The sequence below is a fragment of the Bufo gargarizans genome, chromosome 6 (genome assembly GCF_014858855.1).
Source record: "Bufo gargarizans isolate SCDJY-AF-19 chromosome 6, ASM1485885v1, whole genome shotgun sequence".
NCBI classification, from domain to species: Eukaryota; Metazoa; Chordata; class Amphibia; order Anura; family Bufonidae; genus Bufo; species Bufo gargarizans.
The window spans coordinates 195,439,195-195,568,555 of record NC_058085.1 but is presented as its reverse complement, the minus strand read 5'-3'; the positions used below and the strand labels follow the sequence as shown (position 1 = coordinate 195,568,555).

The 129,361-nt window shown below is 45.6% G+C and overlaps 1 protein-coding gene across 4 annotated transcripts; it reads left to right on the top strand.

Moving 5' to 3' along the window:
* Positions 1–10,974: 10,974 nt before the first annotated feature.
* Positions 10,975–81,683, top strand: CSGALNACT2 (chondroitin sulfate N-acetylgalactosaminyltransferase 2). Of its 4 annotated transcripts, none has more exons than XM_044297231.1 (9): positions 10,975–11,107; positions 42,056–42,199; positions 53,552–54,481; positions 56,110–56,326; positions 70,734–70,835; positions 71,600–71,778; positions 73,974–74,068; positions 75,228–75,309; positions 77,559–81,683. In XM_044297231.1, the coding sequence occupies exons 3-9, from the start codon at positions 53,830–53,832 to the stop codon at positions 77,849–77,851; spliced, it is 1,620 nt and encodes a 539-aa protein (XP_044153166.1). In that variant the 5' UTR covers positions 10,975–11,107; positions 42,056–42,199; positions 53,552–53,829; the 3' UTR covers positions 77,852–81,683. The 4 variants fall into 4 exon arrangements, with proteins under 4 accessions (XP_044153166.1, XP_044153168.1, XP_044153169.1 ...); XM_044297233.1 differs by lacking the exon at positions 77,559–81,683 and adding an exon at positions 76,746–77,253; XM_044297232.1 differs by lacking the exon at positions 42,056–42,199 and having other exon boundaries at positions 10,995–11,107.
* The last annotated feature ends 47,678 nt before the right edge of the window (positions 81,684–129,361 follow it).

Genomic DNA, 129,361 nt, shown 5'->3' with positions numbered 1-129,361 from the left:
GATGAGATTAATAGGGCAATCGTACTCCCTGTGCGGGGGCAAATCCTGAACTCCACTCTCAGAGAAGACATCCGAAAATTCTGAGAGAAAAGATGGTACAGTCTTAGTAGCAACCTCAGAAACAGATGTCGTGAGGCAATTCTCTCTGCAAAAGTCACTCTAACCATTTATTTGCCTCGCTTGCCAATCAATGGTGGGGTTATGTTTAGTGAGCCAGGGTAGCCCCAACACTAAAGGAGTAGGCAAACCGCTAAGGACGAAACATGACACATCCTCAACATGAGCATCACTCACAATCAAACGGATATTGTGAACTATGCCCTTTAATGATTTCTGAGAAAGTGGAGCGGAATCAATAGCAAAAACAGGAATATTCTTTCCCAAAGTGCGCACCTGGAAACCATGAGTTATTGCAAATGGATTATCAATAAGATTGACAGCTGCTCCACTATCCACAAAAATCTCACAAAAAATGCTCTTGCTCTCTAGCAGGACAAAACGGGAACTACAAGCAAACGGAAAACCTTCAATTTCCGCCTCAACCCTGCTAATAGTAACAGACGGAACATTTTTAAAAGATTTTTTCCTGTTTGTTTCTTTATTACTCCCAGAAAACTGCCTGAATCTCCTAGAGGGACAAACATTTGCCAAATGATTTATACCTCCACAACAAAAACAAACCCTCCCATGCGAGCTGAATCTTCTATTGTCAGAAGCAATCAACCCCAGCTGCATGGGCTCCTGCTCAGAAGGGGCTGACAGCGACCGAGACCCCTGCGCACAGAATGAGACCGCTGCACTGTCCTGGGACTGAGTATGACAGGAAGGAGATATCTCTCCTCTCTCTCTAAGACGCCTGTCAATACGAATGGCCTGAGACATAGCAGAGTCCAAGGAAATAGGCCTCTCATGAAAGGCAAATGCATCTTTCAATCCCTCTGAAAGACCATGGCAAAATTGACTTCGGAGTGCAGCATCATTCCAACCAGTATCAGCTGCCCATCTCCAAAATTCTGAGCAGTATATCTCTGCGGATTGTTTACCCTGGCATAACAGACGTAGTCTAGACTCAGCCAGAGCAATACGATCCGGATCATCATATATCTGACCCAGGGCTAAAAAGAATTCATCCACTGAACGGAGAGGCCGTGCCCCCTCCGGCAGCGAAAAGGCCCAAGACTGAGCTTTACCCCTGAGCAGCCATATAATGATCCCCACCCTCCGTTCCTCATCACCAGAGGAATGGGGAAGAAGGCGAAAATGGAGTTTGCAAGCCTCTCTAAAACGCACAAAATTCTCACTACCCCCGGAGAACGTATCCGGGAGCGAGATCTTAGGCTCAGAACAAACTCCATGAACGCAAGCTGAACCGGTTACTTGAAGCTGAGAAAAAGTCTTACGGAGATCAGCTACCTCCAATGAAAGACCCTGGAAGAATTCAGCCAAAAGTGAAACCGGATCCATGCTTGAGACGGTTAAGGCGGCTTATAATGTCACGGACGGTGTACAGGAAACAAGACAATGCAACATGCGTATAATGTCACGGACGGTGTACAGGAAACAAGACAATGCAACATGCATATATGACTCACTTGGATCCAAAGCTAAGGAACCAAAAGGGAGACCCCTGCACAAGACCTGGCACTTTCCCTGGCTGCTCAGCCTATGCAAAAATCCCAAAGGTGGATGGTTGCATATCCACGTACCTCGACTATATAACACCTGAACACCCTACAATAGTGAGGGGACACGACCACCGGCTCCCTACACCAGACACGGAGGGAGTCAGGGTCACCTGGGATCCAGCAAACAGAAAATAACAGATAAATGTACAGCACTTAACTTAGTAGCAGACTGGGAAATAGGATCAGCATGCACACACACACTCCAGGAAGAAGTATAAGCCGCCCAGTAATGCATTATGGGGAGGAATTTAAAGGGAAGCAATCAGTCCAACTACATGACAGCTGAGAGAGGCTAACGAGATGAGGAACTGAACACCACAACAAAGAAAACTCAAGGAGGAGGTTCTGAAAGGCTTCTGTCAGAGCTTCTCAGCTGTCTGGTTGTGACAATAATAGAGGGTGCCTGGGCTGTCTCTAGCTGAACAGTAAAATGTATGGGCTGTCTCGGTATAACAGAGGGTCTGGGCTGTCTCTGACTCTATAATAGAGGGTCTGGGCTGTCTCTAGCCGTACAGTAGAATGTATGGGCTCTCTCTGTATAATAGAGTGTGTAACATCCCAGAGTTATGTTACAAAACACTTTTACCCCACTACAACCTGTTAAGTGTATGTTTATAGTAAGTCTGTATAATTTATTGTTATTATATATATTTTCTAGGCCTGTTTCATGTATTATGCTGTAATTTCCATGTACACCAGCAGGTGGCAGCAATGTGTGATCAGGAACCTAGTGTCTGTTTAGTATTGCTAGACTGGAATAGTTCATTTCAGTTTAGTCCCCCCTCTGTGAACAGAAGTGGGCTGGTCCCATGTCCTGTCTCATGGGGAGGAGAGGAAGTTCTAGGTAGTGTGTCAGCTACCCCTGCTTGGGGAAGGCTGTGCTGGTAGGAGCTCCCAGTTTTAGGGATCCCAACCCAGGATCGAGTCTCGGCTGAGACCAAAGATCTTAATTCCCAGTCTGAGCCCTTAAGCCTCAACTGGTTACAAGCAAGCAGCACCTCCTGATCTCCAGGACGAACCATTCCCTGTGAGCATAACTGTGAGTACTATCCAGAGACCAGGAGAAGCCAAATTCCTCCTCAGCTAGTCAGTCCCATACACAGCAGAAGATAGAGCAGAAGAAAGATTCCTGACATATTCTCCAGGCACATGATAGAAGCAGAAGAGATAGTAATCCCTGCCATATATTGCCAATAACTACTGGGACCCAAGACCATTGCTGTATCTCATGTGGATTGATGTTGCCTCCAGTAAAGACAAGTTGAATTATATTTCAAGTCTGGATCTCATTCATTGCTACCAAGTTCCTCCATTACTCCTACTAGCAACACTCATTTTATTGCAAGTGAGCCAGGATCCAGGAGTCCAGCCGTACCAAGGTAGGAGACACCGTTGACACTATACCTACTACTACACAGAGACATTACACCACTCTGGCATTCCTCACCTGGTACGTGAGTTGCAACATCTTAAAGGGCCCTGAGACTGTACCCTGCGCAAGCTGCAATTGGCGTCACAAACAATAAACTATAGACTTATATACCCATATCGGGACCCACTGCATATTTTTGCGTCCGCCTAACCGAAATCCGGGTCTCCCACCTTGTGAAGAGAGCTGGCCCCAGCGCTTTTGGAGTGTCCCCGGAGGCTGTGAGTTCCTCAACCGGTGGCGAGACGGCCGCCGCTGCTCAAACAAAGATGGCCGCCGTTCCTGAACCCGCTCCCGCGGATGAAGACGTCCTATCTCCAGTCCGGACCCCGGAGGCTGTGGATTCCTCTGCGATGGTCGAACACACAGACAAGATGTCCCTCAAGATGGCCGCCAGCATCAAGCCTGCTCCTGCGGATACCACCGCCGGCCAAGCTGCCCAGCCCCCGAACATACCTGCATCGCCGACGGCATCTACAGCTTCGGAGACAGTCGCGATGACGTCAACTACCATGGAGTTTCCCGCGCACCACCAGGAGGCACCGGAACCGGCCGCGACATCAGGTAGGAGCCCACGCGCTCCCTGAGGCCCAGGCCCGGTCCGTACCTGCCCCTGCGCTGCTCCCTGAGTGTCCCGATACCTCCAACAGGCCTAGGCCTGCTCCGCCAAGGACACTTACTGGTGCGGCGGAGGCAGCCGGAGCTCCCACTCCGCCGCCCAGAGGAGACAGCCCCAGGCCAAGCCACCTTAACCCAGAGGTCCTGCTAGAGATCACCAGCCTCACTACCAAGGCAGTACCAGGAACTGCCACAATAGGTCAGTGGAGCCCTATCACAGCAGCTGCAGCCACCTACATCATACATATAACTACTGCCATAATAGAGTCAGAGAAGGACTGCCCTGTGGACATTGTCATTGCCCCTAGAGACTTTCAACTGCTGAAACAACAGCAAAGAAGACTCCCAGTCCCTTCTGTAGGCAGCAAAAGGCCATCTGCCAGGCGGATTTTTACCACAGGTGCCCCTGACTACTAAAATAGCAGAGACAGAAAAGAGCCAGTCTGTGACTATTATCACTGCCACTACAGAAATCTCTGGGCCTACTACTACTACTGTTACTGTACAGTCTGAACCCATCAAACAGGAGCACTGCCCTGATGTGTGTGAGCATAAGGAGGAATCCACTGATACTGCCCCATGTACTCCGGAACCACCACAGAATCCAGAGCTTCTTGCTATGAAAGACCAAGGGTCTATCCTTTATTGCTGTCCTGAGAACCTGTCACCTGCCAGGAAAAAGCCAAGGCTTACAGAGGATTCTCCAGAGAAAGGTGATCCTGCAATTCCAAGTTCTACCACAGAAAGCCACCAGCAGATTGCAGATGAAGCTTCTGCAGGAGTTACAGCTGCCGAGAGCACCCAGGTTAAAGAAGAACTTTTGCCTCCTCAAACATGGGATCCAGGAGGATGTTTTCCAGACTTTAATGTGAGGAAAACTACCCACTATAGCAATTACCCACTACCTTGTGTGGATTACAATTAACTGTATTGTTCCATTGGATTACAATTAACTCTTATGTGGATTACAAGTGACTTATAGACTCATTGTTCCTGTCCACAGTCAAGCATTTCAAGAAAAAGGACTCAAGTCATATTTGAGCGTATTATTGCATTGATATTTGCATAATGTTTTTGCACTAATTTCTTTACCAGTTTACATGTTATGTAACGTTTAAGATAACATGCCCATTGTGTGTATCTCTCCTAGGTGCCGCAATGTGACCTTCATGCACTGTTTATGATGATTGCACTTAACCGTTGCACTTAAAAATGTAGCAACTTACTTAAGTGTGCCTTAACTTGACAGCTCTTACTCTCTCCCTTCTTTATACAGACTGTCTTCATGCGGACGTTGAATACTAATGGCCTACACCCGGTGATATATACCCATAGGTACCCAGAGTAGGACCAAGTGGTAAGTCCCGGCAGGTCCAGTAACTACACAGATACCCCGCTGCTTCGGGAATCGTTAGAAGTCCTAGACTGCTCCTTCCTGCTTGTTAAATGTTCAGGATTGTTCCCATCCTGAGGTGTCTCAATTCCAGGAGAGTGACGGGATTATGCTACCCTCCTTCTGTGACATTGCCAGAAGTATATGGAGACGATAGATACCCCCCTTTCTGAGCCTTTTGCCTAAGGTAAGGCGCCTCAAACCTTAGAGCCATAATTTAGCTACCCCTTAGTTACCATAGTGATCGTGCTTTAAGCCAAATTTCTCAGGCTTTGGTGCAGGGAAGGGAATACAGGATAAAGCCACCCTTTCATTTGCTGGCATTTCATTACACAACGGCGGGATTACAGAGTAAAGACACCCTCATGCTTTCTTTGGTATTGGTGGACAATACACTAAAAGTCAGTCAGTAATGTTTTGCTTTGTGCAGTAATTAGGTTACCTGGTTATACCAAGAGAAGGAAACTGTGTGTTGGACACCTTACTCTAGCGGGAAGGAACCTGGGTAAAGCCGTTATATGTTTTGTTTATGTATGTCATTCTATGTATTTCACGCAACACTTTGTATTTATTGGGTTCCTTTACCCTCCTAAACGTAAGCCGAGGGCGGCTTAACTTAAAGTAAAGGGGAATGTAACATCCCAGAGTTATGTTACAAAACACTTTTACCCCGCTACAACCTGTTAAGTGTATATTGTCAGTCTGTATAATTTATTGTTATTATATGTATTTTCTAGGCCTGTTTCATGTATTATGCTGTAATTTCCATGTACACCAGCAGGTGGCAGCAATGTGTGATCAGGAACCTAGTGTCTGTTTAGTATTGCTAAACTGGAATAGTTCATTCCAGTTTAGTCCCCCCTCTGTGAGCAGAAGTGGGCTGGTCCCATGTCCTGTCTCATGGGGAGGAGAGGAAGTTCTAGGTAGTGTGCCAGCTACCCCTGCTTGGGGGAGGTTGTGCTAGTAGGAACTCCCAGTTTTAGGGATCCCAACCCAGGATCGAGTCTCGGCTGAGACCAAAGATCTTCATTCCCAGTCTGAGCCCTTCAGCCTCAACTGATGACAAGCAAGCAGCACCTCCAGATCTCCAGGACGAACCATTCCCTGTGAGCATAACTGTGAGTACTATCCAGAGACCAGGAGAAGCCAAATTCCTCCTCAGCTAGTCAGTCCCATACACAGCAGAAGATAGAGCAGAAGACAGATTCCTGCCATATTCTCCAGGCATATGATAGAAGCAGAAGAGATAGTAATCCCTGCCATATATTGCCGATACCTGCTGGGACCCAAGACCATTGCTGTATCTCATGTGGATTGATGCTGCCTCCAGTAAAGACAAGTTGAATTATATTTCAAATCTGGATCTCATTCATTGCTACCAAGTTAATCTATTACTCCTACTAGCAACACTCATTTTATTGCAAGTGAGCCAGGATCCAGGAGTCCAGCCGTACCAAGGTAGGAGACACCGTTGACACTATACCTACTACTACACAGAGACATTACACCACTCTGGCATTCCTCACCTGGTACGTGAGTTGCAACATCTTAAAGGGCCCTGAGACTGTACCCTGCGCACGCTGCAATTGGCGTCACAAACAAAAAACTATAGACTTATATACCCATATCCGGACCCACTGCATATTTTGGGGTCAGCCTAACCGTACCACGGTCCTGCTCATTGCAAGTGTATGGGCTGTCTCTGTATAATAGAGGGTCTAGACTGTCTCTACCTGTACAGTAGAATGTATGGGTTGTCTCTGTATAATAGAGGGTCTGGGCTATCTCTGACTGTATAATAGAGGGTCTGGGTTGTCTCTAGCCGTACAGTAGAATGTATGGGCTGTCTCTGTATAATAGAGGTTCAGGGCTGTCTCTAGCTGCACATTAGAATGTATGTGTTGTCTCTCACTGTATAATAGAGGGTGTCTGGGCTGTCTCTAGCTGTACAGTAGAATGTATGGTCTCTCTCTGTATAATAGAGGGTCTGGGCTATCTCTCACTGTATAATAGATGGTCTGGGCTGTCTCTTGCTGTACAGTAGAATGTATGGGCTGTCTCGGTATAATAGAGGGACTGGGCTGTCTCTCACTGTATAATAGATGGTCTGGGCTGTCTCTAGCTGTACAGTAGAATGTATGGGCTGTCTCTGTATAATAGAGAGTCAGGGCTGTCTCTAGCCGCACATTAGAATGTATAGGCTGTCTCTCACTGTATAATAGAGGGTGTCTGGGCTGTCTCTAACTGTACAGTAGAATGTATGGTCTCTCTCTGTATAACAGAGGGTCTGGGCTGTCTCTCGCTGTATAATAGAGGGTCTGGGCTGTCTCCAGCCGTACAGTAGAGTGTATGGGCTCTCTATGTATAATAGAGTGTCCTGGCTGTCTCTGACTGTATAATAGAGGGTCTGGGCTGTCTCTCACTGTATAATAGAGGGTGTCTGGGCTGTCTCTAGCTGTACAGTAGAATGTATGGGCTCTCTCTGTATTAAAGAGGGTCTGGGCTGTCTCTCACTGTGTAATAGAGGGTCTGGGCTGTCTCTCACTGTATAACAGAGGGTCTGGGCTGTCTCTGACTGTGTAATAGAGGGTCTGTCTGTCTCCAGCCATACAGTAGAATGTATGGGCTGTCTCGGTATAATAGAGGGTCTGGGCTGTCTCTCACTGTATGGCCTCATGCACACGACAGTTTTTTTTCACGGTCCGCAAAAACGGGGTCCGTGGGTCTGTGATCCGTGACCGTTTTTTCGTCCGTGGGTCTTCCTTGATTTTTGGAGGATCCACGGTCATGAAAAAAAAGTCGTTTTGGCGTCCGCCTGGCCGTGCGGAGCCAAACGGATCCGTCCTGAATTACAATGCAAGTCAATGGGGACGGATCCGTTTGACGTTGACACAATATGGTGCAATTGCAAACGGATCCGTCCCCATTGACTTTCAATGTAAAGTCAGGAGTCCCTTTACTTTCACACTTGCGTTCATATAATGCAGACGGTGGCTCCGTTCCGAACGGATCCGTCTGCATTATATTGTTAAAACATTTCTAAGTGTGAAAGTAGCCTCAGACAGATCCGTCCAGACTTTACATTGAAAGTCAATGGGGGACGGATCCGTTTGAAAATTGAGCCACAGTGTGTCATCTTCAAACTGATCCGTCCCCATTGACTTACATTATAAGTCAGGACGGATCCGCTTGCCTCCGCACGGCCAGGCGGACACCCGAACATAACTTGAAGCGTCCCCATCACCATGGGAACGCCTCTACGTTAGAATATACTGTCGGATATGAGCTACATCGTGAAACTCATTTCCGACAGTATATTCTAACACAGAGGCGTTCCCATGGTGATGGGGACGCTTCTAGTTAGAATACACTACAAACTTTGTACATGACTGCCCCCTGCTGCCTGGCAGCACCCGATCTCTTACAGGGGGATATGATAGCACAATTAACTCCTCAGGTGCCGCACCTGAAGGGGTTAATTGTACTATCATAGCCCCCTGTAAGAGATCAGGGCTGCCAGGCAGCAGGGGGCAGACCCCCCCTCCCCAGTTTGAATATCGTTGGTGGCACAGTGTGCGCCCACCATCGAGCCCCCCCCTTCCTCCCTCTATAGTTAAAAATCGTTGGTGGCACAGTGTGCGCCCACCATCGGGGCCCCCCCTTCCTCCCTCTATAGTTAAAAATCGTTGGTGGCACAGTGTGCGCCCACCATCGGGCCCCCCCCTTCCTCCCTCTATAGTTAAAAATCGTTGGTGGCACAGTGTGCGCCCACCATCGGCCCCCCCTCTCTCTATAGTAGTAACAACCATTGGTGGCAGTGTGCGGCCTCCCATTCCCCCCCCCCCTCCATCATTGGTGGCAGCGGAGTTCCGATCGGAGTCCCAGTTTAATCGCTGGGGCTCCGATCGGTAACCATGGCAACCAGGAAGCTACTGCAGCCCTGGTTGCCATGGTTACTTAGCAATAGTACAACAGTAGAAGATTCATACTTACCTGCTTGCTGCTGCTATGTCTGTGACCGGCCGGTCACAGACATCGCAGCAGCAAGCAGGTAAGTATGAATCTTCTACTGTTGTACTATTGCTAAGTAACCATGGCAACCAGGGCTGCAGTAGCTTCCTGGTTGCCATGGTTACCGATCGGAGCCCCAGCGATTAAACTGGGACTCCGATCGGAACTCCGCTGCCACCAATGATGGAGGGGGGGGGGGGGGAATGGGAGGCCGCACACTGCCACCAATGGTTGTTACTACTATAGAGAGAGGGGGGGGGCCGATGGTGGGCGCACACTGTGCCACCAACGATTTTTAACTATAGAGGGAGGAAGGGGGGGGCCCGATGGTGGGCGCACACTGTGCCACCAACGATTTATTACAACAGAGGGAGGGAAGGGGGGGGCGATGGTGGGCGCACACTGTGCCACCAACGATATTCAAACTGGGGAGGGGGGGTCTGCCCCCTGCTGCCTGGCAGCCCTGATCTCTTACAGGGGAATATGATAGCACAATTAACCCCTTTAGGTGCCGCACCTGAAGGGGTTAATTGTGCTATCATATCCCCCTGTAAGAGATCGGGTGGTGCCAGGCAGCAGGGGGCAGTCTTGTACAAAGTTTGCAGTGTATTCTAACTAGAAGCGTCCCCATCACCATGGGAACGCTTCTGTGTTAGAATATACTGTCGGAAATGAGTTTTAACGAAGTGAAAACTTAGATCAGAAAAAGCTTTTATGCAGACGGATCTTCGGATCCGTCTGTATGAAAGTAACCTACGGCCACGGATCACGGACACGGATGCCAATCTTGTGTGCATCCGTGTTCTTTCACGGACCCATTGACTTGAATGGGTCCGTGAACCGTTGTCCGTCAAAAAAATAGGACAGGTCATATTTTTTTGACGGACAGGATACACGGATCACGGCCTCGGCTGCAAAACGGTGCATTTTCCGATTTTTCCACGGACCCATTGAAAGTCAATGGGTCCGCGAAAAAAAACGGAAAACGGCACAACGGCCACGGATGCACACAACGGTCGTGTGCATGAGGCCTTTAACAGAGGGTCTGGGCTGTCTCTCTCTCTGTATAACAGAGGGTCTGGGCTGTCTCTCACCGTATAACAGAGGGTCTGGGCTGTCTCTCACTGTATAACAGAGGGTCTGGGCTGTCTCTCACAGTATAACAGAGGGTCTGGGCTGTCTCTCTCTCTGTATAACAGAGGGTCTGGGCTGTCTCTCTCTCTCTGTATAACAGAGGGTCTGGGCTGTCTCTCACTGTATAACAGAGGGTCTGGGCTGTCTCTCTCTCTCTGTATAACAGAGGGTCTGGGCTGTCTCTCACCGTATAACAGAGGGTCTGGGCTGTCTCTCACCGTATAACAGAGGGTCTGGGCTGTCTCTCACTGTATAACAGAGAGTCTGGGCTGTCTCTCGCTGTGTAATAGAGGGTCTGGGCTGTCTCTCACTGTATAACAGAGGGTCTGGGCTGTCTCTCTCTCTCTGTATAACAGAGGGTCTGGGCTGTCTCTCACCGTATAACAGAGGGTCTGGGCTGTCTCTCACCGTATAACAGAGGGTCTGGGCTGTCTCTCACTGTATAACAGAGAGTCTGGGCTGTCTCTCGCTGTGTAATAGAGGGTCTGGGCTGTCTCTCACTGTATAACAGAGGGTCTGGGCTGTCTCTCACTGTATAACAGAGAGTCTGGGCTGTCTCTCGCTGTGTAATAGAGGGTCTGGCAGCTGTCTCCAGCCGTACAGTAGAATGGATAGAGGGTCTGGCAGCTGTCTCCAGCCATACAGTAGAATGGATGGGCTGTCCGGAGGAATCTCCTCCTCCTCAGTCTCATTTCCTCGGTCACAGGAAGTGTCGGCAGTGACTCCTCGGTGTTGCTTTGTGCAGCAGGGCTGCAGCATGTAGCGGAGCGCAGTGTGTACACAGCCCGATGACCTGCACGGCTCCCTGCTGAGGAGGAGGCGGCGGCCTGCGCCCAGGTAATGGCCGGGGGTCCTGGCTTCTTACTCTTCTACACACCTCCTCCTTCCTTCCCTTCTCTGGGGTTTCTGTAGCTCGGGAAACATTTGCAGATTTCACATCCTGGTCAAAATGAAATGAATTGCTTAGGTTTATCAATATCAGTGCTTGTAGATGTAATAGTGATGGAATGATATATGATCACATCCACAGTAGGTATCTATCATATAGTGTAGTATCCTGTGCATCCATCAGAATGAGTATGAGGTGTATATGATATATGATCACATCCACAGTAGGTATCTATCATACAGTGTAGTATCCTGTGCATCCATCAGAATGATTATGAGGTGTGTATATATATATATATATATATATATATATATATATATATATATATATACATATACCTGTATAAGCAGTCGTAGAGCTTTTCTATATAGGTGGTAAGTGCTTTGATGGCGCTTGAGGGAAAGCTGCAGATTTCTTAGTGTTTTCTGGCAGAAATACCTTGAAAATCTGGTGTTTGGGCTGAATGTTACATTTATTAAACCTCAGTGTCACTATTTAATAATGCATTTTTTGGCGCACGGTTTGAGAGTCGGTCTGGCTGGGATTTGTATCTCAGACTATGCCTTCAGAAGACGGGTACCACCTTCTGTTATCCTGTGGGACCCTGCCATCAGGGGAGCGACCCCTCGTACCCCGTCTGAAATATAAAGGTGTACTGCCTGAAATCCTCCCTGCAGGTGCATCGTGCAGTTCTTTCAGGTGTTTCTCTTGCTAGCCATAGGGAGTCTTTTAGGCCCCGGTCACACAGTACGGTTTCCAGATGCAGTTTTTGGAAGCCAAAATCAGGATCATAAAAGGAGAGAAAGTAGAAAGGACAGATACGACTAATTTCTGGTTTTGCCCTCCATGTGGCTGTACCGTTAGGGGGGAGTGAATGTAGCCCACTATGGCTATTCATACATGTCTTGCTGCTAAATCCACCTAGGCGTGATGTCCTCTTTTCCACCAGTGCCACCTAAGCTATGGACCACTAGGCTGATTTACTATTAGGTGGTTTGATTTGGAGATATTGGAGGCGGCTAATTTTTCGTGGGCCACCCTGTATTACACCTGCAGATGATGCATGCGATTGTCTGGTGGGAAGTGTTCTTTCCTTCCAACGCCTGCTCACTGGTGGTGGAGACCGCTGCTATATAGGTAGCAATCTCCTCCACAGTATGGGGACAAGCGATCGCTAATGCCATAGCTCTTCCCCATACTGATCGCTGTTGGCCAGCAGCAGATTGTGATTTTTTTCGTAATCGGCGGCAGTATTACACTGCCAGATCATTTCTAACGATCGTTTGTACGATTGCTTGCTAGCGATTATCTTAAAGATTATCTTCCCGAGTAATATAAGCTTAAGGCCTATTGCACGCGACCGTATGGCTTTTTCAGTTTTTTACGGATCCGTTGTTACGTTTTTTGTTTCCGTTTCTGTTGCGTTTTTCCGTATGGCACATACAGTATACACTAATTGCATAGAAAAAATTGGGCTGGGCATAACATTTTCAATAGTTCCGCAAAAACGGAACGTATACGGTAGACATACGGATGCATTTCTGTATATGTTTTGTTTTTTGCTGACTTATTGACTTGAATGGAGCCACAGAACCTGATTTGCGGGCAATAATAGGACATGTTCTATCTTTGAACAGAACAATGGAAATACGGAAACTGAATGCATACGGAGTACATTCTGTATTTTTTATTTTTTTTGCTGAACCATTGAAATGAATGGTTCCGTATATGGAACGCAAAAAAAGTTTGTGTGAACGAGTTAATCATTGAGTGATTGCAGGATTTGGCAGGGTGGTGTCACACAGCACACCGTGTGCCGTCCGCATCCGTATGTCCCTTCCCCAACACCCGAAAAAATTCTAGAACAAAAACGGCTACAGCCATGTGCATGAGCCCTAAGCTGAAATTGGTCGTCTGAGTGTTTACACATAAATGGTTAACAAAATGACTCGCTCTCAATCTCGCTGCATATAATGGCTGTAAATTGGGTGTATCTTAGACAATTGAGCAGTTTTTCTTGCATCAAGGCTTTTCGATGGAGATGAGTGACTGTCGGACATGCCTGAGAACGTATTGAGCTGGTAAGGGATGCATGTGCGCTGGTCTCGCCATTCACCGACGGACAGTGTGGAGGTATGGGTGCAGGTGAATAGATCCCTGCCGATTGTATGCGGATCTACTAAATTGGGTTTGTCATTTGCACAACATTCTGCTGCCCCTTATGTCCTGTGTAGGTCCGGTATCGGTGCTGGATGTTTCCATGTACTATACTGCACAGCAGTCCATAGGTGACAGCGCGTCATGTCCACGGTGTATCTAATGGCGGGGCATTTTACTTTTTTACTTTGTTTTTAGTGTCTTTATAGCCATTAACATATGTCTTTCACAGGAGAGTCCTTATAGTCTATAACTGTTCAGGTAACTGCAATGGAACCATTTGGATGATTTTCAATTTGTATCTCAATTTTCTTATTTTTGTTAATTAAACTGAATAAAAACACCAGGACTGCATAGACTGGCCGTGCAGGGGCTATTTTCTCTCTCTCCATATATATAACTGGCAGTGCAGGGGTTACTACACCTAGGCCAGGTAACTGACCATATCGATTTTGAGAATTCTTTAAAAAAACGGAATCGCCAGGCGCCTCAAAGGCAAATGAATTAGATGAATCACCTAGCGCCAAGAGCTGCTGCCACTTATTTCAGATGACCTGCAGGCGTTGTAAAGGTGCAGCCGATTACCCGATGAATGAGCGAAGCGCCGATCGTGCCGTCTAAACATGCTTTTCTGTCGGCAAACTGATTCTGTATGGGGACGTGTGATGGCATTAGCGATCGCTCCCCCATACTGTGGAGTAGATTGATGTATGTAAATGCAATGCTCTCCTCCACTGACAAGCAGACGATTGCCGGTAAGGCCTCTTTCACACGGTCGTGTGCGCCCCGTTGCCGTATTGCGGACCGCATTTTCGGATCCGCCATACACAAGTGCCCTTCCGTGGGCATTCCGCATCATGAATGCAGACCCGTTCACTTTAATGAGTCCGCAAATCCGGAGATGCGGAACGGAAGCACTACGAAGTGCTTCCGTGGGGTTTCGTCCCGTACTTCCGTTCCGCAAAAAGATAGAACATGTCCTATCTTTTTGCGGAACGGAATGGGTCCGCGATCCGCTGTGGCTGCCCCACGGACTGTGCTCGTGCATTGCGGCCCGCATTTTGTGGGCCGCAGCACGACCACGGGGCACACACACCCGTGTTAAAGAGGCCTAACACAGAACAATTCACCAGGCGATTGTCCGTAAGGATGGAGAGGAGCGATCGCTAATGCCATCACTCGTCTGTTTCGATACCAAAATTTTGATTCGGTTTCGATACCATAAAAAAGTATTGCGATATTCGATACCAACTGAAAAAAATAAAACGCCAAAAAAAAGCTGCGTGCGTTCCGCATTTTATGGAACGTCCGGCCCATAATCGAACAGTCCTATATATTTTTTTGGGGAGGACTAGAGGACTTTTTTTTTTTTTTTTGTCTGCTACGGCGTGCATAACATTTTTTAAAATATTTTAATAGTTTGGACTTTTCGGACGTGGCAATATGTGATATGTTTATTTATTGTTTATATATTTTATATGTAAAATTGGGAAAGGGGTAATCGAGTGCGGATGCAATGTGACTTTTACGCATGGTTGCTAAGATGATGTTAGTAAATTGATTTACTGTATTATTTTCCCTTCTAAAATGGTTATAAGGGAAAATAATAGCATTCTTAAAGGGCTTCTGTCACTCCACTAAACTCATTATTATTTTTTTGTCTCCTTAAAATCTTTATGCTGCGATTTCTCAATATATATGGCTATTACTCCGTTTGGTTCAGTAGTTATATAAAAAAACGGACTTTTATATTATGCAAATTACCTCTCTAGCAGCAGGTAGGGCGGCTACCTGCTGCTAGCAGCCGCATCCTCCATTCATAATGACGCCCCCTCCTCATGTTGATTGACAGGGCCAGCGGACGCGCTCGTTCTCTGACTGGCCCTGTGTGCGTTTTAAATCTCGCGCCGGTCTTCAGTTGGCGCAGGCGCACTCAGTGGAGGCCGCTCGCTCGGCCGCTCCATCCTCAGTGCGCCTGCGCCGATGACGTGCTGTGGAACGCCAATTACAAAGTATTCTATTTTGGACATCAGCAAAAGGTAAAATGGTCTCTGAATAAAACAAAGGGCAGTTTCACACACTTTTTTTTTTTTTGCTTTTCTGTGCAGTTTTTATCTGTTAATTTTCTGCTGTGTTGAGTATTTTTTGTTCTTTTGTTTTAAATATGTCCAAATGTTACTTTAAAGTCTATAGCGCATTATAAAGCGCACCACAAAGAGTTATTTCCCAAAACGCAACATTCTGTAGGTATGCCACTTTTCCCAGTGCTTTTCCAGATGGCATCTCTAAGGAGTTGAAAAACATTACCAAAAAGAAAAAATTTTTGACGTGTTACGAGAAAGGGAAAAAACCATGTGCTGTCTGCATCAGTTTGTCTGTTCCGTAGCCCCGCCCAAAAAATAGAACATGTCCTATTGTTGTCCATTTTAGGCATTGTTACAATGGATCCGCAAAACGGATGGCATACTGATGTCATCAGTTTTTTTTTTTTTTGCGATTTGCATACGGTCGTGTGCATGTAGCCTGATGGAAATGTTAGGATAAACATTGTGGATTTGCCATTAGAGACTTGCATGTGGCAAATCTGCAGCATTTTACAGTTTTAGGGCTCATGCACACAAACGTATTTTCTTTCCGTGTCCGCTCCGTGTTTTTTTTTTTGGGACTTGAATGGGTCCTCAAAAAAATGGAAGTTCCTTCGTGTGCATTCCGTTTCTGTATGTCCATTCTGCAAAAAAATAGAACATGTCCTATTATTGTCCGCATTACGGACAAGTATAGGGCTGCTCTGTTAGGGGCCGGCTGTTCTGCAAAATACGGAATGCACACGGACTCCACCCGTATTTTTTTTTCTGGATCCATTTTTTGCGAACCACAAAATATATATAGTCATGTGCATGAGGCCTTACGAAATCTCATCCACATATTGCGATGTTAATCGACCTGCGGCACAGATTTTATATACGTAGTTTCTAATTTATGCTGCGGATATCTACCTTCTCATAGTCAGGGGCCATTCACACATCTGTATGTGTTTAGCAGATCCACAAAACACGGACACCGCCAATGTGCATTCCGCATTTTGCGGACCGCACATCGCCGGCACTTAATAGAAAATGCCTGTTCTATTTTTTTCCGGAACGGAATTGTGGACCCGGAAGTTCGGATCCGGATAGCACATTGTGTGGCCCCATAGAAATGAATGGGTCCCCAATTCCGTTCTGCAAAATGCAGAACAGAATTGCGGATGTGTGAATGGAGCCTGAAGCTGCACAGACACCTCTCGATAATTCATTCACTCCGAAATTCATAGAACTCTATGGCTATAGCTCTCTTTGGAGAGAAGGATATGGGGGAGGGGAAGGATTGCAAACCATAGTGGTATTTATCAGTGGAATTTCTGCAATATTTTAGGGCTGCAACGATTAATCCAAGATATCGATAATATTCAATAACTGGATTTGTTGTCAACGAATCCAGTTATCGAATAATTGCCCGATTCGTTGCTATGTCGGCGGGAGCGGGCGGTCAGGTGCTATGCCTGTGGGTCCTTAACCGGCAGTAACTTTTACTTCAACTTTAAATCAGCGCATCTTTATTACCTGACAATGAAGCTCCAGGCAGGGAGGACGGCGGCGTAACGTCACCTACTCACGTGACGCACCTGCTCCGCCTGCTTCATTCAGTGGGCGGAGCAGGTGCGTCACGTGAGTGAGTGTCGTTACGCCGCCGCCCGCTCTGCCTGTTACTGGAGCTTCATTGTCGGGTAAGGCTACTTTTACACCTGCGTTACAGTAGGTGCGGATCCGTCTGGTATCGGATCCACAACTATAATGCAAACGCTGGTATCCGTTCAGAATTTTTTTTTTTTTTTTTCATGATAATGAAAAAAACGGATCCGTCCTGACTTACACTGAAAGTCAATGGGGCACAGATGCGTTTTCAATTGCACCATATTATGTCAGTGAAAACGGATCCGTCACCATTGACTTACATTGTAAGTCAGGACGGATCCGTTTGGCTCCGCAAGCAGCGTTTTGGTGTCCGCCTCCAGAACAGAATGGAGACCAAACGCAGCCAAACTGATGCATTCTGAACGGATCCTTATCAATTCAGATGCGCTGATTTTAAAGTTGAAGTAAAAGTTACTGCCTGTTAAGGAATAGTCTACTGTGGGGGGGCCGGGTGTGTTATGGGGAGGGGGATCTGTGGATGACACAATATAGCATAAGATATAGTGTCACCCACAGATCTCCCTCCCCGTAGCGGTGCGTCACCCACAGATCGCCCTCCCCGTAGCGGTGCGTCACCCACAGATCGCCCTCCCCGTAGCGGTGCGTCACCCACAGATCGCCCTCCCCGTAGCGGTGCGTCACCCACAGATCGCCCTCCCCGTAGCGGTGCGTCACCCACAGATCGCCCTCCCCGTAGCGGTGCGTCACCCACAGATCGCCCTCCCCGTAGCGGTGCGTCACCCACAGATCGCCAGGATAAGATGGAGAATTGAGAGCCAGAGCAGCGGGAAGAATGTATGATTATTTTCATAGACAATGCAGGTACAGGGCATAGGTAAAATGAGCACAATTACCTGAAAACCCTGAAATATTGTAGGGCTGCAGCTAACAATAATTTCAATAATGAATTAGTTGTCAATAAATTCATCGATTAATCGGGGAAAAAACACCAAAATTACAAAAAAAGGGGTTTATATGATTTTACTTGAAAAATTATGTTCAAAGGCCATATTAAGGCCTCATGCACACGACCGTGCTGCTTTTTGCGGTCCGCAAAGCGTGGATCTGCAAAAAACGGAAGCTGCCCGTGTGCCTTCTGCAATTTGCGGAACGGAATGGGCGGCCCATTGTAGAAATGCCTATTCTTGTCCACAAACGGACAAGAATAGGACATGTTCTATTTTTTTTTTGCGGGGCCACGGAACGGAGCAATGGATGCCTCATGTATGCAGCCTGCAGCCTCAGATCAGATAAAAATAATAATAATCCACTCACCTCTCTTGCTTCGGACATCGCATCTCCTTAACTTCGGCGCGCCTCTTGCTCTTGCCGCCGGCTAGGCTGTGAACTGAGGCGCACAGCGTGAGGTCACAATGCGCCCTCACGCTGTGCGCAGCCACAGCACAGCCGACAGCCAGGGACCAGACAGTGGTGAGTACAGAGCCTTCACCGCTTTCTGGTCCTCCGGTACTAATGAGCACTTCCATAATGGAAGCACTCATTAGTATTCAGCCCATAAGACGCAGGGACATTTTTCCCCCCACTTTTGGGGCGAAAAATACGGTACTTGCTTTGTATTATTTTTTTTTTAATTCTATTTCTTGAACATAGTTATAAGGGCAGCCATCTTGCCTGACCTGTTCTTAATGGCATCTAGAGAGATACTTTTCAACAGCCACCATGGACCATAGACACAACGGTCTGGAGGGAACTGATTGACGTCTGTTGCAACCGGTCGCGGATCTGAATCTGAATGACAATTGATCTGCAGTGCATCTTTTGAAATCCACACAACGTGAATTGTTTGTGCGGCTCCACAACTAATGTAATGGGGTTTTAAAAAAAAAAAAAAATATGAAAATCTGCACAAAAAAACAGCAATAGTGTGTTTTTTTTTTTTTTTTTGGGTTGCATTTTCTATACTGATTTTCTACATAAAAAATTTCGCAGTGTACAGGTAACCTAATTAGAGAGTTTTCTAGGCAGGCTCTGACTGTGCAGAAATCATTGTCATATTGTGAATGGTGGATCCTCTGTTATCTATACTTAGGTGATAGCTGTCATTGTACTCCTGCCAATGGAAAGTGACACCTGGCAGATGCCATTACAGTGAATGGGATCTGTCTGAGATATGGCAGTTTTGGCAGTCTGTTCCTAAGCCATGTGTGTCCATAGCCCTAGCAGGCTTTTTTTAAAGATGGATAACCAGGGAAATTTTAAAAATAACATAATCAAAAATTATTTTATATGTTTATCACAAAAACCTAATTTTAAAGAATTGGTCGTTTTCTGTTGACACATTCCCACTTTCCCTTTAACACCCTATGTCTAAGGCTGGGTTTACACCTGAGCGTTTTACAGTGCGTTCCTACGTGCTGTAAAACGCTCAACAAGGAGAAACCAATGCTTCCCTATGGGAATGGTTCACACTTGGGCGTTTTACAGCGCGTACGATTGCGCTGTAAAACGCCCGACGCCCCAAGAAGTACATGAGCTTCTTTGGGGCGTCTTGTCGCGCTTTCCCGTACATAGACTTTCGGGAACGCGCGACAATGGGCGTTCGCTTGTCTCTGTATGCGCGATTGCAAACGCCGGTACAATCGCGCATACAGAGCGCTCCTTTCAGAACGCTCAGGTCTGAACCCAGCGTAAAAGCCTGTATTACACCTGCTGACTTTTCAGCAGATGATCGCTAACGAGCGTTTGTGGTAATGCTTGTTAGTGATCATCTGGCAGTGTAATACTGCCGATGATTGCCCAATGAAGCAGACATTCAAATCTTTTGACAGGATAAACATTGTTGGCAGATCGTGGTGTCTAATCAAACAGTGATTCAGTATAAGGAAGAGCGATGGTATAACGATCGCTCCCCCCATACTGTGGAGGAGATCACTGCATTAAGCAATAGCACCGGTCTCCTCCGCTGGCGAGCAGGCGATTGCTGGGAGGGAACGCTTTTTTCTGTCTAATGCTCTCTTACGCTGGGTTCAGACCTGAGCGTTCGGAAACGAGCGCTCTGTATGCGCGATTGTACGGGCGTTTACAATCGCGCATACAGAGACTGGCGTTCACACATTGTCGCGCGTTCCCGAATTTCTATGTGCGGGAACGCGCGACAAACGCCCAAAAAAAAGCTCAAGCACTTGTTTGAGCGTCGGGCGTTTTACAGCGCGATCGTACGCGCTGTAAAACGCCCAGGTGAGAACCATTCCCATAGGGAATCATTGGTTCTTGCCAGTTGTGCGTTTTACAGCGCGTAGGAACGCGCTGTAAAACGCTCAGTTGTGAACCCAGCGTTAATGTGGGTAGTGTGTACCACGCTTTTCTTTCTAATGATGTTTGCTGTCTGAGCCCTCAGTGTCACAACTGCTTGCACAGGCATACCTGAACCACAGGCATACCTGAAGCACTCTTCCTCAGGCCAAGTTCAAGGTGTCATTTTGAAAAACAGGTATTATTTACAAATTTAGCTTCAGAATGACTTTTTGGTGTTATTTCAGCTGACAGTCGCCTCTTTGTCTAGAAATGAAGTGACTCATAACTGAGGTTAGGCCGCGTGTCCACACCTCACTGACATATTTTCCTCTGGAAAAATGACTAATGTATGTGCTTGGTCACAATTGTTAAGCTACTTTCACATTGGCGTTTTGGCTTTCCGTTTGTGGGATCCGTTCAGGGCTCTCACAGCGTTTTGGTGTCCGTCTGACGAAACTGAGCCAAACGGATTCGTTCTGACACACGATGTAAGTCAATAGGGACGGATCCGTTTATGACACAATCTGGCACAATAGAAAACGGATCCGTCCTCCATTGACTTTCAATGGTGTCCAAGACGGATCAGTTTTGGCTATATTAAATGCAAATGTATCCGTTCTGAACAGATGCATTCGGTTGTATTATCTGAACGGATCCATCTGTGCAGATCCATGACGGATCCGCACCAAACGCGAGTGTGAAAGTAGCCTTACCTATTTGCCGTTACATCTGGTACATTATAAGAGAAGGGTAAATGGCGCCATCAGAATACCTCCATGACTTCTGTGACATGGTTTCTCCTTTTGCCAAGCTAAGGCCTAGTTCACATGTCCATTTTTTGCGACATCAGAGTTCACAGGAGGGCTGGAGAGCGCCTATTACCATCATGCATTGTGTAGAGACATACGGAGTGGACACTAGGACCCTGACTTATCATCCAGAATTCTTGATTGAAAAGTTCACAAAATGGTGTTTTTGCGCTTTTTTATTTTGCTTGCAGCACTCACTCCAGTTTTGTAATGTTGGTGTGGTTGGCTATGTTAATGAGCTCCTCTTCAGATTTATCATTGAGACTCTTTAAAAAGTTACAAAATAAGTCACTCCAGTGGGAGGGTGGAGTAGGAAAACTGGAGTAGCTTTTCTAGACAAAAGTGTTAGATTTAGGCCTCATGCACACGACCGTTGTGTGCATCCGTGGCCGTTGTGCCGTTTTCCGTTTTTTTTCACGGACCCATTGACTTTCAATGGGTCCGTGGAAAAATCGGAAAATGCACCGTTTGGCAGGCGCATCCGTGAGCCGTGTTTCCTGGCCGTGAAAAAAATATGACCGGTCCTATTTTTTTCACGGCCAACGGTTCACGGGCCCATTCAAGTCAATGGGTCCGTGAAAGAACACGGATGCACACAAGATTGGCATCCGTGTCCGTGATCCGTGGCCGTAGGTTGCTTTCATACAGACGGATCTGAAGATCCGTCTGCATAAAAGCTTTTTCTGATCTAAGTTTTCACTTCGTGAAAACTCATTTCCGACAGTATATTCTAACACAGAAGCGTTCCCATGGTGATGGGGACGCTTCTAGTTAGAATACACTGCAAACTTTGTACAAGACTGCCCCCTGCTGCCTGGCAGCACCCGATCTCTTACAGGGGGATATGATAGTACAATTAACCCCATCATATCCCCCTGTAAGAGATCAGGGCTGCCAGGCAGCAGGGGGCAGACCCCCCCCCCCCCCCTCCCCAGTTTGAATATCATTGTGCGGCCCCCCCCCCCCCTGTTGTTAACTCGTTGGTGGCCAGTGTGCGCACCCCCCTCCCTCCCTCCCTCCATTGTTTTAATACATTGGGGCCAGTGTGCGCGCGCCCCCCCAACCCCCCCTCCCTCCCTCTATTGTTTTAATACATTGGGGCCAGTGTGCGCGCGCCCCCCAACCCCCCTTCCTTCCCTCCCTCCCTCTATTGTTTTAATACATTGGGGCCAGTGTGCGCGCGCCCCCCCAACCCCCCCCCCCCCCCTCCCTCCCTCTATTGTAATCATCATCGGTGGCAGCGGAGTGGAAGATTTTCATACTTACCTGGCTGCTGGCTGCTGCGATGTCTGCGTCCGGCCGGGAGCTCCTCCTACTGGTAAGTGACAGCAATGCGCCGCACAGACCTGTCACTTACCAGTAGGAGGAGCTCCCGGCCGGACGCAGACATCGCAGCAGCCAGCAGCCAGGTAAGTATGAATCTTCTACTCCGCTGCCACCGATGATGATTACAATAGAGGGAGGGGGGGGGGGGGTTGGGGGGGTGCGCACACTGGCCCCAATGTATTAAAACAATAGAGGGAGGGAGGGGGGGGTTGGGGGGGGCGCGCGCACACTGGCCCCAATGTATTAAAACAATAGAGAGAGGGAGGGGGGGTTGGGGGGGCGCGCGCACACTGGCCCCAATGTATTAAAACAATAGAGGGAGGGAGGGAGGGGGGTGCGCACACTGGCCACCAACGAGTTAACAACAGGGGAGGGGGGGCCCACTGGCCACCAATGAGTTAAAAACAGGGGGGGGGGGGTCTGCCCCCTGCTGCCTGGCAGCACCTGCCAGGCAGCAGGGGACAGTCATGTACACAGTTTTTTTGTATATTCTAACCTGAAGCGTCTCCATCACCATGGGAACGCCTCTGTGTTAGAATATACTGTCGGAAATGAGTTTCACGATGTAGCTCATATCCGACAGTATATTCTAACATAGAGGCGTTCCCATGGTGATGGGGACGCTACAAGTTAAAATATACCATCGGATTGGAGAAAACTCCAATCCGATGGTATAACAGAACTCCAGACTTTACATTGAAAGTCAATGGGGACGGATCCGTTTGAAATGGCACCATATTGTGTCAACATCAAACGGATCCGTCCCCATTGACTTGCATTGTAATTCAGGACGGATCCGTTTGGCTCCGCACGGCCAGGCGGACACCAAAATGACTTTTTTTTCATGTCCGTGGATCCTCCAAAAATCAAGGAAGACCCACGGACGGAAAAACGGTCACGGATCACGGACCCACGGACCCCGTTTTTGCGGGCCGTGAAAAAAAACTGTCGTGTGCATCCGTGGCCGTTGTGCCGTTTTCCGTTTTTTTTCACGGACCCATTGACTTTCAATGGGTCCGTGGAAAAATCGGAAAATGCACCGTTTGGCAGCCGCATCCGTGAGCCGTGTTTCCTGGCCGTGAAAAAAATATGACCTGTCCTATTTTTTTCACGGCCAACGGTTCACGGACCCATTCAAGTCAATGGGTTCGTGAAAGAACACGGATGCACACAAGATTGGCATCCGTGTCCGTGATCCGTGGCCGTAGGTTAGTTTCATACAGACGGATCCGAAGATCCGTCTGCATAAAAGCTTTTTCAGAGCTGAGTTTTCACTTCGTGAAAACTCAGATCCGACAGTATATTCTAACACAGAGGCGTTCCCATGGTGATGGGACGCTTCTAGTTAGAATACACTACAAACTGTGTACAAGACTGCCCCCTGCTGCCTGGCAGCACCCGATCTCTTACAGGGGGATATGATAGTACAATTAACCCCATCATATCCCCCTGTAAGAGATCAGGGCTGCCAGGCAGCAGGGGGCAGACCCCCCCCCTCCCCAGTTTGAATATCATTGTGCGGCCCCCCCTCCCCTGTTGTTAACTGTTGGTGGCACAGTGTGCGCACCCCCCTCCCTCCCTCCCTCTATTGTTTTAATACATTGGGGCCAGTGTGCGCGCGCCCCCCCAACCCCCCCTCCCTCCCTCTATTGTTTTAATACATTGGGGCCAGTGTGCGCACCCCCCTCCCTCCCTCTATTGTAATCATCATCGGTGGCAGCGGAGTAGAAGATTTTCATACTTACCTGGCTGCTGGCTGCTGCGATGTCTGCGTCCGGCCGGGAGCTCCTCCTACTGGTAAGTGACAGGTCTGTGCGGCGCATTGCTGTCACTTACCAGTAGGAGGAGCTCCCGGCCGGACGCAGACATCGCAGCAGCCAGCAGCCAGGTAAGTATGAAAATCTTCTACTCCGCTGCCACCGATGATGATTACAATGGGGGGAGGGAGGGGGGTGGGGGGGTGCGCACACTGGCCCCAATGTATTAAAACAATAGAGGGAGGGAGGGGGGGTTGGGGGGGCGCGCGCACACTGGCCCCAATGTATTAAAACAATAGAGGGAGGGAGGGGGGTTGGGGGGGCGCGCGCACACTGGCCCCAATGTATTAAAACAAGAGAGGGAGGGAGGGAGGGGGGTGCGCACACTGGCCACCAACGAGTTAACAACAGGGGAGGGGGGGCCCACTGGCCACCAATGAGTTAAAAACAGGGGGGGGGGGTCTGCCCCCTGCTGCCTGGCAGCACCTGCCAGGCAGCAGGGGGCAGTCATGTACACAGTTTTTTTGTATATTCTAACCTGAAGCGTCTCCATCACCATGGGAACGCCTCTGTGTTAGAATATACTGTCGGAAATGAGTTTCACGATGTAGCTCATATCCGACAGTATATTCTAACATAGAGGCGTTCCCATGGTGATGGGGACGCTACAAGTTAAAATATACCATCGGATTGGAGAAAACTCCAATCCGATGGTATAACAGAACTCCAGACTTTACATTGAAAGTCAATGGGGACGGATCCGTTTGAAATGGCACCATATTGTGTCAACATCAAACGGATCCGTCCCCATTGACTTGCATTGTAATTCAGGACGGATCCGTTTGGCTCCGCACGGCCAGGCGGACACCAAAATGACTTTTTTTTCCATGTCCGTGGATCCTCCAAAAATCAAGGAAGACCCACGGACGGAAAAACGGTCACGGATCACGGACCAACGGAACCCCGTTTTGCGGACCGTGAAAAAAAACGTCCGTGTGCATGAGGCCTTAAAGGGTTTTAATGCCCAGGCACCTCTTACAGGTTCTACTTACCCAGGCATCGGGGGTGTAGCTAGGAATGCTTTTTTCAGTAACGGCCTGCTGTTGGCTGACACCAGCAGCCCCCACCCCCACTCGCTGGATGTTTTGTTTTGGGTATCAAATTTTCGATACCCATTTGATACTTTTGCTACTGTGCAGCCCAGTATAGCAGAGCATGGAGTGCGCTGCTATCAGCGCGCACCATGTTCCCTCAGCAGCACATAGGGAGAAGGAGTCACTCTTTCCCTCCCCCTGTGCCACCGCTGCCACGAATGAGGAGAGAGAGGGGTGGAAGAGGGTAGGGCGCACTGGGCCACCAATAAAAGTTAACGTTTAATACAAATGCAGGAGGCTGGGTGCAGAATCACATAGCTGTCGCCCAGCCTTTTTGAAAGTAAGCTGCGATCAGCGGCAGTTAACCCCCTGGGGGTTAACTGCCGCTGATCGCAGCTTCTTGTCATAGAGGCTGGGTGTCGGCTATGATTCTGCTTCCCGCACCCAGCCTCCTGTATTAAACGGTAATAATCATTGGTTGTGCAGTACGCCCCCCCCCCTTCCCTCTTCCCCAGTATTAAATCATTGGTGGTGCATTGCACCCCCCCCCCTCTTCCCCAGTATTAAAATAATTGGTGGCGCAGTGTGCCACCCCAACTATTAAAATAATTGGTGGCAGTGGCCAGAGTCCCCTCCCCTCCTGCCTTTTGGTGGCATTGTTAGCTTCTGATCGGAGCCCCAGCAGTGTAATCCTGGGGCTCCGATCGGATAGCATGGCAGCTGGGACACTACTGAAGCCCTGGCTATGCACAGGGCAGCAGGGAGAGTGTGAAGTCCTATTCACCCTGATAGAGCTCTATTAGGTCCCTTTCACACGAGCGAGTTTTCCGTGCGGGTGCAATGCGTGACGTGAACGCATAGCTCCCGCACTGAATCCTGACCCATTCATTTCAATGGGTCTGTGTACATGAGCGTTGTTTTTCACGCATCAGTTCTGCGTTGCGTGAAAATCTCAGCATGTTCTATATTCTGCGTATTTCACGCAGCCCTGGCCCCATAGAAGTGAATGGGGCTGCGTGAAAAACGCATTGCATTCGCAAGCAAGTGCGGGTGCGATGCGTTTTTCACTGATGGTTGCTAAGAGATGTTGTTTGTAAACATTCAGTTTTTTATCACGCGCGTGAAAAACGCATCAAAACGCATTGCACCCGCGCGGAAAAAACTGAACAACTAAACGCAATCGCAGACAAAACTGACTGAACTTGCTTGCAAAATAGTGCGAGTTTCACTAAACGCACTCTGAACGCATCCGGCACCAATCCGCAACGCCCGTGTGAAACCAGCCTTAGAGTGAATAGGACAAGGGATCAAAAGATAATAAAATAAATAAATAAACATATCACATATTGCCACATCCAAAAAGTCCCAACTATAAAAATATTTTAAAAAATCTCCTATGTGGTGAACACCGTGACACAAAAAAATAAAATAAAAATTGCATGATTTGCCATTTATAAATTTTTTTGTTGCCTTATTACCCCCCAAAAAAGGATAGTTTTGTTCCATTGGACAGGGGAGATGCAGCAGCGGCTGTGTGGGCATCAGGAGCGTAGCAGGCACTCGGGAGCGGGGTTATTATAGGGGTTGAATACCCCCTTTAAGGATGAAACACATTTATTAAACAACGTGTGACATTTGATAAATGTGGCATAAAGTACGCCAACGCAGACTCAAGTAAAACGGACTTCAAGTATTCCCCTCATGATAAATTCCTCCCTAGGTGTTTTGGAGTGGGGCGCCGATAGCTTCTCTGACCGCTCCTGTTTGGTATTTGTGGAGGGAACGTTGATCAGCCTTCGTTATGTCCAGGACATTGTGGAACCAGTTCTACTGCCTTTTTTGACTCGTATGTGTTGTTCTAACAAGATAGCACCTGCCCACACACTGTCCGTGCTACAGAACCTGCTCTTCAGGGTGTCCAGCAGCTCCCCTGGTCAGGTCGATCACAAGATCTGGGACTGGATGGGGCGATGGATCTCTCAAGCACAGCCGCCAACAAATTGCATTAAGTTTTCCAGGTTTTCCATTTTCTCGTAGTGGATATTTTACCATTCCTGTTGTAAATGTCCATCACATCCCAGCTCTCGGAAGGCAGAGGCATTTAGAAATATTAGAAGGGGGTTTGGGTGCTATGGGCAACTGTTCCACTTTCCATCTGCACTACTTTTGAGGCCTCTACTCCAATGGCAGGGACTGGAGTCAGAATAGTGACTGGAAAATACAGAGGGCAAACGGGATTCGATGTCGTGGGGTGGGGGGGGGGGGGGGGGAGCCCAATTGCCTCTTCAAGTGACAGACTGAAAAAAACAAGTCCTTGTGTTTCCAATGTGACATTGAATTCCTCAGTCTCTTTGCTTCTCCTACTGATCTTGCTTTTTAGATTTGTATCCCTATTATTCCTGGCCACTGGTGAAAGATTTCAGCAGTGTAGTAGTAATATGGGCCATGGTATTTTTATTTGCTGCTATCCCATTGGTGTCCATTAAAGCGCTACTCTGCTTTCACATTCATATTTCTTCTGGAGAATCCTGAGACATACCAGACGTCTCCTTGTGCCGTCTGTCTAGACCTCATTGTAGCAAGGAAGCCTATGTACACAACACTTCGAAGAGCTCATACTGAGTGCAGGGTGAGTGTAGAAACCTAAGCTCCCACTTTAATAGATGTGCTGTACCAGGCGACTCCAAAGTCAGAGCCTGTCTGCTGTGGTTGTCCTGATACAGAAGTGACCAGTAACATGTAATAAAGTGTAAAATCTTTTAGGGTAAATCCACACGTTTCATTTCTCCCTCTAAAGGAGTTTTCCGGGGCTTAGAGATATTGGTGACCTGTCTTAAGGATATCCACGGATCAGCCGTTGGTGCCAGCTGCTGGAGCTGGAAGCAGTAGGCTTTTTGCTCTCACCTTCTCTTCATCTGACACAGCCAATGCATGGTGGACACAACCTTCTGCTTCCGGCTGTGTCCACAGTGTTATTTCCAATACCAGGAGCTTACACCAACAGCTGATTGGTTGTTGGTAAGTGCCCATACTGCCTATCCTGATAAGACGCACGGCCATTTAGGGTGAAAAAATGTCTTATAAAGTGAAAAAATAAAACCGGTATATACTGTATGCATAATGTGTTTGTCTAATATGTATTTACCTTCTACATGTTATGATGTATACTTATGTGTGAGCGCACATTTTATTATATTGGTTGGGTTTGTATCACAAGCACATATTACGGGAAAGCTGCCAACATTCATGGTAAACGTGTCCATAGGGTTACATTAGCCAGAGCCAGAAGACTCTGCTTTTGGCCTCAGTCTGTCTAGAAAACATCAGTATTCCATACATCTATATCCAGTAAAACATATATATGTCTTATATATAAGAAGTTTTCCTGGAATTCAGTACTTCAGACCTGTTCTCATGATCAGTCATCAATATATGTTCAGTGAGGGTCTGACTTCCATCGCCACCGCTGGTCAGCTTCTGATGTCACGTCCATTTCCATGGTGTTTCTGTGGTCCTTTTCAAATGGCTGATTGACCAGGGTGCCTGGAGTCGGACCCCCAACCATTAGATATTGATGACCTAACCTGAGCGGTCCAGAAAACATATTTAGGCGTCACTGTATGGTATCCTTCTGAGGTATTTGTACAGTGTATACATCCTGGGCTTGTATGTTAAATGGAACCTATAAAAGATATTAAAGGGTTGTGCAATGCTAGTATACTCATGACTTGGGGCTCATGCACACGGTCGTTGGCTGTTCCGTGCAGTGGGGACTGCAATTTCCAATTTTTCTATATCAGATTAGCACGGGTGTTTGTCCCAGGACTCCTATCTATCATGCGAGTGCTACGTCCTTTTCACTGCTTAACTGCACGCCGTCTAGACCATATCGGCGATGTAGTGTAACCAAAACTGCTCCTCCCATTTAGTTGCGCCATGCCCTTCTCAAACAGCCAAGAGTTAGACCCCCACTGATGTCATTCTGATGACTTATGCTGAGGATAGTTCATCAATATACTAGCGATGTACAACCTCTTTGACAGAACTTTTATATACAGTACATACTGGTATTATGGTGTTATATGGACAGTATTATTTTCTTTTTACATTTGTGAGACCCATGTAAGGTGGGCCCCCAGCATTAATTCATTTGGTGGGACCAATAAAATAAAAACCTAAGAATTTAAATTAGCTCCCCTTCCTCATTAAAAATAAAATTAAAATACCGTAATAAAAAATAACAATCATTAGCATCCCCAAAACACTCAAACTATCAAAATGTAAAAATATTTATATTTTGTACGATGAACACAGTAATGGGAAAACATTTCAAAATGGCTGATCCAACATTTTTTCGTTGCTACACCTCCCCTCAAACAAAATGGTATCAATAGAAATTACTAGGGATGAGTGAATCGACTTCAGATGACACATCCAAAGTTGATTTGCATAAAACTTCGGTGCAGGAGCTCTGTACAGTATTAGAATGTATTGGTTCAGATGAGCTGAAGTTATTGCTTCGCAAAGTATCGCGAGACTTCGCGTAATAACTTCATAAATTAATTTGTACTGTAAAAAACTATTTCCTGATCCGGTTTCAAGGTACAACTTCGTCAACAACTTCGGCTCATCAGAGCCAATACATTCTAATACTATATGGAGCTCCTGCTCCGTACAGTGTTAGAACAAAGTTTTATGCAAATCGACTTCAGATGTTTCATCTGAAGTCTATTTGCTCATCCCTAGAAATTACTGATCGCCCTGCAAAAATGAGTATTTACACTGCTGAGTAGACATGAATAAAAGTTATAGGGATCAGAATTTATTTTTTCCATAGCTTTTATTTATTATTGTTGCATTACAGACAAGTATAGGACTGTTCTATTAGGGGTCGGCCCTTCCCTTCCGTGTTATGCGGACCGCAAAACACGCAATGGCCATGTGCATGAGCCCTTATACATAGGTTAGGATAATTTTATCAGAATCAATGGATTCCAAATGATCAGAGACTCCATATTCACACTTTATCCAGTAAACTAAATTCACATCCTAAGAGAGCGTCTGCGCGTTCCTGCACCCTGTGGAAATGTCCTTTTTGTGGATGCAAACATAAACGGTTTTGCATCTGGTACGGTTCCTTTATTCTCACAGGCCCATTGAATAGAATGGGAGCAGGATGAGAAGTTACACGTCTTTACTAAGGCATGTGTCAAATACCTGTTAGGTTTTAAAAAAAGTATTTATTACTTCAATTTTCTGAGGTTTTGAAATTGAAAGAGCAGTGAAGAGAGGAATTCCTACCCAACACGGAAGTGCTGTTTGTGTTTCGTATGAATATGCTACCACAGCCGGCATCTCGGTCACTCGGTAGATTAGCATTCGCATCCTTTTGTTGGCCGGACGTTTCACAGACTCTCTTCTGGGATCTAGAAGTCAATGCCAAGTGTCACAGGTGGGGTGCAGACCGTGGAGAACAGAGGTGGCATTATCTGTCAGCAGAATGTCCTCTCAGGCCATGATCTGAAACCTCCCTGTGGACTTCTTCACAATACCTTCTGTTTAAACTAACGTAAGTTCTACAAGGCTTTGGGGCACATTGATGAAGGCTGGATGGGTGCTAAGAGGATGCAGCTAGCGTTCCACACCACCACTCTTCTGTGCCTGGATGGGTACATCCACATGGCATGGATTTTGCTGTGGATTTGCATTGGATTTTCTCATCCTGCAGATAACGTGACGTGTGGTGCAGATTTTAAATCTGCATCTTGTCAATTTATGCTGTGGATTTCCACAGCAGATTTCATCCTATGCAATGTATAGAGTGAAATCAGAGGCCGATGAGTAGCATGTGTATTTTGGATACACACCCCATGCAGACGTGGTCTCGCATTCCTCTGACTTCACGCAGCCATTAAAGGGGTTGTCTGGGTTCAGAGCTGAACCCGGACATCCCTCCATCCCCCCCCCCCCCCCTCAGGGCAAAGGCACTTTTAGGAGTTCCGGTGACGCTGCCAGGAACCATGGTGACGGCACTGATGGGCGGGATTTAGCGCTGCCCTAGCCAGTAAAATGGCTAGGGCAGCGCTAAAGGCCGCCTATCAGAGCCGGTGACTTCACCGAACACACTGCCGGGCAGAAGTTTCCGCCAGACTGTGTGGTTTTTTTATTTTTTATTTTTTTATTTATTTTTTAAACAAGAGACCTTGCCCTGTGCGATTTAGCGCAGGGCAAGGGAGCGCATCGGAGCATGAGATGCTCCGATGCTAGCCTCAGGGGGGCTGCCTGGGTGAAAATAAGGGTATGTCCATGTTCAGCTCTGAACCCGGGCAACCCCTTTAAGGCAACTGCAAAGTGGCGTGTTATTTTATGCAACTGCCGCAAGTGTCAATAAACACTGAAGTTTGAATTAAGAACTTGTATTTTGCCTCTGTTCTGCATCAGCTTGGCCTATCTACCAGAGCGAAACCCCACTATCTATATATATATATATATATATATATATATATATATATATATATATATATATATATATATATATATATATATATATATATATATACACGCCAAAGCACCTTTTGTGACTGTGGCCTAAAGAATGCACTAGACCTCCATTGGGAGTGGAATTCTATGGGGTATGTGCTGGAAAACTTCTCGGCCCATTGGTGTACACCTAACCTGATTTGTATGTAGCTGAACATATAGATTTTCTTCATGTTTTAGTAACTGCCGTAATCATATAAGCAGTTCTGAATATTGCGCATATATATATATATATATATATATATATATATATATATATATATAGGTCCTTCTAAAAAAATTAGCATATTGTGCTAAAGTTCATTATTTTCTGTAATGTACTGATAAACATTAGACTTTCATATATTTTAGATTCATTACACACAACTGAAGTAGTTCAAGCCTTTTATTGTTTTAATATTGATGATTTTGGCATACAGCTCATGAAAACCCAAATTTCCTATCTAAAAAAATTAGCATATTTCATCCGACCAATAAAAGAAAAGTGTTTTTAATACAAAAAAAGTCAACCTTCAAATAATTATGTTCAGTTATGCACTCAATACTTGGTCGGGAATCCTTTTGCAGAAATGACTGCTTCAATGCGGCGTGGCATGGAGGCAATCAGCCTGTGGCACTGCTGAGGTGTTATGGAGGCCCATGATGCTTCGATAGCGGCCTTAAGCTCATCCAGAGTGTTGGGTCTTGCGTCTCTCAACTTTCTCTTCCCAATATCCCACAGATTCTCTATGGGGTTCAGGTCAGGAGAGTTGGCATGCCAATTAAGCACAGTAATACCATGGTCAGTAAACCATTTACCAGTGGTTTTGGCACTGTGAGCAGGTGCCAGGTCGTGCTGAAAAATGAAATCTTCATCTCCATAAAGCTTTTCAGCAGATGGAAGCATGAAGTGCTCCAAAATCTCCTCATAGCTAGCTGCATTGACCCTGCCCTTGATAAAACACAGTGGACCAACACCAGCAGCTGACATGGCACCCCAGACCATCACTGACTGTGGGTACTTGACACTGGACTTCAGGCATTTTGGCATTTCCCTCTCCCCAGTCTTCCTCCAGACTCTGGCACCTTGATTGAATGACATGCACCAGTCCAGTGCTGCTTCTCTGTAGCCCAGGTCAGGCGCTTCTGCCGCTGTTTCTGGTTCAAAAGTGGCTTGACCTGGGGAATGCGGCACCTGTAGCCCATTTCCTGCACACGCCTGTACACGGTGGCTCTGGATGTTTCTACTCCAGACTCAGTCCACTGCTTCCGCAGGTCCCCCAAGGTCTGGAATCGGTCCTTCTCCACAATCTTCCTCAGGGTCCGGTCACCTCTTCTCGTTGTGCAGCGTTTTCTGCCATACTTTTTCCTTCCCACAGACTTCCCACTGAGGTGCCTTGATACAGCACTCTGGGAACAGCCTATTCGTTCAGAAATTTCTTTGTGTTTTACCCTCTTGCTTGAGGGTGTCAATGATGGCCTTCTGGACAGCAGTCAGGTCGGCAGTCTTACCCATGATTGCGGTTTTGAGTAATGAACCAGGCTGGGAGTTTTTAAAAGCCTCAGGAATCTTTTGCAGGTGTTTAGAGTTAATTAGTTGATTCAGATGATTAGGTTAATAGCTCGTTTAGAGAACCTTTTCATCATATGCTAATTTTTTTAGATAGGAATTTGGGGTTTTCATGAGCTGTATGCCAAAATCATCAATATTAAAACAATAAAAGGCTTGAACTACTTCAGTTGGTGTGTAATGAATCTAAAATATATGAAAGTCTAATGTTTATCAGTACATTACAGAAAATAATGAACTTTATCACAATATGCTAATTTTTTTTAGAAGGACCTGTGTGTGTATATATGTGTGTGTGTGTGTGTGTGTGTGTCTGTGTGTGTATATATATATATATATATATATATATATATATATATATATATATATATATAATATATATTTTTTTTATATTTGAGAGAACAGGACTGCACTCCAAGTTGTGATGAAAACAAAGTAGTTTTATTCACCCATGTTATGGCATATCTTGCGACGTTTCAGCTCTTGCGAGCCTTTCTCAAGCTTGAGAAAGGCTCGCAAGAGCTGAAACGTCGCAAGATATGCCATAACATGGGTGAATAAAACTACTTTGTTTTCATCACAACTTGGAGTGCAGTCCTGTTCTCTCAATTATATTATTGGGGATTGCCGTTGCCCCCTCTTGGATTTTGCACCCACTCTTCAGGCTGGTGCTCCCGCTGGACATTAATATGCTAAGGAAAATGGTATAAGGTCTGATCAAGAAGTCACAGCATGCCCTGGCTGCCTCAGGCTGTCAGTACATGCCAGTAGTTGTAGCTACAGACTGGGCACTACCACCTAATGTGTAATTGTGAATGCCCCAATGAGGCTGGCAATAATGATGTTGGGCTCCGTCGCTGGTTAAAGGGATTCTGTCACCAGGTTTCACCCCTGTCAGTTAAACATATGCTGATGTTCAGGGCCTCATCACGATTCCTGATGTGGGCTTCTAAATGTGATCTTTAGCCTTATTTTGCTAAAAAATAGCTTTTACTAACCTGTCACTCAAAGAAATAAGGTGCCCAAGGGGATGTCAAGGGATCCAAGCTAGGGATCGACCGATTATCGGTTTTACCGATATTATCGGCCGATTATTGAGGATTTTGACTGTTATCGGTATCGGCATTTATTTTGCCGATATACCGATAACGTACTGGGAACTCAGATCGCGCTGCTGACAGCGCTCTCCATGTTCCCTCAGCAGCAGCACAGGGGAGAAGGAGCAGTGTCTCCCTCCCCCTGTGCTGCTGCTGCTGCAGCCAATGGGAGGACAGGGGACAAGAGAAGGGGAGGGGCTGTGGCCACTGCGCCACCAATGAAGAGAACTCTCTCATTCATTCAAATTGAACAGGAGGCGGGAGCTGCAAAATGACATAGCCGGCTCCCGACCTCTATGAGCTGTAGCTGCGATCCTCGGTTAACCCCTCAGGTGCCGCGGATCGCAGCTACTGCTCATAGAGGACGGGAGCTGGCTATGTCATTCTGCAGCTCCCGCCTCCTGTATATGAATAAATGAGAGATTTAACTTCATTGGTGGCGCAGTGCGCCTCCCCCCCCAAGCCCCCCAGTATATTAATCTTTGTCGGCGCAGTGCGCCCCCCTCCCCAAGCCCCCCAGTATATTAATCATTGGTGGCGTCCCAAGCCCCCAAGTATATTAATCATTGGTGGCGCAGTGCGCCCCCCACCCCCACATTAAAAACATTGGTGGCGCAGTGCGCCCCCCCACCCAAGCCCCCCCCCCTGTATTAATCATTGGTGGTGTAGCGGATCCCCTCTCCCCTGCTCCTCCGATCGGAGCCCCAGCAGTGTAAGCCTGGGGCTCCGATCGGTTACCATGGCAGCCAGGACGCTATTGAAGCCCTGGCTGCCATGATAAGCTCCATGCTGCTGTGTGCACAAAGCACAGAGCAGCAGGGACAGTGAGAGCTCCTATTCACCCTGATAGAGATCTATCAGGGTGAATAGGACAAGGGTTCTAGTCCCTAAGGGGGCTAAAAGTTAGAAAAACACAAAAAAAAGTAAAAAAAATAAAACGCCAAAATATTAAGTATAAATGAAAAAAAGATTTACAAAAAAAAAAAACTACACATTAACAATAAACATAAATTTTCAGCAGATTTGTGTAGGAATTTTTATATTTTTTTTTTCAAAAATGAAAATTCCCAGAATATAAATTATCGGCTATATCGGTCTGAAAGTTCACAAATTATCGGTATCGGCCTTAAAAAATCAATATCGGTCGATCCCTAATCCAAGCTGCCGACCGCACCCGCCGCCGTTCGTGCCCAGCGCCGCCTTTCCAGACTTCTGCGCCGCCTCCTAATCCTCTGTGCCGCCTCTCGCTCTCCCTCCCTCCCCCCTCCTCCTGCTGTAAGATCTCGCGCGTGCGCACAGGGCTCTGCCTGATGCGCCCGTGCGGACTTCTCCATTTGGCTTCTTACAGCGAAGTGCGCATGCGCCGGTACTTCGCTTAACCCCTGTATGCGCAAGATCTTACAGCAGGAGAAGGGGGGAGGGAGAGCGAGAGGCGGCGCAGAAGTCTGCAAAGGCGGCGCTGGGCACGAACGGCGGCAGGTGCGGCCGGCAGCTTGGATCCCTTGACATCCCCTTGGGCACCTTATTTCTTGAGTGACAGGTTAGTAAACGCTGTTTTTTAGCAAAATAAGGCTACAGATCACATTTACAAGCCCACATTAGGAATCGTGATGAGGCCCTGAACATCAGCATATGTTTAGCTGACAGGGGTGAAACCTGGTGACAGAATCCCTTTAAAGCCTTGTTCCCCAGCAGCGAGCAGAGTCTTCCTGTTTGTTTGTGTGAGATGTGTTTACAGTGCTGCGGGAACCAAAGGCACATCTGGTACCCAGGTGTAGGCGTTTGCTGCCTGTAGTCATTGAAAGGGAACTTGTTGAAATTTTTAGTGGCTGGCTTCAGACGTATATGGTAAGTGTCTTCATAGGCTTCCACTGGCCCCTATCTGTCCAATGTTCATCAATATAACACAAACAATTGCTGTCCTGATAAAAAGTATGAGTAACATAGGCCGTAGTAGCATCAATACTTTGAGGAGCTGCAGAGATTTTCCAGGAGCCCCTTTCTCCGCTCACCAGCGCAGGTGATGGGAGGCACTGAAGGAAGCTCAGTGGGAACTCTGCACTCTTGCCAGTGCACTAGAACGTGGCTGCAGAGGATAGGGAGGCTGGGCCGATAACTATACCTATGCAGTAACTGGTCCCCACCACTGAGCTTTCTAGTTACCAGGAATTCGCATCTAATCTTTTACCATTTCCCTGCCATCAGCAGATTGTATTTCAAATATATTCTGTGAGTCTATGCCATGCAGTGTCCCCCTAACTAGATACCAAACCAGTGATTGGCTGAAAGGGCACCAGAATGGCATTGGTGGGGATTTGGTGGACGTCTTTGTCTCCTTTATATTTTTAAGCCATTGTGACCCTGCTGCCTACTCCTTTTGTCACTGAAACACTCCTTTATGTCCCCTGCACACGTTGCGGAATACACACCTTTTTTTTTCACACATAGAAAAACCGCAGCATAGTACAGTACCAACAAAGTGTATGACATGACACAAATCTCATCTACACTTTGCAGATTTATTTTCTGTGCAGAAATTGACCTACCACGTGGATTTCTATATCTGCAGCATGTCTATTAGGCCTATTTCACACGGGTGAGTTTTCCGCAGGGGTGCAATGTGTGAGGTGAACGCATTGCACCCTCACTGAATCCGGCCCCATTCATTTCTATGGGGCTGTGTACATGAGTGGTGATTTTCACGCATCACTTGTGCGTTGCATGAAAATCGCAGCATGCTATATATTGTGTGTTTTTCACGCAGGCCCCATAGAAGTGAATGGGGCTGCATGAAAATTGCAAGCATCCGCAAACAAGTGCGGATGCGGTGCAATTTTCACGCATGGTTGCTACGTGACGATCGGGATGGGGACCTGATCTTTATTATTTTCCCTTTATAACATTGTTATAAGGGAAAATAGTAGCATTCTGAATACAGAATGCTAAGTAAATTAGGGATGGAGGGGTTAAAAAATGTTTTTAACTCGCCTCTTCCACTAGTTCGTGCAGCCTGGCTTCTCTTCTTTCTTCTTTGAGGACCTGGGAGAAAAGGACCTTTACTGACAACACTGCCCTCCTTACATGGTCCGTCCGTTTATATATCTTTAAGGGCAGTTCTGACATTGAAGGCATATTGGTAAGTGTAATAGTTTTGGACGGCAGATTTGTCACATTTGAAGGCACACTAAGGTAGAAACCCTAAAAAAGTTACCCCATTTTGGAAACTGTACCCTCAAGGAATTTTTTGAGGGATGTACTGACCACTTTGACCCCACAGGCATTCCATAGAATTTAGAAACACTTAAATCAATAAAATGTTACATAAGCTCCCCATTTTTCATTTTCATGTGGTGTAATAGGAGAAAAAGCACCCCAAATTGAGTTAATTATTTTCTCCTGAATACTGCAACACCCCATACGTGGTCATAAAATGCTGTTTGGACACACGACAGGGATCAGAAGATAATGAGCTCCATTTGATTTTCGGAGGGCAGAGTTTGGTGGGATGGTTTTCCGGCGCTATGTTGCTATTGATCAGCCTCTGGAGACCAGTACAGCCATTTTCTGACAACCATACTGTACATTTTATTTTTCTCTCAGCAGAGCTTTATCATTGCTTCTATTTTGGGGTAGATACGACTTTTTGATTGCTTTTTTGGAAGCAGGAGCAAGAAAAGGAGGCAACTCTGCCATTGCTTTTTGGGTTTTGTTATTGTGGCAACTGGCAAACACATGACATGTTACCTTTATTCTGCTGGTCAGTACAATTACAGGATGCCAGTTTTATATACTTTTTAATGTTTTGCCACTTTTATACAAAGCATTGTTGGTAAAAAAAAAATCCAGTTTCTGTGTCGCCATTTTCTGAGAGCCATTTTTTTTTTTCCTGCCGATTGTCATGGGTACAATTTTGGGGTACATAGGACTTTTTGGTCTTATTATGCTTTTTGTAAGGCACGTTGACCAAAAATAGCCTTTTTTTTACTTTTTTTTTTTTACAGCATTCATCTGACGGGGTAGATCATGTGATATTTTTATAGAGTCGGTCATTGCAGATGTGGCGATACCTATGTGTATTTTTTATTATTTTTATTAAAAATGTTTTATTGTATATGGCTTGATGAAGGGAAAGGGACCTTTTTTTTACTTTTTATTTTTGTCCCACTGAGATATTAACTTTTAGGGGTCTGATCCCCTCTACAATGCATTACAATACATCCTGTATTGCCTAATGCCTGTGGAAGGCACCGAGCTGCCATGCCCCTGTTCCCGCAGCGTGGTAACTCGATGGGGTCGGAAAGGTCAGCTGGTGTTTTCACCAATGTCAGCGGATACAGCAGGAGCCCGGCTGTCAGTTTCTGTACAAGCCAGATCAGAGAGGCATACATGTGTCGGGAAGGGGTTAACTAATTATTTAGATTGTGGAAACATAAACAGGCTATCTACACCTGCACCAGATTTATTTCATTGGCTCAGGCCGGATAATAAATGTGTAGCAAGAATTTAGATTTTTGTCTAATTTATACCAAATATTGGTTTAGTTTGAGCCAGGATTTTACACAACAGTTATGGTGTAATTTTGGTGCTAAAAATTGCACTAGACTATGCCCCCTGTGAGGCCACACTACTTTTGCAATAACCCATGCCCCTTGTCAAGGTAGGCACAGAGGAGGCACATTCACACATAATCCAACAGTAGATTGTAATTGGAGGCACAGTATGGGTCCTCTCGTTTTTATGGCTGCTGTAGTAATGTTGCATACAACCTCCGTCCAGGGCCGGTGCAAGGATTTTTGCCGCCCTAGGCAAAGATCCATTTTGCCGCCCCCTCATGTCACTCACTCACTCACTCACTCACTCACTCACTCACTGACAGACACACACACACAGACAGACAGACATACACATACTCAGACATTTACTGAATGATGTACACACACACTCATTGACAGACACAGACACACAGACACACACACACACACACACACACACACTCATTGACAGACACACACACACACACACACACTCATTGACAGACACACACACACACTCACACACACACTCATTGACAGACACACACACACACTCATTGACAGACACACACACACACTCATTGACAGACACACACACACACTCATTGACAGACACAGACACACACACACACTCTCATTAACAGACACACACACACACTCTCATTGACAGACACAGACACAAACACACACACTCATTGACAGACACACACACACACACTCATTGACAGACAGACACACACACACACACTCATTGACAGACACACACACACACACACACACTCATTGACAGACAGACAGACAGACACACACACACTCATTGACAGACACACACACACTCATTGACAGACAGACACACACACACTCATTGACAGACACACACACACTCATTGACAGACACACACACACACACTCATTGACAGACACACACACACACACTCATTGACAGACACACACACACTCATTGACAGACACACACACACTCATTGACAGACACACACACACTCATTGACAGACACACCACACTCATTGACACACACACACACACTCATTGACAGACACACACACACTCATTGACAGACACACACACACTCATTGACAGACACACACACACTCATTGACAGACACACACACACTCATTGACAGACACACACACACTCATTGACAGACACACACACCTCATTGACAGACACACACACACTCATTGACAGACACACACACACTCATTGACAGACACACACACTCATTGACAGACACACACACACTCATTGACAGACACACACACACTCATTGACAGACACACACACACTCATTGACAGACACCACACACTCATTGACAGACACACACACACTCATTGACAGACACACACACACTCATTGACAGACACACACACACTCATTGACAGACACACACCACTCTTGACACACACACCTCATTGACAGACACACACACACTCATTGACAGACACACACACACTCATTGACAGACACACACACACTCATTGACAGACACACACACACACTCATTGACAGACACACACACCTCATTGACAGACACACACACACTCATTGACAGACACACACACACTCATTGACAGACACACACACACTCATTGACAGACACACACACACTCATTGACAGACACACACACACTCATTGACAGACACACACACACTCATTGACAGACACACACACACTCATTGACAGACACACACACACTCATTGACAGACACAGACACACTCATTGACAGACACAGACACACACACACACTCATTGACAGACAGACACACACACACACACTCATTGACAGACAGACACACACACACACACTCATTGACAGACAGACACACACACTCATTGACAGACAGACACACACTCATTGACAGACACACACACTCATTGACAGACAGACACACACTCATTGACAGACAGACACACACACTCATTGACAGACAGACACACACACTCATTGACAGACAGACACACACACTCATTGACAGACAGACACACACACACTCATTGACAGACAGACACACACACACTCATTGACAGACAGACACACACACACTCATTGACAGACAGACACACACACACTCATTGACAGACAGACACACACACACACACTCATTGACAGACAGACAGACACACACACACACTCATTGACAGACAGACACACACACACAACACTCATTGACAGACACACACACACACACACTCATTGACTGACAGACAGACAGACACACACCCACACACACACACTCATTGACAGACACACACACACACCTCCCTGGGGTCTAGTGTGTTGCAGCTCCTCAGTCCTCCAGCACGCCGTTTAGTATGCCGGGGCTGGAATGACGTCATATTCCGGCATCACAGAGGGCGCACAAGGGAGGAGTGGGGAGCTGCTAGAACAGCCTCCCTTGCCGCTCGCCTCCTCTCTGGTAATTTACTGGCAGAGCAGGCACCTGCCATCAGGGTAAGCAGATGCCTGCTCTGCCATATTTAAGAAGGACCTCCACCTCCTGGCCCCCCTGTAATGGCGCTGGGGGCGGCTCAAGAACCGCTCGCCCAGGGCTGCAGCCCCAGTCAGGGGGAGCCCAGCAGGCCGGCACCCTAGGCGAACGCCTAGTTCGCCTATATGGTTGCACCGGCCCTGCCTCCGTCATATGGAGACTCAACATTTTTATTTACATATTCCACACGCTTTACAGACACTATCTATGCTTGTTGTCCACAGTGGGGCTCACACTCTAAGTTCCCTATTGGTATGACTTTGGAAACTGGGGTACCCAGAGGAAACCCACGCAAACACGGGGCGAACATACAAACTCCAAGCAGATGTTGTCCTTGGTTGAAGTTGCACCTAGGGCCCCAGGTCTTCAAGCAACCAGTGCTAACCACTGAGCCATCCTGCTGCCCATTTTTTATCATTTAGTTGCATGTGTAGTGAAATGGGTTAAATCTTTCCCCAGCATTGGTCTCTGTGGTCATGGTCTATGTGCTTGAAGAAATGCTTCACGCAGCACTTTTCTGACTTTTTACTTTAGAGCTGAATTACAGAAACAGAAGCTGCTGCGGCGAGATCCAGCGAGGGCTGTCTTCTCATGTGCTCCAGAAAGCAAATGAATAAGCAATGTGACGGACTTAATTGAGGGTGCCACCTGCGGATACTTGATGCTCTCATATCGGAGGTCAGTGATGAATCCCATCTTGTTACATTCTGTTAGTACATACACAGCTATGATGATTTGTGTTAATGAGCAGCCGTGTGGGAAGAGAGGACTGGCTATTAGACTGAGTCAGAGCTTCTGTTTTTATGGGTTGGACAAGTTATCTGCTAGTTAAACGCAAATGTGCAATCCACTTGGTTTTCAGTGGGTTAACCCCTTAGGGCTGTATTACACCAACAGATTATCTGACAGATTTTCTCACCAATCATTGGTCAAATGGCCAATTACACACACAGATCTTTTGTTATCCACGCCAACTATTGGTCTGATTGGACAGATATTGGTCAGATAATCTGTTGGTGTTGTACAGCCAGTTTTGGGCCTTAGTGTAAAAGCATTTTTTTATTGTTGCATTCCAAGAACTATCACGTTTTTATTATTCCATCAATGCTGTCATATGAGGGCTTGTTTTTATGTGGGAGAAGTTGTAGCTTTTTAATCTGGTTCGGTGCAATACCAAATGCATAGAACTTTTTATTTTTTCAGGTTTTAATACTTTTACTGGAAATGTGCTGACTCAACGATAGAGAGGCCAGTAAGCGGGTCATGTGCAGGTTGAATGGTGCCTGATGTCGCTGCCCACAATGGGTATTGTGCGGCGCATGCAAGAGCTGATGCTGGTGTTCACAAGCACATACTGAGGATAGGTACATTACATGAATACTGGGCAGGCTTTCCCGAGTAATGCTGGGGACAGGGGGGGCTGGGCACTTGGAGCAGTAAACACCACCCTGAGCGCTTGCAAACACCATTTGCATACGGTTTAAACTTCTTTTGGAACATTGAAGTTTTTCTGTGGTGGAAAAAAAAAAAAAAAAAAGGTACCATGTGTTATCTGTGTGTGTGTGACCCACAATGTGGCATTAACAGCGTGACTGGGGCAGCAATCGTTCCTCAAGCATTCAGTTTGCATCGGCCTGTGTAATCAGACCACTGCAAACGAGCACCGATGGATGTGTTCTCATCCAGTGGCGCTCGCACTGGTACCACCCTTAGATGAGTAGATAATTAATGACGTAATTAACAACCCAATCGAGTTTAACGATTTAAAGCTGTGTAGGCTCCTGTCCAGTATATGGCACTGGAGGTGAGGAGCTGTGGCTGGTCTGAGGGGTGGGAGGAGGAGGCAGGCCTGAGTAGAAAGAAGAGGAGAGTTGGGGCAGAAGGAGGCTTGAGAAAGGCAGAAGTGTGTTGTTACCCCTGCCAGAGAGTGAGGTCTCTGAGGGCTGCAAAGTGGAGAGCAAGGAACTTGTTGAGTGCTCTGGTACAAAAGAGCAGAGCTGGGCAGCCGCCCCACGAGCTCATGGAGTCTCCTGTCCCACAGGGACGCCGCCAAGGACGCATCACTGCCTGTAAAGTTTTTCTTTATACTTGTTATTCCCACTGCATGTTTCTCCCAAACAATATCTTCAGCAGTGGAGTTGTCGCCAGTGCACAATATTACAGACAGACCAGCATTTTCATGCAAAGATTATCGTGCATAAATTAATTTGCTTGCGATCGTTTATTCGCTCAATCCAGGATCGTGTATTGTCATGGATCACATCACTGAAAATTCACACACTGTTTCTTGACATTAACACAATTTAGTTACGACCAATAATAATTTGTTTGCATAAAGGACTACAGTCATTCAGTTGCTACATATATTTAGACTACACGATTGTGTTCCAACATGAATCGCTAGCATTCAAATTGTAACTGTCTACTTGTCTAAATACACCCTTAGGTGGAAGATGAAAGGTGCTTAATCTACATACCGTATTCTATTGACCAGTACCTCTTACTTTTCATAGTCACATGTAGACTTCATGCCTAGGGCAGTACAAGGAGTTCTGTGCCTCGTGAGAGCGAGATCGTCCTCTAGAAGCAATGCATCAAGGAGATAACCACCCCGCAGTTTGTATGGCATATGACAGAAAGAAAACTGCATGCTCCCATACGAAAGCAGCGTCATAACAAAGTAGAGCAAGACGCCTTACGCTCCTGTTAGTGCCCTTTTATTCCCCCATACAAAGCAGCGTATGTGCATGGTATCTTTTGGACCATAACCATAGATTGCACTCTGGATTCTGTTGGTAGAAGCAATGCTTCTAGGGAATAATACCTCAGGTACAGTATAGTTCCATTATAGCCTATGGGGGCCGTATTACGGAAATGGATGTCTTGGGACCACATAGTTGTGTGTGGTTTTACTTTAACACTTAGCATGAAACATGGAAAGCAGCACCGGAGTCCCAAAAAATGAAACCAGTATTTTGTGCAAGCTAGCTGAATAGGTTAAACTAGCATTTCTATACCAGCCAGCATGTCTCCTGGAATGTGACCACTCCAGACAGGCCGTGTCATCTTCTGCTATGGGGAGGAGGAATCCATCTCTCGCTTCTGTGGGTTCCGGCCGGGGCTTTCTCCAGACTCCCACCCCTTCCCTTGTGCTGTTAAATGAGGCCAGTAATTGGGACCAGATGGTGCTACTCACTTTTATGCTAGACAACCCTGGCCACGTATGTGTATCCATTCCTTCATACTAGGAAAAGAGGATGACATGTGAATGCTGAGTCACAAACTGTCTGACTGGTGGAAAGCGCTTATTAACCATTTAATGTCCATGCTGCATTCTGCTCGTCACTATTAGAGGCCGTAGGCATACAAGGCTTGAGTACAAAAAGTGGTGGGTGTGCGAAATGTTGTAAACTCCTGTTTTTAGGCGGCATATATGCAAAAAGGGACTTTTTTCTACGTTGAATACACTGCTGGTTTCTTCCAAAAACAGCACCACCCCTGTCCATGGGTTGTGTCTGGTATTGAGGCTGTGATCCATTACAGTCAATGGGACACAGCTGTAATACCACACACAACCTATGGACAGGGGTGGTGCTGTTTTTTTTTATTTTTTTTATTTTAGCTTATATAGTTTAGTCATATATTCTTCTTTAGTCATATATTCTTCACTTATTAGGAGGAGTTTCTTGTGCATATTTATACAAAATCTAATATTGTTCTTTATCTTATGAATATATAGGATACCTCAGAACAAAAAATGAGCCCCACTCCCTAGGAAAAACAATGACAGCCATGATTTATAAAGTATATAAAATCAGCGTACATTACCATTTCTGCCATGGTAGTAGTATCGCTTTCGGTGACTGCATTTGTATCTAGGGAAATAATTTATTAAAATGTCAGTGTATCTGATCAAATGGAGCATATTTGGAAAAGGCTGCCTATCTGAGATATCTCCAACATCATGTGAACAGCTGTTTATTTGCACCTAAATGTGCTTTTTTGCTTTCTTGGTTTGATGTGTGGCATACACTACAGTATGTCTATTGCAAGACACTTGTCTCCTAGTTTTTCAGCTCCTAGACAATAAGTTGATTTTACGGGGTCTAGTGCTGTATTCTCCAATGATCAGCTATAATCTGTGGGGGGAACCAAACTGCAAGGGTTAAAATAATTGAAATTGGTGAGGGGTTAAAACGTGTGACTCATCTAGGTAAGTATCTATTAGGAAAGCTCAACTATGTGTTTTTAATTTTTTTACTTGCAATTTTTTCTCCTAGAAACAGGGCGGTATCTGCCATGGGCTGTATCTGGTATTATAATATAGTCCCACTTAGCGGCAATACCAGACACAGCCCTTGGGAAGGCATAGCAGACATGCAGTAGGTAAGTGGCCATATAAATTTAATGGAGCACGTCTTTTTTTTTTTTTTTTTCTTTCGAATCCCTCCTAAACTGTATGTTCAGGAAGTGCTCTCACATATTGGCACAACCGCATCACCGATGGATGATTTCTTCCTTGCATTCACAGTTGCGGAGGCTGAGGAGTGTTATTCCCCCTACAGTCTGCGCTCGCTCTACAAGATGTTTGATTCACCTTCTCTACCTGTAGATCACCGTGTCTACTTGTCTCCCCATCTGATCTTAGAGAGTACAGCTTGTGTAATCTCCCCCCCTGAAGATTTTCTCATGTGCAGTGTACGTCCTCCTCCCCTCCCCGCTGCCATCTCTAAAAGCAGATAAAGGAGTTGCACAAACTGTATGGCAGCTAAATATTGAAAAAGCTGCTTGCAATCGGCAGCAATCTCCCTATCAAAATGTTTGCGTAGACACATAGCTGAGGATCACCTGATTAAAACGCTCGGAGGCTCCATTCCTGAGTTGTGATATATATTTTTTTAATATGCAAATTAGCCATTTCGGAAAAAGAGGACGTCACCGTTGCTCTTGTTGCACCAAACCTCCATTCCTTTCTGTGGCCAGTCCTTCCCTGGCTGCTTTGATTGACAGAGCCAGGCTGTGGGAAAGCAGCCAGGGAGGGACTGGTCACAGAAAGCAGCGGAGCTTCGGTGCAACAAGACCAATGGTGATGCCCTCTTTGCACCAAATGCCTAGTATCGCAACTCGGGAACGGCGCCTCCGATCAACAAATCAGATGAATCACAGCTATGCGTCTATGCAAACAACTGGATAGAGAGGTCGCTGCTGACAGATTTCCTTTAATCTTGCACTTAATAAGCAAAAGAACAATAAAAAAATTGCAAAGTGCAACATTGTCCTTAACCTGTAGATCTTGACACTTGGTTAGGAGCCCTCGCCCAGGTGGGTGGCTGCAGTATTGGTTTATTATAAACTGTTTATATGACAGTCATATGTAAGCAAGCACCGAAGGATTCTACAGTATAATGAATGATAACAATGGGAAACTGGTTTTATTGAAGTTATCGTTTATTGCCAAATTAAGCCTGGTGATAAACAGGCATCTGTATTGTCAATTCCACTTATTTCTGATCCTGCATTCATGCATGAGATCTCTATATGAAACAGGTGCAGCCGTATCTGGCATGGCGGTGATGCCGATCTGTACTAGAATCGTTGCTTCTTTGCTGTGTCCCAGATATTGATACAGGACATAACATAATAAAGTGTCTAATTTGGCATGCCCTACACCAGTGATGTCGAACCTTTTAGAGGCCGAGTGCCCAAACTGCAACCCAAAACCCACTTATTTATCGTAAAGTGCCAACACGGCAATTTAACCTGAATACTATAGTTCAATATAGTATATATTCCATGTACTTTATCATTTAGCTATTAAAGCCTGCCTACATTCAGTGCCCTGTCTGTGCTGTTCATAGTGCGCCCTGCGCTGATGAATGGCAGGAAAAGTCTAAGGCATATTGGTACACCATAGACTTTTTTAACAGTGCAGGTGCCCACAGAGAGGGCTCTGAGTGCCGCCTCTGGCACCCGTGCCATAGGTTCGCCATCACTGCCCTACACTATATCCAGTGCCCTACACTTTATCATGCACATGGCCATATTATGCTGTGCGATCAGTAATGCCTGTTCCAAACAATGGGCAATGGAATCCAATTCTGCATGGAGCCGTATTGCAAATGTACAGAGCCGGACTGTACAATGAGGTGAGGTCGAGTGTAGGCTACAGTTACACTGTGTTCACAACTATTAGACAAGGGAGGATTTTGACTGTACCTTCATTGTATGCACCTTTTCCAACTCCAAGCTCTATAAACCTGACTCCTTATTGGGTTGAAGCCTATCATGTGATGTGAATTTGTGTAATGAGGAGAATGTGGCCTAAGGAAATCAAGACCTTATATTAAAAGGTGTGCATAATTATTAGGCAATTTTCCTCTGGCAAAATGAGCCAACTTGAGATTTTACTCATTCTGAAAAGTTGAACATTAAGACATTCAGAGGGCTGCAGCACTCTTGAAATTTCTAAGATATTGGGGAGTGATCACAGAACCATCAAATGTTTTGTTGCAAATAGTCAACAGGGTCACAAGAAATGTGTTGAGAAAAAAAAGACGCAAATTAACTGCCAATGATTTGAGAAGAATGATGGGCGAATCCACCAGGAACCCTTTATTCTCCAGTGCTGTCATATTCCGACCTCCCTGGAGTGTCCGGTAGTACAAGGTGGTCAGTGCTCAGAGACCAGGCCAAGGTAAGGAAGCCTGAAATCTGACCACCACTGAACAAGACACATAAGTTAAAATGTCAACACTGGGCAAATAAATATCTGAAGACTGATTTTTCAGAGGCTTTATAGACTGATGACTGGAGAATGACCCTTGATGGACCAGATGGATGGGCCCATGGCTGGATCCGTAATGGGCACAGAGCTCCACATCGACTCGGACTCCAGCTAGGCTGGTATTATTAAAGATGAGCTAGTTGGACTTTTTTGTTTTGAGAATTGACTCAAAATCAACTCCCAAACCTACTGCCAGTTCTCAGAAGACACTTTCTTAAAGGAGTGCTACAGGAAAGTCAGCATTTTTCCAATTCTATTGTATGCATCGAAGTACTCCACTGCATGGCTAGCCAGTAAAGGCCTTAAATATGAAATAAAAATGACATGGCCCCCTTTCTGACCTAAACCCTATTGATAACTTATGGGCCCTTCTTATAAACTGTGAAGGGAAACAGTACACCTCTCTGAACAGTGTCTGGCAGGCTGTGATTGTTGCTGCACAAAAAGTTGATCGTCGACAGATTAAGAAACTGACACTCCATGGATGGAAGGCTTATGACTGTTACAGGAAAGGGAGAGACTGTATTGATCACAAATTTTTATTTATTTTGAAATGTCAGAAATGTTTATTTGTAAATGCAATTTGCCTAATAATTGTGACCACAGTGTATATAGGAATATTTTTTTTCTCAGTTGAAGTTCTAAAAAAATGAAGCTTGAATATCAAATGACAGTAGGAATCCTTGACAATGCCCTTAAAATTTCTCCAGGCTATGTGAATACTTTTGGAGTAGCTGTTACCTCTGTAAATCAAGACAGATAGTATGTGACTAGGAAGAGCAGAAGGTTTTTTGGTACAAAACTTTTGCTTCTAAAATTTTAAGCCTTGTAACATCCCCAAAAATAAAATATTATTCCCAAAATGATCCAAACATGAAGTAGACATATGGGGAATGTAAAGTAATAACTATTTTTGGAGGTATTACTATGTATTATAGAAGTAGAGAAATTGAAACTTGGCAATCTGCAATTTTTGTTTAACACATTTTTGCTAAATTTGATATTTTTATAAATAAAAATGATTTTTTTTACTTCATTTTACCAGTGTCATGAAGTACAATATGTGACAAAAAAAACTATCTCAGAATGGCCTGGATAAGTCAAAGCGTTTTAAACTTATCAGCACTTAAAGTGACACTGGTCAGATGTGCAAAAAATGGCCTGGTCCTTAAGGTGAAATAAGGCTGTGTCCTTAAGGAGTTAAGTCTCTATGAGCTTGCCACATTTTACCACTGGGATTTTTGCCCATTCCTCCTTGCAAAACTGCTTCATCTCCTTCAAGTTGGATAGTTTGCACTTGTGAACAGCAATCTTTAAGTCTGACTACAGATTTTCTATTGGATTGAGATCTGGGCTTTGACTAGGCCATTCCAACACATTTTCATGTTTCCCCTTAAACCAGTCAAGTGTTGCTTTAGCCGTGTGTTTGGGGTCATTGTCCTGCTGGAAGGTGAATCTCTGTCGTAGCCTCAAATCACGCACAGAGTGGGACAGGTTTTGCTCAAGAATATCCCTGTATTTAGCACCATCCATCTTTCCCTCAACTCTGACCAGTTTCTCAGTACCGGCTGCTTACCTTTAGGTCTCTGTGCTGCCTATCTGATTAATGCCCTCCTTGCCCGGGCTGTAAGTTTTGGTGGGCAGCTGTCTTATGGCAGGTTTTCTGTTGTGCCATGTTCTTTCCTTTTTGGTTATGATGGATTTGATGTTGCTCTTGGGGATCATCAAAGATTTTTATATATATATATATTTTTTTTATAACCTAACCCTGCTTTGTATTTCTCAACATCATAGTCCCTTACTTGTTTGGAGAGTTCCTTGGTCTTTATGGCAGTGTTTGGTTAGTGATGCCTCTTGCTTAGGTGTTGCAGCCTCTGGGGCCTTTCAAAAAAAGGTGTGCATATGTAATGACATCATGTGACAAATAGATTGCACACAGGTGGACATAATTTCACTAATTATGTGACTTTTGAAGGTAATTGGGTGCACCAGAGCTTTTTATGGGCTTCCTAACAAAGGGGGTGAATACATACACACATGCCAATTTTCTGTTTTCGATTTCTAAACAATAGTTTTATTTATATATTTTTCTCATTTCACTTCACCAACTTAGACTATTGTGTTCTGATCCATTACATAAAATTCTGATTGACAAAACATTAAACTTAAGGCTGTAATGTAACACAATCCAAAAAAAGTCAAGGGGGTTAATACTTTTTCAAGGCACTGTAGGTGTAACTAAGGGCAACTAAGCAAGTTCTGCTTTACACCAGCTTGATAAATCTCCCCCTATGCCTTTAGTTTACATTCTGGGAAAAGTAGAGTTATGCTTTTAAGGCTACATTCACACGAAAAATGGACATGTGACTGCTATTTTTTCTAACGGCCGTCACACATCTCTTAAGAACAACAGTAGTTTATGGGGTTATTCACATGGCTGCTTTTTTGACGGCTGCTGAATAAAGGACGTGAATAAATGACATATCCTATATGTCCATTTTCACGGACTGACAGCCCCCATACAATTAAAGGGGGCAATTTTGTATGTCTGTTTCAAAAAAAAAAAATGTTAACAGGCTTTTTTTGTTCACTGTTGTAGGTTTCAAAAGAAAGCAAATATAGATGTAATTTATCATAGACTAGCTTATATAATATCCCCTGCGCAGGCCTCATCATAAATGAAGCACAGTCTGCGCACCTAAACAGAAATCTACAGCAGCTCTGAGGTTCATTGAAGATTTCTTAGTCTTCATTTACTCTAGAAAACTAGCGTAAATGAAGATAAGTGTGCTAGGCCGCTGGCCCCGCTCCCTCCCCGACCTCGCTGCTCCCCCTTTTTCGGAAAGTGGTAAGGGCAGCATAAAAATGCCATTTGAGACAAATTTTGTCACAGTGGCATTAAAATGTTTCAAACACTTGGTTTGCGACTTTTTTACACCAGAAAAGTGGCATGGGGGATGATAAATCCCCCCCCCCCATGTTTCTATTGTATCAAATGTAATAACCTCTGTAAATGAGGCAATAAACCCTAATGATTTACTCACAAATTAGTTTACATTTACAGTCTTTACTAAACACTGTTCAGACACTTCAATACGTATTACAAATGTTGTGCCTTTATTTTTCTGAACTTCTAGTGAAGTGAATTTTTCTTCCATAGGGTTTTCATACATTTGAGTATTGCTTGTCTGCCTATGATTTTCAGGAAATGCCATTCTAGTGCCAGCCCAGGCATCTGTGGAGACAGCGAGTAAAACGGCCCGAATGTGTACTTTTGAAGGGTGTCCCATTTGGCAAGACTAGTCTCAGGAACATGTTGAGATCTTTTGGGCTTATAGACTTTATATTCTGGACAGTTACTGTAAATATCATTTGGGGAAAGACTAAAATTCGGTAACATAATACGTCATTAAAATGCAAAATCTATTTTTACTGGCAAAAAAAATAGTTTTCTATTTCCACTTCACTCTTTGCATTTACGATCGTATATGGTCTAAGTGATTGATTTACTAGTTGGGATTTTTCTGCAACAGAAAGGATTAGTCCACATGTACAAGTTGTGTATTTGGAGCGGTTTTGAATGTGGCAAATTTACAGATGGGGGTTATTAGATGACCTGCACAAAGTGAAAGTGCCATTCACACAGCTTGAAAAAGTGTTAACTTTTTGTGACAGAACGGCTCAATATTGTTAATAAAGACCAATTGAAAAAATTAGGTTTAGCCCAAAATGAGTAAAATGCCATCATAACAAAAATTGTCCCTGAAGGTGTACATAGACTTTAAAAATATCATCTACACGTTGGAGATATTTTCTATGTAAACAGACCTGCAATGCGGATTTTAAGAAACCACATCATGTCAGTTTCTGCTGAGGAAAGGTTGGTTTGTTGTAGATCTTTCCCATTGAGTTTCCCAGTGGATTACCTGTGGATCCACAGCAAAATCCATTATGGCAAAGATAAACTATGAGAAGTCCAGATGCCTTAAAAAGATGATCAGATAATTTTATTCATATACTATATGGATTTGTACGGAGGGGCAATCCTAGACATCATCGGGACACTGGGACCCTGTGGATATGTTCTGTGTGTGCCGGAACATTCAAAGCTGCATACGTTTTCATTTTGAGATTTACTTGCAAAAGTGCTGAAATTAGATTTTTTAAATTGTGTGCAAAAGAATGGATCCTGGTTAAAGGGGTTATCTTTGTAACTGACTTTGGATTGGTCATCAGCATCTGATCGGTGGGGGTCAAACACCCAGGACCCCCACCGATCAACTGTTCGTGAAGCCTCCTGTGCTCCTGTGAGCACTGCAGCCTTCTCGCTGCTTATCCTAGGCCACAAACGTCATGACAGTCAGTCACGTGGCCTCAGCACAGCTTAGCACCATAAATGTAAGCTCCAGGGACTTCTTAAACAGCTGATCGGAGGGGGTCCTAAGTGTTTTACCCCCATTGATCGGATACTGATGACCGATACAGAGTATAAGTCATCAGTTACAAAGATATTTACAACTCACAAAAATGATTTCTCGTATACCGTAACTTTTGTCTGCCTGCATTCCATGATAATTGTGTATTTGAATGGTGTTCTTGACTTAAAAGTTTTCTCATTTCAGCAAATGGCATTTATCATGTAGACAAACTTAATACAAGGCACATATTAATGTATTGTGACTGTTTATAGTCTATATTGCTTCCTTTTGCTGGCTCGATCCATTTTTTTTTCATGCTAGTTTCCTAGGTTATGACTACCCTGCAATCCAGCAGCAGTGGCCGTACTTGCATACTATAGGAAAAATTTCAGCCCTGTGCACAGTACTACAGTCAGTTTCCAGAGAAGCCAGCTCTGGCCTCTCTGGTAACAGACTGTAGTAGTACTGTGCATAGGCCTGCAATTTTTCCTATAGTATGCAAGTACGGCCACTGCTGCTGGATTGCAGGGTAGTCCTAACCCCTGGATACATGCAGTGTATACTGTGATGGAACAAGGAATCAAGACGGCAAAGGAGGCAATATGGACAATTACAATTCATTAGTAAGTGCCTTATATTAAGTTTCTCTACAGGATAATGCCATTTGATTAAGTGAGATAAGATAACTTGTTTTTTGTGACTTTTTTGTGATTTAATTAAGCACTTATCTGAATTTAACTTTTATATTTTGAATGCATATTCATCTTTTATATAATAAATAAATTAGGATAGTGGCACTTTAATTTTGACACCTTTTTCTCTTTTCAGGTTCAAGAAAATGACCCCTTAACATCCAGATAGGCTGGAGCATTAATATCCCCTGAATCCACATTGTACAGTTTTTGACCTGTTCTTCAGCAAGTTGCGGTTTATATCCCTGGTTTTCATGGAGGTAGCAGACTGAACAGAAATGTGGTCCTGTCTTGATGAGGTTATTTTTGTTTCAGTGATGTGAGACAAGAAAGTTTAGACAGAAAAGAACAAACTTTTTTGAATGATTATCTAAATCGTCTTCATGCACAAGAAAAATACAGATTTTCAAGAGAATGCCCAGGAGAGGGGTGTATCTCCAAGGCAGAACCCGATGGTTATTTGTAGGACTTGCCTTGGTTTTCAGCTTAATGCTTCTCACATATCTATTAGAATGTGCCCCTACTCCTGAGGGAAATGGCTCTCTTCCTGGGATTGCTGGAGAGATCTATAGCAAGGAGTACTACCAAGCTCTTCTTCAGGAACAGGAGGAGCACTACAAAAGTCGAGCAACAAGCCTAAAAAGACAGATTGCCCAACTCAAGCAGGAACTTCAGGAAATGAGTGAAAAGCTGAGATTGGCACATGAGAAAAAACAATCTGCTGGTAATGGTGCTGGGCACCAAGGTACCAAAGAGCAACCCCCTAATGACCTCCTTGAGTTTTTACATTCACAGATTGATAAGGCAGAAGTCGTTGTGGGTGCTAAACTTCCCAGTGAATATGCAGTTGTGCCTTTTGAAAGTTTTAATTCCATGAAGGTTTACCAGCTTGAGATGGGGCTAACACGCCACCCAGAGGAAAAGCCCATCAGAAAGGACAGGAGAGATGAATTGGTTGAAGTTATAGAGGCTGGCCTGGAAGTCATAAATAATCCTGAGGACGATGAAGAACAAGAGAACAGAGGATCGGAAAAAGTTTTATTCAGTGAATCTGACTTTGTGGAAGGTATGTTCAGTTCTTTTATGCATCTTGAGAAGGAGAATGCTTTCAAGTAAATCAATTGGATTATGTTGGGGTGTATGCAAGGAGCAGGACCGGGAGAGGTGAGGAACTGCTGTGAAAAAACAAACGTCCCCTTGCTACTTCTCCTTACATTGTGTATGCAGACTGCAGAGTATTGCTAACTGTATGGACCTGCTACAACAGTTTGCTCTTCCTGTTCTCCTACCAGCGCAGAGATGCTAGTCCAGCCAGAAGGGCAAGCAACTGCAGTCTGTTCGTACAGCTGGCAATGCCTTGGTCCATCACCAGACCAGTAGACAGGGAGAAAGGGCCAGGTCTGCTGCGAGCAGCTGACCTCAGCTATAGACTTGTACGCACCAACCGTTGCTCAGTAGATAGACTCTCCTGTGGCCTATGCAGGGATTCGGGCTGCCGATGTTCATGCCGACAATGTGGACAACAGATTGATCCAGGTCTCTCCTAGTGCAGGGACAGGCAGGGAATCGGCAGCCCAGTGTAGCAGACCGCTGAGCAGAGGATATGACTGCAGTAGGATTCCTTGGCCCAGAAAAGGAGTGCTGAGTTTCTGAATATAATGTATATAACAATGGCTTATTACACGGAGGAAGTCATACTATAGTGTTCATATGTTATATATACTGCATGCATGAAGTATATGATCTATCCTAGGAGCGTATACAATACCATGCAAACTTCCCCATGGTTGGACCAGGTTTACTTGCAGAGTCCCTATGTCAGCTGCGCCAAAGCTTTTCCAAGGAAAAATCAATTGGCTGATGGCAGTTGGCTTTTAATTGCTAAGGCAGTGCGGTATGGTTCAGTGCTGGTGATTTTCCCCTTAAAGGGGTTGTCTCACATCAGTAAATGGCATTTATCAGGTAGAGAAAGTTAGTACCAGTCACTTACTAATGTATTGTGATTGTCCATATTGCCTCCTTTGCTGGCTGGATTTTTCCATCACATTATACACTGCTCGTTTCCATGGTTACGACCACCCTGCAATCCATTAGCGGAGATCATGCTTGCATGCTATAGGAAAAAACACTGGCCTATTTGGTGGCTGGGACCATGGGAGCGAGCATATGTCAGGGTTCTCTCTAAGCCAGTTGGAACCGTGGCTCAGGGTTGACAGTTATTTTCCTACAGATGACTATATGAAAGGGTATAGCATATAGGAGGCATTTTTCCCTCTTCCATAATTAATTTATTCAAACCTCCATTGAGAATAATCCTATGTATGCTGGAACATACATCCTGGCTGATGTTCAGGTCTGATTACAACTTGTATCTAGCCTCTATTGCCTCATCTTTCTTCCAAGCTGATACATCAGGATGAAGTGAGGTGGTAAGTTCTAGGAGGTGAGCTGCGCCCACCCACACTATTCGCTTAGACTGTGCTTGCGTCTATTAGAGGCATCAGTGCAGTTTTTCCTTTACCCTTACAAAGGAGTGTAATAAACTATTTTATGACTCCGTTGATAAGCCAGAATATTTCCTAGCACCTACAAGATCCAGTTGATGCAGAATTAATAGAATTTTAAACAAATGTAGATTTTTTTTTAATATATTTTTTCTATTATTATTATTATTATTATTATTATTATTATTAGGTTATTATCGAACTGAAAGGGATAAAGGATCTCATTATGAGCTGTTCTACAAAAAACCCGAATCTAGGAGCTACCATCACATCACTTTATTCCGACCCTTTGGCCCACTCATGAAAGTCAAAGTGGAAACGCAGGACATCTCCAGGACCATTGTGAACATCATTGTCCCATTGTCTGGCAGAACAGAAGCCTTTGCACAGTTCATAGAGAACTACAAGTAAGAACTTTAAGGAACATTTTATAAAAATATATTTTTTTTTAATTTAATAATGCAAATATTTAAAAACTTCCTCCTAATATTCTCCTTGTCTTTATAAAAGGACAAGCCTGTAGGCCTGGTAGACTAATACAGGTCACTGAGGCATCTATGTAGCACTACCTATCTTTGTATAAATGTCACATTTGGGCATCAGAATGCCTTGTTTATACAAATATATGAATTGAAACTTTCTATGACATGTATTGATATAGTTTCGTCATTTGCACAACATGTACTTATGCTGTAGTTAAATCGTCCTCTTCAACCATAGATTATAAATCTGTTCTCTCAAACGTATGGAGATTGAAATAAAGTGCGTTTTAGGCTATTTTTGGGGGGAGGTTGGATCAGTTTGGGTACTGGCCTTCCCCCTGACAGTGGTCTAGGCCCTGCAAGAAAGACAGTTTAGTTTTTTTGCTTGTTTTTTATGTGTATGCTTTCTGCAGCCATATATAATTCTTAGTGAGAATGTCATAAGGAAGTTTAAGGCCTCTTTCACATGGGCGTTGCGGGAAAATGTGCGGGTGCGTTGCGTGAACACGCTCAATTTTTCTGCGCGAGTGCAAAACATTGTAATGCATTTTGCACTCGCGTGAGAAAAATCGGCATGTTTGGTACCCAAACCCGACTTAACGGTGTTCTGTAGATTGTATTATTTTCCCTTATAACATGGTTATAAGGGAAAATAATAGCATTCTGAATACAGAATGCATAGTAAAATAGCGCTGGAGGGGTTAAAAAAATAAATAAAAATTTTAACTCGCCTTCATCCACTTGATCGCGCAGCCGACATCTCTTCTGTCTTCTTTCTTTGCTGTGTGCAGGAACAGGACCTGTGGTGACGTCACTCCAGTCATCACATGGTCCACAACATGATCCATCACCATGGTAAAAAATCATGTGATGGATCATGTGATGACCGGAGTGACGTCACCACAGGTCCTGTTCCTGCACACAGCAAAGAAAGAAGACAGAAGGCGATGCCGGCTGCGCGAGCAAGTGGATTAAGGTGAGTTAAAGAGGACCTTTCACCTGGAAAAACAATGTGAACTGAGTATGCTGCCAAATAGAGCGGCGCCCGGGGATCTCACTGCACTTACTATTATCCCCGGGCGCCGCTCCGTTCTCCTGCAATGCCCTCCGGTATCTTCGCTCTGCAAGTTATAGTAGGCGGTGTCTGCCCTTGTCCTGTGGGCGTCTCCTTCTCCTAGGCTGCAGCGCTGGCCAATCGCAGTGCAGAGCTCACAGCCTGGGAGTTTTTTTTTCTCCCAGGCTGTGAGCTGTGCGCTGCAATTGGCCAGCGCTGCAGCCTAGGAGAAGGAGACGCCCAGCAGAACAAGGGCAGACACCGCCTACTATAACTTACAGAGCGCAGATACCGGAGGGCATAACGGGAGAACAGATAGGCGCCCAGGGATAATAGTAAGTGCAGTGAGATCCCCGGGCGCCGCTCTCCAAGTCAGCATACTTGGTTCACATTGTTTTTCCAGGTGAAAGGTCCTCTTTAAATTATTTTTTATTTTTAACCCCTCCAGCGCTATTTTACTATGCATTCTGTATTCAGAATGCTGTTATTTTCCCTTTTTATAACCATGTTATAAGGGAAAATAATAATGATCAGGTCTCCATCCCGATCGTCTCCTAGCAACCGTGCGTGAAAATCGCACCGCATCCGCACTTGCTTGCGGATGCTTGTGAGTTTCACGCAACCCCATTCATTTCTTATGGGGCCTGCGTTGCGTGAAAAACGCACAAAATAGAGCATGCTGCGATTTTCACGCAACGCACAAGTGATGCGTGAAAATCACCGCTCATGTGAACAGCCCCATAGAAATGAATGGGTCCGGATTCAGTGCGGGTGCAATGTGTTCAACTCGCGCATTGCATCCACGTGGAATACTCGCCTGTGTGAAAGGGGCCTAAGGTCTTCAGTTTAGAATATACTTCAGGTAGGTAGGTTTGTGTTGTTTGTAGTTATCATAACTTTATTTGTAATGTACGCAGTGCTTTGTTAGTGTTCTTTTTTCTTTTAAGGTTTTTCTGGCAGTTCACAGTTTGATAAAACTTTGTAGTTATGAAAGCCGAACCCTTGTGTGTAATTTCCTCTATTGGTGTGTCACTGGTAATATCTGTGAAAACACATGCTATATATATTTCCTGGCAATAGCTTATTCGAAACACTATGTCTGTAAATATCTACTAATAGTATTAAAAGGGTTTTCTGTGATGCCGAGCACAGAGGTCTTCACAAACAGCAGAGGTCCCGGGTCTCGGACCCCCACCGGAAAGATACTGATGACCTGTCCAGACCTTTCCAGATAAAAATCCCGGAAATCCCCTTTAATACTGACGGAATATATAATGGTATGAATTTATAATGGGTGAAAAGAACAAGTAGGCCATGTATGCCTGATGTCCCACTGCTCATCACATACTGTGCCAACCTGTTCTATTTTTCAGAGAAAAGTACTACTTTCTATTAGGTTCCCCAACGCCTAATAGCAAGACTCAGTTTGTAGAGTGGTCTTATATTAGGTCTTGGCTACTATAGTAAACCATTGTCCCGTGATTTCTTTGCAGGGTGTCAGTAGGCTGAGAGAGGGAGCCCCCTCCCTCTCTTTTTTTTCACTATAGACTGCATCATATGGGGGGTGGGGGTTAAATGGCCCAGTTCAGAATTACCTTTGAGTAGGCTTCTATTACAGCTGTGCTCCCAATATAATCTCATGTATACCATGCTATCATTTTGATTTGATGGATATATCTTTTGGAGTATTAAATTGCACTTACTGGAGATGGATATATCAGTTATTCATTGATAAGGGGTTAAATAATAAATAGGGCTGCACGATATGTGAATTTTGTGCGATTGCGATTAGGGCCCTAAAAATTGCGATAACGGTATGCGATGCAATATTTTAAGGGAATTGAATTGTGCTAGAGGTCTATTTGTTTGGATTTTTTAAGGCAAAAGCGCACACACACATTACTGATAATGCTGAAATGTAGTTATGCTTAACTCAAGAACTGAAATGCACAGTGTTTTTCTAAATAAAACATCTTTTACTAAAGTAAATAACATATTTGCATTACTGCAAAAGTACAAAATACAAAACTTGCCATTTTCTTAATAGCACTGCACAGAACAGATAAATGAAATAGAATAGATATAAGAACGTGTTCATTAAAATGAGATTTTCCGAACACTGAACACCATAGTCAGCAGCAGCAATATAAGGTAATATACCGTGCCCATAAGGCGCACTAGGTTTTTGAGGAGGAAAATAAAGGAGCATGCCGTAGTGAGTGATGCGCCGCCCTCCTGGCCTGCCTCCTCCCTCCTCTCTGCTACGGAATTTAGTTGTAAGTAATACAGCCAGATTACACATGATTATTATAACAATGCCTACAGGTTGGGGGGGGGGGGGGGGGGGGGAGCTAGCTTGCATGTTTCATTGAGAGAGGTGTAAATTTGTAGGATGGTGTAATTCTCTTGTCTCACTTTCAGTTGAAGGTTATTTTGTCTAAAGTTCTAAAGATCTAAAATGGTGAAATAAAGTTTACTGAAGGTGTTGTCTGTCTTTGCTAAACTGCTGAATCCTCAGGTGAATTGGTAGGAGCTGTCCCATTGAAACAGCTGAGGGCTATAACTATGCTTACTTCTGCTCAGCAAGTTGGTAAACAGTAAGGAGATTACGACAAGATTATTTTCACACAGTGGATTGGCAGAGATGCTTTCCTGCCCTTTAAACAGGGTTTTGAAGCAAAGCTAGAAAAATAGGTAAGCCATCCTCACATCTGCAACTAGTTATTTCAGACCAAAACGCGGCCTGAGATAATGTCATGACGCCTGCTGCGCACAGGATTTTGGCCAAGATCTTCAAGCAAGATGGTGGTGGGTGACCCATCACAAGCAAATGGAGCAGGTAAGTATTTTTTTGTTCTTTTGTACCCTATTTCAGGTTAAATTTTCCATTGTGGACTTCGATTCACTCGTCCCTAGTATTAATCATTAAAAAAATAGTGGGTACCACCTGAAAATGCTAGATGAACTAGGCAGGAAAGAACACAAGTTTACTGTGGCTGCAACGCCTTTCAATATTGTTTCCCATTACTACCTATAATCACCAATGGATTAAGGAGTATGTAAATATATATAGTGAAAACAAAAGCGGGGGTAGAAACTTTATTTTTATTTTTTTACATCCACCAAGTCTGCCCCAGGATGCTAAGTCATCAGCGATATTGACCAGTGGATCCTACACTGATCCAAGATGCCTGTGGAACAGCAGTTGAACCAACACAGCCCGTTCGGTGGAATTCCGGTGTAGAAGAAGCTGCATAGTGTACAGGCGGCTGGTACACCCTGTCATCGCAGGTCAGGAATATGTCTCTATATGTCAGAATCCATCTAGTAAGGCACCATCCAATTCTGTGCAATGTACATCACACTAACAACTCCTACTTTGCTAGTCTGACCAGCAATACATTAGGGGTGCAGGTGGTGTAACTGCTACTCATCGCGCTTGCTCATAAGGCTGAATGTGTTTCTACACAGCGTGTTTCATCAGGAGCTGACATGAGTGATATAATTCTATTCGGAGCATTTAGCACGCTGACCACCTTGGATCATGAGTGGCAGTGCATCTGGCGTTAGTATGGCCATGAAGCGAAGGCCCCATTCCTAATCCAAGCCAAACCTATGCACCAGCCAATCCTGGAGAGGGAGGTGTATAGGGCACTGATGTCACATTCCTACCAGGCGTGCTGTTCTTGTATTAGTGGTGGCTCAACATAATGGTGTGTAAACACCAGAAGTCAACGCAGGAATTTAAAGAATCCCTGTGCTTTCACACAATTTCACTTCATTTAATAGAGAATGGTGTAACTAGCAAAAAAAACTGAAAAAAAAAAAAAAAGAGCTGTAAATTCATGGCCTTTAGGGGTCACGTGTCCACCTAGGTTGCAGTCCACTGCCTGTTGTCAGGCAAGATCCGTCACTGGTAATGGAGACGGCTGAGAGAAAGTGGTTGTGTCAAAGCTAGCTGAGCTCCTGAGCCTGATTAAAACAGCTTCTTCTACACGACTTGTGAACATCACGGGAGCCTCCTGCCTTTCTGTAAGTGTGGTTTATCCCTCATTACAACAGAGCAGTGCTGGCAGATTTCAGACAGGACACGCCCCCGGCCTCTGAGTGAAAAGATATTAGGGAAGCCCAAACATACCTGTTCCTTAAGGCCTCTTGCACACAGCCGTTGTGTACCCGTGGCCGTATTGTGGCCCACACACGGCGGGCCACAATACACGGGGCACCGGCCCGTGTGCACTCCGCACGGATGCGGAACCATTCCGTTGAATAGGTCAGCAATCACGGAAATGTGGAACGGAAGCACTACGTAGTGCTTTCATGGTGTTTCTGTCCGTGCCTCCGCACTGCAAAAAAACTAAAAATAGAACTTGTTCTATTTTTTTTGCGCTGCCCGTGCATTGGGGGCCGCAAACTGCACGGAACGGATGCACAACAAGATGATTCTACAAAGAAGTTCAGCCATTATGAAAACTTTGAAAACTCAGGTACGCTTTAGCCCCTAAGTGACCACCCATATGTCTTTTTACAGCGGTCACTAAGGGGCCTTGGGCTGGGCCGCCGCTTTTACTGCAGCCCAGGCTAAGCGCAGCACTAGTCCCCCATGTAGCGGAGATCGGAGGGTCAGCTCTCACATGAGAGCAGCACTCCCGCTATAACGGACCGGACCAGTAGGAGTGCTGATCCAGACTGTTTAACTTAACTGTCTACATGCTGCTGGCAATGGTGCCGGCCACATGTTAAACACTGACAGATGGAGCGGACTCGATGGGTGTAAAGGCTGGCTGGGTTGTGATATAGACCCCGAGCCGGCCTTGAGTATTTTCCAGCAGGCTGTGCCTCACTGGTGCAGCCTGCTGGTCAATGTCAGTATAGCACTGACTAGTAATGAGTGAACTTTGTGTTTCAAGTTTGGAGTACAAGGTTCAGGTTGCCTAAGAATTCCGTTATGGATTCCGCTACCACGGACCATAACTTAGGTTCGTGGTAGCGGAATCCATAACGGAATTCTTAGATAACCCGAACCTTGTATGCCAAACTTGAAAAACAAAGTTCACTCAACACTTACACTGACGTCAAAAGGCAATGCACCAGTGGTGGCAAACCTATAGCACGGGTGTCGGAGGTGGCACTCAGAGCTCTCTTTGTGGGCACTTGCACCCTGGAAAAAGTCTGTGGTGTACCAATATGCCTTGTCTTTTCCTGCCATTCATCAGCACAGGGCGCACTATGAACAGCGCATTGAATGTAGGCAGACTATTATAGCTAAATTAGAAAGTACATGGAAGATATACTCTATTGGACTGTAGTATTCAGGTTAAATTGCTGTGTTGGCATTTTGCGATAAATAAGTTGGTTTTGGGTTGCAGTTTGGGCACTCAGTCTGTAAAAGGTTCTCCATCACTGCACTATAGGGATAGCGTATTTTATTTTAAAATCAATTCAAATGTTGCCTGTTAGTCCCCTTGTTGGGCTATTAAGTGGTAAAAGAAAATTGCAAAAAAAATCTCCCCATATGTTTGGGATCTATGCAGATCTTGAAGCACATGAGTGAAGCTAGATATTCTATAGCATCACAATAGATATAACCCACATGAAATAGAAGGCTGGGTTCACATCTGCACTGTGAACTCCTGCGGAATAACAGGCTACCGGGGTTCACCATATCCGGCACAGCCACCTGTCGCCATTCACTATAATGGGATCTGGCACTGATCTGGCTGCTCTCCGGCATTTATACCGGCTTATGGCCGCACAAAAAGTTTTTGTCAGAGTAAGGCCTCATGCACACGACCGTTGTGTGCATCCGTGGCCGTTGTGCCGTTTTCCTTTTTTTTTTTCGCGGACTCATTGACTTTCAATGGGTCTGTGGAAAAATCGGAAAATGCACCGTTTTGCAGCCACATCCGTGATCAGTGTATCCTGTCCGTCAAAAAAATATGACCTGTCCTATTTTTTTGACGGACAACGGTTCACGGACCCATTCAAGTCAATGGGTCCGTGAAAAAAACACGGATGCACACAAGATTGGCATCCGTGTCTGTGATCCGTGGCCGTAGGTTAGTTTCATACAGACGGATCCGAAGATCCGTCTGCATAAAAGCTTTTTCAGATCTAAGTTTTCACTTCGTAAAAACTCATATCCGACAGTATATTCTAACACAGAGGCGTTCCCATGGTGATGGGGACGCTTCTAGTTGGAATACACTACAAACTGTGTACAAGACTGCCCCCTGCTGCCTGGCAGCACCCGATCTCTTACAGGGGGCTGTGATCCGCACAATTAACCCCTCAGGTGCCGCACCTGAAGGGGTTAATTGTGCGTTTCATAGCCCCCCTATAAGAGATTCGGGGCTGCCAGGCAGCAGGGGGCAGACCCCGTCTCTCCCCAGTTAAAATTTCAATGGTGGCCAGTGCGGCCCCCCCTTCCTCCCTCTATTGTAATAATTTGTTGGTGGCACAGTGTGCCCCCCCCCCCTTCCTCCCTCTATTGTAATAATTTGTTGGTGGCACAGTGTGCCCCCCCCCCCTTCCTCCCTCTATTGTAATAATTTGTTGGTGGCACAGTGTGCGGCCCCCATCGGCGGCCCCCTCCCTCTATAGCATTAACAACATTGGTGGCAGCGGAGTTCCGATCGGAGTCCCTGTTTAATCGCTGGGGCTCCGATCGGTAACCATGGCAACCAGGACGCTACTGCAGTCCTGGTTGCCATGGTTACTTAGCAATAGTACAATAGTAGAAGCATCATACTTACCTGCTGGCTGCTGCGATTTCTGTGTCCGTCCGGGAGCTCCAACTACTGGTAAGTGACAGGTCTGTGCGGTGCATAGCTAAATGAACTGTCACTTACCAGTAGGAGGAGCTCCTGGCCGGACACAGACATCGCAGCAGCCAGCAGGTAAGTATGATGCTTCTACTATTGTACTATTGCCACCAACCTATTATTACAATAGAGGGAGGGAGGGGAGGGGGCCGCACTGGCCACCAATGATATTCAAACTGGGGAGGGGGGTCTGCCCCCTGCTGCCTGGCAGCCCTGATCTCTCACAGGGGGATATGATCTGATCACGGCCCCCTGTAAGAGATCGGGTGCTGCCAGGCAGCAGGGGGCAGTCATGTACACAGTTTGTAGTATATTGTAACTAGAAGCGTCCCCATCACCATGGGAACGCCTCTGTGTTAGAATATACTGTCGGAAATGAGTTTTCACGATCTAACTCATATCCGACAGTATATTCTAACATAGAGGCGTTCCCATGGTGATGGGGAGGCTTCAAGTTAAAATTTACCATCGGATTGGAGAAAACTCAGATCCGATGGTATAAAAGGGACTCCTGACTTTACATTAAAAGTCAATGGGGACGGATCCGTTTGAAATTGCACCTTATTGTGTCAACGTCAAACGGATCCGTCCCCATTGACTTGCATTGTAATTCAGGACGGATCCATTTGGCTCCGCACGGCCAGGCGGACACCAGAACGACTTTTTTTTCATGTCCGTGGATCCTCCAAAAATCAAGGAAGACCCACGGAAGAAAAAACGGTCACGGATCACGGACCTACGGACCCCGTTTTTGTGAACCGTGAAAAAATACTGTCGTGTGCATGAGGCCTAAATTGTACAATTCATCAACAAAAACAAATGTTCAACCAATAAAGCATGCAAATAAAATGTGTTCGTTTAGACCCTTAGGTCATATGGTCTGTAAACGGAATGTCCATTGGGTGTCTTTTTTTGCAATTATTTTTTGTCCAAATTGCCCCCAAATGAAGAGCGCCTGACAATCTCAGTTTTTTTTGCAACTCATGATGGGCATTAACGTGTTAATCTCAGCATAGAGATGGAGGACCTTTTTAAATGTCAGATGTCTGGCAGATGTGTTAGAAGAAGGGATTCGGTGAGGGACCTTTCATGATTTCTTTATGTTTGGTTTGATGTGGATGGTGCTCGCCCCGAGCCTTGTTTGATGGCCACATCTGAACCTGGTTGGCTTGCAGCTTTTGTGCATGTTTTGGTAACAAGAGGTGCTTCTGGCTGGCTGCATGCCTACTTGGCTGATTTGTTTCTGGCTTGTTTGCCTGCTTGGCTGTTATGATTTTGCGTTTATGCCTGTTTCAGCACTGTTTGGCACATCTGCGAAGGCTTATAATGCTCCTAGTTGGGAGAGAGAACTTGGACTGGTCTGCTCTAATTCTGGAGCTCTAGCAAAGTTGGGATTGAGAAGATGGTCAGGTCTGCAGTAAGTCTGGCATATCAGCAAAGCCCAATAATGCTACTAGTTGAGTGAAAAGATGATCCGACATGCATTCAGTGTGTGGCCTTTTACTAGTATGGCACAACTACAAAGCCCTATAACGCTCCAATTTGGGAGTAAGAAGATGGTCAGGTCTGCAGTCAGGCATACCGGCAAAGCCCTATAATGTTCCTAGTTGAAGTAAGAAGATGTCTATAATGCTCCTAATTAAGAACGAAAAATGGTCCGTTCTGCACTGTTTGTGTGGTCTACCTAGTTTGCCTAGTATGGCACAACAGACCTAGTGCACCTGGTTGGAGTCATCAATAGGACAGTCATTTTGAAGATGTTTCTATTAATATTGAACCCAGTTGGGCCTTGTGCATGATCTCATTTTGCTCTTTTTCCTGTCGGACACCTTCCGTAATGGTCATACTGTGTGAAAATGAAAGGAAAAACGCTGGCAGATGGTTCGGGTCACATGCTGATTTGATGTCAGTTTAACCTGCAGGTGTATGACCTTCAGTGACCACTGGTGACTGTACAAATTTACACCTATGAGATAACAAGCTTTCTTCATAGGACTCTTCACCGTTAGATTTTGGAACATGGTTGGAGGGATATGCCTCTATTCAGAGGCCAGCATAGAGGCCATTCTGAAATTCCTATTTTTTATTTTTTTTCCCCTTGTAACCAAGATTCTTCTGTTAGGCCCCTTTCACCCGGGCGAGTTTTCCGTGCGGATTGAACACAATGCACCCGCACTGAATACCGACCCATTCATTTCTATGGGGCTGTTCACATGAGCGCTGATTTTCACGCATCACTTGTGCGTTGCGTAAAAATTGCAGCATGCTCTATATTCTGCATTTTTCACGTAACGCAGGCCCCATAGAAATGAATAGGGTTGCGTGAAAATCGCAAGCATCCGCAAGCAAGTGCAGATGCTGTGCGATTTTCATGCATGGTTGCTAGGAGACGATCGGGATGGAGACCCGATCATTATTATTTTCCCTTATAACATGGTTATAAGGGAAAATAATAGCATTCTGAATACAGAATGCATAGTAAAATAGCTCTGGAGGGGTTAAAAAAAAAAATTAACTCCCCTTAATCCACTTGATCGCGAAAGCACGTCATCTCCTTCTGTCTTCATCTTAGCTGTGTGCAGCAACAGGACCTGTGGTGACGTCACAGTCATCACATGATCTTTTACCATGGTGATGGATCATGTGATGACCGGAGTGATGTCACCACAGGTCCTGTTGCTGCATAGAGCTAAGATGAAGACAGAAGGAGATGCCGGGCTTTCGCAATCAAGTGGATTAAGGTGAGTTAAATTTTATTTTTTTAACCCCTCCAGCGCTATTTTACTATGCATTCTGTATTCCGAATGCTATAATTTTCCCTTATAACCATGTTAAAAGGGAAAATACAATCTACAGAACACCGATCCCAAGCCCGAACTTCTGTGAAGAAGTTCGGGTTTGGGTACCAAACATGCGCAATTTTTCTCACACGAGTGCAAAACGCATTGCAATGTTTTGCACTTGCGAGGAAAAATCAGGCGTGTTCCCACAACGCACCCAGCACATTTTCCCGCAACGCCTGTCTGAAAGAGGCCTTAAACTGTGACATGGTGAAAGATGATAAATTACTGGAGAACTTTGACAGTGTACTTGGCTCGTGGTGAGTTTCCATGGCTAAACATTTCCAGAGGCAGACCCATATTGCTGTAACTACAGAGAGCGAGAACCTGGTGACAGACCTGCCATTGCTCTTAGATATTTCCATATTAATTTGTAACCCCATAATGACTGCCACTACACCTTTTACAGCAGCCCTGGAAGTCTGTAGAACAGGGCTAAGGAAAAAAAACATTGTAAAGATACTTTACCTATACTATCAATTTATGAAAATTTGGTTGAAAATACATTGACCTTTTAAGGAACTTCTACAATTTACACTCAATTCATATAAAGGCTGTGTGTATAATAGAGGTACCTCTACTGATCCTGGCGTCAGGTCTTGTGACCCTGCTGCTGTACCCAGCACAGCCCTGACTATTACAGTTTTCAGGGCCGTTTGAAATGGCCTCTCTCTATTTGGTTAAAAAATAGTTAAGAAAAAAGTAAAGCCATATTTGTTGCAAAACAAACTGCAAATATTTATTTTCACAATAATGGAGTTACTGTACACTCCTCCTGCATATAAGACAATAAACCCCACATTTGGAGGGTCAGTTTCTCATGTGCATGTAGTGCAATCTCACTTCCTTGTGCCACCAATCTCCGCTTCTGGTTTTTAGGGGAAGCTCTACCTTTGGAGAAACATGATCAACCTACAATCTCTTGACAAAAGGCTTTTTTTTAGTGTTTTTTGCAGGCTGTTTTTTTCCGGATCAGTGTTTCTGTTTTGGTTCAGTTTTTTTATATGGCATAAACAGTATACAGTAATTACATAGAAAATATTGGGCTGGGCATAACATTTTCAATAGATGGTTCCACAAAAACAGAACAGATATGGAAGACATGCGGATGCATTTCCGCATGTGTTCCGTTTTTTGGGCTGACCCATTGACTTGATTGGAGCCACGGAACGTGATTTGCGGGCAATAATAGGACATGTTCTATCTTTTAACAGAACGGAAATACGGAATGCATACAGAGTACATTCCGTTTTTTTTTTTTTTGGGCGAAACCATTGAAATGATTGGTTCCGTATACGGAATGCAAAAAATGGCCCGTAAGCGGGAAAAAAAACTTTGTGTGCAGGAGGCCGAATAGTGAAGTACTATCTAGCAGGTAGTGTTCACATGAAAATGTATTGTGCTTGCATAGGTAAAAAGAATCATAGCCTATTGCATTAAACATCTTAAAAGCCCCTCAGTGGGGCCTACTAAGCTTGAGCTCCATGTGGCGTATGCGCAGATGAGGTGGTTTCAGAGAGAAAAAGTTCTGGCCCTAGCCACAGCAGACGTGACGTCCTGTCCATAGCCCAGGCTGGAAACCTGGCAAATGACATGACGTAAGCTGGATATGCGGAAGAGGAGTGTCACGTGACTGGGTTCCTGGAAAGCCAATCCACACAACTTCAGAAAGGTAAGTATATTATGAACTTAATCCTGCCACTAAGAAAGTGGTAGGAGTGGTGAGAGTTATCAGTGTATTGCTACCAATTGTGTAATGTAAATGCATGGAGAAATATGGTGTTCAAAACTAGCACTAATATATTTATATATATATATATATAAAATGTGTCGGATCAAATGAGTGAGGTGGAGGGTGACTTTTTTTTTATTATAATTAATTTTTTTAAATAAAAATTTATTTCACTTAATAAAATCCTACATTTGTCAAATCTAATGATTTACTCTTTGAATTCCATGTTGCCTAAGAATGTTTGACGCATGTGTACTGAGAAACAGGGTGGGGCCCATATATAAGTTTTGCTAAGGAGCCTTATGAGTTCTGTGTAAGCTTCTGATACAGATTGTATGACTACAGTGCCTTGAAAAAGTATTCATGCCCCTTGAGCTTTTCCACATTTTTAACATTACAACCACAAACATAAATGTATTTTATTGGGATTTTATGTGATAGACCAACAAAAAGTAGCAAGTATGTTTTGAGGTAAAAATAAAATACATGGTTTTAAAAAAAAATTATAAATAAAAATCTGCAAAGTGTGGCGTGCATTTGTGTTCAGCTGCCAAGTGCAACCAATTGCCTTTTAGAAGTCTCCTTATTAGTAAATAGAATCCACCTCTGTGTAATTTATTATCAGTATAAGGCTCCATTCAGACGTGCGTAGAATGGGTCCGCGTCCGCTCCCCAATTATCCAGAACGGGTGCGGACTCATTCATTCTCTCTGGGGCCGGAAGAGATGCGGAGAGCACACTATGTGCTCTCTGCATCTGCATTTCCGGAGCACGGCCCTGATCTTCAGGTCCGCAGCCCTGCAAGAAAGTAACGCATGTCCTATTCTTGTAAATTGCGAGCAAGAATAGGCATTTCTATGGGGGTGCCGACCGGGTGTATTGCAGATTCGCAATTTGTGGATCCGCAATGCACTACGGACGTCGGAATGGATCCTAACTACGCTGTTCTGTGAAAGCCTCACAGGTTTGTTAGAGAAAACCACACCAGACAGGTCAGGGCTAAAGTTGTGAAGTGTAAAGCAGGGTTAGGTGGAATTTTTTTTTATAATAAATATATATCTCATAGAGCACTGTTCAATTTATCACCCGGAAGTGGAAGAGTATGGCACAACTGCAGACCTAACCAGACATGGCCATCCACCTAAACTGACAGCATGTCACACTTTCCAGATTTTTATTTATTATGTATATAAATGTATGATTTTCTTCTCCCTTCACGCATACTTGCTACATCAGATAAAAATCCAATAAAATACATTTAAGTTTGAGTAACGTGAAAAAAATGTGTAAAAGTTCAAGGGATATTAATAGGGACGAGAGAATTGACTTCAGATGGTACATCCGAAGTCGATTTGCAAAAAACTTCTGTTCAGAGTTCCCTCTCGGTACAGTATATGAATGCATTGGCTCTGATGAGCCGAAGTTATTATTATGCAAAGTCACGCAAGACTTTGCGTAAAAACTTCGGGAATTAATTATTACTGTAAAAAAAACTATGTACCGAACTCTGGTTCGGTTCCTAGAGGTACCTTGGAACCGAACCAGAGTTCGTTACCAAGATTTTTAATTCCCGAAGCAATAACTTCGGCTCATTGGAGCCAATACATTCTAATACTGTATGGAGCAGGAGCTCCGTACAGTATTCCAACAAAGTTTTTTGTGAATCTAAAGATGTACCATCCAAAGTAGATTCGCTCTTCACTAGTTATGAATACTTTCAAGGACACTGTACATGAACGCTTTATATTGTTTCTAATAAGATTTCCTGTTCCCTTTGTGTCTGAAGTGGTTGGACCAACTAAATAAGATTGGTCCCCATATTTCAGATTTTCTTTGCAGCGTATGTTTTGCTGTATATTATAATCAAACTTTTCTGTTCTAGAGATGTCTGCATTCAACAAGATAAAAGGACTTACCTGACTGTGGTCTACTTTGGTGAAAAAGGACTGTCAGAGGTGCGAGATATTCTTAAGAATATAGAAAGGTGAGGTTTAAAGGTGGGATGAAAAACTTATGTTGTATAATGCAATGCATTTTATCCTTGGTTGCCCGTATATAGACAGTCCTGCAGCCATAAATACAGTAGCGTGTAGTGGTTGATTCTGCAATAGATCAAGAAGGTCTTACCCTAGATCAAGATCATCTGTGGTGAAACTAGAAGTGAACATCCAGAGTGCCAGATGCTTAACCCTTACTTATGTCATATTACATTGTTTAACTGTTAAACAGGATTTAGTTTTTTTTTTCAGTAACTGCATAACTTCAATGGGCCATGTCTGGTATTGCAGCTCACTCCCTGTCTTGAAGTGAAGCTGTTTCAGAAACAATTTAAATGCATTATTCTAGTACTAAGAGCATAGTGATATATTAGCGTTAACAAAGGAAGGAAAACTGCCCAGTTCTGGAGCAGTCTATAACACAACAAAACTTCGCTTACCTCATCATGGTGAATCTTCTGATAAGGTAGGTCATGCTTTGCACGAAGGCATCTGTAAAAAAATTAGACCTCTGCTTTTTTTTATTATTCTATAGTGTATAAAGTTGTCATGAGTAGGCCAGAAGATGTCCCAGAATCCGCAAATTGGAAGTTTACTTCTATGCTTAGAAAACATAAGAAATATAAGGAAAATTATATTTTTTGGGTGGAATTAACTTTTAGGAGCCACAGTCTAGATCAGCTGTATGAGCTTTGTTATTGTAATGTACTAAAGATAGGTAATAATGTTAGGTTGTCTTCTGCTGCTACAGTGAAACAAAGTTCCATAATTATACCCTGATCCCACTGAAGGAGGAGTTCAGCAGAGGACGTGGATTAGAAGTCGGAGCTCGAGCCTGGGATAAGGGTGATGTTCTGCTTTTCTTCTGTGATGTTGACATATACTTCACACCTGGCTTTCTGGACACGTGCCGCCTAAATGCAGAGGCTGGTGAGTATGGAGATTTTGTTTGAAATTAAAGTGGTTGTCCAAGTTAAATAACAAAATAAAGCACAGTAAATCTGATGGTCACCAATATATACATACGTTAAACAAGTTTTAGGCAACAAAAAAAAATCTATTTACTCATTTCCCCAGTTCTGTTCTGGCCCCTTTGTTGACATGCAGTAGCAGAGCTGTGGGGCTGTGTAAAAACAATCTCTAAGTGTCAACAAAGAATGCCATTGCCCTTCTCCCTAGACTGCAAAGGGAGTAAATAAAAGTGCTGCCCTATCTGCAGTGTGACTCATGGATACTCATGTTGTATGTGTGGAACTGCAAGTCCCAGCTGTACAGTACAATGACATTGCTGATACGCACAGGATCTTCTCCCTAGCTGTTCTTGTGCAATGCTCTGCAGACACTTCCTCATTGCCAGCAGAAGAGTATTTTCGCTTTTTCAGCTCTGTGTTTGCAGGGTGAGGAGGGAGGGAAGATCCTGTGCACAGCATTTATCTCCTCAGTGCCTGGAGAAGAGAAAACCCTGCAGCTGCTCAGTTCCTGAGGCAGAGCCTTCAACCCTGAGTCTGTGCTGCTGATGGTAGGGGTTAAATCCAGTGGGAAGGGAAACACTGCTCAGTCAGCAGATTGGGCAGTGCATGGGGCGTGGCTTGTCACTCCTACAAGCACATGGTTCACAGTGACGTTCCGTGCACAGAGGCAGATCTATTCCCTCAGGCTTGTGCACGGAACATCATCTGAGCAGGGAAAGAAGCTGACATCACAGGTCAACTAGGAGAACAGGGCCACTGTAGATGAAAGTGAATTTGAATCACTTACATTTGCTTAGTTAGGAACATACAAAGAAGAGAAAAATAACTGTGATGGGAGTTACTCAGGAAAAAGTGAAGTACAAAGCTAGTTGTACATGTAAAAAGTATATTTTTTTATTTCTACATGCAATCCTTTCAGGAGCACCAAGATCATAGTGGTAATGCAGTTCTCCAAATAACTGAGACCATTATGTAATCTGACAATACCATTTTCCAACATTTCCTAAAATGGCAAGATGTCCACCTAGATTATGTGATCTGTTCCTCTTTACCTTTGTCATGGAAAGGAACTAAGATATATCATGGATTTTATAAAATCATATCCAGTGCTTGTCAATCTTCCGCCCTCTACCTGAAACTGGACCACATGAACCCGATCCACTTCTGCAGTGTGTATATAGAGACATGCATTACCGTTCCATTAGACAGATCAGTTGAACCATTGGGTTCTCGTGCTTGACCTTAGAGATAACTGTGTGGCGGTGCTTATGATATCCTTGCCCTTCACTAAAAGTCTGATCAGTTCATAACCGCTAATAACATTTAGTTGAAACAGTTTTTCAGGTTCACAGTATTGATGACCTCTTTCTGCTGTGCAGTGGTCTGCAGTTTCATCCCATTCATGTGAATGGGAAAAGCTGCGATACTCTGCACAGCCTCTACGAAGTAGACTGCATGCAGTGTAAACAAGGAAGAGGCCGTGGCATTTGCACAAGCGCTGTAGCTTCTTCAAACAGCTGATCGCCGGGTGCAGTGAGTCAGAACCTCACCGGGGGAGGTGTCTAACTGCTGGACACAGGATATAATGAACCCTTTAACTACCTTCTGAGGAAAACATGCCAGAACAAATTTGTATGTGAAGGGGCTGTTATAGGTAATATGAATCTTGGAAAAGCCCTCTAACCCCAAAAGCAAACCTGACACAATAGAGCATAGTGACAATTATGAAATCCACAGCATTCGCCAACATCTAAAACTAGTTCACAGCTGTTTTCGTCAAATATGCTGAGAATCATCTAGATCTCCGCCAGTCCCCATTATGGTTAATGGGGCCGGATGGAGACTTTCAAGCTTCCAGCAATGCCATGATGCAAAGAGATCCGGCAGGCTGTTCTCTGCCAGAGCAGCCGGCTGGAGCCTTACACCAACGTAGTCTGCTGCCGATTCTGGGGCAGATCTGCAGCAATTCCACTGTGTCTACACATGGTCTTAGAGGCTGTCAATTAAAGTATATGGGTGGCTTAATAAGTTTTGTACCCGCTTTCTTGGAGCCTGTGCCCTTTAGCATACATTTATAAGTGCTTCTGATTCCATAAAAGGGGCTTTGTTTTGTCTATTAATATTTGATGGACTCTTTTTACCTTAATATTGTAGGTAAGAAGGTGTTCTACCCTGTTGTGTTTAGCCTTTACAATCCTGCCATTGTGTACGCCAATCTAGAGGTACCACCTCCTGTGGAGCAGCAACTGGTAAGTGCCATTGTTTTTGTTCATACAATAAGGAATAGTCACTTTACTGGCAGCTAGTCTGGGACACGTTTACTAAAGATGTATTTCAAACGCTAGTAATAAATACAAATGTAATAAAAAGTCTATTGGAGTAAGAGTTAAAAGGTGCACCTTGTACTGTCAGTGTACCAGGAACTGAAATCTATGCCAGCTATCTATGGCAGTTAGAATTCTTGCCAGTTTTCTAGCATAAATTTGGTACAATATATTGAGCAGAGGACTTGTTAAAAAATAAAATAAATTTACAGCAGATTTTTTTCTGTTTGTGTAAAGATGTGAGGCTCTGGGGCACAGCTGTACTAGTTTATCTGATAGTAGGGAGTAGGGGCTAATATAGTGGAGATGAGTGCAGGGTGTAACAGTCAGGTTAGGGATTAGGTTTGAGTACCGACTGGGGCTGCCCTTCACAGGGCGGGTGCTTCACTTTGCAGGTGGGAGGGTATAGTTTGCAGCAGATTGACCCCCTAGCCAGTTGTCTATATTGTGCAATAGGGACCCCATGTGTTTGATATGACAGTACCTATCCCCCGACATTTAGGGCCAGATTTATCACAGCCCAGTTGTGTACAGCGGGCAGGCTGCAGGATGCTGTGCCTGATTTATAACCAGGAGCATGTCTCGTCATAAATTAGCCGCAGCATCCGTAGTCTGTGCGCCAGAACTGAAAAGAGGAGTAGAAGATGATAAATGTTGAGGGTGCTGGCCTGCCATCACCCCCTTTTCAGGAAAGACTGATGAGGGGGTTGCACAAAAAAATGTTGCCGTTGCAAAAGTCACCAACGCAGTTTGACTTTTTCATCCCAGAAAACTGGCATAATCAAGTGATGAATCTGGCCCTTAGTGTTTATGTCGTCCATTTGAATTTTTAATCTTATGAAATAAAAGTTCTTTTATATTAACCCTTACTCCTCACTATCAGATAAGCAGTTTGAATAGGTTTATGCCGATACACCAATAAATGATCTGTGGGGCAGGAGCTGTTCTTAGCACAGCTAATGGTACATGTGCCCCATTGTGGTGTCCTCAAAAAATAGTAGATAAACCCACGTAAAATGGTATGTCATGTAAAGTTCTGTAGTGAAAATTCAAGATTTACTTTATTTCTTTTTTTATCTTAAAGGTTCATAAGAAAGACTCTGGATTTTGGAGGGATTTTGGGTTTGGAATGACTTGTCAGTACAAATCCGATTTTCTGACAATTGGTGAGTGGTGACATCCAGTAATTTATTCTATTTTTTATTTCTTATTTCACCTTCCTTTAGTGGTGTGAGCAAAGTAGATTGTTATTTATTGATCATTAGTTTAGCTTCATTCCTTTATTGTATTCACTGTATCCTTATTTGCAGTATTGTGACCTAAACCATAAAAAAGAATCTTGTAAGTGCAACTGTCATAGGTTTTTTTTCTAATGTGCAGGGGCAGTTACACTTTAATTATGGATTGTGTAGATATCCAGGGCAGTCAGGTTAATTAGAAAAAGGTGACATTGACGTGGCACTGTGTGTAGCACACATTTGGTTCAATAGACAGCAACTAGCATGAGTTATCCGCTTTCCACCAGGTCAATGGTTAAAGGGCCCCTGTGTAAAGACATATCAAAAGTTTTGATTGGTTGGGATCGGAGTGCTGATTTCTCTAGAATGAGGGGAGTGAAGCAGGCACATAATGAGCTCTCTCCTCACTGCATGAGACGTGAGCTAGACTGGCCCATAGACTTTGTATTGAGTCTTGCTTCCTGTCCTGCAGCAAAGAGAGAGAATGTGCTAAGCAAGTGCTTCTGTCCCCTCGTTCTAGAGAATGGTAGGGGTCTCTGTGTTCAGACCCCAACCAATCAAAACTGCTTCCTATGACATAGCAAAAGTTTACTCAAAATACAGTGACTCTTTAACAATTTACCTGGTGGAAAGGCGATTCCTCATGGTCAGTTGCTGCAATAAAATACATTATAAACCCAGTCTCAAAAAGGTCTATAGATGAACTTGATTTATCACAGTGGTTGGTGCTGGATGATACATTTGGTGCAGTTTTAGACTTTACACCACCTATAGGTTGTCCTACTTTGTGCCCCTTTCCCACAAAATAACGCACCTTGTCAAGTGACATGAAAAATACACTAGTTGACAAACAAAAAAAAATCATGCATCAAGAAATAGTTGTTGGAATTGAGTGAAACTTAATGCAATTATGATATATGTAAGAGATTACAATATAAGAACAAAAGGATACGTTTAAACAGTTTTATTGAAAGCAGCTTCTAGTACCCTGTTGCGCCACCTCTAGTCTGGATATAAGATGAGCATGTTATACAGATTCTGTGTGGTATCTTGCGGCACATTTGCCCACAGATATTGCGGGATGGTCCGGTAGATCCTACACTCATAGATTGTCAAAGCTGGCATCCCAGTTGGTCCCATAAATGCACCATTAGCGATAAATCTGGTGACTGGGCAGGCCAAGGAAGGGTTGTAATCTAGCGGAGACATTCCTGAGAAGTCCTTGTTATGTCTGGGTGAGCAGTAGCCTGCTGAAAATGCCAGTTGGAAGCCCTGTCATGAGAGGCAACACATATCACTGAGCTGTAAGTTTCCCTCGTAATACTACCTCGGGTGAACAACTGTCATATGCGCTGACTCCTCAGATCATCACCCCAGCAGTTGGGGCAGAGTGTCGCTCTACAGCAAAGGCAGGATTGAAGCGCTCACCATGAGGCCTCCACACTCTAAAGCTACAGTCAGCAGATCCTAAACAGAACCTGGAATTATCACTAAAGAGGATACAGTTGCAGTGCGGAGCAGTCCAGGTGTCTCAATCGCGACAACACCGCAAACGGAGATGATGGCTGGATGTCAATGGCAGTACATTTAATGGGTGCCATGGCACTAAATATCTTTCTGCTAAGCAGCTGGAAACTGTCTGGGCAGAGACAAGAGTGTGTAATGAAGGTGCCACCTTTGTCTGGATACTGGTCAATGAAACGGTGGTAACTGCTCATGCTTGTCTTGGTGCTCAGGACACAGATGCAGCTGAACACATTGGTGGAGCAGAGAGCGTCAGCTCTCTGCTCCACCATAACTCTGTGACCACTTCTGTCAGTGGCATGGTGCGTGGCGATGTGATTGCGCTTGCTGCAGACAGCACAGACCGGAGTGGTGAGCTATTTTCAATGTGGGAATGGGGCTAAGTTGGGTATTAAACTGGGGGGACTATGGGGCATAGTACTTTATGGGGGAATAATACAGTGTGAGGTGTGTCATACTGCATCTGGGCACTAAGGAGACATAATGCTGGGGGCATATTACAAAGTGAGTAGGCTCTAAGATCATCCTACTGATGGGGGTGCCATTGGGTGGGGTGAGAGGTGTGGCTTATCGTGAAACCCATTTGTTGTGTGCGCCCCTGCTGTTGGGAGGTATGTTAACTATGCTGATTTCTCTATATTGTCCTTTTGCAGGTGGGTTTGACTTGGAGGTCAGAGGATGGGGAGGAGAGGATGTTCACCTTTACAGGAAGTACCTGCATGGGGATCTGGTTGTAATCCGAACTCCAGTACCTGGCCTGTTCCATTTGTGGCATGAGAAGCATTGCGTGGATGAATTGACCCCGGAACAATATCGTATGTGCATTCAGTCCAAGGCTATGAATGAGGCATCCCACCCTCACCTTGGCATGCTGGTTTTCCGGGAGGAAATTGAGGCCCATTTGCACAAGCAGGCCTTCAGGACAAATAATGAATCGGAGGCTTGAGCCATTCTATTTTACATGGATGACAACAATTGAGCTTAAATTGCAGGCTGCTATAAAAAAAAATTGGACCATATGTTTATGGAGGTGGGACATGTGCAGGGCTTAACCAGTTTAAATCAATTTAGGCATGGCAGTGCCATCTGAGAGTAAGACTACTCATTACTATACTAGTGAGACCGTTTTGGAAAAATAAATAAAAATCAGAGCAGGGATTATCTTTAGCAATACAGTTCCCACCTACGATGTCTTTCTGTCTGCCCTGTACTATCGTTAATATTTAACACTGTCAAAATGAATATGAAGACGTATCATCTTTATCAGCAATGGACAATAAGCAAACCTTAAATCAGAGCAGAAAAAGGTACTTTGAGGCCTGGCAGCATACAGCTCCCGCTTGCCTTAATACTTCAGAGAGTGCGGTACAATGAAATATTAGCAAGGACTGTATATACAGTATGTGTGCATGTATGTCTAACGTGTGCCCTGCACAACTATTTATTTAGATTATTTTGCTGTAACATGCTGCATATACCCTTAGCACAAGGTACCCAGGATACTGTGTGCTGCAACTGCACCCTTGTGCACATTGGTAAGTCACACAAACAAGCACAGTAAAGGCCTAAGGCTACGTCTACACTACGACAATTTTTACAATGGCAGTCGATAGTGTCGCACTGCAACCTGCTGCGTCCGCGACGCAACAGTCGCTGAAAATCCATTCGAGATGGATTTTTCTGCGACTGTTGGGTCGCAGTCGTTGCCTGTTGCAGAGCGACACCATAGACTGCCATTGTAAAAATTGTCGCGAGACATTGGTGCAACAAAATGTTGCGCTACAAATGTTGCAGTGTAGTTGTGCCCTATCTGTCATGCGACTTTTTGTCACGCGACAAATGTCGTTGTGTAGACCTAGCCATAATGCCATTGATGACTGCTGCGTCCATGACTCATATCCTATAAATATAATAATGGCCATGCAATCAAGTGAAGAAGTTTGTCAGAAACCAATAAGTTTCGAGTTTGTTTTTGGTGCAAGCTTGAAAATGAATGCAGAGTAAGGTGGTAGAATATTCCCTATTATTATTTTACAGTATAATGTACACAACATTCCGTTAGTTTGTAGCTGTTTCACTTATGCCGTTAAGGCCTCTTACCCCTATGACAGCAGCCCTGGAGAAAAAAAAAATGACAATTTATTATAAGAAAGTTGGATAGACTGTATATAGGAAGGTTTTATTAGGTTATGTTCCTTAGTTTTTTTTTAAAGGACTGGGGATGGAGGGAGTTGACCTGCTTCCTGTCCGGAGGAGGAGGCGTCTATCCAGGGGTGCTGTCATAGGCTCAAATAAAACCGATTACCGGCAAGTGTAATCTAAATTTTCACACAATCATATTTTCAGTCTGTGTCCAATCCGCTTTTTTGCGGAACGCTCACAGATCCATTAATTTCTATGGGACCGCAAAAAATTTGGACAGCATATGGATCTCACCCATATGCTATCCGCATCTGTGTGGCGGTGTGTCTGTCACGCAAAAAAAATAAATATAGAACATGTCCTATTCTTGTTTTGCTGGCAAGAATAGGCATTTATACAATAAGGAGAAATGTTCAGAACGGTAAAGTGCAGGGCGCCCATGGCCGGTATCCGTAGTTTGCAGTTGTGCGGTTTCTGGACCACAAGACACAAAGTTGTGTGCATGAGGCCTTCAAATCTTTATCCAAGTAAAGCTAGATTCAAGATGCTGATGGGCACCAGAGAGCATTGAAAGCGGCTCTATCACCAGGATAAACCTTATTCAACCAGAAATCCTGCTGGTAGGGCTCATCATGTGGATTAAAATTATACCTTTCTTTTGTCTGAATGCTAAGCAACTGCAGAGAAAGGTGTTTTTATTTATATGCAAATGAGAGGTTTGAGCACCAGGAGGCGGGGTAAATCCTTTGAGCACTGCTCTGCACACTCCCCCTCCACTTGATTGACAGGACTAGACATCAGCATGCTGAGGGCAGAGCTGTGTCCTAACATCTACAGATCATATACCCTATGTTCACATTACTGCTTTATATGATTATAAAGACACCAGCTAATATTTGATTAGATTTTTAAGCTTAAAAACAGTATTATTCTAAATATGATGAGGATATAGACTTTTATTATAGGTTAAATGTGGAAGAAAAAGATATCTGAAGAAAAATTACTGGAAGTCGTTCCCAGGATTCACACTTGGGATCTCTACATGCAAAACCAAACGCTTATCACAAAGCTATAGGATTACCACATAGAGATGCATTTTTTTTCTAATCTTATAAGCTGACACATGATGTTATCTTCATAATCATATATTCTGCTTGTGAATAAAGCAGTAATATGTATATCAGCTTTCTGAGCAGATCTCAGTGTGGTGAAGCTATAGTACATAGAGTATATGATATGTAGCTGCTAGGACACAGCTCTGTCCTCAGCATGTCTAGCCCCATCAGTGAAGGGGAGGGGGGAGTGTGCAAAGCAGTGCTCACAGGATTCGGTCCCCCCTCCTGGTGCTCAAACGTCTCCTTTGTATATGACTAAAAAACGCATATTTCTCTGCAGCTGTTTATCATACAGACAAAAGAAAAGTATTATTTTAAGCCGCATGATGAGCCCTAGCAGTCAGTATTTAATAAGGTTGATCCTAGTGACAGAGCAGCTTGAATTGTGAGTGCACTCATGACAGCAAAACAATAAAACTAGTACAAAAACAGCGGAGCAAAGTATTTGCAGAGCTGTAAACTTTTGGATTTTTTCTTTTTTTTTTCTTTTTAAAATTTTAAATCAAACTGTGAAATGTTCAAAGAGAAATTACATTTTTAAAACAAAATCCTTTTGGTGTTCTGCTATAACTCTGCACTACATTCATCAGTATCCAGGGGAGAAAAAGTAAAAAAAAGTGCCAACTATGACGGGTGACTATTTTGAACATGGGGGTGTAGTCACTATTCCACTATATGAGGATGAGGGGGGCAGGCACACATGCTGGATAGATGTCCCAGCCAGTCAGAGTAGTTTAACTGATAGTGCTAGATAATAAATGGACAAAGGGTGGCCAATCCTGGCTACTCTGACTGATCCTATATTGTATAACATTGTATTTTTTGTTGTTTAGCCTTTTTTATTTTCAAAACTACCTGCCCTGTTGTAGTGAGCATTGCAGGGCACAGAATGAAAGCATGCTTATAGCGAGTTTCCTATAGGCTATGTTCACACAGCTATAGCTGAGCTGAATTGGTTTTCTGCATTTATATTGCATCATACGTTTGCAAGGTTTACCTGAAGTATCAGAGAAATCATTCTGAGAAGTCAGCTCTGCTACATCTGTATGTTCTGTGTAGTTTTGATAAAACATCAGTGTTATACCAACTTCTCAGGTTCACTTATGCAAAATAAGACATGGGAGTGATTTGCTAGCAAATTACTGTAAAGAAGCGGTACACTTTACATAAGAGGAGGTCCATCTGCACCTTGGATTACTATAGATGGATCTTTTACAATCATCTACTACACATAGACTGGCACAGTTATCAAGGGAGAATCTGGTATCTATGTTCTAGTATTAAGTTAAAGGTAAGAAATGAGGACTGGACTGAAGTATTGTTTTGTACTTTATATTGTATTTTTAATTGTCTTGGACTAACTGTTCTCAACACCCTTTCTGGAATTCAGTAACCACAGGACAGATTCACGTTTACCAAAGAGCTTGTGCTTTTTAGTAGATGGTTGTAGAATCTCTTCAGACAAGACTAGACTTTTCTGTGTCGCCACAAGTACATGAAATAAAATTATTTTTTGCTATTGACTGCGTGTCGTTACTCTATCGGTATTTGGGCATATTAGCCATATATCTGCTATTGGTCAGGGTGGAGAGCTGCTGCTAAGAGCTTCACCTTCTCCTTCTGACCTGATGAGACTACATGTGCTACATGGTTGTACTCGAGTTCTGTGTAATGGTACATTACCAGCCCGACAAAATGTTAGTGCCCTGTAATAATGTGTGAAATGAAGCACCTGGACAAAGATGTGCCTTTTCCATACACATGTTATAGTATTACTGTCATAGTGCATATTATTTCACTAATCTTTTCTACACTGCTTGTTTCCTGGGGTTAGAGCTACTGCTGCAGCGCAGATGCAAGGTGGTCATGACGGGAACTGCTGCCTATGCGTGCGCCCAGGGTCCTGGCCACCACAGAGGACGGTGCTTTTTCCTATAGTGTGCAAGTATGACCACCACTGCTGGATGGGTGGTCATAACCAGTGTATAAAGGGATGGAAAAATGAATCTAGCCAGCAAAGGAGGCAATATGGACTTTTAACAATACATTAGTAAGTGTCTTGTATTAATGTTGTCTACAGGATAAATCCTATTTCCTGAAGTAAGAACACTTTTAAATGGGTTGTCCCACAAAAACGTTCTACTTTTTTTTTCAATCCAGCACCTGGATCTGAATACTTTTGTAGTTGCAAGTAATTAAACACTCAGTATAGCCAATGAGTTATAGAATAATATCACCAATTGTGAATGGTTGATCCTGTTTTACATATACATTAAGGTGATATACAGTTGTGTTCAAAATAATAGCAGTGTGTTTAAAAAAGTGAATAAAGCTCGAAATCCTTCTAATAGCTTTATTTCCATACACACAAATGCATTGGGAACACTACACATTCTATTCCAAATCAAAACATGAAGAAAAATATATAAATTTGTGTTGTTCCTCTAAAGAAAATTGAAGAAAAGTGAACATTAGACTGTTCAATAAAATAGCAGTGTTTGTATTCTTCTTTACATACTCAAACATTCACTATATAAACTGCAAAATGTTTGAAGGTTTTGCTTGCCTTTGAATCACTTATACTAATATTCTAGTGAACAGGTATTCCAGCCCAGGATGATTGGACTACATTCCATAGTTCTTCTCCTTCATTTCTTGGTTTTGCCTCAGAAACGGATTTTTTTATGTCACACCACAAGTTTTCGATTGGATTAAGATCCGGGGATTGGGCTGACCACTCCATAACATCAATCTTGTTGGTCTGAAACCAAGATGTTGCACATTTACTGGTGTATTTGGGGTCGTTCTCTTGTTGGAACACCCATTTCAAGGGCATTTCCTCTTCAGCATAAGGCAGCATGACCTCTTCAAGTATTCTGATGTATTCAAACTGATCCATGATCCCTGGTATGCGATGAATAGGCCCAACACCGTAGTATGAGAAATATCCCCATATCATGATGCTTGCGCCACCATGCTTCACTGTCTTCACAGTGTACTGTGGCTTTAATTCAGTGTTTGGTTGTCATCTGATAAACTGTCTCCGGCCACTAGACCCAAAAAGAACAATCTTACTTTCATCGGTCCACAACGTTTCTCTTTAGGCCAGTCAATGTGCTCTTTGGCAAATTGTAACCTCTTCAGCACATGTCTTTTTTTCAACAGTGGGACTTTGCGGGGGCTTCTTGCAGCTAGTATGGCTTCACATAGGCGTCTTCTAATTGTAACAGTACTCACAGGTAACTTTAGACCTTCTTTGATGTTCCTGGAGCTGATTGTTGGCTGAGTCCTTTGGCTATTCTTCTATCCATTCGAATGGTAGTTTTTCGCTCTCTTCCGCATCTTTCAGGTTTTGGTTGCCATTTTAACCACCTCAGCCCCCCTAGCTTAAACACCCTTAAGGACCAGAGCACTTTTTACAATTCTGCACTACACTACTTTCACCGTTTATTGCTCGGTCATGCAACTTACCACCCAAATGAATTTTACCTCCTTTTCATCTCACTCACAGAGCTTTCATTTGGTGGTATTTCATTGCTGCTGACATTTTTCACTTTCAGTTGTAAATTTAAAAAAATAAAAAAACGACATCCATATATAAATTTTTCGCTAAATTTATTGTTCTACATGTTTTTGATAAAAAAAAAATAAAAAAAAAAGTTTGGGTAAAAGTTATAGCGTTTACAAACTATGGTACAAAACTGTGAATTTCCGCTGTTTGAAGCAGCTCTGACTTTCTGAGCACCTGTCAGGTTTCCTGAGGTTCCACAATGCCCAGACAGTGAAAAAAAACCCACAAATGACCCCATTTTGGTAAGTAGACACCCTAAGGCATTCGCTGATGGGCATAGTGAGTTCATAGAACTTTTTATTTTTTGTCACAAGTTAGCGGAAAATTACTTTTTTTTTTTTTTTTTTTTCTTACAAAGTCTCATATTCCACTAACTTGTGACAAAAAATAAAAACTTCCATGAACTCACTATGCCCATCATGAAATACCTTGGGGTGTCTTCTTTCCAAAATTGGGTCACTTGTGGGGTAGTTGTACTGCCCAGGCATTTTAGGGGCCCAAATGTGTGCAAAGTAGTTGGAAATCATAATCCGTAAAAAATGGACTGTGAAATCGAAAAGGTGCTCTTTGGAATGTGGGCCCCTTTGCCCACCTAGGCTGCAAAAAAGTGTCACACATGTGGTATCGCCGTACTCAGGAGAAGTTGAGGAATGTGTTTTGGGGTGTCTTTTTACATATACCCATGCTGGGTGAGAGAAATATCTTAGTCAAATGCCAACTTTGTATAAAAAAATATATATTTCTTTCACCCAGCATGGGTATATGTAAAAAGACACCCCAAAACACATTGCCCTACTTCTTCTGAGTACGGCGATACCAGATGTGTGACACTTTTTTGCAGCCTAGGTGGGCAAATGGGCCCACATTCCAAAGAGCACCTTTCGGATTTCACAGGCCATTTTTTACAGATTTTGATTTCAAACTACTTTGCACGCATTTGGGCCCCTAAAATGCCAGGGCAATATAACTACCCCACAAGTGACCCCATTTTGGAAAGAAGACACCCCAAGGTATTTCATGATGGGCATAGTGGGGTCATTTGTGGGGTGTTTGTACTGCCCTGGCATTTGAGGGTCTCCGCAATCATTACATGTATGGCCAGCATTAGGAGTTTGCTATTCTCCTTATATTGAGCATACAGGTAATGAGATTTTTTTTTTTTTCGTTCAGCCTCTGGGCTGAAAGAAAAAATGAACGGCATAGATTTCTTCATTCACATCGATCAATGTGGATGAAAAAAATCTCTGCCCCAAAAAAAAAAAAAAGGGGAAAGGTGTCTGCCAGGACATAGGAGCTCCACCCAACATCCATACCCACTTGGCTCGTATGCCCTGGCAAACCCGATTTCTCCATTCACATCAATCGATGTGGATGAATAAATCATTGCCGGGATTTTTTAAAATGATATATATGGTGAAAGGAGAGGTTTGCAGCAGCTGTGTGTGAATGGGCCCTCTGTGCCTGTCCTGTGAGATGCAATCCCTATGCTAAGTGTACCTGTGTGTGGTACTTCCAGAAACACTCACCTAAGCATAGGGCAGGGTGGTCAGGGCAGTCAGGACAGAAAGAGCGGGTGTCACACCTTATTCCACTCCTGCTACAGACACAACATTTTTTTCGGGGTGGCGGTCAGTTTGAGGTACCAGCAACTGGGGAAATGTCGCTTGTGTAGACGGCACACTACACTGGTGGATGGGGCCACGGAGCCTCCTGGATACAGGAGGTTCTCGATGATCTCTTCCTGAAATTTGAGGAAGGATCCTGTTCTCCCAGCCTTACTGTAGAGAACAAAACTATTATACAGAGCCAATTGAATTAAATATACAGACACCTTCTTATACCAGCGTCTGGTCCTGCGGGAAAGTAGATAAGGCGCCAACATCTGGTCATTGAAGTCCACCCCTCCCATGAGAGAATTATAGTCGTGGACACAAAGGGGCTTTTCAATGACACTGGTTGCTCGTTCAATTTGGATTGTCGTGTCTGCGTGAATGGAGGAGAGCATGTAAACGTCACGCTTGTCTCTCCATTTCACCGTGAGCAGTTCTTGGTTACACAAGGCAGCCCGCTCCCCCCTTGCAAGACGGGTGGTAACGAGCTGTTGGGGGAAGCTCCGGCGAATAGGTCGCGCGGTGCCACAGCAGCCAATCTGTTCTAGGAACAAATGCCTGAAGAGGGGCACACTTGTGTAGAAATTGTCCACATAAAGATGGTACCCCTTCCCAAATAAGGTTGACACCAAGTCCCAGACTGTCTTCCCACTGCTCCCCAGGTAGTCAGGGCAACCGGCCGGCTCCAGGTTCTAATCTCTTTACCCTCATAGATCCGAAATTTGTGGGTATAGCCTGTAGCCCTTTCACAGAGCTTATACAATTTGACCCCATACGGGGCGCACTTGCTTGGAATGTATTGTTTGAAGCCAAGGCGCCCGGTAAAATGTATACGGGACTCGTCTACACAAATGTTTTGCTCAGGGGTATACAAATCTGCAAAGTTGTTGACGTGGTCTATGAGGGGCCAAATTTTGTGGAGCCGGTCAAAAGCTGGGTGGCCTCTGGGACGAGAGGTGCTCTTGTCACTAAAGTGCAGGAAACGCAGGATGGTCTCAAATCGTGTCCTGGACATGGCAGCAGAGAACATTAGGCATGTGATGAATTGGGTTTGTGGACCAATATGACCGCAATTCATGCTTTTTTGTCAGGCCCATGTTGAGGAGAAGGCCCAGAAAAGTTTTAAATTCGGAAACTTGGACGGGTTTCCACTGGAAAGACTGGGCATAAAAGCTTCCCGGGTTGGCGGCTATAAATTCAGTGGCATATCTGTTTGTTTCTGCTAATACTATGTCCAAGAGCTCCACAGTCAAGAACAGCTAAAAAAATCCCAGGGCCGAACCGATCTGAGCTGTCTCAACCCGAACTCCAGAGTGGGCGGTGAAATGGGGAACTAATGGTGCGGCTGAAGTTGGGGACTGCCAATCAGGGTTTGCCAGCACCTCAGGGACTCTAGGGGGTCTACGGGCCTGTCTGTGCGGTGGCTGCGACGGGGTAACTATTGCATGTGCCACCTTCAACTGCCCTTCTGGTGCTCGCCACTTCACCATGTTGTACGGCAGTGCTGGTACTAGTTCCAGGATGGGCTGTGCTGCTGGTGTATGCCTCACCACATAATCCGACAGAGCCAGCCCCACTCTGCTGCCCTTGAAGCGGATCCTGCGCAACCTGTGTTCTAGCAACACGGGGCCGGGTATACCTGGTGCTATCAGGGACCTCAACCTCCTCGTCCGAACTTTGGGTCAGACTGCCACTGCTTTCTACAGGTTCATATTTTGACCCGCTGGATTCGTCAGATGAGGGTTCCCATTCCTCATCCGACTGGGTCAAAAGCCTATAGGCCTCTTCAGAATAATACCCCTTGTTTGCCATTTGGTCAACTAAATTTAGGGGGTATTCCCTGAGACTACCCAAGAAAAAAAATGCAAGCCTGTCTTACAAATGGGAGGCTAGCGAAGTACCGGAGGCCGCTGCGATTGATAAAAAATATCAAAACTGATTATTTTTTTTTATTTTTTTTTATTTTTTTTTTATCGCCGCAGCGCTTGTAAAGTGATTGTGCAGTGATCAAAAAAAAAAAATTTTTTTTGTCACTGCGGCGGGGCGGGCGTGGGTGAACGCACGTGTGGGCGACCGATCAGGCCTGATCGGGCAAACACTGCGTTTTGGGTGGAGGGTGAGCTAAGGTGACACTAATACTATTATAGATCTGACTGATCGGTTCTGATCACTTACAGATACTATAAAAGTACAAATGCTGATTAGCGATACGCGAATCAGTGACTGCAGTGCGGTGGGCTGGGCGCTAAACGATTGCTAACTACCTAACCAAGGGGCCTAAACTATCCTAAAACTATCACTCAATACCAGTGGAAAAAAGAAAAGTGACAGTTTACACTGATCACTTTTTTCCCTTTCACTAGGTGATTGACAGGGGCGATCAAGGGGTTAATTAGGGTGCTGGGGGGTGATCTGGGGCTAAGTGAAGTGTTTGGTGGCTACTCACTGTGATGCCTGCTCCACTGTGTACCCCGAATATCCCCAAATCGCCACTTTCTATAGCCTCCCTAAGGTACACAAAGGCTATGAGCCCTTGAAAGGCGCCCGATTGTATCGGGCATTGATAGCCTGAGCCAAAACTTGGAAGTGTATATAGACAAGATCCTGGCACCTTTTGTCCTTTTCCTATCACCTCATGTAAAAGATACTGGGGACCTCCTTAGACAGATAGAGGGTATCCATCTGGACGAGGGCTGCATATTGGGGAGTGTAGATGTGGAAGCACTATACTCATCTATCCCACACAAATGGGGCCTGTATGCAGTATCATACTTTGTCCTCAAGGGGGAGACACTTTCAGGCACACAGTGCCTTTGTACTAGAACTGTTGGAGTTCTCATTGAAGAGAAACTATTTTCTATTCAATGGGCGTTTTTTCCACCAGCTCAGGGGCACTGCAATGGGGAGTCCCTGCGCCCCATCATACGCAAATCTGTTCCTGGGCTGGTGGGAAAACACTATAGTATTCAGGGATGAGTCTACAATCGAGTTACAGTGCGTTCAAAAGTGGGCGCGCTTTATAGATGACGTTTTTGTCACCTGGAAGGGGAGCATGGAGACTTTCTCGGCTTGGGTTCAACAACTAAACCAAAACGAGAGAGGCCTCCATTTCACATCGGAATATGATCCATCAAAACTCCCCTTTCTAGACATCAGAGTGAGTATTAATCATATGGGTTGTCTGGAGACATCCATATATCGGAAGCCTACCTCTACAAATTCCCTCCTGAGGTGGGAAAGTAGCCATCCGTATCCCCTCAGGAAGGGAATACCGAGAGGCCAATACCTGCGATTGAGGAGGAATTGCTCCAGGCGCTCTGAGTTCATCAAACAAGCGGATGACTTAAAGACCGTGGATATCCATCAGGTGTACTTACGCCAGCGTACCAGATGGCCCTGAATAAGGACAGAGTGTCTCTACTGGCTCCGCGAGTGGATACCCCTATGTACACTAACTCCAATGAAAACAGGGAGATCCGTCTCATTAGCACATACAATGGTTGCTCCTCTGCAATCAGAGATATCATATCTAAACATTGGCATGTGCTTCAAATGGATCCTGACATTTGTAGGGTCGTAAAAGGGGCACCCCAGCATCACGTATAGACGTGGCAGAAGCATCCGTGACATGATGGTGCATAGCCACTACACACCAGTGCCCCATAAAAAAAAACATGGCTTGAGAGAGGCATTAGTGGCAACTTTAAATGCGGAAGATGTGTGGAGTGCCCCTTTATGACCAAGGCAAAGTCATTTAGGAGCAACAACACCGGCAAAATTTACACAGTTAAGGACATCATTAACTGCAGAAGCATGGGACTAGTTTACAAAATCACATGTGAATGCGGAAAAGAATATGTCGGTAAGACAGGTAGGGAATTGAGGAGAAGGATAGGAGAGCATTTTAGCGATTATAAGGAATGGCAGAGACACATCGGTGGCACGACATGTGAACACCGAACATGATGGTAGGCTGGATTGCCTTTCCTTTATGGGGATTGAACAAATTAAGCCAGGAATGAGACGGGGCGATTTTGACAAGAGGATCCTCCAATGCGAGGCAAAGTGGATCTTCTATCTCAAAACGGTCCATCCATCCGGTCTAAACGAACAACAGAATTACTGCTGCTTTTTATGAATATAGTCGCAAGAAGGACCAGGATGGGTGTAGTCTGGCTAAGTCTCCCTTGGATCTCACACGTTCTCATCTCAAAGGATGGGCGTGTGGGATTTAATGGCTGATTTGGCTAGAATAATAATTGGGGTTACTGGATAAAATGTCATATTAAGTATTCCAGTAAATATATCCGTCTCCATGGTCCAGCTGTTAGCTGGTATCTTGAGTATTGTGGCGTGAGCTCGGCTGTCCCGCCAATTTTAAATCCTGAATGCGATTGTGCACATATAAAGAGCAGGCAAGTCATCATTTGCCTAGTGATCGGGCCGTGCTGTTATGAGCCTAGAGGTTGCTATGCAACTAGCAACGCTCAGACGCAGGCTCTGACCTCACTTCCGGTTAGCCTGCACCATGTGATTGCAGCTTCCGGTCCGGTGGAACGCACGCAAGCGGCGTGCGTTCCACATGCAGTAACATGCACCCTGATGGATACAGACAGATGAGGCAAGTAATTATGGGGGGCGTACACTCACTGAGAGGTGAGGTATATAAGGAGGTGGCTAACAACTATTGAGTGCTCACCCAAATCACTGCCATTTGTGGTGAGACACTGACTGACATGGGACACTTCCCATGTTACAGCAAGGATAAGAACTACCTACTATCCTGAGTGATGATACGAGGCTAGAACCACCTTAATCTCTAGTAAGTAATCTGAGTCTGTTGATGAGCTACTTTATATGCGGCACTCAGAAATTTATGTGACCTGTACTTAGTGTATGTTTGTGATTTGTATTTTTAGTTGCCCTTGAATACATGTGCGAAGTCCCCTGATGATGTCTGGAAAGAAAGACAGAAACATGGCATGTAGGGCGTTGTAATTAGGGCTTTATAGAACACTAGACCCATACTGAGGGAAAGGTTCGCTGTGGGGTCGCCCCTGTCGGGGCGGGTGCTCCATGTGTGTTAGGCAGGCTATAAGAACAGCCCCTTGCCCCTAGGAAGGTAGGAAAGCCATAATAGGGTGTATTAGGAGCGGATATAGTGCCAACTATGACACAAGCACCCTGGCCACACTGGTCCCAGGTAATACCAACTGCCAGGACCTTCCTCTACGGTTTGTGGATCCTGCTAAGACGGGGTAAGATCCACCCTTTTTATCATTCATTAGTATATGATTTGATATAGTGGAGGTAAATTGTTGTTATTGTCGTCTCTCACCCAGTGTGAATCACTATTTTAAATGACTTAGTAAATGTTACGTTTTATGAATCCCAGTTTACAAAATTTATCAGAAATGCACTGAAACCAGCATGTACAACATTTGCTGCCTTGCTTCCTTGAATAAGGGCAATAATTGACACCTGTTTGTCAAAGAATGAATGACCTCACTCCTGGAACTCCACACTGCTATTATTTTGAACATGCCCCTTTCAATACGTGATTGAATTACACAGAATCAGCAGCATGCATGTCATGACTGTTGGGTTTGTTGGATTTCTATTACTCTACTACACCTGCTAGTAAATTATTTGCCATGTAGAAATATCATTTCTACCAAAAACTGTGATTGATCAGGTTCGTGATGTCTGACTGCTATTATTTTTAACACAACTGTATTATTTATTACAAGCAGATTTAGAATATATATAACTGCAATAAAATGATCTGTGCAGACCAAGAAGTGGTGCCTATTAGGCTTAGATTGATGACCGCAGCAATTAGTGTCTTAAATAGGATGGAGATTTTTTTTTCACCAACTGAGCGACATTTCAACTTCAAAGAGTCTTTCTCAAGAAACCCCATTAGGGCTACCTGCACATGGGTGTCTGTTACCAAAAAGAATTGCCACACCCAAATCCACATGTGATTCTTGCGCATTTTAGTGCATTTTTACTTTGAGCTTACTTTTTGCATTGCACGTAATCCACTATGTGTGCGGTTACCCTAAAGTAGTTTGTCGGGATTACTATAGTTTTTAAAAGATATGCTCATATTGTTCTTACCTCACATACATATTCCTCATGCCTTTTCTTTTTAAATTCTGACGACCTGACTCGTTTTCACCATGTGAACAAATCCCTCTGGTTTGTGTCCATCCTGTATGTGGGACTTCCTGTGGCTTTATCCAATCAAACTCCAGCACTGCCCCTAACAACATCCAGTTAGTTGCTCCTCCCACCAGCTAGTTACACAGACACTCCCCTATCACTGACACGCCCATGGACATAACATCACAATAAATAAGAAAGAGCGTCATGGTAATGTGGATACAGACCAGAACAGAAGTTAGGAACAATAATTGTAAAATAAATACATTACAGCTACCTTCATGAATATTTATTTTAAAAGATGTGATGCAAACAGGAAAACCCCGTTTTCACATAAAAAAAAAATATATATATATATACATATATATATATATATATATATATATATATATATATATATATATAATTTTTTTTTTTTTTTTACTTATGCCCTTTCCGGAGCCATAACTTTTTATTCTATTCACATAGCCACATGAGGACTTGTTTTCTGTGGGACAAGTTCTACTTTTTAAAGGGGTTATCCAATATCTACAACAGCCCCATCCATTTGCCGGATCCCTACGTGGGAATATACTTACCCTGCTCCCTGCACCCTGCACCGCTCCTGGTCCACGCACCGCCGCTGTTGCTTCTCGCTGTACACGGATGAAAATAGTCGGATGGGGAGCCTCCCTAGTGTCACCCACAAAGCTAGGAAGGCTCGTCCCAGCCTGCCATTGGCTGCTTCTTCCCCTGACACCAGATGTTTTCATCCGTGTATAGGGAGGGAGAAGCAGCAGGGGACCAGGAGCAGCGGAAGGATTACAGCAGTACCACATTTATATTATTTTTCTTGTGTTTTAATACTGGGAAAAAAATAAAATAACTTTGGGTCGGTGAGACTTAGCTATTTTTTGTGGTGAAAAAAACTTTACTTGACACCGTCAGAGGGAAATAGAATAATCAACCTGGTAATGGGGTCGGTAAGACCTACCTATTTTCTGTAGTGAAAAAAATATGTACTTGCCACCCTCACAGGGAAATATAATAGTTAATCACCGCGAGAAATAACAATTTAGTTTTTCATGCTAAAAACCTCGGTTGCATCCGTGACACAGATATAGAATTGTTCGTCTATAAGCCAATTTAGTGGGTGACCGTAACAAAATAAGGAGAGCGTCAAATAAGGTATGTGGTCATGGTGGAGCTCCTGCTGCAGGGAGAGGACGGTGTTGATCTGTGCTAGCTACGTGCCCAACTGAAACACCTTCCTCTACTGCACGCAGACGACAGGACGTTCTGCATCATTTTGTAGGCCCGAATACCACTCTAAGAATAGTGAGGCCAGAACAAGTAGAGGCGGTAGTAGATTGGATGGCCTCCAGTTCTTTCCTTGTCTTCCACTCGGTCCACTGCAGAAAGCACAGAGTTGGAACCAGCGGCCCACGGGCATCCGTCTTTCACAGCGATGATGAAACACAGGTGTCAACTGCTGCGGCTTTCTGCAGTATGCAGTTCGGCGAGGAGGGCAGGGGAGAGGAGTGAGTAGAAGATGATGATGTGGAGGATGAAGAGGTTCTAGACCGCACATGGCATCCAGGTTGTGCCAGTGACATGTGGAGTTCGGTGAGGGTCACAAATCACCAGCCACACAGCAAAAGAGGGAGCAAGGTACAAAAGCAGAGCGGCTGGCCCCCATCCAGTACATCTGCTACTGCCCAAAGCGCCAAGAGACATAGCACAGCAAAGGCAGCGCAATGGAGTTCCCTGGTGTGGCAGTTCTTCAGGCAGTGTGCTGATGGCAGGAAATGGGTGGTTTGCACGCTATGCAATCAGAGCCTGAAGCGAGGCATAAATGTTCTAAACTTGAGCACCACCTCAATGACCCGGTATCTAACTGCAAAACACGAGGTGTAGTGGAGTAGACACCTGAAGAACCACAAAATATCTGAGTCTCCTCCTGCATCCTCTTTGGCTGTGGTCTCGGCATTTTCCTCCCCCTCTGGAACGATAGGGGCACCTTCCACCCCTCAAAGAGTGGATGTCACAGCAACACCATCGTCACAGAGCTTCTCTACACTGTCCAATCGAAGTGTTCAGCTGTCCTTCCCCCAAACACTGAAGATAAAGAGGAAGTACCCACCAGCGAGCTTTGGCCCTGGATGCCAGCATTTCAAAATTGCTGGCCTTTGAAATGCTGCCATTCAGTCTGGTGGAGACGGACAGTTTTAAAAATGTAATGGCGGCAGCTGTCGCACGGTACGTGGTTCCTAGCCGCCACTACTTTTCAAGGCAGACTATCCCTGCCCCGCACGAAGAAGTGGTGGAAAAAAAATCAGGTGTGCGCTGCGCAACTCCATAAGTGGCAAGGTCCACCAATACGTGGACAAGTAAGCATGGGCAGGGATGTTATATCTCCCTAACTGCCCACTGGGTAAATGTAGTGGTGGCTGGGCCTGAGACAGAAAGCGGTTTGGTGCATGTCCTACCCCCACCGAGGATTGCTGGATGTTTCTCAGTGACTCCTGTTGCCTCCTACTTCACTTCCTCCTCCTGGAGTTCTTATCACGTCGGCGCAACACCTGCACCACCAACTTCAGTACAGCCAGAGGGGAAAAAAACAGCATGCTATTCTGAAACTCCTATGTTTGGGGGGAAAAACCCCACACTGCGCAGGAGCTGTGGGCGGGCATGGAAGAACAGACCATGGTTGGTGCTGCTGAGCTTCAAGCCCGGCCTGGTGGTGTGCAGCAGTCGGCGAAATCTCATAAAAACTCTGGGCGTAGCCAGTTTTACACACATCCCTTGCCTGGCGCATGTGCTGAACTTGTTGGTACAGAGTTTCCTGAAAAACTATCCCGATATGTCAGAGCTGCTGCATAAAGTGAAGGACGTCTGTGCGTGCTTTCAGTATTCTCACCCTGCTGCTGCTCGCCTGTCTGCTCTGCAGCTTAACTTCTGCCTTCCCGCTCTTTGCCTCATATGGGACGTACCCACAAGGTGGAACTCCACCTTGCACATGTGGAGAGACTGTGCAAGTAGCAGCAGGTGATAGTGAATTTTCAGCTGCAGCACGCACAGATGAGTCTCTTTGTGGAACAGCACCACTTCACCACCACCGAGTGGGCCTCCATGCGGGATAAATATGTTGTGTTGCGCTATTTTGAGTACTCCACCAACATGGCTAGTGGTGATGATGCCATCATAGCTTTACTATCCCACTTCTATGTCTCCTTGATAAAATGGTTCGGGCGCTGATGGGTGAAGATGTGAGACAGGAGGAGAAACAGGGATAATTTCCACGGTAATCAGGCCAGTCGTCCACAGGTGGCTCAGAGGTTGGGTTCCTCTACCAACACAACTGTCCAGCCAGGGAACAGTTTTCGAGGAGGAGGATCCTTGTTCACAGCAGGTTGGCACCCAAATAAGCTCACAGGCATCACTGGAGCATGGCTGAGGGATATAGAGGACACAGACGATACACCTCCCACCGAGGACAGTTTGTTGGTGCTTCTGGGCAGCCTGGCACACATGAGCGACTACATGCTGCAGTGCCTGAGCAATGACCGCTGAGTTGCCCTCACTCTCACCAGTGATGATTACTGGGTGGCCACCCTACTGCATCCCCGCTACAAGGTCAGCATGCCATCCTTACTTCTGTCACTGGAGCATGACCGGAAGATGTGCTACTGATGGAGTTCCTACCTGACAGTGGGGGCTCAGTGGAAACATGAGGTGGAGATGGAGGAAGAATATTATGTCTTATATTGGCAGAGTAGAGAAGTATACCAGCCGCACCCAGCCATTGCTTTACTCCAGTGCATAAAAATATTAATACTAATAATTAAAAAAAAAAAGTTGCTGACCTTCTCCGCCTACAAGAGTCCACCACATCCGCCTCCTCCACCAGGCGGACCTCTACCTCTTGGCTCAAGATTATTATGTCTTATATTGGCAGAGTAGAGAAGTATACCTGCCCTACCCAAAAAATGGCTAAAAGTCACACAGCGTTCACACATAAATTTTTTTATAATACTCTTGAACCAGGAGGTGGCAGAGGTCCAAGTGGAGTAGTAATTTGAGGAGTCTGTGGACGTGACAGTGTATTTTTTTTTCTAGGTATTTGGGGTTATTTTAAGTCATTTCCCTATCCACACGTGTTTGCAGAGCAATTGTACTGCTCTTACCCCAATTTTGGATCCTTTTGCAGCCTTCTAGCCCTTTCTATGACTTTTTTACAGCCATTTTAGTGCCCCAAAGTTCGGCTCCCCATTGACTTCAATGGGGTTCGGGTCAAGTTCAGGATCCAAACCCAACTTCAAAACTCAGTTCGGTCGAACCTTAATATCCAGCGGTCCGCTCATCACTAGTTTCCAATTTTTATTAGGGACAAAATATATATTTGTGGTCATGGCTACGGCCAAGAGGTATCCGAAGAACCCTAGGGAGAAAACAGGAACAACCTAACCCAGCTAGGCGTGTCTTAGCTGACCTGACTAAATGGCTTGTTGTGTGCCCTAAGCCATGATCGTGGGTAGGCCTATAAGTGGGCATACCCTGTGGAAATGAGAAGATAAGGGAGGGAGGGTGGGGCACCTGAAAACACACAACTGTGAGTGAGGGTGTGGCTCGTATATGAAGAGCCTCCGCCCCTCCCACAAATGCAGGCTGACTAATCAGCCTTACAAACTTGTGGTCATGGCTACGGCCAAGAGGTATCCGAAGAACCCTAGGGAGAAAACAACAGGAACAACCTAACCCAGCTAGGCGCGTCTTAGCTGACCTGACTAAATGGCTTGTTGTGTGCCCTAAGCCATGATCGTGGGTAGGCCTATAAGTGGGCAAAAACCAAGCCAAATAGGGTAGAAAAGGAATTTGAATGGCATGTACAAACTAATCCCCAAGCCAACTGCAAGGCATCCGGGATCTGGAGCGAAAATTCGGGGTATGTGAGGCAAGACCAGTAGGAAACCTACAACCCATCTTGTGGATGACAAGGCCAGAGACATGATGCTCAATATTGCGGATACTGCACCAAAGCGGAATGGAGGACCGAGAATACGTTGTGAAATGGATCATAAAAACCAACTGAAACTTGTAAAGTTTGGTTCTAGTGCGAGTACTGGCAATGCCCTAGTGTCAGGAGATCGTTGGACCAAAACCTAACTGCCTAGACTATGCAGGAATGAGGGCCAAAAAGAACCATGTAGATAGGAAGAGAATCCTTGAATAGTTACCCAGACAACAGCTATCCGCGCTTTGTTCTACTGTACGCCCCTGAGAATTGTTTTTACGCTTGAGACGTGAAGACCGACCTACTATCTGAATCTTCTACCGTGAGAAAATGCTGGACCTTGTCCAAAATCCGATTCAACGTGGTTGTAGGGAGTCGGAGGTTAGTGCGGCAAGAAGCTATGAAGCCATAATATACAAGATTCTGTCTATGCCCTCCCATGAGTGAGGGAATGCAATGCAATGAAGCTACTGGCGAAAATGAATTCCTGGTCGTGGTAAAAAGGCAAAGACTTTGCGTGGGGACCTGGTTGACAAGATATGATCGACTACAATCAGAGACTAAAATGCTAGAGCGAATTGCCCTACTTGTTCTTCCTCTGGCAGGACCTGAACGAAAGCATGAACAATTAAAGAAAGACGAAATATCTGCGTAAGACATGACAATAATGCTGTAGGGCGAACCGGACCAGTTTGCGGTAAAAACATAAAATGAGCAATCAACATGGATTATTAGGAAATTAGGGAAGCAGGTATGTATGCGATGCATAGGGGCCAAATCAGCCTAGAAGCCATGGGGCCGAAGCAGTCGTGGGGCCCCCGAAGCCATGGGGCCGAAGCAGGTCGTGGGGCCCCCGAAGCCATGGGGCCGAAGCAGGTCGTGGGGCCCCCGAAGCCATGGGGCCGAAGCAGGTCGTGGGGCCCCCGAAGCCATGGGGCCGAAGCAGGTCGTGGGGCCCCCGAAGCCATGGGGCCGAAGCAGGTCGTGGGGCCCCCGAAGCCATGGGGCCGAAGCAGGTAGTCGGGCCCTCGAAGCCATGGGGCCGAAGCAGGTCGTCGGGCCCCTGAAGCCATGGGGCCGAAGCAGGTCGTCGGGCCCCTGAAGCCATGGGGCCGAAGCAGTCGTCGGGCTCCCAAAGCCATGGATCAACATGGAGCGATCAACATGGATTATTTAGGAAATCAGGGAAGCAGGTATGTATGCGATACATAGCGGCCAGCCTAGATGCACAGATGGACAACCAACCAGGCAATCAGCCCTGCAGGTTTGAAAACAGTCGTCGGGCCCCCGAAGCCATGGGGCCGAAGCAGTCGTCGGGCCCCCGAAGCCATGGGGCCGAAGCAGTCGTCGGGCCCCCGAAGCCATGGGGCCGAGTTATTATTTTTTTTTTTTAAGAATTATAACTATGAAAAGTGACATGAATAAGGTGCACGTGAATTAAACCATGAGCCTGACCGATGTGGCAGGCAATACCCAAGATAAACTACGTGGCCTGAATAACATGCAAGGCGAAATATCGTTAGGAACTAGACCTAACCGACGTGGAAGGTGACCCCAATAGTTCAACTGCATGACCTGAAAAGACGAAGGGAAACGTGACAGAAAATGGAGATAATAACGGACATTAACTAAAATTAATAACATACGCTGGCAAGCAAGTAAAGATATGAGTCATTCAAAAGCATAGCTGCACAGGTGGACAGACAACCATTGGTCAGACCCCTGAAGCCATGGGGCTGAAGCAATTAAATTAAGTAATTAAAACGTAAGCCGGACCTGATGGCATATGAAGCGACTTGAATGATTGGATTGGCTAGAAGGTGGCCTAAGGAACATCACTGCCGACAGGTGTTAAAAATATAGACATTAGTAATCCGAAGCACGTGCGTACATAAAACACTAACCACCGCGAACCATAAACGTAAACATGAAATGCCTGAGGCATTGCAAGTTCGCTAAGAGAAGTCTCATATCGTGACAAACAAATGAACAGCTTGTGAAAACATAGCAGGAAACGTACTCCTATCGGCCCACTGACCTCCGCTGAGAAGCTGTTTGGTGAACTGGGGCAGGAGACCAATCTGAGTGAATACGAACCAGAAGTAACAGGAGACCAGTCTGAGTGAATACGAACCAGGATTAAACAGAAACTAGGCCTATGGAATGTGACAGACCACCGAGGAAGGGAACGTTAGCCTGAAAAGAACGCAGTTATGTTTGTCAGGAGAGAGGTACCAGAGCGGTGGGTGCAGACTGCCCCGGTGAGATTGAGCAAAACCATGATGTAGCAATAAACAGGAGAATGCAGCTTTGAGTGGGAGCAGAGTACAACACATGATGTAACAACAAATGGGTGAATGCAGCTTTGGATGTGAGTGGTACCTAAAAACATGGTATAGGCGCAGCTCTGAGTATGGGTAGCACATGAAAAGCATGGTATAAATCAGACGTGTAAATACAACCTGAAAGCGAGCAGAGTATTGACGTGATGCGAAAGCAGACATGTGGACGCAGCTCTAGTAGTGAAAGGAGTATAGGACAAGATGTGAAAAGCAGACATGCGGACGAGCTTTGGATGTGAACGAAATATTAACTTGATGTGACCGCAGACATGGAAAGCGGCTTTGGTGAGTGGGGTATACGACCTGGTGTAGCAGTAGAAGTGTGAACACAACTTTGGGTATAAGCAGAGCATGAAAATTGGTATAAACGCAGCTCTGGTTGTGAGTAGAGCAAGGTGGGAACACCAGGGTGGTGCGTCCAGAGCATGAAAACGGAGTAACTAGCAGCAATGGCTGTAAGCAGAGTATACAACATGTAATAACAGGCATGTAAAACGGATCCGGCTGTCGGCTGGGGACGGAATGAGATGTAACAGCCAACAGGTGAGTGCAGCTTGAATGCGAGACCAATCTGAGTGAATACGAACCAAGAGTAGAAAAGTGCAGTACAGTGAAGATGTGCGGATGCAGCATAAGACATTAAATAAAAGCCGAAAGTGTAAATGCCGCTCAGGATAACAGCGGAGCATGAAAGTGTGAGATTGTGGATAAGCTCTGCCTGTATATGTATGTTTAAATTGTACTGGAGCTGTCATTTGGCATTTCGGGCACTAGAGGCCGCTGTTTTGCAGCACAGTCAGCATGCTTCTGGGTGAACCAGTGAGTGTTGATCTGACATGGTGGAAGGATTGTGCTGTGAGGGACTGAATCCGATTCCATCCTGGCTTGCAGATGTCCGGCAGTGAATGGACACTCAAAGGAAGGAGAGTATCTGCTGTCCCCTGTCAGGATCCAGCGCTTTGAAAGAGGAGGTTGTCCTAGGAAGACCAGTTCCAGTGTATGGACAGAAAACCTTAGCATCAAGCAAGGCCGCTCGGTTGCTGAGAGCTTGGTGGCCATCCTGGGTAAGCGGCATCCTAGGGCCCAGAACGGATGCAGGTCAGTACACCCGATTACCAATTGTACTTCACTGTTTGGCGCCTAAAGTAACGAGAGACTAGCCTAGGCCTTGTATTAGCTAGTTAGATAGGGTTATAGCTTTGTTAGGCCTTACTGTACTGGACTGCAGCGCAGTAATTGACTTGCAGGCTCTGCTGCATCTGCCACCGGTTAGGTGTGTCTTCTATAGCGGCACAGTACGACTTGTAGGCTCTGCTGTGTACGCCAGCAGGCTAGGCCTGTCCCTCGGACAGGGACGGTGACTGTGGGCCTGGGGTATTACTTATACTGTTTGTACTTGTGTTAATACTGTTTCCAAAGTAAAGTTTACATTCATGCATATAAAGCTGATATCAGTGTTGCTTCCATGTCTGTGACTTTGCTGTATCCTGGGGAGCCCACCCCGGTACACGGCTTACGAAAGTGAAATACATGAAGTTTAAAGATGGTGGTAGCGGGGGGAAAGAGGGGGGGGGGGGGGAGACACATGGCAAGGAACAGCTACAGCAAAAGGCCTAAACAATAAACGCTGCGTCCGATCTCCAAACATGACGTCAGGTGCAGCCCGGGTAACTCTTACTTCAGCCGGATTGCTGTAAAGCATGGATGTCAAACTCATGGCCCTCCAGATGTTGCAAAACTACAACTCCCATCATTCCCTGATAGCTGTAGTATGCCCAGGCATGATGGGAGTTGTAGTTTTGCAACAGCTGGAGGGCCACGAGTTTGACATCCCTGCTGTAAAGAAACTTTTCATACGAGACGAACGAAGCAAAGTGAAACTTGTAAGATTTATAGGAACCAACTCTTATTACCAACAAACAAAAATGAAAAGCAAATGGAAGTATTTAGGCCCAAACAAGCAAACCTGAGGTAGCAGATTCTGAGGCGAAGCCTCCCGTTCGCTAGCAAAGTCGGATCCGCGTGGGGGGGGGGGCGGGGGGGCCGTTGCCCCGGGCGTCACACTGCAGGGGGGCGTGGCTGTCAGCTGGGCTGGCACAAGTTACATCGAGTCTGAAGCTGTGTTTTTTTTTCTTCACACAGCGTCCGGCTGCAGAGCAGAGTGAGGAGGGGAGAGGGGGCGGGGCATGCACAGCGGTTCCAGATAGGCTCCGCCCACCTTCCAGGCGGGAAAGGCAGTGCAGAGCCAGTAGCCGGAGCATGAATAAAGATGCAGAAGTCCAGACTCCAGGCCAGGCAGAAAGTAATTCAAGTGACCCAGAGTGAGTGACAGTCTGAGTCAGTGACTGTCCCTGAGTGCAGAGTCCCACCCTGTGTCATTAGGTGAGAGGAGGGGAGAGGCGGCCATTATATTAATAACAAAGAGGGGGACATTATATTAATAATAAATAGGGGGCCAATACATTATTATTAATATAATGGCCCCCTCTTTATTATTAATATAATGGCCCCCTCTTTATTATTAATATAATGGCCCCCTCTTTATTATTAATATAATGGCCGCCTCTCCCCTCCTCTCACCTAATGACACAGGGTGGGACTCTGCACTCAGGGACAGTCACTGACCTTTAATAACAAAGAGGGGGTGTGGCAAACATCGCCACTTATAGAATGTCTTTCTTGTCTGTACCTCTTCCCCTCCCCCCTCATCCTCCCATCAGCCCTTGCTATTGTCTGACCCCACCTCTCCTTGTACCATAGTAATCTATGTATTGTATGTAAATGAGGCTGTTGGAGGTTTGAAAGCAGGTGCACATGCCTAGTAAAGTCAGTTGACTCCCAAACTGTGTGTCGTCCAGTCACTGGGGAAATTGTCTCTTGAATATTGACCTGTTTCTTCAGCTACAAGGGGATTTAAGTGAAGATATTGAGGGTATATCTTCAAGCTCCGCAACAATTGGTGGCAAGCGGCGGGATTCAAACCGCACAGCAAAGCAGCAGTTCGTTGAAACAGCCATTCGGATATACCGGAGTTCAAGAATATGTGCAGTCATTCGAACGAACAGTGAATGGAGACGAATTATGCAACATTGAAACGAACTACGTTAAAGGAATTATTGGAAGCAAGGGGAAGAAAAGCCAGCAACAAAACCAAAGCTACTCTTGTGGCCGAACTCATGGAGGGGGACAGAGCGACCACTGCGGCAACTCCACAGGAGACAGAGCCAACGGAATTTGCAAGAGAGCTCAATAGCAGGTTAGCTTTTTACCCAAACACCCCCTCCGTGGAGACACTAGAAAGACTGATAGCAGATGTACACGAGTACATTGTAGCTAAGCAAAACGCTATTCAGCGAGTTGGGGAAAGAGCCCCAGCGCCCACCAGCACTACCCAGGGAAAAGCTAAGATTCCCTACCAAGCTTTTAAAAATTACACAGAAGGAGAAAGTGATATTGACGAATACCTACAGGATTTCGAAAGGTTGTGCCAGCTACACGACATCAGCCCAGCCGACCAAGTACCCCTGCTGGCAGGTAGATTGTCAGGCCGCGCCGCAGAGGCATACCGAACCGTCCCAGACGAAGACATCAGGAATTAATCACAAAGTCAAACAAGCCATCCTAGCACGGTATGCCATTACCTCTGAGGCATACCGACTCAAATTCCGGGACATCAAGAAACAAACAAAAGACTCACACACTGAATGGGCACACCAACTACAACGAGCCGCCAAGGGGTGGATGGAAGCGACACGGGTCACCACTATGGAAGAGATGTTCCAGTTAATAGTAATGGAGCAGTTTTTTAATGGACTAACCACAGAACTGCAAAATTGGGTACGAGATCGCAAACCCCGTACCCTACCAGAGGCAGCCAAGCTAGCTGACGAGTTCCAAGACACCAGACGAGACCAACGCACACCACACCGGACCACGTATGGATCTACCACCCCTCTGCCAGCAGTGACTACCTTGGCTCACCCACGACCAGCCGCGAGCCACAACCAGTACCCTCCTAGGTACAATACCCGACCACCGATCCGCTGCCACACCTGCAACCAACAGGGGCACATCCAGAGAGACTGCCCACGTAACCGACCTCGCCAGAACTGGAACTACCAGGGTCCTTCTCCCCCCAATCGGGCTGCAGTACACTGCTGCCAAAGAGAATCTGTGCTCCCAACATCCACAATCACCTCAATAGAAGAGCCTCTGGGGATCCTACACGAGGTAAACCCCATACAAGCCGCCTCAGACAACCGTCAGGGGCACTGCCAGGTGGTACACATGGAGGGGAAGAGTATACAAGGATTACGTGACTCTGGGGCCACGTTAACCCTGGTCCGAAATCATTTGGTGCCTAAGCACACCCTCACCGGAGACTGTGTAGCTGTACGGGTGGCAGGGGGAGCAATTTACAAAGTTCCCACTGCCAAGGTGCATTTGAATTGGGGGGCAGGGCATGGAAACGTGGAGGTGGGAATTATGCAGGATTTGCCCGCTGATGTTATTTTGGGCAACGACTTGGGGGAGCTCACCTCTGCTTTTGTCCCTCAACCAACTATCCAAGAGGCCTACCCGGTTGTTACCCGGCAGCAAGCACGCACCACGGCTCCATCCGATCACTCTAAGGCTCAGGTAAACAATATGCCACACACCCCTCCTATTCTCCCCTGGGATGCCCCCCTGGAATTTGGCAGTGAGGTGGCCCTAGATCCCTCCCTGCAGGTATATAAAGATAGGATTAACAAGGACCAAGGAGGGTTGGAGGGAGAGAGATATGCTTGGGATAAAGGTCTCATATACCGCTATGCAGAGAAGGTAGTAGCAGGGTCCATACCCGTGCCCACTAAGCAGTTAGTGGTACCCCGAAAGTATAGACAAGAGTTGCTGCGCATCGCGCACGATATACCATTATCAGGACATTTAGGAATCAGCCGAACTAAACATCGGCTGACACAGAACTTCTTCTGGCCAGGTATCTCAAAGGATATTAGACAATACTGTCAAACGTGCGATACCTGCCAGAGGGTAGGGAAGAGAGGGGATCGCTATAAAGCCAAACTCAGATCCCTGCCCATAATTGAAGAACCCTTCAGTCGAGTAGCCGTAGACATAATAGGACCCCTAGCAAAACCCAGTCCCTCCGGTAAGAAATACATCTTGACCGTGGTGGACTACGCCACTAGATACCCAGAGGCAGTGGCGTTGACCAATGTACATGCAGAGACTATAGCCGATGCCCTTATGCAAATATTCTCCCGTATGGGATTTCCCCGGGAGATTATATCGGATAGGGGCACCCAGTTCACTGCAGAGGTCACCCACCAACTATGGAAAGTGTGTGGGGTGAAACCGATCTTAAACTCCGCCTACCACCCCCAGTCCAACGGGCTCTGTGAACGGTTTAACGGAACACTTAAACAGATGATCCGCACGTTCATAGACACTCAAAAAGACTGGGAACGTTTTTTGCCCCACTTGCTCTTTGCCTATAGGGAAGTACCCCAAGAATCCACGGGATTCTCCCCTTTTGAATTATTGTTCGGGAGGAGAGTGAGGGGTCCCTTAGACCTTATCAGAGAACACTGGGAGGGAGGGGTAACTACGAATGGTACCCCTATTGTTCCATACGTGCTGGAGTTTAGGGAACGCTTGGAGGCTCTGACCCAGGCGGTACGTACTAACCTCCAAGCGGCCCAACAACGACAGCGCAGATGGTATGATAAGGGGGCCAGGGACCGCAGCTTTCAGGTCGGGCAGAAGGTGTTAATCCTACGGCCAGTCCCTAATGACAAGCTGCAGGCCTCCTGGCAGGGCCCATACAAGGTGGTGGAGCAAATCTGTGATACCACCTATGTGATCGGCCCGTGCGCTGGAGCAGGGGGCAGACGCATGCTCCATGTGAACATGCTGAAGCCCTACTACGAGCGCATAGAAGAGGTGACTGCTATTTGCGCCTCTGCCGCAGAGGACTTTGACAATTTACCTCTCCCAGACCTCCTAGAGAAAGAGGGCCAGAAAGAGGACCTGGAAGAGGTTCAGTTAGGTGAACGGCTGAGTCCCCAGGAAAGGGCGCAGGTTCATAGTCTAATAAGGGAAAAAGGAACCACTTTTTCTAATATCCCCGGGTACACCCCGTTAGCCACCCACAGAGTAGAAACACCAGGGCAGACCCCTCTCCGCCAAACTCCTCACCGATTTGACCCGCAAGAATCTTCCTAAGATAGTAGTCTGGACCCCAGAGTGTGAGCAGGCATTCCAGCAACTAAAAACGGCTCTTGTGAATGCACCTGTACTTGCCGCCCCTGATCCAACTAAACGCTTTCTTGTCCACACAGACGCTTCTATGTTTGGATTGGGGGCAGTACTGAGCCAAGTCGGAGAAGATGGCGGCGAGCATCCAGTGGCTTACTTAAGCAGAAAACTTTTACCCCGGGAAGTAAGCTACGCCGCCATAGAAAAAGAATGCCTGGCCGTGGTGTGGGCCCTTAAAAAGCTGCAGCCCTATTTGTATGGACAACCCTTTTCCTTATTCACAGATCACAACCCGCTGGTGTGGCTGAACAGGGTGTCAGGAGACAATGCCAGGCTGCTGCGCTGGAGTTTGGCGCTGCAGCCTTTTGACTTTACCATCCACTACCGCCCTGGGAAGCAAAATGGCAACGCCGACGGGTTATCCAGACAAACTGAACTTGAAAAGTGATCTGTGAGCGCTCCTCCGGACATCCCCAAGCCGATCCGTTGGGATCAGACTGTGTATGCCGGCTTGGTTCTGGGGGAGCATTGTGGCAAACATCGCCACTTATAGAATGTCTTTCTTGTCTGTACCTCTTCCCCTCCCCCCTCATCCTCCCATCAGCCCTTGCTATTGTCTGACCCCACCTCTCCTTGTACCATAGTAATCTATGTATTGTATGTAAATGAGGCTGTTGGAGGTTTGAAAGCAGGTGCACATGCCTAGTAAAGTCAGTTGACTCCCAAACTGTGTGTCGTCCAGTCACTGGGGAAATTGTCTCTTGAATATTGACCTGTTTCTTCAGCTACAAGGGGATTTAAGTGAAGATATTGAGGGTATATCTTCAAGCTCCGCAAGAGGGGGCTATTATATTAATAACAAAGAGGGGGCTATTATATTAATAACAAAGAGGGGGCTATTATATTAATAACAAAGAGGGGGCTATTATATTAATAACAAAGAGGGGGCCATTATATTAATAACAAAGAGGGGGCCATTATATTAATAACAAAGAGGGGGCTATTATATTAATAACAAAGAGGGGGCCATTATATTAATAACAAAGAGGGGGCCATTATATTAATTAATAAAGAGGGGGCCATTATATTAATAATAAAGAGGGGGCCAATATATTAATAACAAAGAGGGGGCCAATATATTAATAACAAAGAGGGGGCCAATATATTAATAACAAAGAGGGGGCCAATATATTAATAACAAAGAGGGGGCCATTATATTAATAATAAAGAGGGGGCCAATATATTAATAACAAAGAGGGGGCCATTATATTAATAACAAAGAGGGGGCCATTATAATATACAGGAGGAAATATTATGAGGAATGGGGGACTATCTGGCTCTAGCACAGTATTGGGGGGCAGCAGGATGAGTTGTTGAGACACCAGGAAGGAGAGGATGAGAGTAAAGTGAGGAACCTAAAAAAAAAAAAGTCTGTGAAACGCTGCAGAGACGAGAAGCGGCTGAAAGAAGTTATCATGGTGGTCTTATCTCTGAATGAAGCCGTCGAGGAGAGTCTACATCACAGGAGACGTCACTGGATGTAACAGGTATGGGGCGGTATTATACTGTAATAATAATGTCCATGCACATATCTGTTTCACGGTAGGGTTGGGGGAGGAGATTGAGAATATGGCCCACCCTGCCGCATTCGGCCCCAGACTTCAGGTCACACTGTACGTGTTCTGAATTCTGGGGGCTTACACCCATCTACTACATTATCTGTACTCAGAGTTATCACTGTGTTATCTGTGGTGTTACATAGGACTGCTAGTGATCTACTACAGTATCTGTTAAAAGGGGCGTGCCTGTAGGGAGGGGGCGCAATTTCTGGCTTGCCCCGGGTGCTGGCAACCCACACTACGCCACTGGTTCCCTGCATGATGCATGTCATCAACTTAGTGTTGCAGCACATTCTAAATAAGTACACGGGCGTGCGCAAGGTGCTGGCAAAGTCCAAGCACTTCAGCCACTCTTATGTGGCAAGGAACACTCTTATGGACCCATGGCAACAGAATGGCCTGTACTACACTGCTTAGACCACAGCATGCCAAGTCGCTGGAATTCAATATTGCACATGATTGAGCGTCTGTACGAGCAGCAGAAAGCCGTGAATGATTTTGTAAGGCCTCATGCACACGACCGTTGTTTCATTCCGTGTCCGTTGTTCTGTTTTTCGTGATTTTCTGTGGACCCATTGACTTTCAATGGGTCAGTTGAAAACTCGGCTAATGCACCGTTTGTCATCCGCGTCCGTGATTTCAGTCCGTCAAAAAAATATAACCTGTCCTATTTTTTTCACGGAAAACGGTTTGCGGACCCATTCAAGTCAATGGGTCCGTGAAAAAATGCGGAGGCACCCAAGATTGTCATCCGCATGTCAGTTTTTTTTCCCCTATCATTTGCATGGCAAACTTGACTTAGGCCTCTTTCACACGGGCGTCATGTTTTTTGCCCGGATAAGAGCCGGGTGCGTTGCGGGAAAATGCGCGATTTTTCCGCGCGAGTGCAAAACATTGTCATGCGTTTTGCACTCGCGTGAGAAAAATCACGCATGTTTGGTACACAGAAGTTCGGGCTTGGGATTGATGTTCTGAAGATTGTATTATTTTCCCTTATAACATGGTTATAAGGGAAAATAATAGCATTCTGAATACAGAATGCTTAGTATAATAGTGCTGGAAGGGTTAAAAATAATAAAAAAAGTTAACTCGCCTTCTCCTCTTGTTAGCGTAGATCCCGGTCTGTTCTTTAGCTGTGGACTGAATGACCTGAGGTGACGTCAGATCACATGCTCCAATCACATGGTCCATCACCATGGTGATGGAGCATGTGATCTGACGTCATCAAAGGTCCTTCAGCCACAGCTAAAGAACAGACCGGCCTCTACGCGAACAGGAGGAGAAGGTGAGTTAACTTTTTTATTATTTTTAACCCTTCCAGCACTATTATACTAAGCATTCTGTATTCAGAATGCTATTATTTTCCCTTATAACCATGTTATAAGGGAAAATAATACAGTGAATAGACTGTCACCTAGAACCCATGCGTGAAAATCGCACCGCATCCGCACTTGCTTGCGGATGCATGCGATTTTCACGCAACCCCATTCATTTCTATAGGGCCTGCATTACGTGAAAAACGCACAAAGAGGAGCATGCTGCGATTTTCACGCAACGCATAAGTGATGCGTGAAAATCACCGCTCGTGTGCACAGCCCCATAGAAATGAATGGGTCAGGATTCAGTGCGGGTGCAATGCGTTCACCGCACGCATCGCACCCGCACGGAAAACTCGCCCGTGTGAAAGGGGCCTTAGACTTTTTTTTACCTTCCTTCATGTCTGGTGATCCTCCAAAAATAAAGGAAGACACACGGAAACAAAAACAGAAACACATCATGGAACAACAGAACCCCATTTTGTGGAACGGAACACAACAACGGTCGTGTGCATGAGGCATTATGCACTAGATAGCCTCAGCAGCAGGGAGCATGTGTTGCTTCGAGGTCAGGCAGTGGCAGTTTATCCAAGAAACCTGTCAGGTGCTGAAGCTCTTCAAAGAGGCCACAAAGTTTGTCAGCAAGATTTTCCCAGGAATATCGTCTCCGCCACATTGTCGCACTTACTCGGCCTGACTGATCACCAATCATTTATGGGTAGTGGTACCCATTTATGGGTAGTGATGGACGAACATCGGCCGGGACGGTTCACGATCACGCGAACAAATGTCCGTGAACTGCAAGTTCGCGGCGGGCCCCATTCACTTTAATGGTAGGCAAACCTTCAGCTGATATTTGCAGCCAGCAAACACTTACTAGAAGTACACAAATCGTCCCACAACATTGACAGTGATATACCAGAGGGGGATCATTGGCAAAAATTCCTGCAAAATATATATTTTAATCAGGGGCCATTTTTATGTGTCTTAAAGGGAAACTCTCAAAAGTGTGCCCTACTGGAGCCTATAACATTTTTATTTCCTATCGGTTTGATGTATACAAATGTGCAGCACTCCACGTTTTTTTATCCTGCAGAGTCTATTAAAAAAAAAATGCATACATTAGCGTAATTTTTTTTCTACCATGGAACTGTATGGTGAACAGACGCCACTGTATGGCATCAGTCTGAGGCATCTGTTAATGCATACATTTTTGGTATACATTAAATGGATGATAAAAATAGGATGTGAACCCAGCCCTAGTATCAGAATAAGCACCAGTACACAGCGGAGCAGCGTGGCGGAGAGGGGAGGCCGCCATGTACTGACAGAGCGCTACCTGGTCCTGGTGGTCAGGGATGAGGACTGTGTTTCCCAAGGATCATTTTCTACTGGGAAATACAGGGCACAGTATAATACACTAGAATCTATATAATATAAAGATATTAGCCCTACCCCCAAATAATAATACAATTAGGCGTATTTCTGACACAGATTGTGGCACAAAGGTCCTTAGCACCGCCATCTGCATATTTTCCCTGCTCATTCCAGGTCTAAAAAAGGATGGCGTGGGCAGGGAAAGGGATACAGTTATGGCCATCCATACATTGACCGGATAACACCTCTGCACAGTGACCGGATAACACCGCCATACTGTGACTGGAGAAAAGAGTATAAGAGGGCACAGTACAGGGAATGACTAGGGGCACTGCACAGGGTGTGGTAAGAGGGCACAGTACAGGGTGAGGAGCACAGTCACATGACCCTGTGACATTAGAAGGTCCTTATGGCGAATGCAGTTCATACGCCACCATAATGAGAGGCAGAGGAGTGAGACAAGGGTGTGATTATGTGGCTAGAGATAAAAAAATAAAAATAAAAAATTAGCCAAAAGGGATTCACCTGACAGCAAAGAACTTTGGATTCTGTGGCTGGAGGTACTTTAGGCGGTCACTGGATAAATATGTAATGGTCGGCCAGTACAGGCCCCAAAAATTAACCAATTTGAATTCACCTGACAGCAAAGAACTTCGGATTCTGTAGCTGGAGGTGCATTAGGTGTTCACAGGACAAAGCGTCATGCACACGTCCTTGGAACACGGACCGTGAGATACCGGCCTGGATTCCTGCTGAGTGCAGGAGCCCACGGCGTCATTGATTGCTATGACGCAGTGCACTTCGAGCCGCCGCTGCTGTACAGTAATACACTCGCATGATCTAAACGAGTGTATTACTGTACAGCAGCGGCGGCACAAAGCACACGGCGTCATAGCAACCAATGACACCGTGCGCTCCTGCACTCAGCAGGAATCCAGACCGGTATCTCACGGACGTGTGCATGAGGCTTAAATATGTAACTGTCAGCCAGTACAGGCCTCAAAAATTAGGCAATAGGCACTCACCTGAACGCAAAGAACTTTGGATTCTGTGGCTGGAGGTACATTAGGCGGTCATAGGATAAAAATTTAACTGTCGGCCAGTACAGGCACCAAAAATTAGCCAATAGGTATCACGACCGGTGTGCCAATCACATACGTGACGCAAAGGGAGGGAAAAGGAAGGCCTTGTCCAAGGGAGAGGGATAGATGGTGACCCTTAACTCACCTTGAAGCTGGCACCTGACTGCCCTGATGGCCCTAGACAGGTTTCTCACCCGTACGCCGATCATGTGCCTAAACCCTGGCTTTCCCTAAGATGAGCCCTATGTAGTGAATAGGGCGGTGGGAACACTAGTCCGCACCACTAACACTAAAGGGAAACACTAGGGAGAGGACAGACAATACAGACAAAACATATAGTCCCAGGTGGGCGACAAAAAACAACAGGGATCCGGAGGGTAATGCTCTGGTACGACAATCAGGGATAACAGCAACTCAGCTCCAGTGGGTCAGTGTAGAAGTCCAAGCAGGAAGCTCTATATTTGGCAACCAGAGAAGTAGGAGAGGGGAATATAAGGAGGTTGGGAGTGCTGGACAAGAAACAGCTGAGGAGAAGAAGCTACGGATCCCTGAGTGAGACAAAAAGGATTGCAATGCAAACACAGAAAGCTACCATTAAGTAACAGCACTATCTTTAGACATAGACTTCCTGATCCCGGGTATAACGGAGTCAGACGTCGCTCTTGACACCCTCGTGACAATAGGCATTCACCTGACAGCAAAGAACTTTGGATTCTGTGGCTGGAGGTACATTAACTGTTCACAGGATAAATATGTAACTGTCGGCCAGTACAGGCCCCAAAAATTTGCCAATAGGCATTCACCTGACAGCAAAGAACTTTGGATTTTATATCAAGACATGGAGGCTCATATTTGCTTAACTCTTTCTTTACTGGAATTTTAGCAGCAAAGACAATTGAAGAAAAAAACATAAGCGTAACTATGGTAACAACTCCACCCCTTCAGCCCCTATATAAGGAGCATCACTGGCTGGATCCTTCCTCTTTCTTTGCTGCTCCAGCTCAGATAAGTAGTTACATTTTACATGCTGTGTCTCTTGCTTAGTATTGTACCTTTTATAACTTTCTGAGGGGAACTTTATTGATATTTCTTTAATTGTGGTATATTTCTATCTCTGTCCCTTACTTAGGGTTGTTTCTCGGTCTTTCTGAGGGTTTTTCCCTTCTTTTCTTTCCTCTTATTTGCTCCTGCTTGCGGGGGTTAATCGCTGGTCTTTAATTTAATTTAATTTTCTCCCGATCGCGCCTGTCGGCGCATTGTGGTTATCCTCTCTTTCTGGTGCCCGGTATCGTTGGCTTCCCTGAGTGGCCTTTCGGCCATTCTGCCTTGTTTCCCCCCTCTCTCCTCCCTTCCTTTATTACCTGTCTTTCCCGCTCCGTTTTCCCGGGCTTCTGTGGCTCGGATCTCGCCAGACCAGATTCTCGGGCGCCATCTTGGATTTTTACTTCAGGCGCCGAGATCTCGCGCCTCTGAGTGAGATTCTCGGGCGCCATCTTTCTCCTCCTCGTTACCTTATTGGAGGCTTCTGGTGAAGGGGAGGAGCCTTGTCTCTGCCCTCTCCTCGCTTTCGCTCTGTCCCCCAGTGCGTTCTTCGGATCCGACTGTACAATCCTCACTACTTCTCTCGGCACCAGTATCCTCTATCTGTTGGGGTGACTTACTCCTCCAGATATTGCTATCGCTATGTCTAATGTCCCTGTGTCCCCAGCCAGCTCTACTCAGGTGGGCCGCTCTGGTCATGTCTCACCATCCCCCCCTCATAGGGTTAATGATGCCCCTGTTCAGGAGGTGCAGGCTGCTAACCTACAGCAGTCCATTTCTGAGGCAGCAGCTGCTATGGGCTCTGTTTCTGCATCCTTGTTGCAGTCTATTTCCCAGGCCCTCAGGGCTCAATCTAATCCTGACATGCCCCCTCCTGCCTCCAGAACACATGTGAATGTGGGCTCTGGCCCATCTAATGAATGCGCGGTCAAGTCGCGTAAAAGAGCTAATCCGCGCCCGACAGAAAGGGCGCGATCATGGAAAACCGCCTGGTCCCTTCCGGAGCCGGTTTCTGATTCAGACGCAGAGTCTGTTGAGGAGGCTTATGATGATTACTCCCATCATTCTGGGGAGGATGATTTAATTGATGTGGCAGTTGATCCTGCTATCGAGGATGACCCGTCTAAATTAACGGGTACCGATTTAGACCCTCAGGAGTCCGGCAAGAACGCTATCCTGGATCCCATGGGTGACCCCCTGTTTAATCCTGATCAGTTGCACCACCCGAGATCCTCTGAATGGCTTCCCGCCACTCACGTGGCTCAGTATCTGGAAGCGAGGATCCGTACCCCCCTCTCCAAAGAAGCTCGCAGCAAGCTTCGGGCGGAATGCCCTCGACCCCTGATTCCCCACAGGATATGTGAAACCCCTAGTGTGGACCCTAAGGTGGTTCAGTTTCTGGCTAAAACGGGGTTCAACCCGCGCAAGGGGTTGGACTCAGCATTAAAAGCTTGTCAAGATAAGCTGCTCGATATGACCGGGCCACTAGCCAAAATCTTTGACCTCGCTGAATCGGCTAAAGCAGCGGGCACACAGGTTGACCCGGAGGATCTCAGCGGTTGGGCCCAAAGGGCTATTTGTATGGCGGCCAATGTTAACACCTCGATTGCCATCGAAAGGAGGAAAGCCATACTAATGAAAATTGAGCCCAAATTGGCCAATTTATCCCTGTCAGAATCTGGGAAAGAGGCTCAAGGCCTCCTCTTTGGTGACCCATTCATAAAAGAGTTGGGGAAGTACGTTGGTGCCTTTACGGCCCTTGATAAGGCGCAAAGCTCCATGCGCCGCATTTTCCAGACGCGTTTTTCCTCCAGGGCCGGCAATCTTAGGGGCCGAACCAATTTTCAGCCCAGAGGTACGGGCCGTGGCTCCTTCAATTACCGCCAGTCGCTGCAAGACTGAAAGTACCAGCCAACCTTCTTCCCGTCCCGCGGAGGTCCTTCTCGCTTCAGAGGTTTCCGAGGCACTCCAGGATCAAGACGCCCATATGGTAAGTCGTCTTTGTGTGTCGTCTCCGATTTCCCAGCAGGTTGGGGATAGACTCCGCCTCTTTTCCTATGTGTGGTCAAGGATCACCTCAGACCAGTAGGTCCTTTCCACGGTCCGGGGCTTTACCATCGAACTGGTATCCATCCCAAAGGACATTCCCACTATCCTATGGGGTCCGGTCTCCGACCAGACGCTCCTAAATTCAGAACTTTCATCCCTCCTATTCAAAGGAGCCATAGAATTGTCTCCCGATCCGCATACGGGGGTACTGAGCAGTATCTTCCTGGTACAGAAGAAAGGTGGCCAATACCGACCAGTCATAAATCTCAAACATCTGAATGTCTTCGTTCGTTACAGACATTTCAAAATGGAGGGCATCCATCTTCTAAGAGATATGCTACTTCCAAGAGACTGGTTCGTCAAGTTAGATCTGAAGGATGCGTACCTTACGGTCCTGGTAGCTCCCTCATCTCGAAGTCTCCTTCAGTTCTTATGGAAAGGCCAGACATGGCGGTTCACGTGCCTCCCATTTGGCCTATCCTCCGCACCGTGGTGCTTTACAAAGCTCATGAAACCGGTGGTAGCTTGGCTCAGAGTGAGAGGGGTGCATCTAATCATTTATTTAGATGACACCCTGATTATGGCCCAGAGTCCTTCCCTTCTGTTAGTTCACTTAGAGATGGCCAAATCCCTTCTTCAGGGGTTAGGATTTGTTCTGAACTTAGAGAAGTCGTGCCTCGTACCAGCCACCACCGTAGAGTTCCTGGGATTTGCCATAAACTCTTTGGATCAATCACTCAGTCTCCCCTTAGCCAAGGTCAAGGCGATCCGCAAGGAGATTCGTCATGCACTCTTGCTCCCACAGTTATCTCTCCATCACCTTGCTCGCCTGTTCGGTCTTCTCTCCTCTTCCATTCAGGCGATATTCCCAGCTCCCCTCCATTATCGTGCTCTGCAGAGACTGAAAATTGCTCACCTGAGAGCAGGAGCCTCTTACTCCGACACTCTGGTCTTGGATTCGGAGACCAGAGACGAATTTGTTTGGTGGATACACAATTTATCGGTGTGGAACGGCCGGGCTATATTCGGCCCACATCCGGATCTGGTTATCGAGTCCGATGCCAGTCTGATGGGGTGGGGAGCGCACTGTCAGGGAATATCCACGGGTGGGGCGTGGTCTCCAGAGGAGTCTCATCTAGACATCAATGCCCTCGAGCTCTTAGCGGGGTCCTTCGCGATCCGCAGCTTCGCACAGGGTTCGGTTCGGGCGTGTATTCGCCTACGTATGGACAATATCTCTGCTGTCCGGTACGTGAACTGCCTAGGGGGAACTCGGTCCAGGGTTTTGTCTTGTCTTGCCAAAGACTTTTGGGAGTTTTGTCTTTCCAAGGGAATCTCGGTGGTGGTGGAGTACATTCCGGGCCTCCACAACACGTTAGCCGACTGGAGTTCTCGTTACATTTCGGACTCCAGTGACTGGAGGTTGGATCTGAGGGTCTTCCGAGATATTTTATCTCTTTGGGGCCCGTATTGCATCGATCTGTTCGCATCGCGCCTGAACGCGCAACTGCCCAGGTTCTTCAGTTGGCGTCCGGACCCACAAGCAGAGGCCGTAGATGCTTTCCTCCAGGACTGGGGCGACTCTCTACACTATGCCTTTCCCCCATTTGCACTCATTCCTTGTGTACTCTCTCAGGTTCCTCGCCAGCAGGCGCAGTTAGTGCTGCTGGTACCCTTCTGGCAAACACAATCTTGGTTTCCTCAGTTACTGAACCTTCTCACGGAGGAACCTCGGCTTCTGCCGTCTTTTCCGCGGCTTTTGCTCGACCCCTATGGCCGCCAACACCCGCTTCTGCTAGACGGATCTCTGCAGCTTCTAGCATGCCGAGTTTCAGGGGTCCCTGGGACCCCTCGGATTTTTCGGCAGCAACCAGGCAGCTGTTGGAGTCAGCTTGGGCTCCAGGCACTAGACGAGCCTATCAGGCTGCTTGGGACGTCTGGGTTCGTTGGTGCGGTTCTCGGGACTGGGATCCCCTGCAGGCCCCTGTAGCTGCTATTCTGCAGTTCCTCACTTCACTATTTGAGGCGAGTAAAGCTTACCGTACCTTAAATGTGTACCGCTCTGCTATTTCTTCTAGACATTCCGGTTTCGACGGTTGCCCCGCTGGCCAGCATCCTTTGGTTTGTAGATTGTTACGTGGGTCTCGCTTGTCGCGTCCTCCTAGACCTCGTTTCTTTACCACTTGGGATGTCGCGACGGTCCTCCGATTCCTGGGAGGTTGGCCTCTCAACTCTTTGTTGTTGCTTCGGCAACTCTCAGCCAAGTTAGTGACCCTTCTTTGTTTGGTGTCTTGTAAACGCGTCTCGGACGTCCGGGCTTTGGACATTGCCGCGCGTTATTTTACACCGCAAGGGGTTATGTTCAACATCTCTTGTCGCACGAAGACTGGGATTAAGTCGGTTACTTATCCGTCTTTTCCTTCTTCTCTGCAACTGTGCCCTGTGGCTTGCTTAAAGGAGTACGAGTCTCGCACCCTGTCCTTTCGCTCTGAGGATTCTCCTCAATTGTTCATTTCCTTCCGTCGTCCTTTTTCTCCGGTAACCAGTGTTACGCTTTCCCAGTGGGTTAAGTGGATCCTTTCTCTCTCCGGTATTGACACTTCCATATTCACCGCGCATTCGGTGCGTGGGGCGGCGGCTACCTTGTTGTCGGTAGCCGGGGCCCGTTTGGAGGATGTCATGAAGTTGGCAGATTGGTCCCGAGTCTCTACCTTTCGGGAATTCTATTTCAGACCTGATCCTCACATTTTTACCTCCGTAATTGCTCAGCTTTAAACTTGCAAATATGAGCCTCCGTGTCTTGATATAAAATTCAGGATTTTCCTAAGTCATGACGTAAAGTCATGATTTTATGAAAGACACGGAGGCGAGTATTTCCCACCCGTTGCATTTCTTCGCCCTCCCGTATGGTCTGTGGTGTTCTTGTCTCTCATATCTTTAATGTATGATATTTTTATCTGTTTGTCTTGTTTTAATACTCGGTGGTTTGTTAGGCTGGTGTGATTGTTCGTAAAAACAAACCTGTGGGGTAGTGTACTACCATGATCTGTTGTTTCTCTTCCCTCCAGGTTGATGTCCCTTTGTCGACTATCTCCAGAAACTCACCTTCCAGAGGTTCCGTTTGGTTGTTCCGCGGCTAAGGTTCAGGCCGCTGTTGTCCGTTCCAGGTTTCGCCGTTTGAAGACTGCAAAGAAAGAGGAAGGATCCGGCCAGTGATGCTCCTTATATAGGGGCTGAAGGGGTGGAGTTGTTACCATAGTTACGCTTATGTTTTTTTCTTCAATTGTCTTTGCTGCTAAAATTCCAGTAAAGAAAGAGTTAAGCAAATACTCGCCTCCGTGTCTTTCATAAAATCATGACTTTACGTCATGACTTAGGAAAATCCTGAATTCTGTGGCTGGAGGTACATTAGGCGGTCACAGGATAAATAGGTAACTGTCGGCCAGTACAGGCCCCAATAATTAGGCATTCAACGGACATAAAAGGCCTTTTATGCCACTGTATTTACCTAAGACAGGGACCATGATTTGTTCTGGGTGGTGGCGGTAATGAGGAAATTCAATCAAATGTGGTCAACTTGTCACATGTGTTGAATTCCTCCGAGATCCATGCCTCCTTCATTTATATAAATGTGAGGTAGTCCACACTGTCGTGAGCTAGGCGAGTGCGCTTATCGGTCACGATCCCCCCCTGCTGCGCTAAACGTTCTTTCGGACAGGACACTGGACAAGGGGCAAGCCAAGAGTTCCATGGCAAATTGTACCACCTCTGGCCACAGGTCAAGCCTGCACACCCAGTAGATCAGGGGTTCATCGTGTAACGGATCTCCTAGCACCCCGACCGGGTACCTCCGTCGATAGATGCTCCTAGTGCTTTCCGAGGACTCCAAGCACTCCACTTGACACCGTACGCCCTGCAGACCCCACGAAACGCCGCAGCTTGGTTGGGGTCTCACCGTCCTCCACCCACGCTGGACCTACGACAAGGCTCCAGGCTCCAGTGGGTGAACCTCTCCTACAGCCAGAGAGCAGGAACAGCTCTTACAAGAGCTAGTAGTTATGCCAGGGGAGTATAGCAAATCGTCAGCGTATAGCAATCCCCCAGTTTGATCAGTTATCCAAACACCAGTCTCAACATGATGAAGGATAAAACAGGAACACTTTATTGAGGGCTACCCGCCCGTATTTATGCAGGTCCCCATCTGGTGGACACGCCCCCAGGGGACCAGAATGGAGACTGCGACACACCGAACAGATACAACACATCCCCACAATGCATCATGGTTTCCTCCTCTCTGCCCCAGAGACAACCGAGGGATAATCCAATTATCTCTCAGGACAAAGGGGAGATCGCCAATACACATGTGGGGACAACAGGACAGACATCACCATTTAAACACACAATGTCACACCCTCCCAGCAACCAAAGACATTTAACATATTCCCAGATAGCTCAAGTCTGAGTGCATATCATTAGGTGAATGGCACTCAGACCACACGAATACAATTAAACTAGCCATCTGGGTGCCCTCACATAACAAAATACAATTCCAAGGACAGATTTAAGCTGTGCGGCCGGCCTGTCTTCTTTAAAGTTAGTATGGGCCATAATCCTGAGGCAGGAGGCTGGCAACCGTGGCGAGGTTGGTTTCGTCACACATCGCTTCTCAGAGCGTCCACATCGGCCGTTAACCCGATGTAGTCGGACACCTGTCGGTCCAGTTGTTCCTTGAGGCTGGAGGATGGCTGTTGATGGGTTGGCTGCAAGAATGATCTCATATCCGAAGTAACTAACACATCTTCAAACCGCCCTCTTCTTGCATGTGTGGAAGGATTGGTACCCGCAACAGTTTCTCTGTGAGTGGAAATTCCTCTGCCAGTGCCTGCAAAAGCAGAATGCAGCATTTCTCAAAGCAAGCCCTGGAAGTGCTGCATTCTGACAGCCCTCTGTGATGGTGGTAAAATTTCCGCCATTTTGTGTTTGTATCGGGAGTCTAAGTACGTTGCCACCCAGTACTGATCCTTGCCCTTTATGCTTTATATACGGGGGTCCCTCTGCAAACACTGGAGCATGAAGGCCCCCATTTGCACTAAACTGGAAACGGTGGAGTGCCCTGGCTCCTGCTCATCATCCAAGATAATGTCGTCCTCGTTCTCCTCGTTCTCAACACCAGGGATCCCAGAAACGTTTAAAGCATGCTCTTCTTGCTCCTCCTCCGCCCCACCACCATCCTCCTCTGACTCCTCTTCAGACTCCTGTTGTTGACTTGTCTGAGATGGAGTAGCCCCCCCTGGGAATTCATCCAGCATTGCAACTTCCTCATCTTCCAGCTCCTGCTCCTCGACGGCTTGATCAATGACACGACGCAATGCATGCTCCAGAAAGAAGGCGTAAGGTACAATGTCACTGATGGCGCCCTGGCTGCAACTGACCAGTTTGGTGATCTCATCAAATGGCTGCAGAAGTCTGCATGCGTCGTGCTTGAGCAGCCACTGGCGCGGTGAAAAAAAAAACAATCTCCCCAGAACTTGTCCTGCCGCAGAGTTCGTATAGGTAGTCGTTAACTGCACGTTTCTGCTGGAGCAGCCTATCAAGCATATACAAGGTGGAGTTCCATCGTGTCGGGCAGTCACAAATCAGACGTCTGATGGACAGGTGGTGTCGTCGCTGAATGTCAGCAAGGCGAGCCATGGCCGTGTAAGATCTTGTAAAATGGGCAGAGATTTTCCTGGCTTTCTGCAAGACGTCCTGGACCCAGGAGTTTTTGCCAACAAATCGCTGCACGACTAAGTTCAGGACATGTGCCATGCACGGCACAACGTGTCATTTTGTCTTGTTTCGAGCTCAGCAGATTGGCACGGTTGTCGCACACCACTTTACCAACTGTCAAATTGAGCAGAGTTAGCCACTGATCGGCCTGTGACCGCAAAGCTAGAAGGAGTGCAGGACTGGTGTGTCTCTTGGCTTCCAGGCACAACAGCCGCAGCACAGCATGGCAACGTCTCACCTGGCACGTCAAATAGGTTCTGGGGAGCTTGGGGGGCGCAGCAGAAGAGACGGTAGCAGCAGAAAAGGAGGAGTCAGCCAAGGAGGAGAGGGAGGATGGAGTAGGAGGAGGAGAAGAAGAGGCAGGCCTGCATTCAATTATGGCATGGTGGGAGAGGAGCTTTCTCCTCATCGACACCAACCCCTTTTCAGACTGCGTGGAGTGGTATGGCCGTTACATCGATGACCTGATCTTCATTTGGTCTGGTGATGTGGCGGCCATACCACTCTTTGCTGAATATCTGAACGCATGTGTGAACGGTATCCAATTTACCGTTCAACACAGCACCAGTAACACTGAGTTCCTGGATCTCCGCCTCAGGGGGGACTCCGCCACGGCCTCCATATACACCAGCACATACAGAAAACCAACAGCAGGCAATACATTATTGCATGCCCAGTCATGCCACCCTATACATACCATAAGAAATATACCCAAAGGAGAACTAATTAGGGCTAAAAGAAATTGCAGTGATGATTCAGCCTATGCAGCGGAGGCTCAAAATATTATAAGAAGATTGACACATAGAGCATATTCACAAAAAATGATGGAAAAATGCAACAGAGATATTCTAAACATGAACAGGAACTTATTATTGGCCACACAAGTAAAAATAAAGGGACAAAATATTAGAGAGACATCTAATCACGAAAGAAAAAATATTTTTGTCACACAATATAGTAATGAATATAATCAAATTTGTAACATCGTCAAAAAGCACTTCCCAGTGCTAGCGTGTGACAAAAAATGGGCAGCAATGGCACAAAAAGGCATAAAATGTGCAGCCAGAAAGGCACCTACCATAGCCAGCTCTATGAGTCCATCTCTCTTCAAAAATGATAAGTCCCGTACACTTCAAAATACCTGGTTGTCAACAAAAGGGAATTATAAATGTGGCCACTCCATTTGCACTTGCTGCAGACATATGAAAATCTGTCAAAGTTTTGAGTCCAGCGTTAAAGGCCAGGTTTTTAAAATACAATCTTTCCTTAACTGCAATACTACCTATGCAATTTATTGTATAATAACGGTTTCCGTTGTTCCGTGATCCGTGTCCGTTTTTTCTTTCGTGGGTCTTTCTTGATTTTTGGAGGATCCACAGACATGAAAAATGAAAAAAAAATCTAAGTCAAGTTTGCCTTTGAAATGATAGGAAAAAACGGACACGGATCACGGATGCGGATGACAATCTTGTGTGCATCCATGATTTTTCACGGACCCATTGACTTGAATGGGTCCGTGAACCGTTGGCCGTGAAAAAAATAGGACAGGTCATATTTTTTTCACGGCCAGGAAACACGGATCATGGATGCGGCTGCCAAATGGTGCATTTTCCGATTTTTCCACGGACCCATTGAAAGTCAATGGGTCCGCAAAAAAAAAAACAGAAAACGGCACAACGGCCACGGATGCACACAACGGTCGTGTGCATGAGGCCTAATGCAATAAAAACACGCATCAGAAAACATATATCAGACATACCGCACCATGAGAACCGCAATATATCTGCGGCAAGCCTTCATTTTGCTACAATACATGGTGGTGATGTCTCCTATATGTCAGTACAGGGTATTAAAAAGGTTAAAAAAACAATAAGAGGTGGCGATAGAAAAAGGAAACTCTTAAATAGAGAATCTTATTGGATTTTCCGATTAGAAAGTCGCCAACCACAAGGCCTGAATAAAAGGCTGGATCTCATTTTACAGTATTAATTGTACATCCAGCTTTTTATTTATTTACAAAAAAATTATATATATAAAAATTTTTATTTTATTTTTTCTCTTTTCTTCCTCTTCCTTCCTTCCCCGTTTGCTCTATTCCTTTAAACCCTTGTTTTATACAGACTATATTATCTAATTTTGGTATGTTTTTACTTATGTGCACACTTGTGGAGAGGAGGGATTGACTCTCAGCCTGATTGCTTCAGGTGTGGGAGCCTCCCCCTCCTCCCTATAAGAACAACTCACAGTGTATTTGAAATTTGTCATGAGTAAGGGCTAAAATTGAATTGTGCCCGAAACATGTAGACCTGCTTTCTTGTACCTGGATTTTATACTCACGTGATTATTGAATAAAAGCCTTTGGATTACCACAACTACAAGCTGGACAAAATTCCCTTTTTTCTTCAATCTGTGGCGGTAACACCAAATCTACACGGGTACCATGGGTTGCATGCCTGACGGCCGTCAGGGGCAGGGGCGGACATATCTCCGGTGCAGTCGGTTCAGCTGCACAGGGGCGTGTGAGGGGGCCCATTTATACTAGTGAGCACTTCTGGAAGCGCTCACTAGTATCATACTAGTAAGCACATCCAGAAGCGCTCACTAGTATGCAAGAGATCAGCGCTTACTTACCCCTGCGGCGCTGGTCTCCTCCAGCCTGACTGCGTACAGCGCGCATTATGACCAGACACTGTTCGCAGTCAGGTCATGTGTGCAGCGCGGGCTGTTGGAGACAGGACAGGGAGAGCAGGAGAGGTAAGTTTTAATTATTTATTTTAGTCTGATTTTAGGTCTGATATCATGGGGCCCTGGGGTCTGTCGCATCATGGGGGGCCTGAAATAAGCACATGGGGGTGCCTGACTCTGGGGGTCCGACTCCTGACTGATCAAGGGGGGGGGCTGAATGAGCATATGGGTAGGGGGCTAAGCAACTGACATAGGGTGGGGGGGGGGCTGAATAAATAAATAACTGATATTGGGGGGGCTGAGCAACTGACATATGGGGGGCTGAATAAATAAATAACTGATATTGGGGGGGCTGAGCAACTGACATATGGGGGTGGCTGAATAAATAAATAACTGATATTGGGGGGGGGGGCTGAGTAACTGACATGGGTGGTTGTCCTGGGCAACTGACATATGGGGGGGCTGAATAAATAAACAACTGATATCGGGGAGGGTTCCTCCTGAGTAACTGATATGGGGGGTGTGAATGGGCATCTGATAGGGGGGGTCCGGAGCAACAGATATGGGGGCCTATCTGAGCAAGAAACATATGGGGGGGGAGGCTGCCTATTTTATATACTGTAATATGCAAAATAACTGATTTATATACTGGCAGACGTGGGGGGCACTATAGAAGGGGAGGAGCACTATGGGGGCCCCTATCTTGTATACTGGCACACATGGGTGGCACTATGGAGGGGGGGAGCAATATGGGGGCCCTATCTAATATACTGGAACACATGGGGGGCACTATGGAGAAGGGGGAAAGGAGCACTATGGGGGCATCTTCTGGGGCCCTATCTTATATACTGGCAGACATGGGGGGCACAATGGAGGGGAGGAGCACTATGGGGGCATCTACTGGGGACCCTATCTGATATACTGGCACACACATAGGAGGCACTATGGAGAAGGGAGGAGAGGAGCACTATTGGGGTCATTATATAGGGAAATTATACTGGCACACATTATGGGGGCATTTTATTCTGGCACATTGTCAGGCACCATGGGGATAAGGGGAGCCGCACTATTGGGGCAAGATATAGGACTATTTTATATTGGCGCAAATTATAGGGCACTAATCTGGGGGCACTAAATGTTTTTTTGGGCACACAGTAAGGGGCATTGGCACACATTATGAGGGTACTATGGGGACATTGGCTCTACAGGGGGCACTAAGAGGAGGTATTTTTTATACTGCCACACATTTCCACACAATTCCTCTGACTCGAGCGAAGGGGATATGGTGGTGGTGGTGTCTTTGGGGGTACACACAGCAGAGAGTGAAGAGGGTGCAGATAGAGAGGATGAGGAGGGTGCAGAAGCGGAAGGCCATCTTTATTTATGGGGCCAACTGGGATGCCAATCTGTGAGTGCAGGATCTACAGGCTTGTTACTTTCTAGACCAGTTTTCCATGGATCCTGCTTGTTTGCTAATGTTTTGGATCTTGAGGGTGTATTCACATACAGTAGTGCAGTTAAATGATATTTTCCTGCAATTTTTGCATATTCACTGCAATTTCGCTATTCTGTGGGAATAAGTAGGAAATTGGAGCAGTCTTTGTTTAGACCTCAGGCACTGCTTATTTAAGCATAGATGTTCTCTAGTTTTCTGGTAATTATGGTAAAAGGGATAGCACTGGACACGTACAGAAGATACATTATAATAATTGCAGCACTGTGAATTGTGCAGAAATACAAGCTGCTGCTGCATTGAATTACCTAATTACAACTGCAATTTTCTTTTGTCGTCATTGGTAACGGCCACGTGTTAACCAACAAAACCGAGCGGCTATTACCAGTAAGGCCCCATGCACACGGCCGTTGTTTACAGCCGTGTGCGGGCCGTGGAACCGCGGCCTGGATCCCTCCTGAGAGCAGGAGCGCACGGCGTCACTGGTTGCTATGACGCCGTGCGCTCCCTGCTGCCGGCACAGTACAGTAACACACTGGTATAGATCGTACCAGTGTATTACTGTACTGTGCCGGCAGCAGGGAGCGCACGGCGTCATAGCAACCAGTGACGCCGTGCGCTCCTGCTCTCAGGAGGGATCCAGGCCGCGGTTCCACGGCCCGCACACGGCTGTGAACAACGGCCGTGTGCATGGGGCCTAAGGCTACTTTCACACTAGCGCTTGATCGGATCCGTTCTGAACGGATCCGATCATATTAATGCAGACGGAGGCTCCGTTCAGTACGGATCCGTCTGCATTAATAACTTAGAAAAATTTCTAAGTGCGCAAGATGCCTGAGCGGATCCGTTCAGACTTTCAATGTAAAGTCAATGGGGGACGGATCCGCTTGAAGATTGAGCCATTAGGTGTCATCTTCAAGCGGATCCGTTCCCATTGACTTACATTGTAAGTCTGAACGAATCCGCTCGCCTCCGCACGGCCAGGCGGACAGCTGAACGCTGCAAGCAGCGTTCAGCTGTCCGCCTGGCCGTGCGGAGGCGAGCGGAGCGGAGGCTGAACGCCGCCAGACTGATGCAGTCTGAGCGGATCCGCTCCATTCAGACTGCATCAGGGCTGGATGGAGGCGTTCGGGTCCGCTCGTGAGCTCCTTCAAACGGAGCTCACGAGCGGACCGACGAACGCTAGTGTGAAAGTAGCCTAAGGCTGGGTTTATACGGGCGAGATTTCCGCGCGGGTGCAATGCGTGAGGTGAACGCATTGCACCCACACTGAATCCGGACCCATTCATTTCCATGGGGCTGTGCACATGAGCAGTGATTTTCACGCATCACTTGTGCGTTGCGTGAAAATCGCAGCATGCTCTATATTGTGCGTTTTACACGCAACGCAGGCCCCATAGAAGTGAATAGGGTTGCGTGAAAATCGCAAGCATCCGCAAGCAAGTGCGGATGCGGTGCGATTTTCACTCATGATTGCTAGGAGACGATCGGGATGGGGACCCGATCATTATTATTTTCCCTTATAAAATTGTTATAAGGGAAAACAATAGCATTCTGAATAAGGAATGCTAAGTAAAATAGGGTTGGAAGGGTTAAAAAAAAAAAGAAAAACTAATTGAGATGCCGGCTGCGCGAACAAGTGGATTAAGGTGAGTTAAATTATTTTTTATATTTTTTTAACCCCTCCAGCCCTATTTTACCATGTTATAAGGGAAAATAATACAATCTACACAACACCTAACCAAAACCTGAACTTCAATGAAGAAGTTCGGGTCTGGGTACCACATTAATTTTTTTATCACGCGCGTGCAAAACACATTGCACCCGCGCGACCAAAACTGAACAACGGAACGCAATTGCAGTCAAAACTGACTGCAATTGCGTACCTACTCGCGCGGGTTTGCCACATGTCCGTATTTACTAATGTGTCTGCACCTAAAATATGTCTAAAAAGTGACACAAATTGATGCTAACTTGGGGCACCCCGATCAGGGAGACGACTGTCGGGAGGAAGCGTTCCTTCCCGGCAATCGCCTGAACGCTATCAGAGAAGACCGCTGCTATTACATGCAGTGATCTCGTCCGCAGCAGGGGAGGAGCGATCATTATGACATTACTAATTCTGTATAATGGTTTGCCAGCGGCAGGTCATAAGTAGACAGCACGATCTGTCGCCAGCAAACTATGATTTTTAAGCATGCTTAAAGGGCTTCTGTCACCCCCAAACACCAATTTTCAGTTTTTGACCTAATATATTTTCTAATGTTTACAGATTTAATTTATACCCCTCTTACCTCAGGCTGTGGTGTAATTTCAGTAAAAATCGGACTTTAGTGATATGTAAATTTCTTCACTACCAGCAAGTCAGAAAAAATACCCCTCCTCCACTTGATTGACAGGGCCAGCGAGCACTCTCATCCTCCAGCTGGCCCTGCTTAGAGCTCAAATCCCTCACCTGCGCCGTTCCGGTCGTCATTCGGCCCAGGCGCTCTGAAAGAAGGACGCTCGCTTGGCCGCTCCTTCCTCAGTGCGCCTGCGCTGTTGACGTCAGCCGTACACCCAGAAGAGAAGACTTCTCTTCCACCCCTGCACTTTTTGCAGAATGAAACCTACTCCCCTCTATAGAACTGTCCTATTCTTGTCTATGAAACAGACAAGAAAAGGACATATTTAAATTTTTGGGTGGGGCCACAGAATGGACATATAGATGTGGACAGCAATTGGGTGTGCTGTCCGCATTTTTTGCAGCGCTATTGAAGTGAATGGGTCTGGCATCTGAATAACAAATAATGCGGATCGGATGCGGACCAAAAATACACTTGTGTGTATGGGCCCTTAAAGTGCGATTAGACCAGTTAGCTGATTAGCTTGTCACTAGTTAGCATAGTATTTATAAGGAGTCGCACAGCAGGTGATGAATGAGGCAAAGTGTCTTTATATTCGTCAGGGCGCAGGTGGATTGTGTGGTATTAGACTGCTTATTGGTCGGCTTATGAATTAGATGCAAAAGTGCTGTGAAAAAGTTGCATAATAGATTAAAAAGTTGCATATTAGATTAGAAAGTCCCATATTAATAAAAAGTCCTATACAAAGTCGCAGCCATATACACATTTATGTTTGTGGAAAGGTGCATGTCTACAAGCCAATGCGACTATTTTAATAAAACTGTCACATGGCCCCATACATCACTGATTGGGTTGAGCGAATTGAAGCTGATGAAGTGGAATTTGATCCGAAGTTTATCCTGGGGCTTCGTGGTAACGAATCAATTTTTTCCTAAAATGGCAGCTACACATGTTACAAAGACAAAGTAATAAGATCGGGAATGCAAAATAACCCATAATGCCATGCAGACAGTCAATCACCAGCTAGCCAGCCCCTGTGATTTCAACACCCTATAAAACCCTCATCCTTCCCGGTCTCCCCCATTTTACTGTGAACTGAGTACAGGGAGAAAGACGATACAAGCCCTAGGGACAATATAATATAAAAATATTGGACAGTGTTGGGAGACTTTATACACAGTATAGAGAGAGCATAGGGAGAGTTCAGGGACTAATTGAACAGTGTCCCACTTGGTTAATAGATAAGCAGTTATATTACACTGCTACTGCTATTAGGGTGTCCACATTTGTTTTATTGATAAGAAATTCTATAACGCCTTGTTTTTGTAATTGCGGTTGAAAAACAGTCTATTTTTACAGTTATGTGGTTTTCCACCTTGTTTTATAGATAAGTAGTTCCATTAGGCCTTGATTCTGTAATTGGGGTGAAAAAGCGGTCAAATACCACTGCTATTGGGATGTGCACATTGTGTTATAGATAAATAATTGTATAACGCCTTGGTTCTGTAAGGGTCCATTCACACGTTCGTAGTGTATTGCGGATCCGCAATACACCCATCCGGCACCCCCATAGAACTGCCTATTCTTGTCCGCAATATTTTTTTTTTCGGGAGCCGCAGACCGGAAGATCGGAGCCACACTCCGAAAATGAGGATGCTTTTCCGGCCCCATAGAGAATGAACGAATCCGGATTCATTCCGCAATGGTGCGGAACGGATCTGGATCCATTTTATGAACATGTGAATGGGCCCTAATAGGGGTGAAACAGCAGTCTATTTTTACAGTTATTTGTTTTTCCACCTTGTTTTATAGATAAGTAATTCCTTTAGACCTTGATTCTGTAATTGGGGTGAAAAAGCGGTCTTTTACTACTGCTGTTGGGGTGTCCACATTGTTTTATACATGAGTAATTCTATAAAGCCTTGATTTTGTAAAATTGGAGTGAAAAAGCGGTCTAATGCTACTGCTATTTTACACTTACAGTTCCTGTACAGTATAGTATGTCCAACAGACAGGTGCCAGGGCCTTCCAAGGGAACAGGCAATGGCAAAAATGTTTCTGGAGCTTGCAGAAGTAGCAGCAGAAGAGGAGGGGGTAGCAGCAGTCTCCGAAACAGGCCAGAGCTGCCAGTGTCATCCAGCGGTTGTGTTGTGACCAGCAACCCAGCTATCCTTCAATGGCTAACTCGGTCTTTAACATCATCTCAACTGACATCAGACACCCACAGCCAGGAGTGAGTGGGTTCCTCTGACACCACTCTTAGTTGGCATGACCTAGGAACAAACTCTGCCCCCACCTGTCCCGAACCTGCTTCTTTCTTTTTCTGCTCCTTCTGCTTGGGAAGTATTGTATGCTGCAAGCTCTGCTCTGCTTTTCAGCAAGGACAAGCTTATTGAGGACAGGCAGCAGCAACTGCCCAGCCCAGATTTGGAGGAGAGATCTGCTGCTTCCTCCTATAGGCAGGCAAGTAGCGTTGCGAACGGTTAGGAACACGATTATGAGACTGCAGTGGCTTGCAGACAGTAGTGGATAAAGATGTAGCAGATTGCATGTGAGAGCCAGGTGAAGAGGGGGCTTCATCATCATCAGGGGGTGAAGGTGGCAGCTTGCCCGTGAGACAGCGACAGGGTGGCAGTGTTTGGCTCAGCCAGCAGGATGTAAGTGTAGCTGTGAGTCAGCAGGGTGGACGCAGTGTGAGGTCTGGAAAAAAAAGTGCCAGGGGTAGACCATCTACTCAGGAGCCTACCTGTCCAGAAACAACTAGCGTACAAAGCTTCATAGAGGCAGGGGCAGTCAGTCAGCAGAGTGGTGGTTATTTTTTTCTCAAGTCACTGGAGCACGTCAGCGTGGCCATATGTAGAATCTATGGGCAGAAGGCAAAGCGTCACCAGGGTGCCAATCTTGGCACCACTGCTCTGCATCAACACATGCAGTGTCACCATAAAGTGGGAAAACCATGGCGCTAATGTTGCCTGAGGCATCTTCTACCGGCCCACACCCCTTTTCCAGCATTCAAGGCTCCACCACCTCAGCAGAAGGGAGCTGTGTTTCTTTCCCATCATCTACTGGTCCTGATGCTCCTCCTCTCCTCATCGCTAATTTCACCAGCAATTGATCACCAAGGCAATTTCAAAATGACAACAGTATGCCTTCACTCATCCAACAGAGCAGAAGATGAACGTGCTCATTGCCAAGTTGCTGGTCTCTCCCTTTCCATGTGGTTGACTCTGCACCTTTCAGATAACTGATGGTTTGTATCGAGCCAAGGTGGAGAGTCCCAAACCGTCATCACTTCTCCAAAAAGGCTGTACCGGCCCTGCACACGTATGTTGAGCAGAGGGCAGGCCACTCCTTGAGCCTGTCAGTGTCTGGTACAGGTCACGGCAGCGCCAATATGTGGAGCTGTAACTATGGTCAAGGACTGGAATGTGTCACTAGTTTTCTGCTGCCCTCACTTTTAAATCCTAACAGCTCCAGCACATACCAATGAGTCCTCATATTCAGGAGCTCATGGCTCTCCC

What these genes read in the sequence shown, in the direction of transcription:
- CSGALNACT2 (XM_044297231.1), top strand. Translation starts at nt 53,830, where the DNA reads ATGCCCAGGAGAGGGGTGTATCTCCAAGGCAGAACCCGATGGTTATTT. An exon ending in CAGTTCATAGAGAACTACAA is followed by an intron (nt 56,327 to 70,733) that starts GTAAGAACTTTA and finishes TTTCTGTTCTAG; the next exon opens with AGATGTCTGCATTCAACAAG. An exon ending in CTCCTGTGGAGCAGCAACTG is followed by an intron (nt 74,069 to 75,227) that starts GTAAGTGCCATT and finishes TTTATCTTAAAG; the next exon opens with GTTCATAAGAAAGACTCTGG.